Source organism: Pongo pygmaeus, chromosome 4, assembly GCF_028885625.2.
Source record: "Pongo pygmaeus isolate AG05252 chromosome 4, NHGRI_mPonPyg2-v2.0_pri, whole genome shotgun sequence".
Classification (NCBI taxonomy): domain Eukaryota; kingdom Metazoa; phylum Chordata; class Mammalia; order Primates; family Hominidae; genus Pongo; species Pongo pygmaeus.
The window spans coordinates 153,088,423-153,232,601 of record NC_072377.2 but is presented as its reverse complement, the minus strand read 5'-3'; the positions used below and the strand labels follow the sequence as shown (position 1 = coordinate 153,232,601).

The 144,179-nt window shown below is 37.4% G+C and overlaps 2 protein-coding genes across 9 annotated transcripts; both read right to left on the bottom strand.

Moving 5' to 3' along the window:
• Positions 1-26,844: 26,844 nt before the first annotated feature.
• Positions 26,845-85,995, bottom strand: FBXO38 (F-box protein 38). 8 transcript variants are annotated; one of them, XM_054487921.2, is made up of 23 exons: positions 85,762-85,970; positions 80,843-80,914; positions 74,894-75,084; positions 70,305-70,438; positions 67,292-67,455; positions 66,919-67,084; positions 64,614-64,751; positions 63,055-63,192; positions 60,236-60,329; positions 58,713-58,843; positions 55,179-55,349; positions 53,412-53,554; positions 52,278-52,488; positions 45,291-45,410; positions 43,709-43,888; positions 41,462-42,196; positions 35,877-35,977; positions 35,664-35,766; positions 30,894-31,060; positions 29,613-29,758; positions 28,876-28,979; positions 28,164-28,277; positions 26,845-27,427 (listed from the first exon to the last, which is right to left on the bottom strand). In XM_054487921.2, exons 3-23 carry the CDS (start codon positions 75,019-75,021, stop codon positions 27,249-27,251), a joined length of 3,567 nt encoding a protein of 1,188 aa, XP_054343896.1. In that variant the 5' UTR covers positions 75,022-75,084; positions 80,843-80,914; positions 85,762-85,970; the 3' UTR covers positions 26,845-27,248. The 8 variants fall into 8 exon arrangements, with proteins under 8 accessions (XP_054343896.1, XP_063521324.1, XP_054343898.1 ...); XM_063665254.1 differs by having other exon boundaries at positions 41,588-42,196; positions 85,762-85,847; XM_054487923.2 differs by having other exon boundaries at positions 41,687-42,196; positions 85,762-85,847.
• A 48,846-nt stretch (positions 85,996-134,841) lies between these two features.
• SPINK9 (serine peptidase inhibitor Kazal type 9) lies at positions 134,842-139,102 on the bottom strand. The gene is made up of 4 exons (XM_054487926.1): positions 138,994-139,102; positions 138,216-138,247; positions 136,075-136,202; positions 134,842-135,027 (listed from the first exon to the last, which is right to left on the bottom strand). The coding sequence occupies exons 1-4, from the start codon at positions 139,046-139,048 to the stop codon at positions 134,982-134,984; spliced, it is 261 nt and encodes an 86-aa protein (XP_054343901.1). The 5' UTR covers positions 139,049-139,102; the 3' UTR covers positions 134,842-134,981.
• Between the last annotated feature and the right edge of the window lie 5,077 nt (positions 139,103-144,179).

Sequence of the window (144,179 nt, the reverse complement as noted above, 5' to 3'; positions counted from 1 at the left end):
CACACCATACTGCCTCTCCATCAAAATATCTGAGGATCTGTTGTTTGTTAGTTTTCTCCAAATGATATACTTTGCATCCTAGGAGCCTGACAAGGCAGGCAAACATGACTATGTTCCTCCCTGGCATGGTTATGTAGACAGGAAGCTGGGATAATTGGATTCCAGCCATTTGGTCTCAGGACTGCATTTGTAACCAGCCAACTGCTGATGACCAAGCCTAATGGATAAAGCCCTGACCAAACAAACACAACCCCCGTGTAGGAACTTATTGTTTATGCTGCAGAGCTGGCTTCAGAATGTGCCAGGACTCAGACTGCCACTACGACAAGCAGAGCTTTTGGACTGGGGAAATGTTCAGGTGAGGAGGAAAGACATTTTTGACAGCAGATCTTGTGTAGTCAGATCAGAACCGTTTTATTATTTGGTGTAGGCCAAAGGCTATGGCAAGACTCATTTAAGCAAAGTGTGCGCAAGGATTGATGTTTAAACAAAGTTAAGATCACAGTGGTACAGCATTAGAGTGAGTTGATGACTATAAAAAAAGCTAACATTTTGAAGTTAGTTTATAAAAGGAGTCATCATATCTTCATATCACCCCGTTGTTTCTATAGTATTTAAACCAGCTTTAGCTCGGATTTTTTTTTAAGTCAGGAGATTCAAATAGACTTTACTGTGGAGCAGTATGTAAATTTGTGTTTCCTGGTATTGTTGCTGCAAAAATAATAAAAATTATGTTTAAGAAGTGTATTCATCCATTTCACACTGCTAATAAAGATATACCCAGGACTGGGTAATTTATAAAGGAAACAGGTTTAATTGACTCACAGTTCCGCAGGGCTGGGGAGGCCTCAGAAAACTTACAATCATGGAGGAACGGGAAGTAAATACATGCTTTTTCACTTGGCAGCAGCAAGCAGAAGTCCCTAGCAAAAGGGGAAAAAGTGTCTTATAAAACTATCAGATCTCATGAGGACTCACACATTATCATGAGAAAAGCAGCATGGGGGTAACTGCCCTTATGATTCAATTACCTTCCACTGGCTCCCTTCCACGACACATGGGGATTATGGGAACTGCAATTCAAGATGAGATTTGGGAAGGGACACAGCCAAGAGATATCAAGACTCTTCAGCATTGTCCTCGATGTATAGGGCAGAATAAATAAAATACACTTTGTAGACAGGGTTTTGCCATGCTAGGATAAGCAAATGGCATCTGCTTCCAACGATGGAAGTAAGCTGTGCTTAGAAGCAGTTCTGAGACTTGTTCCCCAACTGTTGTGACACAGAGCTCTCAGTCTGAGGAAGGGGACCAGAAGACCTCCCTTCCTAGAAAGACACCCCTATGGATCCCTATGGTGGGATAGATTTAGCTCTTCCTTCTAAGGCAAAGGCAAACAAGTGTAAGGTCTTATAACTCAATATTTGTAGATAAGACCATTTTAAGTAGCCAAGAGTTCCTGCCAGAGTAAAGGAGATAGAAGTAATAAGGAAAGCTGGGGTTCTTAGAAACTCAAAGCAGGTCTGGGAGCTATCCAGGTGTTTGAAGCACTCTGAGCCAATGTTCTGGGATCCCATGTCTCTACTGACCTCTTCTCTTTGTTGGCTACATAAGCCCTGTCTTCTTGGTTTTGAGTTTTCCTAACACCTGCTGCCAGGCAGTTGGCTAACCACCAACCAATCCCTGGCCTGTCACATCACCATTCACACAACAGCTAACACAACAGCCACCTGCGCTGCTTCCTAGGCCTGCAACCTACCTCAGCTCTATCCCAGACTGACAGGCCCTACCTGTACCAAACATATCCAAACTTAAGAATGGAAAGATTGACCTTCTAGAATAGGCTGTGCCATGGTCATTTAAAGTTTTCTACATTGTCTGGGAAGTGGGGTTTGGGGGAAATGTGTAACACTCCTTTTCGCCATACCAACCTCAAGGGTTTGTGGTGAGTAGAAAACAAAATAATGGATGTCCAAGGGCTTTGTACAATTATGGTTTGCAATACAAATGTAAGTGACAATCTCTGTATGTAAAAACATATGTTCAAGTTGGTGTGGTTTTACATGGTCATTCGAGCCAGTGAAAAATGCAAACAGCCAGAGGTCTCAGGAAAACTATACTGTTAATTCAGCAAGGTTGACATGAATAGGAGACTGTGGATAAGGCATGTTATACAAATTATACAGTTTCTGAAAATCTAAAGTTTTATTTTATAGTAATACCTTAGATTTCGTCTTAACATTATTGTGTGACATTAATCACATTTATCATTTTTAAGCATGTTGTGGTGGAAACAAGTGTTTATAAGCATTATATCCTCTTCTGAAATTTTCACAAGGAAAGGGCTGTGGTGTTTTTTTTTTTTTTTTTGCCAGAATTTGCTCAGTAATTTCAGACATGTCTATATTATCTACATGGTGCACACCCAAAAGTTCAGTCATTTAACTCCTTAAGGGTTGCATCCAAAAAAATCCACCATTGTTACCTGAATTTAGGAAGAAATATTAAATAGGCATGTAAAAGTTGTTAGGATCATAATTAAGTAATTATTAAGGTCTAATAAAACAACATATATATACCATATATTGGTGATTTGTAACAATTTATAATATTATCTCATGTGTAATTCTAGCTCCACGCAGGAACATTTAACACCACTTAATTGTGGGAGATCAAGAGTGAAGGCATGGTTTTGGCTACCCTTTGTGCACTAAAATTCAACAATCCTGCAGCTATTTGAGTGAATGGATCCTTATTGCCTTGAAGTTTAATTTTCAGAGAAGCATGACATGCAGATACCCAGATATTTAAATTTTCAAATGATTATTTAGAGCCCATTGAAAATTTTTGAGTTTCTTTCTTAAATTTTCACACTGGCATATGAGTTATGAAATTGGAAATTTTCATAAAATAGGCATAGTTTCAGATGGTAACACTAAGAGAGCTTTGTTAGTTCAGGATACCAAGGCATATCATCAGGCTAATGAAATACAAGACAAATCAAGTTGAAGGAAGAAAAAATTGGAGGTCTAAATGACCACTTAATCATGTATTTAACTTAAAGTTGCATTAAAATGATGCTAGCTGATATTTATAAATGTTATGCCAGGAATTATTTATATATGATGAACATCACTTACTTCATTTGCTATTCACCATAACTCTCTGACAGAGGGTACTGGTGTTGTCTCTATGTGTAGACGTGGAAACTGAACCGTAGGGAGGTCTGAGGTTGCAAGGCTACTTAGTAACGGAATTGGGATTAGAATTCTGGACATTTAACTCTCAGCCACCATTTCTCAGTTAATGATCAGTGAAATACCTAACTGTGCTGAATGAGTACGTCATGGCTTCTTTTCCCCAAAGGTCTGTAATTTATCTGAAAACGTGCTATTTCAATTCACGTGCAGTTGCATTTAACAAGCCACAGCGGCTTATACTTTTAAATGAATTGCAGAAGCAGAAAGTGCTGTTTGTTTAAAAGAAGGAGAGGGAGTATCACATTGAGATGGTCAGAGATGACTATACGGAGGAAGTGGCCATATATATTCAACTATATTTTCAAAGATCCTTCAACTAGACGTATCATGGAGATTAGCTACAGGAGGGAAGAGGAGGCTGAGTTTCCTTACTTGGTAAATTAAGGTAGTAATGTGTCCTGTGAACATCCCAAGTTGTTGCAAGACTCAAATGAAACACTAACTTAAGTGTGCTTTTTAGACGTACACTGTGGCATAACCATGTTGTGCAATAATTATGCTCCCCTCCTTATCCTCCTCTAAAAGCACTTTAAGAATATTGGCAAGCTCATTTAGGTTGAGATCATGTGTCTACTAATCTCTATGTTTTTTTTTTCTTTTTTCTTTCCCAAATTCTGCTTGGCTCTCCCTCATCTGTGGCTGTTTTCTGTTTCAACTAAAAGTGGCTGTTCCCCTGTCTCCAGCTTCCTCCTGCTCTTCTGCAATAGACCAGTTCCTGTCTAACTCTGAAAGTGCTCTGTAAGTCTGTCACTGTCTGTTGTGAGTCTGTCTGTGTCTGCCTATTTATTTATTTATACAAAATATCCTTAAGTGTCTGTTTATACTTCTGTCCTCACAGGACAAAGTTAAGGGTGCACAATTGTTGGCACAGACCTGCCAAGCCCGTATTCATATTGTTTCAGTGGTTTATTTAATTTTCTATTTTTAAATGTTTTAATGATGGGTTTGGCTTCTTCCCTGTTCTGGGAGCACAGCCTTCACAAGCCCTATGGGAGATGAGCACTGCGATGGAGCTGAAATCACCCAGTATAACTGTGATTCTTAGCAGTCCTCTCATCTGGATTATCCCCAGTGCTCCAATTCATTTCTTTACCTCCTTGGCTGTAAGTGGTGGACTCCTTCATACTTCTTAAACAATTGATCATGACTAAATAAGGTACTTTTTAAAAAAGTTTTCTAAAGAGATTACTTTTTAGAGCAGTTTTAGGTTCACAGCATAATTGAGGGAAAGGTACAGAGATTTCCTATATGCCTCCTTACCCCAGGCACAGCCTCCCCCATTGTCAATATCCTCTTTCAGAGTGGTAAATTAGTTACAACTGATGAACCTATATTGACACATCATTATCACTCTGAGTCCATAGTTTACATTAGAGTTCATTCTTAGTACTGTACATTCTGTGGGCTTGGACAAACACATAATGACATGTATCTACCATTGTGGTATTTTACAGAATAATTTCATTGCCCTCAAAATCCTCTGTGCTCTGCCTGTTTATCTCTTCCTCCTCCTCCCCCACCCCAACCTCTGGCAACAATTGATCTTTTTATTTTCTCCATAGTTTTACCTTTTCCAGAATGTCATATTATTGAAATAATACGGTGCATAAACTTTTCAGATTGGCTTCTTTCACTTAGTATATGCATTTAAGATTCCTCCATGTCTGTTCATGGTTTGATAGCTCATTTCAATTTGGCACGGTATAATATTCCGTTGTCAGAAGCACTACAATTTATCCATTCACCTACTAAAAATTTCTTGGTTGCTTTCCAGTTTTAGCAATTACAAATAAAGCTCCTGTATACATGTGTGCAGGTTTTTGCATCAACATTTTCAACTCCTTGGTGTAAATACCAAGAAGCTCAATTGCTGGATTGTATGATAACAGTATGTTTAGTTTTGTAAAAAAAACAGACAAACTGTGTTGCAAAGTGGCTAAACCATTTTGCATTCCAACCAATTTTGTGTGAATTACTGTTGCTCCTCATTCTTGCTAGCATTTGATGCTATCAGTATGATGAATTTTGATTATTTTTATAGGTGTGTAGTGGTGTCTCATCTCCATCTGCAATTCCCTGATGATATATGTACAGCATCTTTTCATTTGCTTATTTGCCATCTAAATATCTTCTTTGATGAGGTGTCTGTTAAGGTCTTTGGCCCATTTTTAAAATTAGGTTGTTCATTTTGTCATTATTGAAATTTAAGAGTTCTTTGTATATTTTGGATAATAGTATGCCTTTGGTATCAGGTATGTCTTTTGCAAATATTTTCTCCCAGTCTATGTCTTGCTTTATCATTCTCTTAACCTCAAAGAGCAAAATTTTTAATTTTAATAAAGTCCACCTCATCAATTATTTCTTTCATGAATTGTACATTTGGTGTTATATCTAAAAAGTTGTCACCAAACCAACAGTCATCTAGATTTTTTCCTAAGCTATCTTCTAGAATTGTCACGGTTTTTATTTTATATTTAGGTCTATGATGCATTTTGAGTTAATTTTTCTGCAAGATAAAAGGTCTGTGTCTAGATTCTTTTCTTTTTTTTTGCATGTCAATGTCCAGTTGTTCTACCACCATGTGTCGACAAGACTATCTTTTCTCCTTTGTATTGTCTGTGCTTCTTTGTCAAAGATAAGTTGACTATATCTACCTTGGTCTACTTCTGGGCTCTCTATACTGTTTCATTGATCTCTTTGTCTATTCTTTGGCAAAACTATACTGCTTCATTTACTGTAGTTTTATATTAAGTCTTGAAGTTGTATAGTATCAGTCCTCTGACTTTATTCTCCTCCTTCAATATTGTGTTGGCTGTTCTGGGTCTTTGTCTCTTCATATAAACTTTAGAATCAGTTATTGTTTGTCAAAAAACAAACAAACAAACAAAAAAAAACCTCACTGAGATTTTGATTGGAAATGCATTAGATCTATAAATCAATTATAAGCCTTGACATCTTGACAATATTCAGTCTTTCTATCCATGAGCATGGAATATATCTCCATTTATGTTCATATTTGATATTTTTCATCAGAGTTTTGTACTTTTCTTCATATAAATCTTGTACATATTTTACAATTTTACAACATTCCAGTACAAACTTGAAAAGCAGGCCAGGTGTGGTGGCTCATGCCTGTAATCCCATCACTTTGGGAGGTCGAGCTGGGTGGATCACGAGGTCAGGAGATGGAGACCATCCTGGCCAACGTGGTGAAACCTCATCTCCACCAAAAATACAAAAAAAAAAAAAAATAGCTGGGCATGGTGGTGCATGCCTGTACTCCCATCCACTTGGGAGGCTGAGGCAAGAGAATTGCTTGAACCCGGGAGATGGAAGTTGCAGTGAGCCAAGATTGTACCACTGCACTCCAACCTGGACAACAGAGTGAGACTCCGTCTCACAAAAAAAAAAAAAAAAAAAAAAAAAAAAAAAAAAAAAGAAAAGAAAGAAAGGAAAAGCAAAGCAAAGCAAAGCAAAGCAGTGGTGACAGCAGACATCCTTGACTTATTCCTGATCTTAGGGGAAATATTTGAGTTTCTCACCATTAAGCCTGGTTTTAGCTGTGGGTTTTGTGTAGATTTTCGATATCAAATTAATAAAGTTCTCCTCTAGTCTTAGTTTACTGAGAGCTTTTTAAATCATGAATTGAGGTTACACTTTGTCAAATGTTTTTTATGCATTTATTAATATAATCATGTGATTTTTCTTTTTTAGCCTATTGATATGATGGATTACATTAATTGATTTTCAAAAGTTGTATTTGCCCTACATACCTGAGATAAATCCCACTTAGTTGGGTGGGAAATTCTGTGTATACATTGTTAGACTTGATTTGCTAATATCTTGTTGATGATTTTTGCATCTATGTTCACAGGAGGTATTGATTTACAGGGTTTTTTGTTTTTTTGTAATGTCTTTGGTTTTGGTACAGGATAATGCTCATAGAATGAGTCAGAAAGTATTCTCTCTGCTTGTATCTTTTAAAACAGATTGTAGAGAATTGGTATAATTTCTTCCTTCTATGTTTGTCAGAATTCACCAGTGAATCCATCTCAACCTGGTACTTTCTGTTTTGAAAGGTTATTAATTTTTATTCAATTTCTTTAATATATATATAAGCTTATTCATATTGTCTATTTCTTCTTGTGTGAGTATTGGCAGAATGTGTCTTTCAAGGAATTGGTCAATTTCATCAAGGTTATCAAATTTGTGGGCATAGAGTATTTTGTAGTACTTGATTATTCTTGAAGATCCCTTTAATGCCCATGGTGTCTATAGTGATGTTGCTTCCTTCATTTCTTATATTAATAATTTTTGTTCTTTCTCTCTCTCTTCATTTTTGTTTAGACTGGCTAGAGATGTGTCAATTTTATTGTTATTTTCAAAGAACTAGCTTTTTGTTTTATTGATTTTCTCTATGAATTTCTTATTTTCAATTTCACTGAATTCTCCCTTAATTTTTATTATTTCATTCTACTTACTTTGAATTTAGTTTCCTCTTCTTTTTCTAACTTCCTAAAGTAGAAACTTAAATCACTGATTTTAGATCTTTCTTCATTTAGTCCAAAATATTTTATAACTTATTCTGAGATTTCTTTTTTGATCCATATGTTATTCAGAAGTGTGTTGCTGAATCTCCAAGTATTTCAGAATTTTCCACCTATCTTTCTGTTATAGATTTCTACTTTAATTCCACTGTGGCCTGAGAGCAGACATTGTGTAATTTCTATTTTTTACATTTGTTAAGGTAAGTTTTATGTAGAATGTGGAATATATTGATAAATGTTCCATATGAACTTAAGAAGAATGTCTATCCTGGCATTGTTGGGTAAAGCAGTCTATTGATACAAATTTTATTGATTCATAGTACTGTTGAGTTCAATTATGCCCTTAACTAATTTTCTGCCTTCTGGATCTGTTCATTTATGATAGAGAAGTGTTGAAGTCTTCAGCTGTAATCGTAAATTTATCTATTTCTCCTTGTACTTCTTAGTTTTTGCCTCCTGTATTTTAGTGTTCTGTTCTTATGTGTATACAGTGTTAAGGATTATTATGTCTTCTTGGAGAACTGACCCCTTTATTATTACGTAGTGCACCTCTTTATCTCTGATAACTTTTCTTGCTCTGAAGTGTGTTCTGTTTAAAATTAATATAACTGCTCTCATTTTCTTTTGATTAATATTACCTTGGTATATATTTCTCCATCCATTTACTCTTAATCTATATGTCTTTATATTTAAAGTGGGTTTCTTGTAAACAACATATAGTTTGGTCTTACTTCTGATCGATTTTGACAATCTCTGTCCTTTAATTGGTGTATTTAGGCCATTATCATTCAAAGTGATTCTTAATACAGCTAAATTAATTTTTTGTCTTCTATTTGTTGCCCTCGTTCTTTGTTCTTATTATTGCCTTCTACCCTTTTTCTACCTTTTGTGGTTTTAAATAAGCATATATTATTCCATTTTCTATCTTTTCTATCATATCAATTTAACTTCTATTTTTACTTTTTTTAGTGGTTGCCCTAGAGTTGGGAAAACATATTTAATAACTAATCCAAGTCCACTTTCAAATTACACTATACAACATTTTGGTAATACAAATACCTTATAATGACAAAATAATCATAATTCCTCTTCTCATCCCTTATTTCATTGCTGTCATTCATTTCATTTACACATAAACATATGTACAGATAGTCACCAACTTATGATGGTCCAACTTAACAATTTTTCAACTTTATGATGGGTTTATCAGGATATAACTCCATTGAGGAGCATAAAAGCATGCATAGTTAGTTAATACATTATTGCTATGATTATTTTGAACAATCTGTTATCTACCTGAGCAATTAAGAATTAGAAAAATAAAAGCTATTATTTTACTTCACTTATTACTTCTCTGATGCTCTTCCTTTTTCTATGTAAAACTGAGAATCTGGCCTATTTATTTTCCTTCCATCTAAATAATGTCTGTGAAAATTTTTTTCTTTTGCAAAGCAGGTATACTGGCAACAAATTCCCTCAATTTCTATTTGTCCCACAAAGTTCTTATTTCTCCTTTACTTTTGAAGGATAATTTCACAGGGTTGGAATTCCAGGTTGCCATTTTTTTTTCTCTCAACACTTTAAACATTTCACTCTTTTCTTTCTTGCACGGTTTCTGAGAAGTTGGATGTAATTTTTATCTTTGCTCCTCTATAAGTATTTTTCCACTCTGGCTTTTTGTCAGAATTTTTTATCTTTGATTTTCTTTAGTTGGAATATGAAATGCCTGGTTGTAATTTTGCTGGCATTTATCCTGCTTGGTATTCTCTGAGCTTCCTGGATCTATAGTTTGGCATCTGACATTCATTTGCGGGAAAATTCTCCATGATTATTTATTCTCCATGAAATGTTTCTTCTGTTTCTTTCTCTCTGTTTTCTTTTTCTTGTATACTTGTGGTGCACTTTTTTTTAGTTGTCCCATAGTTTTTGGATACTGTGTTCTGTATTTTTTTTCTGTCTTTTTTTTCAATTTTGGAGGTTTCTATTGAGATATCCTAAAGCTCAGAGATTCTTTTCTCAACCATGTCTAGTCTACTAATAAGTCCATCAAAGGCAGTCTTCATTTTTGCAGCAGTGTTTTTGACCTTTAGCATTTCTACTTGGTTCTTTCTCAGAATTTCCATCTCATTGCTTACGTTACTCATCTGTTCTTGCATGTCATCTACTTTTTCCATTAGACCCTTAGCATATTAATCACAGTTGTTTTAAGTTCCCAGTCTGATAATTCCAATGTCCCTTCCATATCTGATTCTGGTTCTGATGCTTAAGCTGGCCTCTCCAACTGTGTGGTTTTTGTTTTGTTTTGTTTTGTTTTGTTTTGTTCTGCCATTTACTATGCCTTGTAATTTTTTCTTGATAGCTACACATGATGTCTTTGGTAAAGGCACTTTAGTAAACAGGCACACTATTTACCAATATGGTGTTAAGGTATGGGGGGAGGGGAATGGTTTGTAGTCCTGTGATTAGTTCTCTGTCTTCTAGAGAGCCTGTGCTTCTGGGCTGTGAACTTCACACGTGCTTCTTAGTTTGTCACCCTCTTTGGTTCTTGGGTGGCTTAAGGGGGCTGGAGTTGGATATTTCCCTTCCCCCAAGGTCAGCTGGGCTAGATAAAATTCTAATAGGTTAGGCTTGCTACATATTTCTCCTGAAGGCAGACCTCATTAAGAACAGAATGCTCTGGAATATTTCAAAATAATTACTTCCCTCCTCCCTGTCAGAAGCATGAGGGGATTCTTCTCAGATATTTACAGTGAAATCTGATTGAGTTCCTGAAGGTGAAACTCACAAAAGTGAGAGGTCCCCTATTACTGGCACCCCCCCCCCCCTCGAGTTTTTATCTCTCATATACTTGTCCACTCAGAGGCTCTAACAGTCTATCAATTACAGTCATGCCAACTCCATGCCCATGCCTGGAATGTCTTCACTGCCCCTACAGTCAATGCATCAGCAGATCCTGTCAGCTCTACCTTGAAGCTATATCCTGAATCCAACTACATCTCAATACCTCCACTGCTACCAACATACAGGACTTCTAAGCTTCAGAAATGCGAGATAATAAGTTTGTGTTACCTGAAGCCACTAAGTTTGTGGTAATTTGTTGCAGCAGCAACAGGAAGCTAATACACCTCCTAATTTACCCCTGGGTTTTAACTCCAACCTCACTCTAGTCCATTCAACACACCACAGCCAGAATGTTCCTTAAAAACATAAAGTCTTCAGGAACCTCCTCTGCTCGTGACTTTGGCTGCCATCCTATTGCTTTTAGGACGAGGACAACAGTCCTTAGTGTGGTGGGTCCTTGCTGACTTTGTGCCCTCATCTTAGGCTGATGCCTACTTTGTTCCCCTCTCAACACATGGGCCTGCCCCCAGGACTGTGGGCCTTTGCTCTTGCTGATCCTTTTGCCTGCATCCTCCCCATCCTGGCTTGGTGAGCCCCTACTCAATTTTCAGTTCTCATCTCCTGTTGCTTCCTCAGTGACAGAACCCTGACACACTAACCAAGATCTCATCCCCCTCTGACATGCTCTCATAGCATCACCAAATACCTCTCACTCCTGACACTACTTGTAGCTGTAATGTTATAGCTGGCTGTGGTCTCTCACACTACACTGCTAGCTCCATGAGTACAGGGACTGTGTCTCCACTCTGATATCTCCAAGGCATGGCACTGTGCCTGGACTGTTGTAAGCAATCAAAAAAAATATTTTAGTAAATAAGTGGCTGAATGAATAAATGTCTAGGATTTGTGTTCATGGAAAAAATACCAACTGTAAAATCTTTGTTTCCAGCTAACAGAACTCTGGCTTTTGTGAAACTGCCTTAGTGTTGAATCTCTTTAAACCAAGGCACTTTATATTTTAATAGATTTTAATGATATATTTAATATATCTTAAAATATAAAATATTTTATATAATATATCTTAAAATTAAAATATAAAATATTTTAATGATCTATTAAATATATATTAATATATAATATATTTTAATGATTAAAACATCTTGCAAACCTCCCTCCGCACCCAGTCTTTGTGAACACTGACTTGCAGGAGAAGGCTGGGGTGATGTATAATAAAGTCTAATCATTTCCTGATAATACCAGGCTGGGCAGGCAGAGGGGGCTATTATTACACTACTAATTACCACACCCAGGCTGCTCTAAGTGCGATGCTAATTGCTCAGTGAATGAATTGTAGACTCAGGTAATTACCAAATCTAATGTGGCTCCCGTCATGTTTGAGTAAATTAATGCAAATGGGGGAAGCAACCCAGCTTGAAGGGAGTTGCCGCTTGCATTGCTGTTTCTTGGGAAACAGCAGTGTTTTTTTATTAGATGTGAAACTGCCCAGGTATACCCAGTCATCTAGAGTTGTCTTTCCACCAAAGCAGCTGTGAGAAAGCAAGTAAGATCTTGCACCAAATGAAACAGGGAGACTTTTGTCACTCTGACAGATGATTGTCTCTTTCTGGAGCTGTTTATCTGTAAAGCCATTTACAGATAATGCCAGGCTAGGCAGGCAGAGAGGGGCTATTATTATACTACTAGTTCCCAAATCCAGGCTGCTCTAAGTGACCTTAATTGATCACAGGGTTGAGGTTTCCTTAGCTCTGTGATCAATTAACAAGTGAATAAACGTTTGTTCAGTTACTAAGGAAAGGGTTTCTGCACTGAATTGGGAATTTTGTACTGAGTTCAAGTTCTACCTCAATCATCAGATAAGAGCAATACTTTTTGGCTGGCACTATTCCAATAAACATTATATGTGCATTATCTCATTTAATGTCTACAACAAGCCACAACATTCGTGATAATTCACAGAATTAGTAAACGGCAGAGCCAGGATTTGAACCAAGGCATTCTGCCTCCAGAACCTGTATTCTTAACTATTCCGCATTTATTTATTTCTTTGACCCTAGGAAACTCACATTTTCTGAATATTGTTTTACTTACCAGTGAAGATTCCTGCCATCCATTGTGTGTCCAGCCCTTCTGTTAAGGCATTTGCAGATGTTCACTTTCACAACAAAGGTGTCAAGGAGGTAGGAGTAACTTATCTGACCATGCCTCATAACTAGTAGATGGTAATTTGGGATTTGAACGCTATTCGGTTTGCCTGCAGTACCCTGTGCTTTCTTTTCTCTCAATATTTCCCAAATTGAGGATGTTTAGATCCCCATGAATGGACCTACAGACTGCTGGAGGTTTGCACACTCCAGTTAGAGACAGTGCATGAAGTTAGCCAGCAACAGTGGAGTGGACATGAACGCAACACTGAGCTCTGAATTCACAAGGCAATGTAAGTTTATAAGGTGGCCAACCAGGTGATCCCAGATCTGCTCCTATTATTTATTTATTACCAAAGTGAAAATACCAACTTAAAATATATATGCTTGAATCATGGAGACTTGGGAATACTCAAACCCAGGGTATGTCTTTATGAGCCAGACTCCAGTTGGGATGTACTATCCTCTGCTAGACTCCTGCCAAGAAAAGCTTGGACTAGTTCCTCCTTCCTGTGTCTATCAGCCACCGTACCATGGTGAGAGGAACCACTCAAATGTTGTACAGTTGAGCCTTGAACAACGTGGGTTTGAACCGTGTGGGTCCACTTACGCATGGATTTTCTTCTGCCTCTGCCACCCCTGAGACAGGAAGACCAACCCCCCTCTTCATCCTCCTCCTCCTCAGCCTCCTCAATGTGAAGAGGCTGAGGAAGAGGACTTTTAAGATGGTCCACTTCCACATAACAAATAGTAAATATATGCTCTCTTCTTTAAGATTTTCTTAATAACATTTTCTGTAGCTTACTTTATTATAAGTACAAAATATGCATTAACTGACTATGTTATCAGTAAGGCTTTCAGTCAACAGTAAACTACCAGTATTTAAGTTTTGGGGGAGTCAAAACTTATATGCAGATTTTTCAACTGCACAGGGCATCAGCAGCCCTAACTCCTACATTGTTCAACGATCAACTGTAACTGGAAAATGTGCCCATCTGCTTACTCTCATATCCACAGACAGCTGTTGCCTTTCAACTGCCCTCTGGATAAAGGGAACCTCCATTTGGAATATCCACTCCATTCCCACACTTCTTTTCTAGTTATTCCTGACAAGTGACTCATTAGCACATGAGAAACAGATGCTTATGAGGAGAGACGTGTGAAAAGCAGGCTGCTGTAGAGGTTGCCTGCATTCCACAGCAGTACATCTTTTTATGTGGTCACAGATGTCTGGTTGCCTTCTCAACTAGGATACCTTTTTCATGCGAACTCGGTGTAGGAGAAGGTGACATTGCTTGCCAGTGAAAGTGATCTATTAGCCATAGAACAGGGCAAAGGTTCAGGAGTGTGTTCTGAGGTTAAGGGCACGGGCACCATGCACATTGTAACCTTAGATAAACTGCGTAACTGCTCCGAGCCTCAGTTTTCTAATCTGTAAGAACAGTCTAAGTAGAGTACCTGCCACTTAGTGAGTGTAAAAAGTAAATTGTATACATGAAATAAGGTATGTAACTTCCAAAAATGGTACCTGGCACACATCCTAATGTCTTAATAAATTGAGCTGTGTATGATTTCTTAGTATTGTCATCCAGGTTTCTCCTGCACAAACATCCACTTCAGGGATATCCCTGCACCTCAGATACTAAAGCGCAGCCCCATTTCCTAGGGCTGTTTGGTCCTGAGCCCTTGTTTGAAGACTCATACATAAGTCACTAAGCAATGCTGCTCAGGGGCAAGAGCAATGGGGAAGGGGTTCCTTGCCCTGGTCCTGGCCCAGGCCTGTGCTCACCCATCATGACACTCAGGAGACTCACTCAGCTGCTATGAGCTTCACTTCTCTCCTCTGTATAATACCAGTCTTATCACCTGCCTTGCCTGGCCTGCAGAATAACTGTGATTATAAAAGGAGTCCGTGGATAGGGAAATCGATTGGTGTTGCTTTAGTACGCATATTTGCCAAAAGAGGGCTTTGTGATTCTGATAAGGGAGAAGAGAAAGGCAAAGTCAGGGAGGCTTCTATATCTTGAGGCCAGTTAAGTTTCATCCATAAAGGAAATAAAAGAGAAAAATATTTCTAAGCCATTAAGTCCATATGTACATCATCATCATCATTATCATCATCATCATCATCATTACATACTCTTAATTCAATGCAGAGGAGCAAAATGAGGCATAGAGAGATTAAATAACTGCCAAATGTCACAGAGTTGGTAAGTGGTACTTTTTAATCTCAATAAAATAGTAAAATTAAGATTAAAAAGTAAAAAAAAATAATTTTAGCTTCAACATATTGAGCTTCTACTATGTGGCAGACTCTGTGTTAATGTTTTTCTTACATTATGTTATTTAATCCACAGAGCAAAGCTATGTGGTAGGTATCATTACCCTCAGTTACAGAGGTATAGAATGTGATGCATAGAGAGATTAAATAAGTTGTCAAATGTCACAAAGCTGGCAAGTGGCAGAGCCTGAATGGGAACTAGGTTTGCTTGACTCAAGTGAGGGTCATGGTTACTATTCTGCATAACGCAGCCCTCTAGCTGATGAGACAAGGCAAAGGGAAATAACCACACATGACAGGGCCTGAGAAAAGTTGTGAAGGCTAAACCTTTTGCACAATTAAGTACATCAGAAAATGGCTGCTGGGAGTTATATTTCTATATCCAGAATCTGACCATTCCTCACCACCTTTACAGCTACTTCCTGGACCAAGTCCAGCTTTACAGCTACTTCCTGGACCAAGTCACTGTCTTCTCTCACCTGGATTATTGCTGTAAACTCCTAATTGGTGTCACTGTCCACACCCTACCTCCATCCCATATACTCGAAATAGAGCATCCAGAGGGATTCTGCTGAGAGGCCATTCAGACCATGTCGGTGCTCTGCTCAGACCCCTCACATGTAGTAAAAGCCAGAGCCTTATAGGGATTTTCAAGCCCATCCCCGCCCACTTGGCCCTGGCTGCCTTGTTGACGTCAACTCCTTTCATTCCTCCCCTTACTCTTTCTGCCTCAACCGGCTGCATCCTTGAGGTTCTTCAGATATGCCAGGCAGGATTGAACCTCAGGACCTTTGCATCTGCTGTTCCCTCTACCTAGAATGTTATTTTCCTGGATAGGCACATGCCTCAGTTTCTCACTATATTTCACAGGGCTCAGTCAGGAGACAGAAATGGCCTGGGTATTTAAAACCATTTTAACATAAAATGTTGCTAACTAGGCATATAGTCATTAACTACTGAAAGAATGCTCTGAAGTATTATGGAGTTAGCAACTGCAGGGAGCAACTACTAGCTCTAGGGCTGAGAAAATAGATAAAATAATCACAAAAACTTAGACACTTAGAATAGGGACCCTACTGAGCAGAAATTTAGACCTTTGAGAAACAGGGACTGTCCAGATGAACCTGATGTTTCTGAGGGGCTGCTGTAAGGCTGGTTCTGCAAGAGTTAGAAAGACTAACCTGGACTCAGCTGCTGCTCCAGGAAAGCACTGCCTCTGCTGGGGTAAACAAGCATTCCAGGAATGACGTGTATAGGAACCACAGCAGACAGAAAGCTCACAGGAGCGAGCCCCTTTCCTTCCTCCAGCTTCCACTCCCCTGTGACACCCTGTGTTCATGGAACTGGACAAGAAGCCAGCCAACAAAGCAGACATTTGGTTTGCAGAATGGCAAAGCCAAGTATGCAAGGCGTGGTTTGGAGGCTGAGCATCTACGACTCACTAGCTGGGATTCTAGCTTCCCTAAGGTCTTGCATATCTCACTGGGACCTTTCCTGGTCACCCTAGTTAATAGTGGCTGATCTGGCCCTTTCTATCTCTTTTCCCATTTTATTCTTCTTAACACTGACCTATCTGGCAAGTAGTAGCAGATGCTTTGTATGTTCTGTATGTCACATCCCCTTGGCTCAGCTGTCTCTCAACAACAGCTGTGGTGGACGGTTCTGTGAGAGCTCGGACTCATGCCCTTTACTGAGGCCCTGTTCTTCAATTAACACCTGCTTCTAGCCAGCTGAAGGGACTAGTTATTCTAGATTAGGGTTTCTCAATCCTGGCACTGTTGACATTTTGGGCCAGATAATTCTTTGTTATGGGAGGCTGTGCTATGTATCGTACAATATTGATCAGCATCCCCGGTCCCTACCTGCTAGGTGCCGGTAGCACTACCTCTTCAGTGACAACCAAAAATGCTTCCAAAATGGCCCCTGGGGGATAAAATGCTCTCTGCTGAGAATCACATTTCTAGACTTATACCTAGTCCATGGGCTATGTGAGAACCAGTTAAGCACATGGGTATTTGCATGAGCTAGAGTGGGTTTGATTGGATGGGTCTTTATGTATGACCTATATTCCCGTGGGCATCACTAAACTTGACTATGCGTTATTTTGCTCACATGTAAAATGAAAATGGTACTATCTCATAGGGCAATTATGGGGATTAAATAAAGTAATTTATGGAGAGGGCTTAGTACAAACCAATTTGTCAATACAAATCAACAATAAACTATTGTAATTCAAAGCAAAGCATCAATGTAAGTCATGAGAAACTACCACCAAGTTGTTTTGTCAACATATGATGCCAAATAGCTGACTGGTATTTGTTTGTTTGTCTCACTGAAAGTGCTTGACACCGGTCTCAGAGAAATGAGTGGTGAACATGCTTCTAAAATCTGTAGAAATTTCATAGGAATGGCTGCCAGATGCTGGAATCTGGGTAACTGATGATGAGACTCGCCTGCAATTGAGATGCATTTAAAGGCAATTAAGATATTGAGTGCAATTGTATGACACTGCAGAAAAATAATAAACACTTGTCAAGTAGTAAATTTCACTGTAATGCTTAGAGTCAACTTGCTGTTTGATTCATCTAACTGATTTACTGTTCCAAATGGCACCAAAAGGAATGAAAGTAACAAATACAGTTACATTGTATTTCAGGCTCTGAGTGGTTTATTCATCTCAATCAGCAGTCAGAACCCAAAATTATCCCTGGTAGATAGGATGTAGCATATTCAGGTACAGCTTGAGGTGGTACATAGGGTTCATTCTGATGAGTGACACAAGAACCCCAGGCTTTGTTGGCAGTAAGAAATCTGGGTTCTTGTCCCAGCTCTGCCACTTACCCCCTGTGCACTCCTAGGCCTGTTGTTTCCTCCAGGACTGTTTCTCCACATTTAATATGAGTAATCTGGGTGCAGTTCATTTGGTTTTCTATCTCTATGAAGTATCACCCCACCCCTACTCCCACTTCACCATACCCTCAAAAGTATGCAAAGAAAGGAAGTCAAGAGTAGAAGGAGTGCTCTTGACTTTGGTGCAGTTGAAGCATGCCTGTTGAATTCTCATGCCTTCTTTCCTTCCTTTCTAGGTACACCGTTCTGCACAGAGGACATCATCAGGAACTCGAGAAACTGCCCATACACAATGACCCAGAATCCCTGGAATCATGCTTCTGATTGAGGACATAGCTCACAATTTAGCCATTCATTCGCATTCATGTTTGCATGAACAGGTCACCCTGGCATCACTCCTGATCCTCATCACCACCAGTGAGGCACGAGGCAGTAGGGGCTGAGAGCCCAGAGGAGGTACATGGAGGACAGTGTTGGGGAGTAGCTGAGGCCAGAGCCTCGAGGGTCTCAGAGTTGTGAAGAAGCTTCAGGCATCGTCAGATTCAGCCTCCCATGCAAAGCAGGAGTAGCATCTTCTATTGCATCCCTGAAAGTTGTTCAATCTCTGCTTATACACCTCCAGGGACAGGAGCTCTCTACCTCCTAATTCAGGCCCTTTTATTTTGGAGAAGCTCTCATTATAAGGAATTTCATTCCTTTCTTGGAACACAAACCTGTTGCTGCTCCAACTTCCATGCAGTTAGCCTCCACTTTCCCGTGAGAGCTCTTAAATACTGGAAGAGAGTAATCTGTCACCATGCCTTTCAGTTTTTTTATAAACTGATCATCTCCAGTTTCCTCTCAATTATGGCCATCTTCTTCTGGACATGCTTTGGTGGGTGAATTAATCATGGTTCTTCTAATAAAGTTAGGTTGATATCAATGCCAATATGTCTATCTAGAAGCATTGACATAGTGACAAGTGAAGTGTCAAGATTTTTGGCTTATAGCCATGAATATTTTCCTTCTTTTCCTCCTTGGGAATAGGTTTTGGAGATTCCACTTCGGTTTTGGCTTCAGAGCCGTTACTAAAAGGCATCTTTGCAGCTTGTCTGATGTGTGTGCGTGCATGTACACATGTGTGTTTAAAGTTGACATTTTCTTATTGGCATATTGATGTTGAGGTCATTAGGAATTCATTTCATTTCTATGGCAATGGGAAGAGGATCTTACTTCTTTCCTGAGAATGTTGATTGAGAATGACCTTATAACCCAGAGTCTGGGAGAGAAACTGACTTTTCTTCACCTTTATCAGCATCTTATCCTCTCGAAATACCTATGGAGATGCTTCTCTTTCTCAGTCAAAGCAATCACCATCTTCCTTCATCTTGGGGTAAATTATATACTCAGCTTGAGGGTCTGAGGGCAAAATTTTAAAGCTGCCTTTCTTTTGGCTGCTGAGCTGATTTTTTAAAACCCTATTGAAAGGATTTATTACTGGTCCTCCCTTAGTGAGACAAAGGGAACAGGGCATGTGGGCGAAGTTGAGGTTCATATGTAACACGCTTCTGATTGAGGACGTGCCAGGAGTTTAACAGCAAGATAAAGATGTGCCAGGAGTTTAAACCTCACAAGTTCTCTTTGCCCTTCTACTTGGTCTATTGATCCTTCTTCTTCCTAACTGATATCAGATGCCACAATTGCCTCCTTAACCCTTATTTCTTCCATGAAGGTAGAACCCATTAGCCAGCCCTCTCTCTTCTTTCTGTGCCGAGGTATGGTGAGAAGGGATAGTCAGACACCACAGAGGAGACTAGGCTGATCACCCTTCTGGTTTTAACATTAAAGTCCCTTATCCCAGGAAACTCCATGGTCCCAGGCAAACTAAGGAATGTTGGTCACCACACTGATGGGACCTCCCTGTGTTGAGGATTAATACCCATCCCTCCTCAGAGTGGATTCTCTTTCTTCTCTTTTTCATGGAAAAAGCAAAGATTAGTGAATTTGGAAGTCCACAGTTCTTTCTGAAAATGGCTCTCTTCCCCTCCAACAACAAAGCATTTCTTAGGGAAGGACTAAAACAGGTATAATAAGAACAAGATAATAGTGCTTTGAGGTAGCTGGTAAACTTTCGTTTAATGCCACCATTGTTGACAGGATCTACTACTTAATACATACATGCATACACATATACATAACTACAGTAGGATTTCTCCCTTATGAAATACTTCTTTCTCAGGAGCTTAGTAAGCATATCTGCTTATGTAAAATGTTATTTCTCAGTGGCAGGTCTTCCATATTAAATGGGAACTTGGATTCAATAGAGACACAAAGATTACAACATAGGGAAGAAAATGAGATCTCACTATATCACAGGACTCTTCTTAACTCTCTAGATGTGCTTGTGAGCCAGCCCATGATTGGTGTCTGTAGAGGTCACAGGCACCCTGGACCAGGGAAAAGACAGCAATTGCAAGAATAGTACTCCTTGTCATTGTCAAGAAACTGGTCTCCTTTGCAGAGGAGAGCCTCACAAGCTTGCTTTGTTACCACTTTGGACTAGAGCTGGGATGCTGTGAGTGATTCATCAAATGCCAACATTGGTGATTTACTGGACAGGGCCAGACTTGTTCTGTGTGAGCAGCTGCTAGCCTTGCCTAGGAATCCAGGTAATTTAGCATGTGTATGAAAGACTCAGAAGGAGAAGACTTATAGCTTGTCCGAGGAAGGCGGAGACGTATACTTGCCCTCTTCTCTAAGAAGGCCACCCTCTTCCAGGAAGCCTGCCGTGTCAAGAAGAGAAGCATCTGAGGAAGAGGATGATGTGCTGCAGACATGTCTGCCAGATTGGCCTTGACAATCACTGGGGTTGATAAATGCTACAATCAGACTATCCCCATGTCTGGGAGAAAGGAATTTCACTGTGCCTCCTCTCCACTGGACTCTCCAGGCTGCAAGACTCTTCAGCTCTGAAACTAGAGAGGAATGCACCATTCTAGCCTTCACCATTAACAGCTGGAAAGCAAAAGAAATAAAACCCAGCTTCTTCAACTGATACCCAAGTATGTGCTTGTAAAAAAACCTTTTCCTTCTGAGACCCCACCTTCTTGTCTTGCCAACATTTCCACTTCATGCTGCTAACTTGCTCTGTCCTGATGCAAATTGCCCTCTAGCTGGAGAGTGGGGGATGCACATGGGGTGGATGAGGGAGGGGACCTAGGGAGGGGCTGGGGAGTGGATATAACTACATTGCCTTTAATATTGTCTTCAAGCAAGAACAAAAATAATGTCTTCTTGGTGCTGTGCTGTCTACCCACTTATCTCTTTGGTATTGGATCTCTCTTTGATGAGAAAACATTGTCACTCCTCTCTTTTTGTCTCTTCACTTTGCTGTGGTCAAAATCTTGTAACACCTAGTCTAGGAAGGAAAAAAAGACTAATGCATTTACCTCTTCTGGCCAAAATTTGTAATCTCTTTTTCATCTAATTTAGAAAACTGAGGCTGAATATTTGGTTTGAATTCAAACAATTCAGGAATGGATTTGAAGTCCTAAGTATGAACAACGTGTTGCTTTGGGCCTTACCTGACACTTAACTTCACCTGTCTCATCTACAAAATAGAGATAATTTCTGAGTTTGTAAGATTGTTGTGAGTGCTCCAACATGGGTCATCTGGGGGCCACTGTTAGGATTGTTACCAAATGTGTTCTGCCTGTTCTGTTACTTACTTAATATCTTTATTTAAGTCCATTCAAGTTTTCACTTACCTAAATTTATTTTTGAAGGGAACATTATATCAGTACTCAAAATAGAAAAAAAGGCTATTGAGTTTTAACTAGATACCAGTGATCAAAGTGCAACCTCTGTTTCTGTGTTTAAAAGGGAGACAAGTGAATGTTGGAGAGTTGTTAGAAATGCCCTACCTCTTGTGTGGGGCTCTTTCAGTTAATTAGGAGGGTCAAAAGAGAATTTACAAAAGAGGAGTTTCCAAGCTTTAGGAGTTATTGTGATTTAGCTACAAGCTGCATTCTACACTTTCGGAAACATGGAGAGAAGGGATAAGAAACTGCATATATTTTTAACTACTGTTACAGTGGATTCAGATTACGTTTCTCCTTCTTTACTTTTTCTTTCAGCTTGCCCCCAGATCTATATCTTTGTTAATAAAAATAATAATAAAATAGCAATAAGAGAAACTGACATTTAATGAGCTTTTTTTCTGCTAGGCATTGTGGTCAGTGCTTTATATGGATTATTTCATTTAATCCTTATGAAATCCTTACAAGATTAGTATGAAAATTACCCCCACTTTACAGCTGAGCAAACCTCAGCTGAGACATCTGGTGACTAGCTCAAGGTAGCAGACTTGGGAAGTGTGGATTTGAAATGCAAACCCAGGCAGTCTTATTCTAAATGAGGCCCACAGTCCTAAGCATGTGCAACTGTGTTCATTATGGGGATGTGTGTATTCCACCTTCACCTGTTAGACACTGCTAGGAGAGAGCAATGAACAATGTTGCTTAAGAATTTTCCTTTCCACATCAGCCTGGGACCCAAAAAGGAACTCTGGACATGCCTATTCCAGTTTGAACTCTGCCACTTACTTGCTTTCTTGTTTTCCTTTGCTCTTGCTTCCTCTCCCTGAGCCTCAACTTCCATCTTTAAACCATGGAAGACTCTGGTAAATTATTGATCAGCAGGAAAGGCCCTTCTGCACTGATCTTTTATAGTCTGTCTAGTATTCAGCAACCTGGGATTACTGAATAACCAGCAACAGACTGTGAGAACAAGATGTGAGTCAAAGAAAGCATTGGTCCTTTATATTCCAGGCCATCAGGGAGGCTGCTCATAGTAGGAGTGGCCCCTGAAAAAGGCAGTTTGCTTTCCCCATGTTTCTTGGTCGGAACCTGGAACACTATTTGGATATACTCCCATTGGTCTCAGTAAGCATCAGCCTACCATTGCAAGCTTTGTGCAGTTTCTCTGCACTTTTATAAGATCTCTAAGTCTCTCATAACAGCATATAAAGAGGGATTGCTGACTTCATTTTATAGAAGAGGAAAGACTTTGTCAGGGAAAGTGATTTGTCCAAGAACAAGAGCTGATATGAGGCAGAAGTCAGGACTGAAAACATTCAGATTTCTCAATTCTAACAAAGTGCTTCCTTCTTCTTTAAGTTTATTTCTAAATATATAAATTATACATTTTTAGACTATATAAATTATAGGTTACACAAATGATGTATTCATGCAATACATTTCCACTGTAAAAATTTCTTGTTATATATATTAATACATACAACAAAATACCCCTTGACTCCAACTCAATGCTACCCCCCTCCCCAGAAGTAAATGCTCTTTTCACTTGGCTTATGTAATTCAAGAACATTTTCTATGCATTTACATATGTATAAATGTACATGTATAACATATGGCTTTGTTTTTTTCTTATATGTAAATAAAATGATGTTGGTATATAATAATCTGTTACTTGCCTTTTCAACAGTGTACTCTAAACATAATTTCACATTAACACATACAATTTTTTTAGCTGCTGCGTATCCATTTCATGCTATAGACATTGTATGGATTGCAGTGTTCTTTTACATTTTACCTGCCTCCCATGTGTAAATGGGACATCTCCCGCATCAGAAAATCAGCCTCTGTTTTTCTGGGACTGTGCTAAACATAGCTGGAGTCATTTCAATTTAAGTGGCAGCAGTAAGTTGACTTGGCAGTTTCCCTATTAGGGCAGGCCCACCCTTATATGGGCCTCCTCTCACTATGAAGGACCAAGAAACTGCCCAAGTTGCACAGGCTTTGTTTGGACTCATCCTGCAGGACGTCATCCTTTGACGGCATCCTGCTCCCATCAATTCCTAGATGTGTGCTTTTGAGCAAGTTATGTAACCTCCTAAAACCTAGTTTTCTCACCAGTAAAGTAGGAACATATTGATCATACATTTAAAGTGTTATTGCGGGAGGTATGGAAAGCACTTAGTAATAATCACTTTTTAAAATGCTAGCTTTCATACTGTCGTGATTTCCTCTTTCTCAACAGCCTCACCAGTTCTGTTTCCTACTATCCTGGAATATGGTATGAGGAACAGGTTATGGAAAGATAAGTCCAAAAAAACCCCACACAGCACCCGCCCCCCAGCCCCCAAAAAACAAACAAAACCAAACTTGGCTGGGAGCAGTGGCTCACGCCTGTAATCCCATCACCTTGGGAGGCCGAGCGGGTGGATCACCCGAGGTCAGGAGTTTGAGACCAGCCTGGCCAACATGGCAAAACCTCGTCTCTACTAAAAATACAAAAATTAGCCTGGCATGGTGGCGGGTGCCTATAATCCCAGCTACTTGAGAGGCTGAGGCAGGAGAATCGCTTGAACCAGGAGGCAGAGGTTGCAGTGAGCTGAGATGGTGCCACTGCACTCCAGTCTGGGCGACACCCAAACTTCTTTTCATAATAAATTATATTGGAAGCAATGCTACCTCCACTGGCATCACACTGTCCAGTTTACTGGCGGCTCCTATTGGAAACTAATCACTGCCCTATGGGGTGGGTGGTTATATTATTAGTTGTTACCATTTGACAGAAGAGAAAACTGAGGCTGAAGGGTAGGGGTTCCAACCATCTCCAGCTCTCCCATCAGTTGTTTGAGGAAGTCAAAAACTGAACTCAGGTCTTCAGATTCTACATATGAAGTCCCTGTAAGAATTGTGGTACTAGCTATTATTTAGGGAGACTGTTAGACCTACACACCTGCCAATGAGACACAATTCTCTCACTGATATTAAGTCATATATCATCCATACAGTATTTTTAAAGCCTTTAAAAAATGTGCCAGGCACTGCACTGCACCAACAGCTGGTGATATAATTAAATGAATGAATAGGATATCTCAGTTCTCCATGGCAGGTGTGGCCAAACCGTGGCCTGGTGAGCCTTCAGGATGGTGTTTTACTTTAGTAAATGGCTGGGGGAAAAGTTTTATTTCGTGACATGTGAAAATTACGTGAAATTGAAATTTGTGTCCATAAAGTTTTATTGTAATGCAGCCATGCCCATTCATTTATACCATCTACGACTTTCACAATAGTTGTGCAGTTGCCACAGAGAATGTGGCCCATCGAGCCTAAAATATTTACTATTTGGACCTATATAGAGTTTGCTGACCCTTGCTGTAGAGCACTCTCCAGCCCTTCATATTATATATATATTCACTGAGTGACTATCGTAGTTGGCGTCTTCCAGATTTTTTTCAGCTGTTCCAGTCTTAGCATCTTTTGAATGATTTTAGAGCTGCCAGCTGTACTTCCACTGATCTAACAGTTTAGGTTAGGTTAGACAAAGACATGACTAAGCCAAAAATTACAAAGCAGCGGCCTCTTGTGGCTAATGTAAGCATTATTTAGATAATTTGGTTAACAGGTTACAGTGAAAACCTAGAGTTAGATTGTCTTCGCTCAGGGTTGGGAATCCCAGATTATTTTGAAATATCTAGGATATTCTGCATTTCCTGCCTCTTACCACACTTGTAACCTGTATAGTGAAACACACTTGTCTAATTATAAGTTAGCTGAGTTAAAAATAATGTAATAAGGAGACAATAGAATGAAGTACCCAACTGAATCACTCTTCCTAATGTAATGAGAATTTTTAGAGCCTGGGAAAAAAGAGAACGTTAAGGAAAGACACTGATTAACGTGGAATATTTTGTGTTAGAAAAACTTGCTGGCATCCTTGTATTTGTCACGAAAAACAGAGGCAGCCTAGTGGGAATCAGAAATTGGGATTATTGTCCTACCTAGCCTAAAAACAGGTCCTAATCATGGGTGAGCAATTTTTCCCCTTGGGCTTCAATTAAGCCCTTGTAAATGAAGGGGCTGAACAAATCTCAAAGAAACTTTACACCTTTGACCATAATTTCATGTCTAGAGAAAATTTATAAAAATTTTCCACAGGCCTTCAGTTTAAGTAATTTGCTGAGGTCACTTGGCTGGCAAGTGACAAAGCCATGACTCAAATGCAGGTGTTAAAGCTTTTGCTGACGACCCTTGACGCTGTAATACTATGTATATCACTGCTTTATCAGGGCAATTAATTCTTCACCTTGAAAGGGGAGAAAGGCCATCTCCTGATGATAAGTTTGGAAAATTCTGCTGTTCCCAGTATTGCCTTAAAGAGCTCTGCCTGTAATCCTATTACTTTGGGAGGCCGAGGCAGGCAGATCACCTGAGATCAGGAGTTCCAGACCAGCCTGGCCAACACGATGAAACCCTGCCTTTACCAAAAAATACCAAAAATTAGCTAGGCATAGTGGCGGGTGCCTATAATCCCAGCTACTCAGGAGGCTGAGACAGGAGCATCACTCGAACCCGGGAGGCAGAGGTTGCAGTGAGCCGAGATCATGCCATTGCACTCCAGCCTGGGCAACAAGAGTGAAACTCCGTCTCAAAAAAAACCAAACCAAAACAAACAAAAAAAGTTCTGTGAGTTGAACATCTTGTAGCTAAAAACTTTCAGAGATCAGAAATTGGATTACACTGGAATCTTACTTAGATACAACTCTATATATACACTGCTTTTCTGTGCAGTATTTGCTACTCTTCTTTAAAAAGAGGGATTCAGGTCCAAGGCAAGAGAAAAGTTTTTAATAAATTTTTATTTTATATTCAAGATAAAGCATATACACAATTCAATGTGGAAATAAATTACTAGAAATACTTTGGAAATTTTTCCATTTCCCTCTCAAACTCACTTTTTTTTAAGCTCATAAGTCTTTTTACTTGATTTTAAGAAACATGGCAACTATAATACTAAGAAAGAACTACAGCTTTGTACAGAAACATAGAGCCTTGTCTTGACTGTAAGGTTTAGTTGGTGTTTTAATGACAACAAAAAAGCACACAAGACACGAACACTCTTCAACAGGTTTACTCAAACAGCTTCGCTCAAGAAGAAAAAGGCACAGATTTAAAGGGATGACAATAATCATTAAGAATGAAGTAAATGGAGACTCAGTCAAAAAATGATACTTTATGAATTAAGTCAAGAAAAACAAGTCTTTCAAATTATGTCTTCATTAAAATGAATTTTTAAATTAAATTGTATAAACATATGATATAAAGTTGGTACTTTAGGAAGCGTCTTTGTATATTTTTTATGTACAAATCTTTGTATACAATTTCGATGTTCCTTATATATTCTAGCAAACTGAGCCAGGACCTCCCAACTGCATGCCTCAAGTCCCTGTGGAGCACTCTGGCAGCTGGATGGCCCTACTTGCTTTCTGACAAAATAGCTGGAAAGGAGGAGGGACCAATTAAATGTAGTCATCTTCAACTGGCTCTCCATTGACATCACAATAGTGGATAAAAATTGCCACTACTCGCTGAAATACACCCTTCTTCATCTGACGCATCTCTGAAATTTCCTCTCCTATTGTTTCCATACAGATGTCTGCAGACAGCTGTCCTTTCCTTCTAGGAGCATAGATAGTGCCTTTGAAATTAGAAATAAAAGGAGAGATACACATGATAATCAGAATCATTTGGAAAATCACTGATAAGCTGGTCCATAGGATATTCCCATATACTGCACTATAATGTAACTGATGCATGAATAGCTCAAGGAATGGGTCACCACCAGTTTGTTCTTATGTTTGATGCCTAAGGCAGCATACATGCTTAAAGTCTCAAGGTAAAAATACTGCACCAAAGGCAAGTCAGACACATGCACATGTAGTTCATAAAATCCATTTCCTTATAAAGTATTTTTTAAAAAACTTTGGTTAACAATAAATATTCAAGTATGCTACCACTTAGAGAAACTACATTCAAAAATTTCTCCCCAAATTTCTACACCTAAATTATAAGTTTCTACACAATAAGCAGCTCATAACTAGCAAGAGAATAATACAATTGGAACAATTTTGAAACAATATAGTTGAACAGTTATTTAATAAATAATAAGATTATAAATATTTAGGTAATACAAAAGTCTTGTAGGAAAATCTGTCTAAAGGAATCCTTTCTACCAGCCTTTATATATCCCTAGTAAGTCCACTGAACATCTATTGTACAAATAAAGAACTGTTTTGAAGTGAGGAAATGAAAATTATTTCTATGGGAAACGATTTAACACTGCACTGCTCCTAACTCACAAAAAGATATTAAGTATGTAACACAGTAGGCTATACTTAAACTAGAGAATAGATGTCAAGTCAGGTCATAATTACTTTCTTCATCGTCTTCGAAGTCGTATCGAGCGAAGCTGTTGGGCTCTGCAGCTCGTAATGACCTCAGCCAAGGGAAGTCAGAAATCATGGAATATGGAGCTCCATCCACAACACCTAAAAGACAAATGTAACATTGCTAACTGGTGTGGAAGTGCTGACAGAGCCAAATTCTGCAGTATTTTGTAAGCAGAATGTAAAATATAAAATAAAGAGAGTGAGTCAGATGTCCTCAAATCATTTCCAGCTATCAAACTACAGTAATTTGTAATTTTTGTTTACATTTTATGTTTCACCACTGGTTCTGATTGTCCTAGAAATAGTAAAGACTCATACAGGCAAAGCAATATTCATCTGGCTCCCACTACTTGCAGGTATTGAAATCATCCATATTTTGAAGAACTGTAAGACCCCCATTCATATCTTCCCTAAGGCATGTCCAGTCATCTAGTTAATAGCTATTTAACTTTCTTTTTTTAAAAAGTGTAATTCTCTACATTTGGGTTACCGCTTGCTGTAAGCCCAAACCAGTTTGACTGATTGATGGATCATTCATTCGTTCGTGAATGAGAAAGGGCCAGGTTTTGTTTCCCAGGCTGGTCTTGAACTCTTGGGCTCAAGTGATCCTCCCACCTCAGCCTCCTGAGTCGCTGGGATTACAGAGGTAAGCTACTGCACAGGCTATTTAACTTTCTAAACATTTGTAAATACTCACCTTCTAAAGTATAGATTTCTCTCCCCCAGGGGTACTTGGGGTATTTCTTTAAGTCTTCTTCACTTCGAGTGGCTTCAGGGAAGAATTCATATTTAATGAGCTCTCTGGAAGCAACAGGAAAAATTAAGTAAAAATTACAAAACTGGAAATTATTAGAGTGTCAGGTAGGAAGGAACCATCAAAACTGTTTCGGACACAGATTCTACTGAACATCTCAAACAAAACATTAAATACCTAACAGAAGTAGGATACACTCAAACTACAGAATCCAAGTGTAGTCAGGTCAAAACTACTTTCTTCACTATCTTCAAAATCATACCAGGGAAAGAAAGTCACTTTGTAAGCATATGTCTTCTACACAAAAGGTGCTTAATGCAACATTTATATAACAAATATATAAAAGTCAAATTTTCTGATGATATAAAATATCATAGTCTTAAGATCTTCTTCAAGTTGATCTCTTTTTCATGCCCCAAGGCTAAATAATGTTACAAGTACATGTGCAATCTGTTCTTGTAATTTTTATCTGGGTTTTAAAGATCACAAATATATACATATGCTTTTTAGTTTTAAGTCCTCATTTCCCTCAGTTTCTCACTTATGTTAACTTCAGGATAAGCCTGTTTGAAAAGCTTAGATGGAATCATTTAAAATAAAGAAAAATTGGGATTTGCTTCTGGGAGTCCCTGCTATGAGAAATGACTCAAAAGGCCTTTAAGGGCCACAGAGTTACTTACTGATTGATGTTTGCTATAGTGTCCATCCAGCTGCGAATGCGCACCTTATTCCGGACATTGGGAGGGTTACTGAATTCATGGATAATACAGATGTGATAGGGGTAGGGACCACTAAATAGCTTCTGCTCCAAAGTTAGAGTGTCCACCTGTGGAAGACATCATAAAGAGATGTCTTCAACAAAGAGAACGCCTTAGAAATCTCTCTCCTAGAGCTTAAACAGTCTTTCCATGGACCTTCAGTTTTGAAATCTCTGGCTGATTTGAAAATCAAATAGTCACATTCAGACCTGAAAACAGTTTGTCATGCTGGGAATAATTTTGCAAACTCTTCTGTCTAGGGAACTTGGCAATTTATATCTCACTGTTATATTTAAATGCCTACTAAACCAGAGAATCCTGATTGAGATAAATTATGTCAGTCAACTCAGAATCCACTTCTGGGTATGTCCTTTATTAAGTATTGACTGCATTACAGAACTGTGAATGTGTAGTAACATATACCCTATTCAAATGAGACTGCTGCCCAGTCTTTAAGAGAGAATGCATTTTCTTGTCTTCTAGGAGCCTTTGATAACATTGCTCTTTTCTCATGGCATGCCCTCCCCCATCTCTAGTTATGAAATCTCACTCGGCCATCTGAGTGGCATACGTGTTTGTCTCCTTTTTGGGAAGGCAAACTCCTTGGGGGAAGGATCATGTGTTGTATATTTTTTTGCACCCAGCATATTGTAAGTTTTGAGACACTTGACAATATGATGAACTGACTCTTTTGAGGCCAGGCTTACACACTGATTACAAAGAGGCATTTAAAATTTCCTTTAAACCCTCTTTTGGCATTAAGCACAGAACCTTAATACAATATTCTCTTAATAATGATAATGACACTAATAGTAGTCATATGATGGCTTACTATATACTAGCACCTGTTTTAGAGTTTCACATATATTAAATATCACAATAATCCTGGGTATATCATTATTATTCTAATTTTACAGATGAAGAAACTAAGACATAGAAGTCAAATAATCTGCTACAGGTCGGACAGCCAGAAATTTAATCAGGCAGTCTGAACCAGAGACTGTGCTCTTAAACCACAGGTAACTTTTAATAAGTATAAAAACCTGTTGAGTAACAATTCCCTGTATCATACATAACCTGTAAAAACTATGTAGGTTGGGCAAGTGAATGAATGCCAAATCCAAAAGGCTAAAGACTAAAAAGAAAAAGAAAAAGAAAAACACCACAATATGTGTATCATCGAAAAGGAGCAAAGCTCGTTACCTGCTGCATTGGGCGTAGGTATATGATGCGGTTTCTCTCGGGTGGCATTCTTAGTATCTGGTCTAGTACCTGATCCATGTTCAGTTTCTTGCACTGTGCATAGTCAAATCGGTTTACAATTGGTGCATTTTCTACTTTTAAATGTTTTAGTACCCTGCACCTGGTAGCTACAAAATGAAAACAATGGTAAGGTCTATACATATCATCTTTGGAGAGATGGCCTAATTTTTGTTAGCACAAAATACTGCAGTAACAAACATCTTTAACAGAGGTCAAATAATATCATAGAGTACAAATGGCAGTTAACAAAAAAATTTGAAAATGTGGTTCTGTTCAATTCAAAAGAAGGTAGAAGGGGCATTAAAGTGCCTTTTTCTAAGATTTTACTGTTAAGAAAACCAAGTCTCAGAAAATGACTTGCCCAGACAGAAACTGTTTAGGAAATATTTATTTAAAAAATGAATAACTATTATACATTTTTATGGTCAATAGTCAGACCTGAAATAATTCACCTATGTTACCTTACATTCACTCTCAGGAATGAGCAGAGTTGGATTTTAATTCCTGTCACAAATGTAAAAGCAGAACCTTGAAAAAAAAGACCCAGAAACACATTTGGATACTTCGGTCTAAAGCTATTCAGTCCAATCTAGTAGCCATGTGGTTAGTGGTTACCATAATACTGAACAGTGTAGACACAGAACATTAAAGTTCTATTGAAATGCTCGTCTAAAACATTAGTTTTTCTGTTTGACATATAAAACATGAAGTCAGAAAAAAGTAATTTTGAAATAAACACATTTAACTGAACTAGTATATCAACTTCAGAAAAATATTTCCTTCTCTTTTTTTAATCTCAAATTTCAACCTGGTCCAATAATTTTCACTGCAGATTTCAACCAGATCCAACTTGAGAGAGATCAAATGGAAAAGATTATAAAACCACAGGCTCATTTGTCTGATCTTTTTAACATTTCACAGACATCTTCTGTAACATCCTTGTCCCAAATGTCATCATCGTCTTGTGCAATCTAATGTAACTAACTTGACATTTAAACACTGAGAGAGACTCCCGCTTCTCACGTTCATTTTCTCCTTTTGTGACTTGGTGGAAAGAAGGGGAACTGGTGTTGAGGACAGCAACAGAGGAAAGGAGAGCGCTAGATGACAGTAAGGATCCAGTGGTTCTTAGCTATAAAATCAGACACGGCTAAGGTCAGTTCTAATCTCATTTAATCATCTCCTCTGTCATTAACTTAGCCACTACCTACAGACTAAGCTAAGATCCTCTCACCACAATAAGCTGAGCCAAACAATTTGGTTTAAAGGGGAGAAGGTTGGGCCTGAGGCCGTGTGATCCATCATTAGGTTAGAGAAGGTACAGGAGGAATCATCAAAATAAAAAGAAGAAAACTAGTCAGATTCTCGGAGAGCTCAGAGTAGAGAAAGGAATGGAATGAGATGCCAACGGGCAGAGTCTGAATATTGAGTTTTACATTCTCAGAGCTCAAAGGGTGTAGGTACTGAGAAAATGAAAGTTCTTCCAGTGCTACTGTAAGGCTAGGGAGAGTACCCCTACTGTTACAATCTCTGAGCTTTTGAAGAGCCTCTGTTCTCTATTGTAGAAGGAAACTCCAATAGGAGATAGTAATTTAAGATGTTTTAGGACCAAAGACCACATTGGCTGGGATAGAGAAAAGTACTACTTCTTCAGAGTAAACGATAGAGTCTGGGGTCCCCAAGGTCTGAACTTTTGTAGAATTCAGAGGAGAAGTAGTGCTTGAATCTCAGTTTCATCTCTCCTTTCTTGGGTTCTCCTCAGTTTATGACAATATGTTTGGTAAATACCTTTTAACGGGATTTCTTTGTTTACTACTAATATGGTAGGAGATATAAAACAAAATAGACCTCTTAATATTTTTTGGCAATACAGGTTGACTAACCTTTATCTGAAATGCTTGGGACCAGAAGTGTTTTAGATTTCAGATTTTTCTTCAAATTTTGGAGTGTTTGCATTATATACTTACCCTAATCAAAAAAATCTGAAATCTGAAATGCTGCTCCAGTGAACATTTCCTTCGAGCATCATGTTAGTGCTCAAAAAGTTTTGAATTTTTAAGCACTTGGGCTTTCTGATTTTTAGATTAGAGATGCTCAATGTGTACTAACATAATACAAATTAACATCACTAGGCATTACTAGAGGTCAGACCCTGTACTGTGTGTGTGGGTGTGTGCATATGTCATGTATATATATACATATACAGGCATTTCTCATTTTACTGCACTTTATTGTGCTTCGCAGACATTGCACTGTTTACACAAGGTCTGTGGCAACCATGAATTGAGCGTCTACTGGTGCCACTTTTTTAGTAAGCATGTGCTCCCTTTGAGTCTTTGTGTTACATTTTAATAATTCTTGCAGTATTTCAAACTTTTTCATTATTATTTTATCCATTATGGTGGTCTGTGATCAATGATCTCTGATGTTACTATTTTAATTGTGGGGTGCCACAAACTGCACCAATATAAGTGAACTTAATAAATGTTGTGTGTGTCCTGACTGCTCTCCCAACAGGCTGTTCCCCTGTCTCTCTCCCTTTCCTCAGGTCTCCCTACTCCCTGAGATATAATGATGTTGAAATTAGGCCAATTAATAACTCTACAATGGCCTCTAAGTGTTCAAGTAAAAGGAAGAGTCACAAATCTCACTTTATTTACTTATTTATTTATTTTTTTGAGACGGAGTCTTGCTCTGTCGCCCAGGTTGGAGTGCAGCTGTGCAGTCTCAGCTCACTGCAAGCCCCGCCTACCAGGTTCATGCCATTCTCCTGCCTCAGCCTCCTGAGTAGCTGGGACTACAGGCACCCACCACCATGCTCGGCTAATTTTTTGTATTTTTAGTGAGACGGGGTTTCACCGTGTTAGCCAGGATGGTCTCGATCTCCTGACCTCGTGATCTGCCCGCCTCGGCCTCCCAAAGTGCTGGGATTACAGGGGTGAAGCACTGCACCCGGCCACAAATCTCACTTTAAATAAAAATATAGCAATGATTAAGCTTGGTGAGGAAGTCACGTTGAAAGCTGAGATAGGTCAAAAGCCAGGTCTCTTGCGCGAGTTAGCCAAGTTATGAACACCAAGGAAGAGTTCTCAAAAGAAATTGAAAGTGCTATTCCAGTGAACTCACAAATGATAAGAAAGCAAAACAGCCTTATTGCTGATATGGAGAAAGTTTGAGTGGTCTAGACAAATCAAACCAGCCACAACATTCCCTAAGCCAAAGCCTAACCCAGGGTAAGGCCCTCAACATTCAGGAAAGACTCTCCACCAGCAAAAAGATTATGACTCGCTAAAGGTTCAGGTGATTGTTAGCATCTATCTTTGAATAATAAAATGTTTTTATTTTATTTTTTTTTTTTTGAGATAGACTCTTGCTTTGTTGCCCAGGCTGGAGTGCAGTGGCGCGATCTTGGCTCACTGCAACCTCCGCCTCCTGTGTTCAAGTGATTCTCCTGCCTCAGCCTCCCAAGTAGCTGGGATTACAGGCATGAGCCACCACGCCTGGCTAATTTTTGTATTTTTAGTAGAGACGGAGTTTCGCCATGTTGGCCAGGCTGGTCTCGAACTCCTGGTCTCAGGTGATCCGCCTGCCACAGCCTCCCAAAGTGCTGGGATTACAGGCGTGAGCCACCGCGCCTGGCCAATGAAGTGTTTTTAAATTAAGGCACGTAAATTTAAAAAAAAAAATACAATGCTACTTCACATATAATAGACTATAGTATAAACGTAACTTTTATATGCGCTGGAAAATAAAAAAATTCTTATGATTCGCTTTGTGATATTCCTTTTATTATGGTGGTCTAGAACCAAACCTGCAGTGTCTCTGAAGTGTGCCTGTATACATACACATACACAAACATTTAACATTTAAATCCATCACTGCATTTAACTTTCACAAATGCTTTATGAGTTAAGCATAATTATGCACAGCTTACAGATTGAAAAAAATGAAGACAGAAAATTATATAACTTGCCCAAGGCAAGTAAATAAGTCAGATCTTCATAATTTTACATGGATGGATATCTAAAATATAATTTTGAATAAAAAAGGTAAAATTAATAGATCAATTATAGGATACATTACGTAACTAAAATTTTAAGAAAGCACAAAAACTAATGCCCTATGTTTGAGACAGACACATATATAAAGACATAAAAGGTGCACTGGAAAGATATATATTTAATATATTTAATATACGAGTGTAGATGGTGGGAGCAGATGAGACTAACAATGAGGGACATGTGACTAAAAAGAAAAACGGGCTTGGATTAATGATAATGTGCCATGAAGTAAAGATATAATTAATCATCTCAATCAAATACAGAGCAGTTATACACTTGAGGCCCAATTGGTGCTTCCCTCAAAAACCATGCCCAAGTCACACAGCTAGAAAATGACTAAGCCAGCAATCAAGCTGAGGTCTATCTGACTCCAAAGCCTATGCAGGCTGTTATTTACTCTGCCAGATCAGGCAGTAATTATCTTTTGGAGACAGGCTATTTTAAAAGATGAACCAAGTTTCTATATATGATGCTCAGAAATACTATGGAGTAATAATTTGACAAGTAGAACAAAGGCAGAACTAAAGATAACCCAACACAATATTTCCTTTAAGAAAATAAGACAGTAATGCTATTACAGTATTTATGAGTTCCTAATTCTTTTAACTCATTCATGATACTCCTGTATAATATGGGCCCAAATACGTACCATGGATGAACATCATCTTCGGACAGTCTTTTAGCACTAGATCTGTGATTCCACAATTGGTCATAGTGACTCCAACAAGATTCTTGGATTTTAATACAAGAACCTACAAGGAGAAAAATTAGAAACTATATAAAGATACAAACTTTCGTTTGTGTGCATTATTTAGGAACTGGGCTAGACTGTGATAAAGGTAAGTGAGGGTTTTTTCTCTACCTGCACATGGTCATCCTCGATCACAGGATCACTTGTACTGGTGGATTTATCCGCTGTCCGCTTCCGTTTCATGGCGTGACGTGGCTTTGTTTTGGCTACTTCTAAAAAAGGCAAAAAAAAAAAAAAGAAAATCCAAATTTTAGCCTTGCTTTCTTTCCTTCAAGCACATTCAATCACATACGTATGAACACCATCAAGGCAACTCCCAAATCTACAATTTGGTTCCCAATGGAATACAGTTACATTGGTATTTCCAACGGATTGTTTCAAAACAGGATCACCCTCCAATACTTCAAACATATCTACATCAAACATAACAACCCTTCTCATGCCTAGGTCATCCTAATAATCTAATAAACATTCCTACTTCTAGGCTCTCTGACTCATCCCATCTTAAATACTATTGGTGAATTGAACTCCTATCTTTCCTACTAAAAAACTTTTAAATTATTGACTGCAGCTTAGTGAATGTTTCAATGCTTGACATTTGGAGCTATGCTTCAGCTCTGTCCATTCTCCATACCATACTCTAGTCATCTCCCACTGCCAATGTCTCTGAAGTCATCAATTGCTCCAGCTGCTTCTGCCCAGAACACCTTTTCTGACCTTACTTTTTGAAATACGACCCATCTATGAAAGGTCCAACTCAAGCACTTAGTTTTAACAAAGCACCCTGGATCCCCAAACATTACATACTGTCCTATAGTTCCTTTTATACTTGTTTTGTTGGTCCATTTACATAAAAGCTTGTTAAAGGCAACAACACTCTCTTAATTCATCTTTGTTTCAATGTCAGTCACTAGCAAAGGGATAAAATGAACGTTTATTGAATGAACTGGCACTCAACACTTACAGAATGAATGAATGAATCACAGGTAAAACAGAATAACAAATATTTACGGAGCGCTTACTGTGTGTCAGGCACTGTTCTAAGGGTTTTACTCGTATTAACTCATTTAATCCTTATAATAGCTCTGAGATGGATTTATTGTTCTCCCTGTTTTACATATTAGGAAACTGAAGCATGGGATGGTACAAGAACTTGCCACAGTGTTAAATGGGAACCAGGAGTCAAACCCAGGAAATCTAGCACCAGTCACTAAGCTAGAAAACCTGCAATCTTTCATCTGTCAAACCCTGGTTAATAATGCCCTAACTTATTTACTAGTATTGTTCTGAAGCAATACACTTCGAAATAAGCAAATATTGTCCTTATTTAATTTAAAAACAAGTGCTAATAGCTAAAACTTAAGCACATATATATTCTAAGAAAATACATTAGTCATTGTCCTTGTTTTTGATACTTAATCATACTGTAGCAGAGCATATATTGAATACAACTGACTTTCATGAATTAAATCACCACCATACTGCTTTTTTAGATAGTACTGCTAGTTATAAACATTCTACTTGGTAATTCTGTACTATCAGTAATTCTATAATCTCAAACATGAAAGCTCACAATAAAAGACAAGGAAATTGAACAAATACTGCAAATTCCTAAAGGCTTGGGCTTAGATGGGAACTTCAGAGATTTAGTCTAAGTGATTTTTTTACACACCAAATCCTTTCTCCACCATTTGAGGTCTTTGTGAAGTTCTACCCTGTAAAACAATTCAAAGCAGCTGCTTTGGTTGAAGGCAGAAAAGGAGCCCAAGAGCTCTACCCATCAAACTTCCTCCAAGGACCTTGAAACTAAGCAAAATTCTGGAGTTCCAACAAAACATGAAGACTATTGACCACACAACACAACGTAGGCCTTCTCCCACAGTATCCTGAAGGAACTTCATCCAAAATCAAATAATCTTCATTGACATGAAAACTTCTAAAGGCAGCACATTTCACCTGATAGCCAAAATTCACAATCCTTTTAAAACCTCATTAATAAGTCCTGGTTCCCTCTCCCAGTACCACAAAAATGAAAATGAACAAACAAAAAGCAAGCCTGTTTCCACTACTACATGACAGTGTTCTAATAAAGATCTTCTCTCAGTAAACTGCTTTTATGATCTGATTTTCAAGTACACCTTCCTGGATTGCTCTCTCCCTTCCCCTTTAATTTATCAGAGCATGGGGTTCCAAATTAGGTAAAGTTTCCTGCTCTCCAGGGTACCCAAACTGGTAGTTTACATTTTCTATGAAAAGTTATAAAATGAAGTCACACTTTATACATATATGAGCTTGAAAAACAAACATTTCTGATGCATGAGGAAAAAAGTTTGTGTGTTTGTTCTTATTCTCTTATGCCTCCCTCCCTGTTTAGAGACAATTAATTTTGTTTAGGAACATCTTTTATAATTCAAAACATCCACTAGTATCAACAATACCTCATATGATGGTTTCTATACTTATTATGTTCATAGTTATTATCTAAGCCCCATTCCACATGTAAGACATGGTGCTAAAGGATAGAAATATACTGGTGAAAAAGTAGAGACTGTCCTTGTCCTCATGGAGCTCATAGTCTACTGGAAAGGAAGACAGTAAAACAAGAAATTACAACAGAGTGTGGTTCACATTAATGTTGAAGATGTTACAGAAACAGAGAAAGGCAGATCAATCCAGTCTTGGGGTGTCAGGGAAAGTGTTTAATATTTATAGCAACTAATCTTAAATGTTATTCTTTGACAATCCAATTATTTATTTCTCTAATATTTATAAATTGTTATACAGTGAGGATTAAAAGCAACTTACAGGTATTTATTCCCAAAATATAAATTCACAAAACAATTATATTAGCTTCTAAAATGGCTTTAACACTCCACAGTGCCATAAATTAAAAACCAAAGAACTCAAATGTTACGTTTTTTGAACTGATTTTTAAAAATCTTTAACAGTTAAGTTTCTTCCTTTATTAGTTTGGATTTTTCTCTTTAAAAAACACGCTGCATTAAAAATAATTTGGGCCGGACGCGGAGGCTCATGCCTGTAACGCCAGCACTTTGGGAGGCCAAGGCGGGTGGATCACCTGAGGTCAGGAGTTTGAGACCAGCCTGACCAACATGGCGAAACCCTGTCTCTACTAAAAATACAAAAATTAGCCAGGCATGATGATAGGCGCCTGTAGTCCCAGCTACTCGGGAGGCTAAGGCAGGAGAATGGCGTCAACCCGGGAGGTGGAGCTTGCAGTGAGCCGAGATCGCGCCACTGCACTCCAGACTGGGTAACAAAGCAGACTCCGTCTCAAAAAAAAAAAAAAAAAAATTAGCTAGGCATGGTGGTAGGCGCTTGTAATCCCAGCTACTGGGGAGGCTGAGGCAGGAGAATCACTTGAACTCGGGAGGCGGAGGCTGCAGTGAGCCGAGATGGCGCCACTGCACTCCAGCCTGGCTGACACAGCGAGACTTCGTCTCAAAAAAAAATAATAATAATAAAATAATAATAATAATAATAATTTGTAAGCTACCCAAATAACTTCTTGTTTTTTCCAAAAGGGACTTTAATAATATTAAAATCAGTACTTTGATATCTCCCCCCAAAAAATACTATTGAAAGTAAACAGACATTTTTATAAATCTAAAATACATTAGCAAATAATTTACCTACTATGACCATGTTACAGACATTAGAAGTCTTCTCAAATTGAAAAAAATCACATAATAAATGCAATAAAAAGCACTACATAAATGATATTTTCTTTATTTTAAATCCAGAGAATGATTTAACTTAAGAAAAAGTTCTAGACATGAAAAAAGTCAGAATAAAATAGTTAAGGGATAAGCAGAACACAAGGCAAAAAATAACATCAAAACTTCAATGGCTAATGTGAAGGCTCTGTATTAAAAACAAAACAACAAAAAACGGTAAAATTTTATCAAGAGACATAAGTAAAACGACAAACATAATAGTCCCTAAACAGGAAGACACAGTGCTGTTAAAATGACAATTGTGTTTCAGTTATCAATTGAATGCAATTTCAAACAAAAACCAAGCTTAGTTTTTGGAACTTGATAAAAATATTACAAAGCACTTCTATAAAAATAAATGGCAAATGCACGGCTAGTCAAGGAAATTTTGAAAAAGAATAATGAAAGAAGACAGAACACTAGAACAGAATAGAATGACCAGAGATCAACCTAAGTATGTCAAAGAATTTAGGAGATGATAAAAGAGCATTTCAAAATAATAGCACGAGAATGGACATCCATAACCAATATTGAAACAACCTGGTGATAGTTTGGAATAAAAAAAAAAAATTAGTTCCCACATATTGAAATAAAATTCCAACTGAACTAAGGAACTAAACTGAAATCAATGAATAAAGGAATAAGAAGATGGGCACATTTATCTGAACCAAGTGTAGGAAAGGCCTTTCGCAGCATAAAAATGAACTCATAAAGGAAAACATGCATACCTGACTTTGCAAATACAAAAAACCACACAACAAAAGGTGTCACAGGAGGCAGATACTGTTTAATGGGCACAGAGTTTCAGTTTAGGATGATGAAAAAGTTCAGATGGTTGGTGGTGACAGCTGCCTAACAAGATGAATGTATTTAGTGCCACTGAATTATACACCGTACACTGAATGGTAAAGTTATATTTTACCACCAATTAAAAAAAGATATTATCAAACATTTACAATTTAAGCTGGGAAAAGTATTTTCACCATATGGCAGAACCACTGTTTGCAAAGCATAAAAAAGTCTTCAAATAAAACTCATATATTTCAATGAGTTTATGCAACTATGGTAACTAGCACATAACTAATTAAGGTCTCAAATGTATCTCATGAAAGCTTACTTTTGTTCTGTTTAGCTCTGTATGAATCCATTAGTTCTATTTTGAATATACTAAAAGCACTGACTGCCCATGTTCTGGGACTGATTTTAAGATTTTAAAATTGAGGGCTACTTGAAGAAAATTAAAATACATTATTATTCACTGTCAGGTAGTAATGATATAATAAAGGCAGGAAAGAACACTTAAAAATAAGGTCAGAAACAGTAACAGACTTATGATTAATAAATGTGCTTACACCCAATCCAGGACTACACATTATAAACATTAATGAAATTAAATACACATATATGTTTAGAGTATTTTCACCAAAATAATTCTCAGCCAAACCATTTACTTACCTGCTTATCTCCTGGCAAACCTTACTTGAAGCAAAACTAGATTTCTGAAAAAATTACTAAGTACTACAGAGACAGAGAGAGGGGTATACCCAGGAAGCTGCACTGAGATGTGTTCCCCCAGCCCCAGCAACGTCAAGTCCTTGCCTTTTGGCTAAGGTTTAAAACTTTTCTAAGTTAAGACCTCTCTAAGTGTGTGATGGTAGCAGAGTTCATCTACTGGGGCTTAGGTGTCAGTCAGTGTTATATTTAGGGTAAATATACACAGTGACATTTTCCTTAAAAGCTGAACTATTTGAGTTTTCCAGGTTGGACATTTTATAAACTGTTTTACACCCCCACCCACCAAACCATTGCTGAAATTAGTTCAAAATTTGCATGACCCACAAAACCCCAAAATAGAATTTAATTTGCCAAACTGGCTTTTTGTAAGAAAACTCATAAAACAAGTTCATGCCTTTCTGCAGCCCTATCCTGCAGTTGCTAATCCTAGGAGCATTGTCATACCTGACTCAGATACCAGCAGTACATGGGACAGTCTGCTCCTGGCCCTGGTTAGGGGCCTCCGAGGGTAGTCTTCATTAGACTGCACGTCACAACTCTCAGGCTGGGAGCTCCCCCTCCTGTCCTCACCTGTAGCCCCAGAGCCACTCCCATTAGTCCTCTCATCATGTGCTGGGCCTGAAGACCCCCCTTGTGGCAGAGTCCTAAAGGAAAAGGCGGATCTCGTACCATCCGGGCCATTCACAACACAGGCTCGGCTGGTTGAAGGACGTTCCTCATCAGAACACCTGCTAGTTCTCCTTTGGGATTCCTGAGGCCTGTGACAGCAGCATCTGGGGCAGACAGAACTCTCTGCATCTCCCTCCTCCATGGCCTCAGAGTCCTCTGACCCACCGGGGGAGCAGGCACACTGCCTGGACACATCCACTTCTGTAGGGCTAGGCTCGGAAGAGCCGCCGCTGTTCACCGTCCTTACAAAGTCGGGGCTTTGAGAAGCAGTGCTGTGTGAGCTGGAGTTTCCCACTGTGCTGGCGGTGGTGCTGCTGCAGCTGGGATAAACATCCTTGTTTTTTTTCTTTTCAGGAATATCCCTAGCTGCTTTCATATCGGCTTTGATCTGCTCACTGGTGACCTGACAGCCTTTCTCACAGCTGCTTTCCTCGAGGGGAAACTGCTTCGACTGGCCCATCTGATGGGAGTTGTACCTCTTTCGAAGTGGAGTCTTGCCTTTTCCACTTACTGCTTATAGAAAAAGAAGAACGGCCCGAGGAAAAGAAAAGATTTCAGTATAAATTCTGGACAAAACGCAAGAGTAAATTTGGAACAGGAAATAATGTATACTAAACACTAATTTTCCTAAAGTATAACTGTGATCACATCACTGAGCTGCTATAAAATTCTCTATGGCTCCCTAGTGTCTACCTGGTTTATACTCCTCAGCTATGCCTTCCAACCTCACTATGATCTGATTCCAAACCATCTTTCCATGTTGTACCCTCCATATACATTCTACATTCCAGCTCCAGCTTTTCTCTCAAAATACCCCTGCTTTAACTACCTCAGGGCCTTTGTTCTCACCAATTTGTCAGCCCTGGTCCTCCCTGGTCCTCTACTCCATCTCTTCTGCACCCCCACCCCAAAGCAACTGTAGCTGTAGTATGTGCCCTGTAATATTACTACCTATTGTTTTTGACATGACTCTTCAACTAGACTAGAACTTCTGTAAAGACAGACCATGACTTACTCATCTCTGCATCCCTCACAGTGCCTAACACAGTACCTGGGGCACAGTAAGGCTCAATGAGTATATAAAGGAATAAATAGGCTTTGTCTGGCCAACAGAGGATTTGGTTGCTAAATTTAGAAACTGCACTGTCTGGGAAGGTAGGTTAGTCAGCTGGTCATACTACTTTTCCTAAATTTCAGTTTCCATAAAACCTTCTTTCAATCACATTATAAAGTTATCTGAATTTCTTAAAAGAAATAAAAATTGAATAATGAGTCAATGATTAGCAAATTATTTCAAGTCCAAAGAACTAAACTTTCCAGATAATAGTACTACACAAATGTTTCAGGGTCAGTGTTAAATGTGTTTTGAACATTCAAAAATATTAAGGAGTAAGGGTACCCAAGGAAAAATGACTGGACAATTTGCAAAAAATCCATCTTTTGCTAAAAGTGGTAAGCACATGGTTCTGAGAAACCAAAGGGAAGGAAAGACAAGGAAGAAGTATGAACTTCAAAGTTAAGAGAGAAGTACAGTTTCTTGGTGAGGCACTGCAGAGGGTTGTTGCCTAGATTTAAAGGGATGTGAGGGATTATAAAAATATACTTTAGGACTCCTTCTAGCACCAAACTAGCCACCAATATTCATTAAGCACAACTGGACAGATTATCAACTGGGGAACGGTTGCTTTTCATTGCTCTGGATGACTCAGTAGTCATCCCTTACATGAGGCACAGGCTTTTCGCTCACTAATCTCTGACACCCTGATGCCACAACTGAAGTCTCCACTGTAGACTTATAATCCTTACTTCTCTTCTTCCCTGAGCTCTCATTCCACAACACTGTTGTGTTGTATTGCCTACAAGAGCACCACCCAGATTTCCCTTACTTGGGCAAGTGCATTTCTTGCTTCCTGTCACATTCCGTAATATATGTTAACTGCACCCAAGTTGTCATATTAAGGCCAAGTGTGTCAGTTCTGATAGTGACTCTCATTAACAGTTCAGAGAAAGACAATTTCTCACCTGACAATTCTCTGGACTGCACTGACTCTCCAGTTTTTTCTTCACGTTCAGAGTAACGCCGAGTACCATTCTTAGGAATCCAGACTTCTTGGAGTTCTAGACTATCTTCTTCATCATCACTCTCTGAATCATGAACAGTAATTGGGGTTGGTTTTACTACACGCTGAAGACCACTGGGTCCTTAAAAAAAAAGCACAGGCCTAACAGTTACTTTTTGCGCAAGAAAGGATCTAATGCAAAGTACTGTTTCCAGGGATCTGGAATCAACAGAGATGCTTTGTGGCTCTATACAGCCTCCCCTGGCACACATTTTAACTGATAATGCACTTGGATAAGATACTGTGAAAGCAACTTAACTCTAAACCATTATGTCAACATTAGGTATGATTAATATGCCAACCAACTTGATGCATTTCTAAAGGCAAATTAAAATAGAAAATGATACAGCATCCCCTTGCAGGACCTTCACTATTTCAAAGAGTAGCATAAAATCATCCTAAAAATAATCTAAATAACAGTGATAATAATTTTAAAACTAAGCTATATATTTTCTCAATTTTTCAAACATATGAGCCAAGGCTAAGTAAATGAAGATGAAATCAGAAACATATCGGACTGGTAAATAAGACTCCATATTCTTTGAGTATAGATCTATCTCATTAGATGTAGCAGATACATTTTTGAAGGCTAGATGCATGTTACATTTTGGTTGAATATGTGTATGTAAAAAATGTTTTATCTGCTTGGCAGTATAGCTTTTAAACCTAGTTCTTATAACCTAATTCTCTCTGACAAGTGACTAATATTAGCTCCATCAATAAATGTATGCTCCAAGGAACCCAGCTTTTTTCCTGTCACATTGTACAACGCCTGACACAGAGTAGGCACTCAGTAAATATTTGTTGAATGAGTGACTGCATCTGTAACACACTTAAAACAGGGTAGCATATTTTCGATTCAAAGACAAGGTAGCATTCTAACAGGCAGGGAATGAGAAAACTTCAGTTTTCTCAATTTCAATTCTGTCCCTTGATTATTGGCTGAGTGGTGTTGAGCACATCATTTAAACTTTTGAAAGAAAATTAATTTGCCCATCTATAAAATGAAAGGCTATGCGAGTTAATCTTTAAGGGCCTAAGACTCTATATCCTGTCTTAAGTCAGCCAATGGCAAACAGAGGCTAGGTTTTGGTCTGTTTACTAAACCAGGTCAACTTCTCAACTGCTCCTCCTCTCTAACTGAATTGAGGGGAGGGCAATAGCAGAATATTTAATCAGGTCATTTATTTTCCCGTCAACATTTTGAGTGCTTTCTTTTTCTACACACACATGGACAAACACATGCACACATGGCTATAAAGAAAAAGCAGTTGTTGCTGCAATCACAAATAATAAAAGACAAACTTTAGTAAGATACATGCAACAAGAATACCAGCAATGTATTACAGTTCTCAGCAATCAATAGCATAAAACATATCATTAGCTGAACGGTCAGAAAACAATCATTCTCGCTGTCTCATGTACTTCATTACAGTTAGGCCGTAGTTTCATAATGATGAATGTGGGATGGATCACATGATTACCTGCTTGTTCCTCATCAACATCCACAGGAATAATTGCCTGGCTGTGAGCTGGAGTATTATTTCCACTCTCGGCCACCACCTCTCCATCTTCTTGGACGATGTCTTCCATCTCATTTAACGCTTAAACGAAAATATACACAAAGTAAAAACCAAGAGAAGTATAAAGAACTACAATGGCAGGCAAAACTGTGGCCGCCCTAAGAACTGAACAGTCCCGCTGATTACTAGGCCTGCCCTGAAAGAATAGCATATACTGCATACACTGTGCTTGTTACTGCAGATATTAAGAAGTATTTAATCAGTCTACAGGAGAGAAAATCACAGATGGGAAAGGATCATTTGGTGGAGAAAGCCCATCAAACTCATACAAACTCAAACAGTTAACAAAGAAACACGGCAAAATATGATTAAGCCAAAAAGATGCCATTCAGATTAATGTCACTGAATTATATGGGAGAGGTTTGAAATTTCATGGGGACAGTGGGAATTGCTTTGGTTTTAAACAAGCACAATAGCACACCTCCCCCTGAATAATTGCCCTGTTCTAGCCTGCAATATCTATATTTCAGTTATTGCCAAAATGAGAAATGACCTTGCCTAGAAACCTTTCATGATAAAAGCCAATCAATTTTCTTCTTTCATTCAATTGACTAACAATTATGAGTAGCAGCAATTAATGTGTACATACTCTATGGCAGGCTCTATGCTAAATGTTTATAGAAACATTTTCTTATTTATTTCTCGTAGCAATCTTGTGTGAAGACATTATTACTAGCCTGATTTTTGCAGTTGAGGAAATGGAGGCCTAGAGGCTTTAACAGTTTGCTAGGATTTAAACTGAGGAGTTTCTAGAACCTACTACACTATAGGAACTATGAGCAAGTGGGAAATTTATACTCCTTGCTCTTAAAGAGGATGCACACATTCTGGCAAAGATGTTAGACACATAGAGTAAGGACAGAATATACTTACTAAGAGCTATAACAGTTCAAAAGTGCAAAGGGAACATAGACAAGGAGCAACTAATTCTCTCATTGGGTCAAGGAAGGGTTCACTGAAATAAGGTGACATTTCATATACCACCATACCAGGAAGAATAGCAGTCCAGTGGTCAAACAAACAAACAAAAAAAACAGTTATCTGTTTTGTGATAGAGATGCGAAAGAAAAAACAAGGCTGAAAAGGTAGCCTGGGCCCCAGATTGTTAAAAGCTTGGAAAGCTTGCTAAAAAGCTTAGAATTGTTTGCAGTAGGCAGAGGGAAACCACTAGGTTTTTATGCAGGGAATGGCATGAAAAGAAGTACATTCAAACAACAATGTGATAAGGTTTTCCAATGTTGCTGAGCAACTGCTTTTAGGTTGCTAGAATAGCTTGTGCAAACATTTAATATGATACCCAAAAGTTGTTTAAACAATTTCTTTCATTGCATTCATTTGAATACTTAGAGCATCTTACTACAATTTGTTAGTAATCCTTGGAGCTGAGAAACAGTGGTGAAATTCTCATGGCTTACTCTAGTTGGGGGAGAAAAAATTTTAAAAATAAAAATAAAAATAAAAACATCAGATAATAATGCCTTATGTAACAAAAAGTGTGATGTGACAGAGAATAAACTGGTGGCTGCTTAAGATCAGATGGCAAGGAGAGACATCTCTGAGATTAACATTTCAGCTAAGAACTAAAAGTCAAGAAGGAGCCAGCCATGAAAACATGGAGGGAGGGAATTCTAGGAGGCAGTAGTTAGTGCAATGGTAGGCACCAGCTATCATGTTCAAGAAAGATATAGTGGTGGAAGTAGTACAAGATGAGGGCAGGCCAGATCGTACAGCATTTGGTGGCCCAATTTAAAACCTGGATCTTATTCTAAGGCAATGGGAAGCTATTAAAAAGTTTTGAGTAAAGGTATCAATGTTGTTTGGTTTGTTGTTAAAAGACTGCCCTGGTTGCTATAAGAACTAATTTTAGCTGGGCAAGAAAATAGGCCAGTTTGAAAGCTATTAAAACATTTAGGTAAAAGAAAAAGAGAAAGGTCTGATGTAGTGGTAGTACAATGGGAAGGAGAGATGTAGGCATACTGGAGAGATGTTTCAGAGACATTCAACAAGATTTGGTAAATGACTCAATGTCTTGGAGAGCAGGTAGGAAGTAAAGAAAAAAAGCATAATGTCTTGATTTTAGTCTCTGGTAATTAAATCGGATGATGGTGCCTTTGGGCTAGTGAAGATACAAATGATTCTTGGTTTTGACAAAAAGCATGTCTTGATTTTAGTCTCTGGTAATTAAATTGGATGGTGGTGCCCCTGGGCTAATGAAGATACAAATGATTCATGGTTTTGACTTTTTTCCTTTGTTGGAAAATATTTTATCATTAAGGTAGTACATCTTTTTCAGAACAGTTTTAACTTACAGAAAGTTATATATATGTGTATGTATACATATATATGTATGCTAACTTACAATCAAATATCAATATTCACCAAATGTTTTGTTTAGCTGAAATGTTATTTCAGCTGTAAAAAAGTGTTATAAAGAATTCATTGCCTCTTAACAAAATAATTTTTATGCAACGAAATTGTTGCATAAATTAATAGAAATTTATTATCAGATATAATATTTAGTGGTTGACAACTACCTGCCCCAAAGTGTAAAACAAAATACATTTACTGGGATTTTTTTTCAGACTGTAGTTTGCCCTTAGGCTTCAAAAATAAAAATTTTACAAAATCAGTGGTTTTCAAAGTATAGTCCCAGACCAGCAGCATCAGCACCGCCTGGGTACTTGTAGAAAATTCAAATTCTTGGCTGGGCGTAGTGGCTCATGCCTATAATCCCAGTACTTTGGGAGGCCAGGGTGGGCGGATCGTGAGGTCGAGATGGAGACCGTCCTGGCTAACACGGTGAAACCCCATCTCTACTAAAAATACAAAATATTAGCTGGGTGTGATGGCATGCGCCTACAGTCCCAGCTACTCGGGAGGCTGAGGCAGGAGAATCGCTTGAACCCAGGAGGCGGAGGTTGTAGTCAGCCAAGATCATGCCACTGCACTCCAGTCTGGGTGACAGAGTGAGACTCTGTCTCAAGAAAAAAAAAAAAAAAATTAAAATTCTTGGCTTGGTGCAGTGGCTCACACCTGTAATCCCAGCATTTTGGGAGGCTGAGTTGGTTGGATTGCTTGAGCCCAGGAGTTGAGACCACCTGGGCAACATATGAGATCCCATCTCTATTTAAAAAAACAAAAAAAAGCAAATTATCTGGCCTCACACAGCCAAATAACTGGAACTCTGAGGGCAAAAATCAGCAATGTGGTTAACAAGTCCTCCAGATGATTCTGATGCACACTCAAGTTTGAAAACCACTGCCATAAATAAAGCTGCAGAGCAATTTCACTTGGCAGTTAATTCAGGCTAATGGGGTGGAGGGATGAGGGAATGACACTATATTTAAAAGCATTAAGTACCTGGAATGTATGTTTTAAATCTAAATAGAAAATTAGTTAAATGATGGATAGGTAAAACTATGCTTTAAAGTTGTAATTCCTTAGAAAGTAGTTACATAAAAATAGACACTATGCTTTAGCAATTACAGAAGCATAATTTTGACACTTATAGGCAAATGTAAATTGTTAAAAAAACATGAACATTGTGGGGCACAGTGACTGACTCATGCCTGTAATCACAGCATTTTGGGAGGCTGAGGCATGAGGATCACTTAAGGCCAAGAGTTTGAGACCAGACTGGGCAACACAGTAAGACCCCATCTCTACACAAAATTTTTTGAAAAATCAGCTGAGTGTGGTGTCATGAGTTTGTAGTCCCAGCTACTCGGGAGGCTGAGGTGGAAGGATCACTTGAACCCAGCAGTTTGAGGCTACAGTGAGCTATGATCATGCCACCACCCTCCAGCCTGAGTGACAGTGAGACTCTGTCTCAAAAAAAAAAAAAAAAACAAAAAAAAAAAAACAAAAAAACTCCGCAGAAAACTGTAATCATTTATTCTTATTTTAGAATGTTGCAAAATTCAGGTAATCAAGTTATATTTTCAGCTAACTAGCTCACAATTAAGTACTCTAAGTTCTAAGACTTCTCAAAGTACAAATTTAAGATAATATCCTGCCAAATTATAAAATTTTGATAAATATAGTAACTGTGAAACAATAAATCATAGTTTTGTTGGAGTTAATTTATACAAATTAAATAGCTTTTAAAATTATACAATGCCCCTCTTTCACAGTAAATTACCTCATACAAGCTGAAGAAGTTAAATACAATAGAGCAATAAAGACTGGTGCTGCTTCATTCTGGGGCTGGTCCAAAACCAAGTAAAGGCCCATGCATGTAAAGATTTGTTTTTAAGACTCCGGGTCTCCCTCTGTCACCCAGGCTGTAGTGTAGTGGTGTGATCATAGCTCACTACATCCTTGAAAACTCCCCACTCAAGCCATCCTCCCCTCTCAACCTCTTGAGCTTACAGGCATGTGCACTGCACCTGGCCCAGACGTGAAAAGTTTTCAAATTGTACATCAAGGAGAGTCAACATGTTAATACCAGTTTCAAAGAAATTTTAAAATTATTATTTTCACTTGAAGATTTGAACCATCAATATTAGTCAACTGTTTAACATAATTCCCCATTACCCCTTTTATTATGAAGCCCTGTATTTCTTTGTTTCAACCAAAAATCAGTCTTTTTCTAGTTCCTTAGTTTGTGGGGAAAAAAAAAAAATCTAACTTATGTGTGTGTGTGTTGTGTGTGTGTGTATACACGTTTAATAACAAATACAACTAAACATACTACCATGTGGGAGTGACCTGTGGAATCTAATGTTTTCTACCATCTTCATTTCTCTACAAATGCTGCCATTGCCTCTGGTTTTCTTATGCTTTCTCTTGTTGAAGCTGTTTAATCCTTCAATTCTGGCATTTATGTATTGCTTTATACAACTATGCTTTATACATTATGTATTTATTCTTTGCTTCTCAGCATTTAACAGTATTTGAAGATACTATACTTGACAACAGTCCTAGGTAACTCCTGAAGCTGAATCCTTCCATAGTAATTACGGCTTCTTAAATCAAAATAGCTTATCCTATGTCTTGTGTATTTGGTTTTTATGCCAAATCTCTCATCTTCTGAAACCGTATTTATAAATCAAATTAAGATGTAAGTTCCATTTTCCTCCTTAAATCAAATACAGATACAAATTAAATCAAACATGTTCTTGAATATCTTTTTGGTCCTTGTTGCAACAATATATGATTTCACAATGGCAGGCATTCTCCACTGTACTGAGAAGTCCATGGCAAAGTAATCTTCCAGTGAAGTCTATAATCTGTGTGTCAACTCAAACCACAAATGAGTTCACAGGATTTGGGTAGTTCTGAATGGCAGCTGCTGTAAGTTTCCCACGTAGAGTCCATGTCCTCTGAAGCGCAGATCTTTATAGTGGTAGTAACCTGTACTATGTACCATAGCACTCAGGACAACAAAGCAAAGGGACAATACGTGACTGTCTCGCCCTCTCTTTCCCTTAACACCTGTTGGCTCTGCACTTTCATTTTTGTATTTTTAAGGGAGATTGGTTGGGGAAAGATTTTACCTACGTTTGAAATGCTTAAGAGTATACCATGGACTTAGAGTATAGAGCTAGATATAGCTGCATTTACTTCAGAAAAGTATAAAATTTAAGGCTGGAAATAAAGATTTGGATTTAATACCATATAGTTGGTACTAAAACCTTGAGCTTGAGTGAAAATGTATAGAGAAAGATATCATGGACAAAAGTGGAATACAGGAGGTGCTACAAGCAAAGGAAAATGAGGTAGGAGAAAAACCAGCAAAATCATTTCAGAGATGCCAAGAGAATAAAGTGTCTCAGGAGTGTACAAGTCTAGGCAACAATGTCTAATGCTGCTGAGATGTCAAATTAGATGAAAGTGGCGAAATGACCTCCAGATTCAGTAAGACAATCACTAGTGACTTTGCCAAGAGCCAAAGTGGAGAGTTCTATAGGGACCAAGTGAGATGAGTAAGTGAAGACATTGCCTACAGATGACTCTTTTGTCAGGAACTGTGTACTCAGAGTGCCCCTAAAGGAAATCACAGGGACCAAGTGAGATGAGAAAGTGAAGACATTGCCTACAGATGATTCTTTTGTCAGGAACTGTATACTCAGAGTGCCCCTAAAGGAAATCATGCCCTGCACACAGTACGTCTCATTGTAAAAGCAAGTACATAATATCAGGGCACCCTATTTCTCATTAATTACTGTGTGCAAGAGTAGGCAAATGGGGAACAACAAAAGGATGGCTAGAAGAGATTCCTTTTCCAGTTCCTAAGCGTCAACTGGGAAACTGCAAAATTTGGTAACAAAACAATCTCACATCACTTCACTCATCAACAGAGGGATGGATGGAGCACCTTTGCACATGGGTTGGCACACCGCAAGTATTCAATATATATTAACGAACTGGACAGATAATTACATAAATGAAATAGAATAGGTCCTTCTTAGCTAATGTACTTAATCTGCTGGGTGGAAGTGAAGACCTAATGATTAAAGGTACATGAAAGGTGCCAATGTCAAGCCCATGGTTGGTATTAATCTTTCAGTTCTTCAAATATCCAGAAATGGTTTTAATGTTCATGCTATCCATTGGTCTGGGAGACAATAAAAGATACTCCTTTGTCTAAATCCTGAAACTTAAGTCTCAGACCTCAAGAGTTAACACTCTACCCTAATTTCCCTGGCATCTGTAATCCTTCCCATTCTGTAGGTATTCTTATGGAGTCTGTGGACAAAAACAGTTTTGAAACAAGCAAGAAAAGAGAAAAATTTCACCTACTCCCTCATGTTCCTTATCAACTAGCTTTCCTCAATGTGGAAAGTGACAAGTTGAAACAGGGGAAAAAGGGAACAGGATAAAGCCAGAAATATAATACAAAGTAAAAATCATTTCTATCTGGAGCTCATAAAAGATCTGGGTTACCGTCAGCTGCAAACTGCTGCTCTCCTGGCTGTAGATCTTGCCGAAAGTCATTCTCCTCGTCTGAGTCATCTGGGTGATGGTGATTGTTGTCGTGGATGTTGGCATTGTTATTCTGGGCATTATTATCATCATTGTTGGAGTTCTGGTTGCTAACAAGAGCTGATGAAACACCAATTCCTGTGCCTGCACTCAGACCAACTCGAGCACAACCCTAAAGCAAAACCAAAACACATACGTTTATTAATTTACGTTAGTATATATCCCTTCATTTTTAATATCCCTTCATTTCACTTTTACATTAGAACTAATATTTATATAGTACTTATTTATGAAATGCTTTCACATACACACAGAAAATCTTATTTAAGGCCTGCAACACTTCAAGACAGATAAAGGGTTACTGGCTTGATTTACAGACGAGGAGTCACGCAAGGAGAAGAGATCTGCCCAACAGCACATGGCCAGTTAAGTGGTAGAGCCGCAATTTGAAACCAGGATTCTGACCTTAAATCCTGAGCTTTCCCCATTATATTGTACTGCTTCAACAGTGGGAATGTAACCATTAATAACTGACAAGAGAGAACATAAATGGTTGAAGGATTAAGTTTTTAATTACCTTAAGAGTACAAAGTTCTATATGTTAAGCAGTTTTAAAATAACATTTTGTACAACTGGGCTACCTCAGATTTCCCAGGCTATACAACTTAACAGAAAGACAGCAGCAAAGTAAAACATTCCCCAAATAAATTCTTAATTCTTATTTATACTTTGGGTTCCTAACTAGACTTAATCTACCAACCTAATTATATTTAATCCACCAATGAATTATCCCACGTAATAATTTCTGTCTTAAATTTCTAGCCTCACCCTTACCTTACCTTTTGTTTATATACTAATAGACAGCTTCCACTTATTTTTTCCTTACCCTTCCCCAGAGAACCCTTAATTCTCATTTAGAAGAATGAGAGGCCATGCATTATTACAACCTTTATGCCTTCACCGAGGCTGGCAGTAAGAAGTCCGACTATAACACTGTAAAGGCGTATTATTAAAAAGAAAAAAAAAATCACAGGCTGTTTTTATTTTCTTTCCTGAGTATCAAAATAAACAAAAACTCCCTCAAATGTATCTTACCTTGGGTGGTTCACGAAACATCTGATCCAGTGAAATAAACTCTAGGCTGGGTAATAATTCAATAAACTGGCCAAAAGAGTCCAGCTTCAAAGCATGGCACCGTACTAGGTTGATATCAACCAATCGAGTCCATCTTGAGTGGTCTGTTAAAGAAATGACATGACCAGAGAAAATCTAAGTAACATTTTCCCCATTACTGATGAATTTTGATATAGGTCACAAAGACTTTCAAATCCTTTTTTTTTAAATAACTTTTCCTTTTTTTCATGACTTCTAAAACCCGATGATTCTAAATTATGATGTTTACATACCTAATTCCATTGTGAGAACTAAATGGCCTGGGGAACATTAATTTGAATCCAGTCAGCCCTGATTTAAATGTGATCCACTCAACAACCTACATGGCTTTTCAACAATAGGACACTGAATTAAAAAATTATGGCATATCTATTTAATAGAACATTATGTAGCTATTTCAAAGGAATGAAGGAGAGCTTAATATGCTTGTTGACATGGAAAACTCTCCAAATTATACTTAGTACAAAAAACAAGCTACAGGACAGTGTATACACAGTAAGATCCTTTGGTATAATATAAATCATTTTTAAATGCTACACATATATATGCTGCAATATGCATAATTTGTCCAGAAAAATATACAAAAAACTGTTGATGATGGTTACCTTTGAGAAGAGGAGAGTTTTCATTTTGTACCTTTCTGTACTGTTTGAAATTTACCAAGTGCATGTATTACTTTTATTTTTTTTAAGTGTTAACAGGAATTCTGAGTGATGGGATTATAGGCCATTTTTTGTTTTCTTCTTTATACTCTTCTGTATTTAAGAAAACAAACAAACCAAAAACCCAATAAATGTTATTTTTTTAAAGTCATCTACGCCTGCTACATCCTAAAGTTCATATTTCCCAATAACTTCTTGGTTCAGCAGGGCCAGGGATAGAATTTAACTGCTGCTGGCACATGAGACATGACTATATTAACGAGTGATCTCAGCAGAGGTCCCAGAGCCCTAAAATAAGCCTGGATAGTAGCTTTGTGAGGAGATACAGATCCCGGTCAAGTGACTCAACAGCAGAGGAGGCTGTTCTGTAGGTGTCAGTGAGAGGCTTTGTCACAAGTACAACTTTTTCAGGCTCTCAATTTATTTAATGGTTTGTAAATTTCGGTATCTAAGAAGGGCCTTTAAGAAAACAGATGACATTACTCTGAGAGGAAAATGAACTCCCACCATAAGGGAAAAATATCAAGTGCAAAAGTCACACTTCTACATATAGGAGATTGGAGTGGGAGGTCTGAAATAGACTGGGATTTCTAGTCAATAGAAATTTTTATCTCAGGTTAATGTCACTTAATTAAAGTTCAACATACATACCTACTTTGTCCTTTCAGATGATGTGCCATTGTGAAGATAATTCTGAGAAAATAACTACAATATCCTAAGTCCTAGGTAACAATGAACTAACCTTAATTTTATGTTCCTAGCCCAAAGAAGCACATATAAAAATCAGGGCACTTGAATTCACAACCTGGAGAGTATAAACTTCTAGGCAGAGAACGTCAGAAGTTTAAAGAGGCATTGAATATACTTCCAACTTGGTTATCAAAGGTTACCAGAACTTGTATGAATAATCCAAATGAAATACCTATATTTTACATTAGGAATGCAATCATATCACACATAGAAAACAAGGAAAGTTGTATTATTTCAGTATTAATAAAACATAGCTGTATTTTTAAGTCTGTAATACCTGAGATCCAATTGTATGGGTTGTGTAGATGAGGGCAATTGTAAATTGCCAGATATTTGATACAGGAAAAAACTTCATTGACTGCTTTCATCCCTATATCAGTGATGATACCAGGATTTTCTACCACATCAGCCAAACCATACTTCACCAGATCCGCATTAGCCATTCTGCCTAAAAAGAGCAATCAATTAAAAAAAAAAAAAGTCAAATTCTTAAGTGTTAGGGAGTGTTACCAATTTTGTATCTTACCAGTCAGTATAAAAAGTCTCTACCATCATTCTGTATCATCTGCTTATCATCGGGTTCAGGTATAATTTTAGGTTAGGTATTCCATACATATAGTAGCACTTCTTGTACAAAATAATAAATTATATTAAAAGTCAAGGGACAGCTAGTAGGAAAAATTATTTCCAATTGTTTAGAGAAGAAAAAAGGCAAAAATTCTTAAAGTATAAGTGAAGGACCTATCATACTGGTTCATACAATGGTAAAGTTTTAGCTTTATCATTTAAAAGGAAAACAAAATCTTAAAAACTCAACTCCCTCACAGTAAAATGATGTTCTTGGAGCCCAGTGTGGACATCTGTAGAGAAGGGTAAACTCTGAGAATTTAAGATTCATTGTTAGAACCCACTGCACTGGTTAGTAACATCTATCTATACCCTAAAAGTGCACATCTAACTCAAACACATGCCACTGGGCTTTAGTGCCTACTCTCTGGTCACAAACTAGGGGTTTGGGAATAAGTAAAGGAGGATCCTTTATTCTAGATCATGTCACTGAGAATCACACCTCATCCCTTGCCTCTTATCATTTCTCCCATCTGCCTGCCCCCTCACGCTCCAAGATTCTGTTAGTTCATAGTTACATCTTTAGTGTCTAGCATAGTGCTGGGGATACAAGAGCTCATGGGAATACATGTCTCTCACAGTCTGCAATCAACCAATACGCAGGACCAAAAAAACACTGCCGCTCTGGTGAAGCTGCCCTGAATATCACAGGGATTTACAACTTTAGCTACAACATGTTAAAAACAATCCATCTTCTCCAAACTTCCAATTTTACTTTCCATATAGTTTACAGTCTTTCTCCTATAGTTTCTATATTTGGTATCTCCTGGTACATCTTACAAATTTCACCTTAATCCATCCTTTACAATTTAGCTGAGCTATTTTCTTTAGCTCCTGGTAAGGACCTTTTCCCTGCTCTTTGGACTTGAGATGAAACTTGCCATTTTCCTTAAGATAGGGTAAACCTTGAACTGACCCTGTTTGCTGAATAAATGCTATAACCTAACATGACAAATCGATGTCTTGCATTTAGTTTTTTGAGATGAACACCATGTTTCTACTCTTGGGGCTTCCTGCTTGCCACACTCCTTCAAAATCCTGATGATATTACTTGAGATTCATTTTTGTTTTTCTTTTCAGCCCACAGGTCAGCTAAAGGTAAAAGTTATCATTTATTGAATACTTCCTAAGTGTCAGAGATTACCGTAAATGTATACATCACTTTTCCCTTGGTTCCTCAGAGCTACCCAAGAGAAAAGCACAATATCACCTTATCTTCATTTAAAAAATGAGAAGAATTAACTTGCTTAGGTCTCATGATTAGTAGCAGACAGGCCTCAATTCTCTCTCTCCCTCAAGCTCTAGGACTAAATTGCTAGGACTCTAGGGCTAGGACTATATTGTTTCTGAAATTTTCACTGAGTTATACATCTCTATCAGTATTACATAAAGCTTACAGATCATAAATCCACATGAACAAAGAACTCTCTAAAGATTCATCTTTGGGTCATTGTTAGAAGACACAGGTGATGTTTCTATTTATTTATTCTGCCAGACCTTTTATAACAAGAAAGTGACTCAAGTTTTACCAGAGGCCAGCCATCACTTCTTGGAGAGATGCTTCAAATCTAAATTACTGAGAAGAGAGAAACTAAGTGAGAGAGTGTGAGTGAGCAGTGACCTCATGACATCGTCCATAAGAAGTACCAGGCATCTATTCCGAAACAGAGAATCCTAGGTCATCTTTGGAGGGACAGAAGATAGTATGCACATGGAAGAAATGGTTAAACTGTGGCAAATAAGAAGAGAATGAATGTACAAAGTTCAACGTAACAGACTATTGAGTATGAAACAGAACATGAAACAAGTTGTGTTGAAAACTATGAGATAATGGTAGTCAAGAAGGTATTTTTATGCTATTGAAAACATTGTTGAAGAGAAAGAAACATTACAGGAAAATAATTGGTTATAAAGGTAACACTTGAAGACAATTCTTCAGTAGACCTAAATTTGGCCATCCTGAAGGTACACAATTTGTCAAGTTCTGAGCTTTTGGGAAAAATAGAAAACAAAATTATAGAAAGAATATCAATTTCAAAGCTAATAATTTTGTTACTATACAGACACTGCAGAAACATAGGGAATGTTAGATACTTCATTCAAAACCAGAAAAGCTTGATATCAAATGTATTAGTTTTATATAAAATCATTGTACTCATTAGCATTTTAAAGCTATTTTGGAGAAAAGCTGATCTTTTTCAATGCTATACAGATTTAATATGATTCTAATAGTAAACTGTCTAGAAAAGGATGGCTTGACTTTTTAAAGTAATCACCTATATTAATGAGTACTGTGAACAACAAAAAAGTAAATAAACAAAAAACCCACAACTATTATTGTAATATATATTAGAAATGAAAAACAGTCATGTTTTTTAAGCTGGATTGTCCTGAATGGAAGAATTAAGGCTTCTTATGTTCTTCTACAATACAAACTAGATCCAAAGAAAAAATGTTATCTGCTATGATGATGAGAGTTCAAGAAAGATTTGTTGCAAATCAGGTGGGAAGAAAATGAATTCTTGAATAAATAAAAACATGTTGGTGATGAAAATTTTCTTTCATATCTTATTGATGCCATATGGAAAAATAGTTTGAATAATGAATTGACATGCATTCAAACCCAAAGAAATGAGTTCTCAATTGTAAATGCGTAAGAAAATGCTGTGAACAAGCTTTCCAACAGCAATCATCATTAAATGAATACTGACCATTATGTGCTCACACTATCTGGAAAATCCAGAACCCCCAGCGGGCTTATTATGGAAATGAAGAGCATGGGCAGGGAATGGGACCTCATCTGAGAGGACCATCAAAAGCTTCAAGAAGTGTGGCAGATCAAATTCAACAATGGAACCAAGGATGACATTCTGTGAAAAAAATGAAGCAGAATGGGAAAGAAACTTGGGCAGTAAAGTGGAGACAATATCAAATGTAGATAAGGTTCTTTTTCTGGTGTATTGTTAGTAACTATATTTTCTATAATATGCTAAAATCAGAGGCAATATGGAAAAAAAAATCACTGACATTTCTAATTTAAAAGTTTATTTTTCAAGACGTGAGAGCACCTAAGATTTTAATTTGTCTTAATGTTCAAAAAGACATGGCACAACCCAATTCAGATTTCAGTTTGTCAAGTAAATTTCTTACAGTCATTCTAGGAATTAAAATGGGATAATCTTACTCTGTAGCAAAAACTCATCTACATATCCTAGATGAAGGGTTTCAAACTGGGGGAACTCCAACTCTGCCATCTTTAGGGCAGAAAAGACACCATCTTTGGTTAGGGAAGGCTGGATCCGAACTTCATGTAACCTGTGAATAAAGAGAAAGAACATATCAGAGTAAAACAAAAACCATCAGAATCAAAGATTCCTCCTAATATAAGTGTATTAGTCCGTTTCTACGCTGCTGACAAAGACATACCTGAGACTGGGAAGAAAAAGAGGTTTTAATGGACTTACAGTTCCACATGGCTGGGGAGGCCTCACAAACATGGCTGAAGGCAAAAAGGAGCAAGTCACATCTTACATGGATAGCAGCAGGCAAAAAAAGAGAGGCTGTGCAGGGACACTCCCATTTTTAAAACCATCGGATCTAGTGAGACTTATTCACTATCATGAGGACAGCATGGGAAAGACCACCCCCATGATTCAGTCATCTCCCACTGGGTCCCTCCCACAACACATGGGAATTATGGGAGCTGCAAGATGAGATCTGAGGAGAAACAGAGCCAAACCATATCAGTAAGACTCTGAAAGAAGTTTATGACTTTAGTGAAGTGTCACAGATGTCAACAACTTCCCTCCCACTTCCTCCACTGAAAAAAAAAATATTTTCTTCAAAGGAGTACCTGCAAAGTGTAAGGAAATCTTAGGCAGTACACTGAAGCTATACATTAAATAACACTTAATTACAGTTAAGAATCTTATATCCTTTCAAGTGCTTTACTAAACCTGAAGAGTCAATGTGAGAATCTGCATCTGGTGCTGGTATTTGACATTTTGCTTAGGCTAGCTATTAATGTTGCATTTTAACAAAGAGTATAGTTCTGTAGTAGGTAACAATACCTACCTAAACTTACAAACACTTTTATTTTATTTATAATCCTAATCAAGTCTCTTGATGGAAAAAGCTTTGTTTTTGAATACATTTTGAAAATGCTTAAAGAAAATATTATAAAAGTGGAGGCAGACCATTGATATGTAAGAAATAGTAAATGTTGCATAAAGTGATATAACCACTTGGTTAAAAAATATAGAGGTGTTACAAGGTCAGACTTTGGAAAAGCTGATTTAAAACACCAATTTCTGAATAGCAAATATTACCACCAAGTAACTAGTACAATTCAGAAAATCATCCAGAGATTGAGACAATGGTCCTGAGAGGGCTACAGACACCAGAGCTTCAATGCTAACTTCTATTGGACTCTCAGCCGTTTCCAGAAATTCCACTGCTTTTCTCTGATATGAGACCATTCCACTCTGGAGCTCGCTAGTATGCAGCTCAACTGGTTACCAGTTATAACATTAAGACTACCATGATGTTATACTTATCTGTTATTTAGACATCTTTGTATTTTAAATTTGAACAAGGCTTGATCAAATGTATACACATATATACACACACATTCCACAGTTTTTTGTAAAACAGGGAAAAACATAATTACTTCTAAAGTGAGAGACACAATACAAAGAGGAAACATACCTACGGGCAGCAGTAATGATGAGGTAACCAAGATCTACTTCAAGAGCATTTTTGCAAGCTCCCAGAACAATAGTGTGCAAATTTCTAAAACCACCTAAAGACGAGGAACAAAAACAAGTATTTCTTTTGACCATAGCATTTTTAGTGAAGTATTTGTATACTATACACTATAAAGTATTATCTTAGATGATAATTACTGGTTTAAAAGTAAATCTAAGCTTTGTTTTTGCATTGAAATTAATATCTTAAGATGAATTATAACTACTAGTCACCTAAAAGGAGATGAAAGCAGACCCTCATTTTGAAAAGACACTCTGATGGCATCTGAAAACTACTCTAAAAGATTTAGACTGTTAAGTAAGGATTTTTAGAAAGTCAGAAGCTGATGACAGAATTGTAAAAAAAGAAACCCTGCCATTTCTGGTCAAATTTTGAACCTCCAAATATCATATGGAACAAGACCAGAACCACTTTAACTGATTTTTTTTAATGTTTCTGAAACTTGTATTTACCTACAAAAAAGAAAATAAATTACTAATGTATAGCTTAAAGAAATTACTGATTTATCTGTTTTAAATTTGTATAAACAAAATCACAAAGTTTGTATACTTTTGTGTCTGTCTTCTTTTACTAAACACTCTGTTTATGAGATTCATCCATATCGCTGTGTAGCTGTAGTCTGTTCATTCTTATTACTGTACAGTATTTTGCTATATGAATATGCCACAATTTAATTATCCATTCTATTGCCGATAGGCATCTTTCCATTTTGGGATGATTAGAAACAGTGCTTCTATGAACAATCTTAAAAATGTCTTTTGGTGAACATATGTAAACATTTCTGTTGGGTTTAAAGCCAGGAATGCAACTGTTGCTATGTGTATAACCAACTTTAGTAGATACTACCAAACAGTATTTCAAAGTGGTTGTATGAATTTATATTCTGACCATCAGTGTATGAAAGGTCCTGTTGCTTCACATCCTAGCCAACATTACTGTTTTTATCTTTTTCATATTAGTCACGAGTAGGCATAGTCATTTTAGTGCTTGAATATCACACTGTAGTTTCAATGTGCATTTCCCTAATGATTAGTAAACTTTATCGTTTTTTCATGTTTATTGGCTTCTTGTGTGCAAACTTTTCTATTCAAGTCTTTTCCCATTTTTTCTATTGAGTTGCCTGCCTTTTTCTTATTCATTCCAGGAGTCCTTTATATCTTCCCAATACCCAGTATCTGTATTACAAACAGTTTCTCCCATTCTGTAGCTTGGTTTTTCACTCTTCTCTTTTTTTTTTTGAGACGGAGTCTCACTCTCTCACCCAGGCTGGACTGCAGTCGACCTAGGCTCACTGCATGCTCTGCCTCCCAGGTTCACGCCATTCTCCTGCCTCAGCCTCCCGAGTAGCTGGGACTACAGGTGCCCGCCACCACGACGGGCTAATTTTTTGTATTTTTAAGTAGAGACGGGGTTTCACCATGTTAGCCAGGATGGTCTCGATCTGCTGACCTCATGATCCGCCCGCCTCGGCCTCCCAAAGTGCTGGGATTACAGGCGTGGGCCACTGCGCCCGGCCGGTTTTTCACTCTCTCAATCATGCCTTTTGATGGACAAAAAAAAAAAATCTTAATTTTAATTTGGTACAACTTATCAATATTTTCTTTATGGTAAATGCTTTTTGGTGTCCTGTTTAAGATGTCTTTGTGTACTCAAGGTCAACAAGACATTCTTCTAAGTTATTTTTTTAAATTTCATTTCAAAATTGTTCTTATCTGAATCTATGACCCATCTAGAATTAATTTTTGTGTGAGGTATGCTGACTTCTTGAGTAAAATACAAGGCAGGGTCACCCTTAAAAACCGATTAGAGAAGAAAAATCTCTGTTTTTCTTTTAGGACCTTTACACAAACTCAGCTTTTAGCACCTCTCTACAGGTCTTCTCTCTAGTGAATGCATCAGTAGCCTTCTTTTCGTTTTTGACTTTTATCTTGTTAACTATGGCCATCAACCAAAATACTGTTGGTTTTAAGGGGTTGTTTCATCCCACTGGCTAAATGTAATAAAGTACACTTATACCACACTTGACTGACAAAATGTCTAGAAATGTAGTGTTTACTCTTCATTATATTTCAACAGTATTAACTATAATGTCTGTTTGTTAACAATGGTACTTCATGACTTTCCATTTTATTTTAGAGAGCCAAAGTTAAATTTTTGGTTTCCACCCATTAATCATCCATTTTGCTAAACCACTATTTTTTTCTGCAATGAGATGTTTAACACAGAGCACATTCTGTTATGTATTATTTATCTATAGTTAAGTATACACAGAACAACTTTTTTCTTTTAAATATCATCTGATGGGTAAATCAATATCCAAGTGATATGTATAAAAGTATTTTTTATATTATAAAGTATTACGTGATAGATATTAACATTATTAATGCCTAAATTTTTTTTGGAAGCCTCGGCTGTACAAGTTGTAAAACATCACCAAAGAACGCTAGAAATCCCTGTTAACATTTCTAAGAAAGATTCCATATATAAGAGGAGGTATTATTAGCTATGTAAAAGTCAAAACAAGCTAGAAAACATGTCTTATCACTCTACTGTCTATTTTAAGAAAGTTTAATGTGTACCAAAAGAAAATGAATACTAGCTATGCTCATGGTTACTTACTGTCCATCAAATACAACAGAGAAAGCAGTTACTCATGAGCATTTTCTTTTTAAAGACTTGCCAGGGAAGTTAAATAAAAGCTTAATGATTTTTTTAAGCTGATTTTCAAAAAATATTTAGTAACTAAAGAAAATGAATACCTGATCTCCAACTGTCTTCAACAACATGTTGGATAAGACCTCCAAGGAAAGGAACTCGAACCATTTCTAAGTGTTCCAAGTTTCGGGCAGAGGCTAAGCCTGTTACTAAAGGGACATATTTCAAGGAATTTGTGGGTCCTGGAAAAAAAAAAATCTTTGATAGAACAATGTAAAGTGTCTTAAAATGAATTTCAAATCAGTGAAAGACATGTATAACTTATAAACTCTAAGTCTTAAAATGACAGCCAAATTGGCTCTCTGCAATCAGGTTCTTGTTATAAATGAAAGTGTTAGCCTATTAACCATACACTTACTCAGCATAAAGGTTTTTCAGTAACACTGTAGAGATATGTAGTATTCTGTACATTCTCTAAAGGCTCAATAGTTTTGAACTCAAACTAACTAATGGGAAAAAGTCAAAATAAAAAATTTGATCCTTCACTCGAGTAAACAGCTCAATCATTTAATCATCTCTATGACCAGTGTTGCATTAGCTACTACAGAAGATCACAAAAGATATGGTCCTGTCCATCAAAAAACCTGCAGTTGACATGGAGCTAGAACTAACATAAATAATTATAGAAGGGTAAGAAGGTAGACTGCATCAAGTATAAAAATAAGATCTGCCATACTCCATGAAAAAGAAAAAGAAAGACGAGAAAAGTAAGTTGGAAAAGGCAGAATCTGAAGAATGCATACAAAAAAAGAAGAAGAAAGTGCACATCTCAGGATAACAAAACAATAATACAGCATAAGAGAAGACACTGAGGTGGAAAGCTGTATGGCTGACCAGGGAACAATGAATAGTCAAATGTGATGATAAAAGAAGATGTATCTTGGAAAGGCGTCAGAATAAGGTTATCAAGTGGGGTCCTGGTTATCATGACCTTAAGCAGAGTAGTTCCCACTTAATGCTCTAGTGCAGGGGTGTCCAATATTTTGACTTCGCTGGGCCACACTGGAAGAGGAAAAATTGTCTTGATATTAAAGATAGCTGATGAGCTGGAAAGAAAAAGAAGAAGAAGAAGAAGAAGAAGAAAAAGCCCATGCATAAATCTCATAATGTTTTAGGAAAGTTTAAGAAATTGTATTGGGCATCATGTGGGCTGTGGCCAGTGGACCGTGGGCTGAACAAGCTTGCTCTAGGGCAACAGGGACACTAAAGATTTCTGTTTAGAAGGATAATACCATAAAAGCTATGTTTAAGGTAGATTAAGGAAGCCAACTATTTACATGCAGAATGATTCGGAGACCAGAAACAAAGAAAGAAGACTGAAATTTAATAAAACAATCCTATGAAAAGTAAAAAGTACCTGTAAAAAACAGAGATATTCTGTTTTTTTTTTTTTTTTTTTTTTGCTGAGGTCAAAGGTCAAACACAAATCATCTTTCTAATGTCTTTAAAACAAAAAGTACATTTATCTTCACAAGATGAATACGTTGTAAGACATAAATAGTAATAGCATAATATAATTGTATTTACAAATGTAGCTAGAGTTTGCTTCAGGATATTTTTAGAATAACTTATGTTTAATTCCACCATAATCGTGTACCATTACCTGCACAGTTCCTCATGACGAAAGTTCTTAAGCTGATACAAAGGAAGTCTTTAAATGGCTGTGGTTTAGTGAGTCTTACCCACTTCATATAAAGGTGCCTTAGCATTGGGATACAAGGAATTTCAGGAACATTCACCCCTAAAACACAAATATAAAAAAGAACAAACAAGAAAAAAAATCACAAAAATATACTATATTTTGCTTATAAGTTCAAGAGTCTATTTTTCATATTAACAGTTTAACCTTCAAGGATTTTTATCAGAACAAATTACACAAAATCTATCAAGTTTGCCTTATTTAAAACAGGCTTACAAAGAACAGTTTATGTAAACCATAAACTGACTTAACTTTTTTAGAGAAGGCCAATGGGAAGATAGAGTTTAAAAAGTATTTCTGTGTCTTAGACATGTAAGTCTTTCTTATAATCTTACAACTCTTCTAGGATACATTTTCCCAGAAGAGGTGAAGTGAAAATGGATTACTGAAAGCAAAACTATAACGATGGAGATGGAACACACAAATTTACTATTTGACTACCAACGTCCACTGCCCCCCAGCAGGAGAACTATATTTCTCAGAGCAAAGTCAGCTAGGTGGGTTTAAATATGCAAATAGATATCTGGAAGATAGCTAAACACAGAACTTTAAAAGCTGTTTTCTATAAATATATGAATCTTAAGAATTTGTAAATGTGTAGGAGAAGCCAGCCAGCATGGCTCTGAGAAAAGCAGAAACCTGCCAGTCATTTATTTTAGAATTTCAAATTGGTAAAGGTAATTTGATGCATGGGATCCATGAGTGGCTTAATACTAGGAATCATACCCACAGAGGACCATGACCAGAAGAAGGGAGGTGTAGCGTGAGGTGAAAAAATACAGGAAATACGGACGAAAGAAGATAAAAGCCAAGGAAGGGACACAAATTTATTAAAGAAATCCAAGGATCCAGGATGATGGCATTTAACAAACAGTAGTTGGCAAAACTGTTTAATGCAATTTTTAAATTTGAGACAATAGAAGCTCTGCTAGCAAGAATAACTAGAGAATGTAAAATTGCAGTACTTGAATGGTCAGTTCTTTAAAGGCTAAATTCTGCCAAATGTTCTTATTGTAACCTACAAGGATTACCCCTTAACTTGTTCCTCTCAAAATAGCAGAGTTAAATTTAGTTTGAACTATGCACACACATTGTATAGCAACAAATGGGAAGTAAAATTAAGGATGAAACAAAAGGACAAAAAGCAGAAGTGAGGTACAGATTGAGATGTAAGATGCAGAAGTCACAAAGGTTAAATTTAGCAACTATTTTAATACTATGAAGATGGTAGTACTGATTGTACTGATTAGGAAACCCAAGGAAGCAAGGGTGAGACAGACGCAGAGAAGACAGTATACCCTAGGCCCAATCCACTTTCTGTCTCAAACAAACTCTATAAACAAAGTTCATACCTGCCCATTCTCCTGGTAATTTTCATTTTTATTAATTTACCACACCTCTGCATCACCATAATACAGTGTTAAACTGTTAAATGATTCCCATAAATCAGCGCATTTTAATAAAACTTACCCTGTACTTATATTTGCAATGAACTGTGACAGGCATTGTAGAAAATATAAAGATATGGAAATAAGTCTTTGACCTTACGGAGCTTATACTATAAATTCCAGATATTACAGAATCCTTTTATATCTAAAAATCCAATTTCAAACTAGATATCACTCCCTGATCTTATAAATGAAGGGTTGCTAGAAATCTTTACTCTTCTCCCATAATTGTGTATCTAAGTCTTATTTAAGACCTACTCCTTATCATTCCTGATGCTCTCCCTGTACCACCTGAGTTTCAGAAATTTCCAGTTCTTTGGACCATCCCCAATACCTAGAATAATGCTTAAAACACATATACTCTCTCTCTCTCTATGTGTGTGTACATATACAGAATAAAGTAGTAAACAAATATTAAAGGCCAGCTATATTAACAGGGACCCCCGAATTCCTTTCAGTGGCCTAAACCAAAGGTGACAAATTTGAGAAAATATTTACACTTTTTGCTTAAGTTGAAGTTATTGGTATATAATTTCAAAGAATATTCAGATGGAGAATGTACACTTGTGAAGCAGTATTTCCCGCACACCAGTGGATCTTTAATGGGAAATTGGAAATTTTATACAGATCTTGCAAACATTTATTTTGCAGTCATCAATCAACAAAGCCATCTCTAAAATTCTCATTATTCTTTTTCAGTGAATATTCACATTTTATGGCATTTCAAGGAGTTACAAGTGACCCAAGAAACATGTACTCACCAACTAAATGTAAAGTTTGGATTTTGGCTCCTACAGGAATTTTCAGTTTATTTTCAGGAGGAATTGGAAAAGCTCCATTACGATTACGAAATTTCCCCAAAATATGAACATGGGGCATATATGTCCAAATGGATTCTACCAACTCCAAATGAGAAGTTTCCACACCCTAGAAAATAATGCCAAAGCAAGCATAAGAAAGAATTTTAGTTTAGCATCCAAAGCTTTTATTTACGTACCACAAGATGCTAAGTACACAATGGAACTTAAAAGTTTGTGACAGATGAGATTTGCATGTGAGTGAACACGTCTATCATTCTTTGGTCTATTATTTCATAAACAGTTGATGCCAAAATGTCCAACCAGGTGCACTCACCACTAAGTTTGGGCATGCCTGCAAAGCTTCTAGGACTCCTGGAATGCTAAAAGCCTCATGGCCCCTTACTCTTCGCCTCTCAAGGTATCGAGGGTGAAGGCCATATAGCTGTTCAACATCTGGCATCTTCTTTAATAGTGTTAGAAAACTGGAATCTGTAAAGCCTGAGAAGTTCAGAAGTATTTAGAGCCAGGTTCATCTTTCTGTTCATTAACATTTACTAGGCACTCATGATTTTTACCAAAAGTTAAAAAAGACTTCCTCTTCAAATTTCCGTAAAGCTAACACTAAAGCTGAATAAACGTAACAGAAAATATACTCCTTTAGTAACAGAGGAAATGAGTCAGAAACTCCACTTAATCTGAGTTAATACTTTATGGAGGAGGCTTTTATTATTGACTTTTTGGTTTTGTTGCTTTTAAGGCATAGAAATCTTCAACAAAGAACGCAATTTTAACCCAGATAACTAGGACCTATTTGGTGGATGGAGTGGGACCACCCACCTGATCATCACCACCCTCCTCCTCCCCCATGGGTACTCTCTTGTCTGTGAAACCTTCAGGGCTCTGTGCACATAACTAAAAATATAAATAAGATATGATCCTCATTGTTAGGAAGCTCATAGTTCTGACCTAATTCCTATCTCAAATTATTCTATCCATTTTCTAATAATTACTCTGATACTCTGTCATATGTTTAACTATTACTCCCCTGCCATTTTAGACAATTAATTCTTTTGAAAAAGACAGATGCAAGTTAGCTAAGAGAACCAGAGTGATCCAATCTCAGGGGATGCTGTTGATAGGAAGCTATCTATCCAGGAGACCATAGTAGGAATCAACAAGATGGGAACAGAGAGAGGCAGGTTACTTCCACAGCAGGAGCTGTTGGTTAAGTAAGTGGGGAGACAAGTCTTATATAGATGCTATTTTAATCTGTTACAAGGGCTTTTTTATTTTTAATGAAAGTGGTCAGAAAGCCAACTGTCTGCTTATTATGACAAAGAAAAATATTAACTGCCAAGAATAAAAAGTAGGCCCCAAATATTTAAGTCTTACATACTTTTTTGAAAGTTGTTTTATTTTTAAGTTATCTCATTTAACATGTAAAGTCCAGACATGTTAACTTTAGTACCACAAAAGTGAAGAGTAAGGAGAGACCAGAGATTACTTGGTCTCTAATTATAGTAACAGTTCTTATTACTTTCTTGTATAGTAACTTTTAATGACTGAACGATTCAATGTGTTAATCTTTTTTTTTTTTTCATTTATTCTCACAACCAAACCAGAAAGGTTATCACCCCATCTACAAGCATAAAAAATGAAGTTGAGAGAGTTTAAGAGCTTCCAAATGGCAGCGCTGGAATCTAAAACCAAGTGTAACCTCTGCAATGTTTATCCTCTTTTGTCATATGTTGCCTCCCACGAGAGAAATGGGGAAAGTTCTACCTTCTTTACAGAGATGGAGTGAGAATCCAAATAGATCATATATGTAAACCATAAAGTACTATTATATAAAGAATCTGGGTTAAATGCCAGATAATAGGCCAAGGTGGCATTAGTGAGCAAGGTTAGTGTGAACTTAGGCTAGAGACTGTTTGCTTCAACTCTCTTTTACATTCATTGCAAAGATGGGAAGCCTTGGGCTCACAGGTTATTTACCATAGCCTAAAAGTCAGCAACATGCAGTCAAATTCTTCTCTAATTGGTAAGTGGTAGTGATGTTAATGCTAAGACTGTATCACATGGGAGTTCTGCCATCCTGTCTTTATATACTGTATTAATCCCGTCTTCAGAATTCCGGCTGGCCTAACCTTTGCAAAAGCAAATCTAATATAAGGAATAAGACAATCATTTTCACACTGCCCTAATTTTTTTTCTTTCCTGACATAAAGGATCATTCTGAAACAAGATGAGGTGAGTCCTTTGCCCTTAGAATGGCTTTCATTAAATATCTGAAAGCAACCGTGGTTTGCCTCCCACAAACCTAGTAATAAGTTCCAGCCTCAGGTGTTTGCAATGTTCTTTATAAGAAAGTATATATTGATAACTACTATGGCCAACTGATAAGAGTTACCAACTGATTTGATGACTCTCTTGAAAGGATGCAGCACCCACCTGCACAATTCCAGTATTCCAGAGCTAATCTGTTCTGTTCTATAGAATAGAACAAGACAATTATCTCCTCCAGCCCTTCACTTCTATTAAGGCTTTTTATTTTTATTTTTATTTTTTGGTCCCCTCTCAGCCTTATCCCATTTTCAAAGTCTCATAATCTGGACATCATAGAAAAAGGATGACTTTAAAAGACAGATTCATAATTGCAAAACAATAGTAACTAAATTTTACCAATTAATGGATTGGCGTTAACTGAAAAGAAGCCTTAAGTGCCTTTTAACTCTTTCAAGTATGCTTTGCTTAGCTAAAGCCATTAACTTTCTTTTCAGGTGGTCTCTTCAACTGGGAACAATTTGCTGTGGTTAGGAAGCTAACTCTGAGTTCTTCACCTGTAAGGTCAGTCAGTGCCTTATTCGAGAATCTCCAAGACCTACTATAGGCCTTCTAAAGAAATTGGAGTTCTGTGGCCTATTTTACAAAAATGGCAAGTATTTATTTAACTAAAGGGTGCAGTTTAGTTGCAGAGGAAATCTATGATGAAAACTGTTACCATTCACCGGAAAACATGCATCAGAGAGTAAAGGACACGCACTGTCTAATGTGATACACATATACTCAATTAACCAAAGGCTCATGTTCTCCAATCACAGATGTGTGGAACAGGCTGATATAGTTACTTAAGGACAGGAAATGAAAAGAGCAGACTATTAAAACAATAAAGCCTCAGGTAAAACGCATTTTACAACCTAAAACCCAACATAAATAATTTAGACAAAATCTTGCCAGCCTACAAGGTGACTTAGATTGCCTTTCTCAAGACAAGTAACTTTTTATGAAACCATTGTTACTACTTTCCAGTAGGAAACTACCGTACTTCACAGACTAAATCCACTTACCACTTGGCATGTATTCCCACCACCGCCCTGCACAGAGATCTACAACTCTCACAACTCGCAGATATAGGGTCACTGCTTCCTTTAGTTTCCGGGAAAGACATTCCATACACATGATATCCTGCAGAGGCAGGTACCTTTGTGAGAGAAAGAAACTGGTATTTATCAAGTGGGTAAGTATTACTTCTCACCAATAAGTTATTTTTTTTTCCTTCTTCCAATCTCCTACCACTCAAATGAAATAAGATCTTAAGACAGAGATTTAAAGCTACCACATATATGGTCATATAGCTTTTTACTACAAAGGTAAGTCAGCAAATACTTGAGTATCCAAATAAGGTATTGAGCTCCCTCCACAGGTCATTTGATAAAACCTGCCTTTCTTCTTTTGAGTTTTCATGGACAAAGAAAATCTAAAAACAAACCAGAAAAACAAAGAAAAGAAGAAAAAAAAAACCAGTGCTTTTCAAGATGTGATGAGAAACGAACCTGAGAAAGATCAGACAGAATTACTCAATTTGAACATGCGCAATATTATTTCGTATCTTTTACAGAATCTACTCCTGTAGGGACATTCTGCTCCCTCTCAACTCCACCATCCTGCTCCTGCAAACTCTACTATCTTCTCCATCAACAAATATGTATACTAGTCATATAGTATACGATTTCTTTTCCCACTTTTTTTTTTTTTTACCTTTAAGGTCACATACACTGATAAAAGTATTGCATAAGTATTAAGACACCTCATGTGAACTACAACTTCCTCTTTTCGATTCTTCTTTATTATCTTTTTCTGAAACTTTCAACTAATCCTGACTTTTGTTCTGTTATATATTCTGAAAGGTCTATTTTTCTCTTAAGACCCCTCCACACACGCCTAGATTAATTAAATTTTTTGAAAAGTTAAAGCTACCTTTACCTACTGAACCTGTATTGTGTCACACTCTACTCATTGTTTCACAACAACCTTAAGAGGTAACTAGCTGGTTCCTGTTTGCCATACAACTCTCTCCCAGTCCTTTATCTCCCCCTCTCTGACCTGCTGTGTTCCCTACCCCTCTCTGGCTAACTGTTAATTTTAGCCAATGAGAGGCACCAGCTGGAGGGCTCCAGGTGGCAATGCTGCCTTTCTACTGCTGCTAATCCCCTAGACGAATTCTTCATCATCCCTTACTTGTTTCCTAAACTCCATCTACACCTCTGTAAATAGTCCCTTCATTAAATTATCTTCAAATTCCAGGTAAGTGTATTTTCTGTTATCTGCTGGCACTTCACTGACATAGTATACACTATTATTACTCCATTTTATAAGTGCTGAAATTAGCTCAGAAGAATTAAACCTGCAAAATGTCCCATGGCTAGGTAAGAGGGAGAAAGGGTCAGGAATGGCAAACACAGTTTTGTCTGACACTAACTCTTAACAACACTGCTAATTCTAAAAGAAAAGCCCACATATACCTGTTGAATATTTAGCTGATCCATTTTTTTTCTACTTCTCGTCCTTCTTCTTACCCCTTTAAAATGATTTAAATCAAATTTTATACAAAATAAATCATCACTGCTAGCTATAACTTAATTTAGTCTCTATAACTTAGATTATAAGCAGAATTTTTCAGAAACATGACAACACATTTTATAAACAATGAAAAACATTAAATTTGCTTTCCAAATATATTTTGCCACTGTAATATTTTTCTCCTAAATATTGTTATCCAACGTATTTGCCTAGGTTAAAATTCTACTCCCTTTAAATACAAACAGACCAATAATCACAAAATCAAGATTATTTTACATATTTTCCCTAAGAAGTAGCATATTTTTTCTTCATAGTTATATAGTCGAAGGACTAGAGTTCAGAAGACAGATCAAATATAACACTTTAGAAAAGAGAGTATAGCAGGGACAGCAAAGATTAGGTTTCTTTTAAGGAAGGCCATAGTTTTTCTTGTTTTATGAAGACATGCTAAGTAGTTACTACACTACCACAATGAATCCTCAAATCAAAATTTTAGAAGACTAAAAAATGAAACAAAATTTAGTTTGTTTTTAGAATAAACACATTAAGTTCAAGAACTAAGTTCATGGTTCTTTCTACATGCTGTCAAATGCTGTTTTCTCCACTGTAACTACCATTATATATTGACTTGATTCTACCCCTTCCATTTGAATATTCTGTTTGAACTGCACAATGTTATCTGATCTATTTTCAATTTAGATTATGGTCCAATGGCCAGGTGTGGTGGTGTATGCATGCAATTCCAGCACTTTGGGAGGCCAAAATGGGAGGATTGCTTGAGACCAGAAGTTAAGACCAAGCTAGCCAACAAATCAAGATCCTGCCTCTACCAAAAAATAAAAAAATTAGCCAAGCGCAGTGGTGTGCGCCCCTAAGGCAAAAGGATTGCTTAAGCCCAGGAGTTCAAGGTTGCAGTGAGCCATGATCATACCCTGCACTCCAGCCAGAGTGAGACTCTGTCTCAAAAATATATACATATTATATATGGTCCAATTTTTTCACAGTATATCCTAGCATTATCCAACTTTATCCCTAGATGCAATTTTACCTATGCTTTCTTCTTTTTTTTTTTTTTTTTGGCGGGGGGTATTTTAGATGTTTCTTTATTTCAGTTATGGGCCTGGCCCTTACCTCAAGCTGATTTTTATTATTATTATTATTATTATTATTATACTTTAAGTTTTAGGGTACATGTGCACAATGTGCAGGTTAGTTACATATGTATACATGTGCCATGCTGGTGTGCTGCATCCATTATCTCGTCATTTAGCATTAGGTATATCTCCTAAAGCTATCCCTCCCCCCTCCCCCAACCCCACAACAGTCCCCAGAGTGTGATGTTCCCCTTCCTGTGTCCATGTGTTCTCAATGATCAATTCCCATCTATGAGTGAGAATATGCAGTGTTCGGTTTTTTGTTCTTGCGATAGTTTACTGAATTTTGAAGGATTTGTTTAATTCACTGATCCATTTTGAATTTAGCTGTAAGACATGAGATAAAAATGTGCTTTTATTTTTTTCTCCAAATGGTTTGTAGGTTGAGACATCATTGCTGAATAGTCCACCCAGCTTTTCCTCACTGATGTGAATACAACCTTGTCAGAAACTAGATCTCCACATGTATTTGAATGGAGCCTATGTTTGTCTCCTTTACCCAACTGTCCAGCTTTCTTTTCCAAAACATTTTAGAATGTAATTGAACATCTGGTAGTTGCAAGACTCTTTTTCTGAAAATTTTTGGCTATTCTGACAGATTTTTTTCCTGCCAGATGAACATTAATGTCATTTTGTTCTGTAAAAAAAGATCTATCATTTTAATTTGGTCTTCTAATCCCAGACAGAACTCAACTAGCAAAAACTACAATGTGTCACAGAATAACAAACTGCAGGAAATAATGACATACACATTTATATTAGAAAAAAAATACAGTGCCTAGGATCTCCTAAAATAACTGTTATTGCTATTTTAAAACTTCATAATCTGCAAATATTCATTTGTAGAAATTCAAAACATTCCTAAGAACTTTATATATGGAAATTTCTCATAGGTAAACAACCTAAAATAATGGAAAATCCATATGCTTAGAGAAGTTAATTGCAACCATAATTGCAGAAAACAGAAAAACTGAAAACCATCTAGATGTCAGACAAGGGAAATGATAAGTACCATGTTATTTATACATTCCATAGAATAGTAAGCAGTAAAAAAAATAATTATGAAGACCATGTAGCAATATGAAAAAAAGCAGAATAACCATTAACATTTACCAAGCATTTATGCTTTCAGTTTGCTAAGTGTTTCATGCATTATCTCACTGAATCCTAATAATATTACCATTATGTCTATCATTAGTCTAGAGCTAGCAAATAATGGACCCAGGATTCAAACTCAGGTCTCTAATTTCAGAGACAAAGTATGTTAGAATTTGCTTATTTGAATTATATAAATAAGGACAATAATTGAAAGAAGACAGCAGTGGAAACTAGAATGACAGTTTTCCTTTTATAAAAAAACAGTTGTTACAATGAAGTTTGGGTAAAAATATACTTTTTTTAGAAGTCTTTTTGTGTTGTGTTCATAAAACAACTTTAATGTATGCACTGCATTTAGTTATGATGGGTATTATTTCAGAAAACTTTGTTACAATCACTTACATGTATGTTTCTCACTGTGGGTTGTAGTCAGAAAAAGTCAGAAACACTGCCTTATATTGTGCAGTGTAAACACATAGTACTGTTATAATGCAGTAACAAAAGTCAACAAATCTATTAGCCAATAAAAATCCCAAGAAGCCTAGAAATGTTAACAGTCTAGAGAAAGGCTGTCCAACAGAACTATCTGTGACAAAAGAAATATTTTCTGTCTATACTCTGTTGTCCTATACACTGTGTCCACTAGCCACATATGGCTACTAGGCACTTGAAATGTAGCCAGTGCAACTGACGAACTAAATTTTACATTTTTACTTAATTGAAATGTAAATGCTGCATGTAGCTGGTAGCTACATTAGACAGCACTGCCTCAGGGTTTGCTCTTATCCATTCCAGGTAGGTAAGCCAACCAAACACAATCTTACCTAAAAATATGGCAAAGTACTTCATGTGAAAGTTGATTCATATAGTCCTTTGTTTCATCTGCTGTCATTTCTTCTGGAATTTCATTATTCATGATACATGTTTTCACACTTTTTTTTCGTGGCCCCATTGTTGTGCAGTCTCCAGTATCAACGAGAAAATATTCCCTTTTGTTTACTTGAGTTCAAAGTACCTGAAAAGCAAACAGAGAATGAAGTAGACTAAAAAAACACACCCCCTACTAAAACCCAGGTTAAACAATGTTTATTTTCAAACACACACAGGCAGAGGTATCATAATGGTACACATTACATTCAAATTAATAAAAATATTTTCTGAAGATGAGTGGAGAATCAACTTCTGAAGATAATATAAATATGCATTATTTAGAAAGAGCAAAAATCCAGGAATCATGAGTATTGTGCTTTAATTTGTACTGTTGCTTCTTAGCTTATTCACTCAATTTCTCCAAGTATCAATTTCTTCATAGGTAACATGTGATCATTAAATGAGGAATCAAAACCTCTTCCAGCTCCAGGAGTTTGTGGTTCTTTCTAGGACTGCCCCTAACATAGTAGAAAGGAGAAGAGATTCTTGGGTTCTAATCTTGATTCTGCCCCCAAATTACTTCTATAAACTTGCATCAATCTTTAAAATTCTTCATTCTCTCACCTATGAAGTCAGAGATTAGATTAGTCATGGACCCCTTTGTGAATCTGATAAAAACTAGAGAACTCCTAAAAAATAAACACAAGCTTATATACAATTTCAGAGAAAGAATGAAACATCCCTTCTCCCTCTCTTGTGAATATTGAGATGGTATTTCACTTTTGCATCACATGCACATTTTGTTTTTAAAATAAGCTTTAGAGAAGGATGAAAAGAGAAAGAGAGAAAAGAGGGGAGAGAGGAGGAATGGAGAGGGAAAGCAGGGAGAAAATGGGTTGCATGAGCATCCAGATGATTTTCTGTTCTATTGATCGGCATGTGGAGTTAACACCTTGATTGTCAAATTGTTTAGGAATATTTTAATAATGTTGGTCCAGATATAGGGAAGTTTATAGGAAATATTGGTCTCTTCTATATTAATGGCTTTGTAGATGGAGAAGGCACGGGATGACAGCTGAAAAGAGGTGCATTCACATTCATTTAAATATGCCTTGGCACATTTATTTTGAATACCACTTGGGTACTCTGGGCCCATTGTAAACAAATGGCCCCGAGTTAAGTGGAGATACACAATTAAATAACCACGCAAATGAGCTCAGAATTACACACGGAGATAACTGCTACAAAGTCAGTAAACACAGTTCTGAAGCCTCATATAACAAAGGGGCCTGAGTCAGTAATGGTTCTCCTAACAGAAAGACAATTGAGCCCATAACTGAAGGGAGAGCAGGAATTAACACTGCAAAAAGTAGGAAAGAACTCAGTAGGAGAAAGGCACCTGGTGGGCAGAGGGTACTTTAAGTATATGCAGTTCCTGAGGGTTTTTTTTGCCTCAGCAGTAAATGGACACACTACTAGGCTAAGTAAATCTTCATCATTTCTTGTGCCTGTGTGTGTGTGTTCTGGTCTCTTCTTCCCTCACTAAAAGGTTATGTGCTATTTACTTCTTGAGGCTGTCAGCATGCTTGTCTCTCATACCCCAAACACACACAAACACACACACACACACACACACACACACACACACACACACCCTCTTCTGTTGTTTCTAACCAGTACGGCCTGAGAAACCAGAGAAATCAATGTGTGTGGACTGGTATATGGGCCACGCTACCCTGAATTTGTGACATGTGTCTTAACTTCTCAGAAGCTTACTCCTATGTTGTCCACCACATTTTGGCTAACAAGCCTCCGTAAAAATAAAGTTCATACTCAGAACTGCCCAAGCTAAAAGAAAAGCTATAAATAAACTCACCTGCTTCTGATTAATCACTGCCCACCTTTTCTTGTTTACTGCCCTGCCTCCTCCAAATGAATCTTTCCATCTTATGATAGCTCCTGAAACCTCTAAGGTTACATTGAACATGTAGTCAACAAATCCAATAGCCTCTTTCCAGTGCTTCCCCATCTGACCCATTTGTATTATGGGACACTGCTGACCACTCCTTTGAAACCCTCTCATCCTTTGGCTCCGAAAGTGATATTCGATTCTTGTCGTTCCTCTATGACCAATGCTCAGTCTCCTTTGCTAATTCATCCTTGAGCCCTCTTCTCCCTGGGCAATTGTACTCATTCCCAAGGATTTAGTTATTACAAATATACACACACACACACACACACACACACACACAGAAAAGCAAAAAAAGAAAAAAATTTCCAACTCTACTTCTTACTTCTCCTGAGCTCTGAACTTTATTTCCTCTGCCTATCAGAAATTTTCACCTCAATAACTTGAACATCCTTCAAAAACACTATGTCCAAAATGAACTCCTTCGTATCACGAACCCTCCCCCTCCCTAAAACAAAGATACACAGATATATACAAATAAAGGCACCTATTTCCCTAATGTGTTTTACTAAATTCCTGAATTGTAAACCTTGAAATCATCCTAAATATATTCTGATTTCTCGTTTCCCACAGACATTTGATGGGCTATTTTTACCAATTTTATCTCATACAGTTCTTACATCCATTCCCATTACCTTTTGGGACTCCATTAACATTCACGTGCACTACTGAAATGGCTTCCTAAATGATACCCATCACTGTATCCTCAGGGTCGAGGAAAAGCTTAGCAGACACTATGCCTGCTGTAAGTAATTTATTGAATAAATGCTTACCATGCTATACTCTACACTGAAGCCAGTTATCTTTTTAAAACAGTCCCCTGATTTATAGTGTTAAGTGAAAAAAGCAAAACATAGACTACATCTAAAGTATGATTCTAACAACAACATAATTTTAAAAATTAAAAAGATTACCCCCTAAAACTTTTTTTAAAAAGTATGATAAAAAAGACAAATATACTGTGTTTGCATACAACATTTTATGAAAGATGACAACAAAATATTAACTGGTAACCTTTGAGGAGTGATAACAGGTTTAGGAAAGCAGAAAAAAACTTTTACTTTTCACTTCATATTATTCTCCATCATTTGAAAATTTCAGATTGTTTTTAAGAAGTACAATATACATGGCCAAGCAAAACAAAACAATCGGCCTACAAGGAATCCTGGTTCAGAGGATAAAATATTTCCAATCTAATCTCAAAACACCAGATGTTCCAATCTTATCTTCTTCCAATCCTTACCACTTGCTCTCAGTATACTCATTCTAGCAGACCAGTATCTTCTTAGTTCCCCCAAATAACCATTGGTGTTTCATTCCTAATATGCTTTTAACTCTGACTGGAAATGTCCTTCTTTTCCCTACTTTGCCTAGAAAACTGCCTGTAAAAATCTAGCTTAAATGTAAGTCCTCTGTAAAAGCTTCCCCTACTGACTCCTTCATTTGAGCTCCCTGCGGGACTTAACATATGCTTCCACAGCAGTTTGTGTAGTGATTTATTCGTCATGTTTCTGCTAAAAAATCTTGCCTCTAGGTGATAACAAGTCCTTGCTCACAATATATCCTCAAATACCTAATGTATGAATATCCACCAGTCTTTCCATTATTCTATATACATCCAGTAGCTTCAAGGCTGCTGCTAAAAACCATTTCATGCTCTTATGAGACGTTTGCTACCACAGCATTCAATGATCTCAGCAACAAACTTATAGCCCAGACAATAATGCAATCAGATTTTACTGCAGTGACACACCTAACAGCTACTCTGTAGAATGTAGAATCCTCAACAGGACGATTAACCAGCAAAGACTAATCCACCCACAAATTACCTAGATGCTCAGACCAATCCACCAGTTGTTATATTTTAGCACATGTTCAGCTTTAAGAAGCTTGACAATCCTTCATGGAGATGATGCTCTTGATTCTTTATTCCTTTAATAAAAAGCTTTTTTTAATCCCTTCTTCCTCCTTTTTCTTCCTCAAATTCACACCACCTAATAACATCTTCCTCTACTGATTCCACCTTTGATTGTTCCTTAGGATTTTGCAATGTAGTACTTTTGTGTGAATTAGATTGTTGCCCTAGTGCACAAACTATACGTAAATTTTTAGACTAAATACCCTGCACCTTAAATATCATTGAGTTTATAAAACTCCACTTATTGAGAGTTAACAAATATTTACCCACAGAAATGATGTTATACAATATTATACTGAGGTTAGATCTCCAGGAAGCTGACAAAAACCTTCTTAACCTACAATATCCTTTAACACTAACTAGCAAAAAGCCTAAATTTTAAATTGGCAGGACTGACAAAACTTTAGGTAAAACTATTCCTATTTCTTACATCATGGCTAGAATTGAAGACTTGGGTCTTTTAGTTCTTACTTGGCAGGTGGAATAGTGAGGACCCTGCCCTAAGCCTATCGTGCGGAAGGAACTTGTGGAGATGAACACTAGGGTAAAAGAAAAGATCTCTACCTTATATATAGGAGGTTGACAGGACTTATAGCCCGGAGAAATCTACCAGCCTTCTCAAGTCCAAGTAGATGTCTCTGAAAATGTTCAGGAGATAAAAAGCTTCCTCAGTCAAAAAATATTTTATTTTCCCCCACCCTTACTCAGTCTTGATAAAGGACAACAAAGTTGCTTCAGCTAAAGTTGGCTTCATCTTCATTTAAGTGAAATACCCAGCTGGGCTATGCTGAGTATTTCATCTCAGGTACTGATGAATAGGGACCTGGTTTCCCTATATGAGAAAGAAAACTTGAAATTCACACACCACAAGTCCCAAGTAAGTGGTGACGGTATCTTTTTTTTTTTTTTTTTTTTTTTTTTAAGACAGAGTCTCACTGTGTTGCCCAGGCTGGAGTGCAATGGCGCGATCTTGGCTCACTGCAACTTCTGCCTCCTGGGTTGAATAAATTCTCCCATCTCAGCCTCCCTAGTAACTGAGACTACAGGCGTATGCCACCACCCCCAGCTAATTTTCGTATTTTTAGTAGAGATGGCGTTTCACCATGTTGGCCAGACTGCTATCAAACTCCTGACCTCAAGTGACCCACCTGTCTCAGCCTCCCAAAGTGCTGGGATTACAGGCGTGAGCCACCACGCCCGGCCGGTATCCCTTTTTAATGTGCACCCTTTCTCTTATTTGCTTTTCTTTTTAGTTGGAAGAAGAACCAAAGCAAGTGAGGAGAAAATTGCCATCACTAGCCTTGTGTTTTTTTCTCACTCCTACCTCCAAAATACCACTTGCCACTAAATACCCTGCCTTCAATTCACTTGAGAAACTCAATAATGCAGAGAAGGTACAAAGCAGTAGCAGGTTAAAAAAGAAAGAGTAAAGGAGGGGAAAGTTCAGTTATTGGCATTAGAGAAAGATGAGTTGGAGGAAGTCTTGCCGAGAAGTCATGGAGCATGAGGGACAGGTGAATACAGGTATACCTTAATTGTGATTCACTTTACTGTGCTTCAAAGATAATGTGTCTTTCACAAATTGAAGGTTTGTGGCAACACTGCGTCAAGCAAGTTTATTGGTGCCCTTTTTCCAGCAGCACGTGCTCACTTCATGTCTGTGTGTCACATTTTGGTAATTCTCACGATATTTCATATCCTTTCATTATTATTATATGTGTTACGGTGATCTATGATCAGTGATTTTTGATGTTACTAATTTAATTGTTTTGGAGGTACCACAAACCATGCTATATAAGACGGCAAATTTGATTGATAAATATGGTGTCGTTCTAACTGCTCCACTGGCTAGCTGTTCTTCCTATCTCTGTCCCTCTCCTTAGGCCTCCCTATTTCCTGAGACACAACGATATTTAAATTAGACCAATTAAGAACTCTACAATGGCCTCTAAGTGTTCAAGTGAAAGGAAGAGTTGAGCATCTCTCACTTTAAATCAAAACCAAGAAATGACTAACCTTAGTAAGGAAGTCATGTCGAAAGCCAAGACAGACCAAAAGCTAGGCTTCTTGTGCCAAACATCAGCTAAGCTGTGAACACAAAGAAAAAGTTCTTGAGAAAATTGTTACTCCAGTGAATAAACAAATGATAAGAAAGCAAGACAGCCTATTGCTGATATACACAAAGTTTGAGTTTTATGGACAGAAGTTCAAACCAGCCACATTCCCTAAGCCAAAGCCTAATCCAGAGCAAGGCCCTAAGTCTCTGCAATTCTATGAAGGCCGAGAGAGGTGAGGAAGTTTTAGAAGAAAAGTTGAAAGCTAGCAGAGGGTGGTTCATGAGTTTATGGAAAGACGTTGCCTTCATAGCGGAAAAGCACAAGGTGAAGCAGCAAATGTTGATGGAGAAGCTGCAAAAAGTTATCCAAAAGATCTAACTTAGATAACGGCTGAAAGTAGCTACACTACACAACAGATTTTCAGTATGTACAGCCTTCCATTGGAATAATATTCCATATCAGATTTTCACTGCTAGGGAGAAGTAAATGCCTAGCTTCAAAGGGCAGGCTGATTATCTTGTTAGAGAATGCAGCTGGTGACATGAAGTTGAAGCCAATGCTCACTAACCATTCTGAAAATCCTAGAGCCCTTCAGAATGATGCTAAATCTACTCTGCCTGTGCTCGATAAAAGGAACAACATAGCCTGAATGACAGCACATCTGTTTACAGCATAGTATACTAAATACTTTAAGACTTCTACTAAGATCTACTGCTCAGAAAAGTATCCTTTCAAAATATTACTGTTCATTGGCAATGGACCTAGTCATTCAAGAGGTCCATTAGATATACAAGGAGATTAATATTGTTTCCATGCCTGCTAACACAATATCCATTCTGCAGCTAATAGATCAAGTAGATCAAGAACTTTCAACTTTCAAATCATATTATTTAAGAAACAAATTTCCTGGCTGGAGGCGGTGGCTCACACCTGTAATCCCAGCACTTTGGGAGGCAGAGGCAGGTGGATCACAAGGTCAGGAGCTCGAGACCAGTCTGGCCAACATAGTGAAACCCCATCTCTACTGAAAATACAAAAATTAGCTGAGTGTGGTGGCATGTGCCTGTAATCCCAGCCACCTGGGAGGCTGAGGCAGGAGAATTGCTTGAACCAGGGTGTCAGAGGTTGCAGTGAGCCAAGATCGTACCACTGCACTTGCACTTGAGCCTGGTAACAGAGCTAGACTCCGTCTCAAAAAAAAAAAAAAAAAAAAAGAAAGAAATTTCCTAAGGCTATAGCTGCCATAGACTGTGATTCCTCTGATGGATATGGGCAAACTAAATTCAAAACCTTCTGGAAGTGATACACATTCTAGAAGCTGTTAAGAACGTCTGTGATTCATGGGAGGAGGTCAAAATATCAACATTAACAAGAGTTTGGAATCCAGTCCTCATGGATGACTGAGGGATTCAAGACTTCTGTGGTTATAGGAGGAGCAGGATTGAAATAATAAACAACAAAAGACTTCAGCGGAGGAAGTCGCTGCAGATGTGGAGGAAATAGCAAGAGAACTACAATCGGATGTAGAGCCTGAAGATGTGACTGAATTGCTGCAATCTCATGATAAAACTTGAACAGATGAGAAGTTGCTTCTTATAGATGAACAAAGAAAGTGGTTTGTTGAGATGAAATCTACTTCTGGTGAAGATGCTGTGAACATTATTGAAATGACAACAAAGGATTTAGAATACTACATAAACTCAGTTGATACAGCAGCACCAGGGTTTGAGAGAACTGAATCTAATTTTGAAAGTTCTACTGTGAGTAAAATGCTATCATACATCGCATGTTACAACAAAATATTTCCTAAAAGGAAGAGCCAATCAATGAGGCAAACTTCACTGTTGTCCTAAGAAACTGCCAAGCCACCCCAATGTTCAGCAACCACCACCCTGATCAGTCAGCAGCCATCAAGACAGAGACAAGATCTTCCATTAACAAAAATATTATGACTCACTGAAGGCTCAGATTAATTGTTAGCATTTTTTTTAAATTAAGTACTTTAAAATTATGGCATATACATTATTTTAGATATAATGCTGTTGCACATTTAACAGATTATACTACATTGTAAAATATAACTTCTATATACACAGGGAAACCAAAAACTTTGTGACTTGCTTTATTGCAGTAGTCTGGAACCAAACCTACAGTATCTCTGAGCTATGCCTGAATAAATAAGGAGGAGAGTGTTATATATAAAGACTATACTTTGCGGTACCAGGTGTTACCTACAGGCTTAGCAACTTCTAGATCCTCAGACTCTGAACCTTAAGGAAATGTCAGAAATGACAGAATCCCAGAATCCCAGAATGTTACAAGTTGAAGAGGACCTGAGAGACTACCTAATCACACAGTTCTCAATTTTTTGTGGGTCACAAACCCATCTGAGAATACGATGAAAATGGCACATCCGTTTTCCAGACTCATGCAAGCAGAAATACATACAACACGATTTCAGGGGGTTCATATTCACAGACATCGAAGCTCATCTAGTGATCCCGAATTTTTAAGATGAACAAACAGAACCAGAGAGGACAAGGTGACAAGTCATTTGCCCAAGATTAAATAGTGTCAAGGTTCAGGCTGGGATACATACTTCCCAGGTTACAGTAAACATTCTATCATCAAGTCAGTCCTCTGCCACCGTGGCTGTCTTCCTGCATTCCAGAGCAATGCCCTAGTGCTTGGAGAAAGGCTTCTAGATGCTCTGATAGAACTGCATCTGACCACACCCTACCTTCACCAATTAGGGTTTATGGTCCATTTAATTTAGGCTCCCACGCAGTGGTCTATGGCCACCTTAGGTATATTACAGTCACTCTGTGGCTGCCTGCTTAGCTGACCTTTGCCACAGGAAGCATTACTTTTGTCTTGGTGTTGCAAGCACATTCTTAAACCAGAGTTGTTTCCAAAAAGTGTTCTCCTCCTATCTTGTCAATTCAAATCTCCTTCCCATCCCAAACTCAAATTACTTTTCTTTACCCTCATGAAAAATACCCCCTCTCACTTAAACTTCCCTATATTCTCAATGATCCTATCGGGTCAAGGGCTTCCCTGCCCTTCAAGTTTCTCATGCCTTTCTTTAGTTTCTATTGGTTTCAGCTTGCTCATATCAAAGTAATCTTGCATATCACTTAATTTGACCTCACAGACCTTAATTGACATCATAGACTATCTTGTGTATCTACTGACCAGGACAGCCTCTCTTGTCTAAAGAAATACCACACCACATAAACCAAACTGCTCAGATAAAAACCACACACAAGCAAAACAAAACAAAACAACCCCCCCACCGCCCCCCAACAGGATTATGGTGCTGAAAAAGGCCTAGGAATCATCCAGCTCAATCCTTCGTTTTACAGATAAGGAAAGTGAGGCCTGGAGATGTTAGATGGCTTGTCCAAAGTCACAGAGGCAGGATGTACCAGTGTGAAGCAGGGATCCAGGTCTTCAACTCCTTTTTAATTTTATTTCACTATACCACCTTATTTCATTTTAGTATACCATCAATTTTACTTCACTATATCACCCTATCTTACTGGAATCTAATTGTCCCTTTTTCTCCTCTGCTATGCATTAGTATCTGTTTGACTAAATATAAAGTGTGTACCTCTGGGCACACAGCCATTTAAACAAAGAGGCACACAAAACTCTACATTCTTTACCCAAGGAGGACATCAGAATTACAGCATCACACATTTTAAAGAGGGGAAAGAAGGCTTACAGATAATCTAAAATGTTAATTCTCAGAATGAAAGTTAAAAATTACAAGCGGATTTTTTCCAGTCTATGCCTATGTAATACATACCCTCCAGACTGGACCTCCTCCCTCCCTGAGAAAATCATGGCTTTATAGAACTATTATTTTATCCTTCACTTGTGCTGGGGGAATGGGAAAGGGGATTAAAAACCAGTGACCTAATCCAACGTCTTACTTCGGCTGATAAAAAAATCTCAAGTTCAGAGAGACGAAGGGATTTGGCCAAAGTAAACCATCAAGTTAACAGCAACTTTGGAACAAAAGTCAGGGTCTCCTGTTTTTCACTTTGTAGTGATTTATACTGCTGGTTTAGGTGTATAAAACAAAGTTTTCTGGACAGAGCTTCTCATTGCACAGGAACCTTCCTAAGTGCCCAGTTGCCCTTGGCCAGCTTGGTGTCTGCAAAGAAACACGGTAGACATCTCTTAGTCAAATTCTGGGTGTGCAGAGTGCAGGGAGAACATGTTTTTCAGTTCTGTAAAGGCTCCATGAAAAGGGAGTTAAGAATCTGATTTCCACAGCTAGGGCACGGACATCAAAGGCATCCAACACAGATAAGCAAACTGCAGCACAGAAAGGCTAATGGACCTAGACAAGGTCACACAGTGTGTAGGTGGAAGGGGTAAAACTAGAATTCAGGGCTCCTGATACTCAGGCGTGGCAGCCAAACATGTGTGCACTGCTTCCTGCTCAGGGACATCCCCTCAGTACGCTGAACACAGACCTCCTTCATTTTACTGGCCGAAAGACAGACTTAACATTAAAATCATGAAATTCGTGACGCCCCGGGTGGGAGAAAGTCACAGAAGCTGTCCAGTCCAACACCCTCACCCATTTCATTCAGGAAACTGGGGCCCAGAGAGGGTTCTTTATGCTGGATTTTGGGGCCAGGTTCAGACAAGCAGGCAAACCCCGCAAGCATGGCCTAGAAGGCCAGGAACTACAAATTCAGCCCCTGATCTCTCAGGGAGCTCTAGGCCCGAAGGGGGCCAGAGGCCGAGCTTAAGCGGTCGGAAGTTCCAGAACCCCCATCCAGCTACCTCAGCCCTGCCGCACGCACTCCGGGCTTTGCCACCCCGCTCCCAGTCCCCAGGCCCACTCAGCCGCCGCCTCACCTACGCCGACCCTCCGCCTGTTATTGTGGTTGAGAGGGAGGGACGCTACAGACACTTCCCCGGCCCCCACCGCTGAAGCACTTCCGCTTCCGCCGCCGCTCGCATATTTCCGGAGTGTCGTCATCCGGGGCCGGAGCCTCAAACCCGTGTCCATATTGTGTGTGTGAAGAAGCATCGAAGCGCGGCAGCCATGTTCAGCGTGGCATTTCGGAAGGCTTGTCGGGGGTGGAGAGCGGGGGCGGGTTGCTGGTCTTTCACGTGACACTAAAGCGCCATGCCGGAAGTACTGAGTCTGATGCGCCGGAACCAGTCTCCGACGTGTGGTTTGGTCTTGATTTCCAGTGGTACCCTGGGGTCTTGGATAAGCCTCTGGACCTCGCCTTTGTCATTTGCGAAGTGGATAGGTTCCAATAGAGATTTTCCCAGAATCATTCAACTAAAAATAGAGAACTTTTTTTTTTGAGAGGAAGGACGGGGGCGCAGTTAAAGATGTTAATGTTAAGTCATCCCTTCTGTGATTTCGGGACATTGTCTTTGCACGTAAGTAATAGTATTTTACAGTCCAAAGGAATTTCACATGAGTGTCATTAAAAACTCTACACGACTCTGACATGTAGGCAAGGATCAACTTAATCACCTTTTCTGTTGTTTGATGGATAAGGAATTGTCTTCAGAGAGTGTAATTGACTTGCACAATGTCGCACAGATGGACTGAAATTCAGATTTTTACCTTTTACATCCTGTGTTCTTGCCCTGATATACATGTAATTAATATGGGCTAAAATCCCTAGATTTAAATAGATACAAATACTTCTTAGGAAAGTTAGTGTGCATTAAAGCCATGTAAGACACGATTTGACAAGATGTAGCATTGACTAGGCTATTCTGCTGGAGAAGAAAAAGCTGAAGAAGGCTTGGGAATCCCATTTCTTCTTATTCTTTTCTTGATTGGTAGCAGACCTACTGGTTTTTCCCCTCTTTCCCCAATATGGTTCGGCACCTTAGGTTTCAGCTTGTCTTAGGCAGTCACAGTTTTAGCTATCCCATTCCATATGTCAAACCATATATCTGTGTTTTTATTTGGAGCTCTGGTAGGACAAACAAAACAAAACCTCATCATATTCATGTACTATACATTGTAATCTCAGCTTTCATGTTACATTCTTCCTGTAATTGAAGACAAAAATTTTTATGCTATTTGCTTCTGTCGGTTTCTTCATATTCAGACTTTAATAAAGGAAACAGACTTTGGCTTTTTCTGTTTCCTAGATTATTCTGAAGAATAAATAGGAATTACGAAAGTTTCTAGTGCAGTGCATGGCATATTCAGAAGGCATTCAGTAAGATTTATTTAAGCACAATTGGCCTGAATTTTTAATTCAATGGAATATGTTTTTCATTTTATTAGCATTCCTCCTTTTGTAAAAAGCACTGTAGTGGGACCTGAAATGAATACTCATGAGTAAGAAAGGTTTCCTACCTCAAGTTTAGAAACGACCTACCACAAATCATTGTAATAAATGTTAAAGATATTTTCTCACTGCTATGAGTGTTATATATAATAAGATATCAAAACTAGTTTTAACATTTTCAGGTAGAGCATGTTATATGTATCCCTTCATCTCTAGGATTTATTTGTACTTTGATGTTACAGGTTTTCATTAAAAAGGTCCTGAGTTAGTGTTTCTCCTATACAGTGGCATCATCATGGGGTCCCTGAGCGCTGCAGGAAAGTTTGCCCTACAGTAAATGACCTTAAACTGCTGTGTTGTTTTAATTTTCAATCCCCACTTTTTAATTAAATTCTAAAATATCTCTTTTCATTCTTCCATGAGTTCTAGTATCAGCCCGTGTTCTTCCTTGAAATTCCTTAGGTACCTAAACAACAGATAATCCCTTTGTTAAAATGATGACTAATACCCAAGAGAAGTTTTGGTCAGGGATAGTGGTTGGAGTTTGCTCAGGACCGGTTCATATGGCTATGGAGCTTGTTCAGTGCACAACTGCAGAAGGTGCTATGCATATCAAGGCTATTCTTACTACACTTAGACTTGGGGTATATGGCAGAACTCCACTATGAATTCAAATAGAGGATTTTTTTTGAAGGTAAAAAGGAAAAAAAAAACTGTTGTAGCTGTTTTGACTGAGAAGTTGTGTATTTAGTAGTCAGCAATGCAGGCTTTAGAACTAGAAAGACTTGGTTAACTGTGAGTTCCTCTGCTTACTGGCAGAGAGACAATGGGCAATCACTTCAGCTCTAAGGTTCAGGTTTCTTTAAAATAGACATTATGGTACCTACGTTAACAAGTCACTCCAGAATTTAGTGGCTAAAAATTTTATCTGCCCTGATTCTGTAGGGTAACTGGGTTAGGCTGGGCTGTCCTAGCTTGCAGTCTCTGGCATTTACAGTCAGATGTCAAAGTGGGGCTGTAGTTAATGTCAGCCTCTAATAGATGTTATATTGATGACAGTTGAGGCTGGCCGATCTCTAGATGCTCAGTTGGAGCTATTTATCAGAGTGCCTACACTTGGGCTTTCCCTCTGATTTGGGTTTCTTATACCGTGGTGTTTGGGTTTTCACAGGGAGCACTTGGAGGTAGAATGGGAAAAAAGGGAGCTGTTCCAAGCAAAACAGAAGGAAGCTACAAAACTTCATATAATCTAGCCTCTGCATCCCAGGAGTGACTTCCATCACATCATGTTGGGTCAAAAAAGCCACTAAGCCAGCCCAGATTCAAGAGAAGAATAAGAGTCCACCTCTTAATTGAAGATGTGGTGAAGACTTTGTGGCCATCTGTAATTTACCACACTACCTCATTGTTTTTAATTTTTAGATTTCTGGATGTATGTATATTAGCACAAGGCATCAAAAAGTAAGGCTTGTAGTCCCACCAGCCCAGTCTTGCATTTGTGCATGAATAATCTCATACATTATTTTTTAAGAAAAATTGTGGTAAAATATATATATTTGTCATTTTAACCACTTTAAGTATGCAGTTCAGTGGAATTATGCACATTCACATTATTGTGCAAAGACCACCACCGCCCATCATCATAACTTTTCTATCTTCCCAAACTGAAACTCTTTAAACAACAGTTCCCTATGCTCTCCTCCCCCCAGTCCCTGGCAACCACCGTTCTACTTTTTGACTCTATGATTTTGACCACTCTAGGTACTCATATAAGTGGAATCATAACAATATCTGTCATTTTATGTCTGAATTTTTTCACTTAGCATAATATCTTCAAGGTTCATCCATGTTGTAGCATGTATTTAGAATTTAATTCCTTTTTAAGTCTGAATAATATTCCACTGCATATATATTTCACATTTTATCAATTCATTCTTTATGTTATTTATTTGTTGTTTATTTTTCATTGTGATTAAAAACGCGTAACATAAAATTTACCATTTTAATTATGTATTTCCATCATTTTTAGTTTTTAGTTAATGCATAATAATTGTACATATTCATGGGATACAGAGTGATATTTCAATACATGTATACAATCTATAATGATCAAAGCAGGCTGATTAGCATATCCATTCACCGCAAACATTTATCATTTCTTTGTGTTGCAAACCTTCAAAATCCTCTCTTTTAGCTTCTTGAAAATATACAATAAACTATCGTTAACTATATTCACCCTACCATTAACAGATGAATGAATAAAGAAAATGTGGAACATATACACAAAATATGTATACAAAAGGATGAAATCCTGTCATTGGAGGCAATATGGATGAACCTGGAAGACATTATGTTAAGTGAAATAACTCAGGCACAGAAAGATAAACACTGTATGTTTTCACTCATATGTGGGAGCTAAAAAAATTTTTGAGCCCGTTTTTAAGTGTACAGTTCAGTAGTATCAACCATATTCACGTTGTTCAGCAGATCTCTAGAACTTTTTCATTGCGAAACTGATACTCTATATCCATTGAACAAGAGCTCTCCATTTTCTCCTACCCTAGCTCTGGAAACCACAGTTTTACATCCTGTTTCTGAGTTTGACTACATTAAATACCTCATAGAAGTAGCTTCATACACTTTATCTTTTTGTGACTGACGTGTTTCACTTAGTATGAAGTCCTCAAGGTTTTAAGGCTGAATAATATTCCATTGCCTGTATATATCACATTATCTATTCATCCATCAATGGGCATTTGGGTTGCTTCCACATTTTGGTTATTATGAATAATGCTGGAATAAACATGAGAGTGAAAATATCTTATTGAGATCTTGTTTTCATCTTTTGGCATATATATGCAGAAGTGGGATTGTTGAATCATAGGATAATTCTATTTTTAATTTTTTGAGGAGCCACCATACTCTTCCATAGCAGTTACACTGTTTTACATTCTCACCAACAGTGTACAAAGGTTCCAACTTCTCCACATCCTCACCCTCATTTGTTTCTTGTGAGGTAATGTTTGTAATCCAGATAGAACAGTGCTTGGCAGGCAGCAAACACTCTATAAATGTTAGCTGTTATTATTTGATTGTTCAGAGACCTCTTTTCCTTCCTGCTTCTCAGCTATTTCTAGATAGTTGAAGTTATAAGGGCTGAATTCTTAGCATATGATATTTCTGAAGTTTACTTTCAAAGTGCCCTAATTTTTCCCAAGTTACATAAGAAAATTCTGTGAAAGGATGTTGTATGTAGGTGTATACATAGAGAATTGCAATTTCAAAACCAACACATGGTAGATTAAGAAAAAACAAAAACAAAAGCCTGCATTGAAGACTTACACTTTCATAAGCGTGAACTCTGAGTGACCATTAAGCAATATTAAATATTAAGGACACTGCAGTTCATTTTTAATTTGTACTATACTGCACAAGATCATGTTTATGTGACAAGGAAGTGAAAAGGTTAAGAGTGAAACAGGAAATTCAACAAGCTTATTTTTAAAAAATTACCCTTCAGTGTTATGGTTTGAATGTGTTCCCCAAAGTTCATGTGTTGTAAACTCATATGGTTGGGGTCTGTGTCCCCACCAAAATCTCATGTCGAATTGTAATTCTCAGTGTTGGAGGAGGGGCATGGTGGGAGGTGATTGGATCATGGGGGCAGACTTCCCGCTTTCTGTTCTTATGAAAGTGAGTGAGTTCTTATGCGATTTGGTTGTTTGAAAGCATGTATCACTTCCTCCTTCGCTTGCTGTCTCCTGCAGGCCATGTGAAGATGTGCTTGCTTCCCTGTCACCTTCCACCATGATTGTAAGTTTCCTGAGGCCTCCCAGGAAGCAGAAGCCTGTACAGCCCACAGAACCATGACCTGATGAAATCTCTTTTCTTTATAAATTACCCAGTCTCAGGTATGTCTTTATGGCAGTGTGAGAATGAACTAATACGGAAACTTAATGTCTAATGCAATCGTGTTGAGAGGTGGAACTTTTAAAAGATGATTAGGTCATGAGAGCCCTCCCTCATGTATAGATCAATGCTGTTACCAGAGGAGTAGGTTCCTGATAAAAGAAGGAGTTTGCAGTTTGGCCCTTTCTCTCTCACTTGCTCTCGTTCTCACGCTCTCTCTCACGTGCACACTCTCTCTCTCTTTCTCGCTGTCTTGCCCATCTACCTTCTGCTGTGGGATGACACAACAAGAAGGCAGTCTCTAGATGCAGGTCCCTTGACCTTGGACTTCCCGGACTCAAGAACTATAAGAAATAAATCTCTGTTCTTTATAAATTACCCAGTCTCAGGTATTCTGTTATAGCAGCAGAAAACAGACTAAGACTAATCTAATCATATTTTCTCCATCACTACTTCTAGTTCAGATGTTTTAGTTTGATTACCAGAGGAATGACAGCAAAGATGTTAGGAAAGAAAGTACACTGAAATGCCAAAAATTCTAAATTCCATCATTTCTTCAGGCAGCCAACATTTATTAAACGTCTGTTTGAGACCTGGGAATATGTTAGGCACCAGGGCTGCAGAGATGACTAGGAAACAGTCTCTACTCTCAAGTTAGTGGGGAGACACGATCTGTAAAGAACACTTTAGCAAAATTTAGGAAATTCTGTCACAGTGGAATACCAGGATGCCGAAGTAGCACAGAGGAGAGGCATAATATAATGAAATTTGTAGAGTAAGGTAGTGCAATGGTGTTTGCCAGAGACTGGAGGGAAGGGGAAATGGGGAGGTATTAGTCACAAGGTACAAACTTGGTTATACAAGATTAGAGATCTAACAACACTGTAGAGTTGCTTCCCCTCATATACCTGATGACTCTCCAGCCCTAGGCGAGTGAACAGTGTGCTCCCCTGTAGGCAGAAGATGGATCAACCTTATTCAGCTCTTGCAAGGAAAGAAAAGGAAGATGCTGGTGAGCTGGGCCCATCTAGGTGAGTATAATACTGGGACAGAAACTGATGGTCCTTGTGTTCCACAAGTAACTGGGAGAAAACAGTTGTGCTTCTTATGTAAGTTGGTTATATTTTGAGCCTCACATGGTTCATTCATTCATTCAGCAAGTATTTTCTGAGTGCTTGCTCTAGGGCCAGACACTGTTAGGTACAATAAAACAATTGTGATGAGAAGTAGATATGTTTCTACCTGCAGTTCAGTTTGGTTGAGGAGTTTGGGGACAGAAATCAAATAACCATACTGATAGACCAATTTTTCAAAAATAAACAGATGGGGATAGATACATAGTTAAGTTGTGTCCAGTAAAGGAATTAATGAATAAATGGATAAATATAATACACTCAATTTTTCCTATTAAGCATTTCAGTGGTTTAATAAACCAAACCTTCCTAAATATTTAAATAAAACTCATAACTCTATTAAACATACACATATGGCAAATGACGACTTCTCAAACAGCCAATAATCTTTAGTCTTAATAAAATTCTCATCTCTTCAACTTAATATTCTAAGTTTAAGCCAATACTTGATTAAAAGTTTAAAATTTCAATCATAAGACTCATCTATCTAATTCCTTAACACGCTGCAGTTTTTGAAGATAGGATATTTTACATATTAATTATTCATTTACTGTTTCTTAGTGCCAGATAATAATAATAGATATGATTTAATCCTCATTTCTTTGCTTAAATTTGACCTTTTGGCATAGACATTGTAAGAAAACCTTCTATTTCCCTTATCTGGGGACCGCAGTTGCATACTGATTGCGGGCAATGTTTGGGTGTGCTCCAGGATTCTCTTCTTCCCATTCCCAACCCCACCCCACCCCCTTTTTTTTCTAATCATGAGCTGTAAGGACATGAGCCTGGAGTGGCTGCAGCCATTTTTCTTATCTGATAGGTAGAGTTTGTATGGGAGATGATGAAACCAGCATTTAATAAAATCCAGAGACAAGCAGAGGGCAGAGATGGAGACTGAGACTTCTGACAATACCTGAGTCCATGGATAAAGCTGTGCCTGAATTACGACCCACCCTGAATCCTCCTAATTGCATGAGCCTACACGTTTCTTGCTTGACCTAAGCTGTTTCATTTAGATTTTCATCGCTCTTAACTGAAAGTATCCTGACATATTTCATAGGCCGTGTTAGCCATTGTCCTCCTCCAGTACTCCAAACCTTCAGGAAACATTTGTTACCCTAAATAGCCTTTAAAGCGCTTGAGGAATGAAGGAAGATAGCGGGTGTGCAGTGGCTGTGGAGTCATGTGCACCAAAGTGGTGGGGAGTGAGGCAGCAGCATCCAAAGATGAAATGAGGTGCCCATGGAGAACTTTGCAAAATTAGAGATACAGAGTAAGTAGTTACCATAAGGACATAGAGGTCCTGGGATCCTCTGCAATCAGGAGGACACCAGACTTCCTATGATTTGTGGAATGGAAGGTCAAGTCATGTCGTTTGGATATGAAAGTGTGGGCACCAGAGGTCTAAGATCTCTAGGTGACATTTTCATGCTTTCTACCAAGATAAAAAGTTTCTGATCCTGGCAGTATCAAAACTTATTATAGCAAAAACAGGCAAAACAGTTTACTGCAATAAGGACAGCAATATAGCAAGGGATTGAGATTGGGCCAGGCCTGAGAACAATCTTAGACTCAAAGATAGCATATAGAAAGTATAGTGTTGAAGCATCTGTTGTTTGCTTGACCTGCATTTATTTCTCCTTTGGCAATAGTTCTTCAATATTCCTTTGGGGAACAATTCTTTATCATCTTCTAGTTCATACAGTAAGGCCAACTTACTTCTGGCTCCTGTAGGACCTTGTAATTTGGTCCATTTCAATGAGAATTAAGCATGCTTGTAGCTATGACTGGTTCAGGAATAAGCCTTTTATTCCAACTAGTGTAATAAGACTCAAACCTTTTGTTAGAAGACTTCTTGGAAAAGGAAAGCTCTCTTCCACTGACGACATTGTAACTCTAAGTTGCCAGGGTCTACCACTGCGGATAGAGGTGGTGTGGGGTGGGGAAAGCCTGCCTATGAGTAAAAACCACACTGGAGAAAGTATGGATGGATCTAAGAGCTGGAGAAAGAAATTTCCAGCAGAAGTTTTGGAGACCCTGAATCCAGCTGTTACTAAATTCAGATTCACCTGAAGTTGTCAGGCAGAAGAGCCATAAAATCTCCTGTTCCCCTCTTACCCCATTCCCTGCTTTTTTTTTTTTTTTTCTTGTGAAATCTGGGGAGCCTGATCATTACTGGAGGTGGTTGATAGTAGGCAGAGGATGTTACTCTTCTAAAGTTCAATGTACTGCATGTGGTTTGCCCACTAGAGGGTGCAGCTCACTTTGCATTAGGAGCAAGGAATGTTCAGAGAGGTAATGCTGGGAGGCATTTACTGTCAGAGATCTGTTGAAATGTTGCAAGGTCTCAGCCACAGGGCTCACATTCCTGAAAGGGGCCCTGTCTCAGAAGGACTTGGAGAGTGGTCAGATGACCAAGGCCTGACTACAGGCATAGCAAATAGAGCAGGATGAAGGACTTCATCTTAACCATGAAGCTATTTTTGTCTTAAAAAGAAAAAGCCATAAGAAAGAATGAGATCTTGACATTTGTAACAACATGGATGGAACTCAAGGTCATTATGTTAGGTGGAATCCACCAGGCACAGAAAGACAAATTATGCACATTCTCACTCATTTGTGGTAGCTAACAATTAAAACAATTGAACTCATGGAGATAGAGAGTAGAATAATGTTTACCAGAGGTTGGGAAGAGTAGTTGGGGCAGGGAAGGGGGGATGGTTAATGGGTACAAAAATATAATTAGATAGCGTGAGTAAGCTCTAGTATTGATAGCACAGCAGAGTGACTACAGTCAACAATAATTTATTGTACATCTAAAAATAACCACATAATTGGGTTGTTTGTAACACAAAGAAAGGATAAATGCTTGAGGTGATGGATATCCCATTTACCCCGATGTTATTATTATGCATTGTATGCCTGTATCAAAATGTCTAATGTACCTCATAAATATATATACTCACTCACTATGTACCCACAAAAAAATAGGACATTTTTTAAAAGGTTATGTGCAGGAATAGCAAATAAGTTTTATATTCCATATCAAATCTGATGACAAGGCATGCCTGGATTACTATGTTGATAAACATTTTGAGGCCACATACAGCTCAGTGGCATGTACTGTTTGATTACTGATATCTAATGTGGGCGTGGGGAGAAGCAGGATGGTTGGATGTGATAGACATGTGACATCTATGGTGAGATGTTTCTCAATAGGAGCACTATCAGGATCCTGGATGGGTTAATTTTTCCCTATGCAGGACAGTCATTGTGACAAGTAAAAATTAAGTCCCCACATACTTTAAATACCCTTTATGGGAATAGTACTGCTCTATCAGAAAATTATTAGGTTAAGCCAAGAGTGACTTGATTGATTTAGATTTGCCTGAGGATTGAACTAGAGCTTCTTAAATGCTTCAAGACTAAAAAATGAGGATTTTTTTTTTTTTTTCTAGCTCCTGAGACCAGACTGAGCTTGCTATCTGTAGGGAATAGGGACTGAGAATGGGGAGGGGAATGAAGAATTTCTGTTGAAGGGGAGAAGATACTTATGGTGACAGGAGCAAAGTAGAACCTGACAGTAGGTGATTAATATATCATCCCTGGTTAAGAAAAGCATAGGAGGAACCTCAGCTGTGGGAAAAAGGGGTATCCTGTTAAACATCAGAGTCAGTTGGAGTGCCCTTATCCTACCATTTTCATTATTGTTGGGTGTTTCTTTTGCCAGGATGTTGTCTTTATATAACATTTCTCAGGGAGCTGCCCTCTACTCTGTACCTTTGAATCCACTGAATAAGATCAGCCACTGTAAGTTATTTTTGGAAGAAGATAACATATGACTCAATGAATAAATACATACATGTATAAAATATTTCCTACCCCTTAATTTAAGAGTTCATGACCATCTATTTTCATTTTCCTCATGCCCCTGTGAATTCCTGTGGAGAAGGGAGGAAAGGAGCAACAAGAATGGTATTATTGCTGCCTTCAAGTTTTGCTTTTGTCATACTCTTCCAGCCAGAGACCACCAGGAACACACCTATAGTTGAACAAACAGGGCTTATGATTAACTGCAGGCTGTGAGAACACACACCCCTGGGAGCCATAAGGCGTGTCAATAGGAGGGTATTAGAAAGGTCTTATTGTAGGATTTGAGATTGTTAGGTTAATTTGGTGGAAGGCTTAAGGAAAAGAGGCTTTGCTTTGGTTTGAATGCCCTCAGAAAGTGGGAGGAATTATTTAGGAGGAGGGAAGAGTAGCTTAAGGCTAAAGTTGTAATTGGTGAATAAGCAGCAGTCACATTAGTCTAGATAAGTCGATATTTGGTATTTTGTGACTTTGATAATGTTCATGTTTTGCCTGTGTTTAGACTAAGATAATACTAAGTGGTATTATCTTAGTCTTGATTTCTCATAGTCACAGAGTAGCTTTGTCAGATGTAAACATTCTATGAAATTGTTTATCTCAAATGGAGAACATGAAGGCCCAGATGTAAGTAGGAGGCCAACGTGTTAACAATGCTAAGGCAAGCTTCTGCATGCCATGGGTTGTTTTACTTCTTCTCACATTTTATCATGTTGTTTAATAATCTTTTGTTTTATTGCTCCCTCACTGGACTGTAAAGTGCATGAGTGCACAAACCTGTTTTGATGACCACTGAAGACTGAGTCTAGACAAGTCTCCCAATCTCATAAGTACTTAAAGAGTATTTAGTGAGTGACTGAATTGTCCGGTTAGCTGATTAGACTGTGAATTGCCCAATGTCAGGGGTTACTTCCTATTCAGCTCTGTATTTCTAGAACCAAACGGTTCTGATGTATGTAATTAAATATATCTCGAGTCAAAGAGGAACTCTCCATAAGATTTATTGCTTTTCTTTAAAAAATAAGGTAATATAATGAATTCTACTTTATGAATGAGAGATGATGCTTATTTCAAATGGTTTCATTCATGAAAAACAAAAATCACTTCATATTCAAGATGCAGGGGACTTTCTGCATTTTCCATGGTATTGAATGTTGAGAGTGAGATTCAGAGCTCTAAGATAAATTGATATAAATATTTACAAACCATTAAAATGAAATATAATCTTTCTTGCCCAGCCTAGTTGCATATTATAATCTCTATATTATATAATAATTTTTTGAAAGGAGACAGAATGAGCCCAAGAGGTTGAGGTTGCAGTGAGCCAAGATCATGCCACTGAACTCCAGCCTGGGTTAACAGAGTGAGACCCGATAGATAGATAGATAGATAGATAGATAGATAGATAGATAGGTGATAGATAGATAGATAGATAGATAAATAGATAGATAGATTAGATAGATAGATAGATAGATAGATAGATAGATAGATAGATAGATTAGATAGATAAATGGAGAGAGAACTTGATTTGTAAACTCCTGGCTTATAAATAGCCCATAGCTACAAAGATTTTCCTCTCCCCTCATTATGCACTTTCACCCTGGAGATGCTTCTGATTTGTAATCATGGCAAAACATTATTAGAGCTCTTAACAAATGTGTAAACCTGTATGTTAAAAAGTAGAGCGTGAGGAAATCAATAAATTGATAAGATACCTTGGGAAAGTCTTTTCACTTCTCTGAATCAGAATTACCTTGTTGATAAAATGACCATAATGATGGATACCTACTGAGATGGGCTCTTTTGAGGATCACTTTGGATATACTCTGTGAACTTCAAGAATACTTATTATTGAGACAAAGACCATAATACAGGAAGCATACTCATTATTGGGGCAAAGACCATAATGATTAAGAACAGGATAAACTCAGGAGTGTGGAAAACATAAATGAAAAATATCTGTCTTCTTCAGCAGAAATGTAATAACAATACCAAGCAAAATACTAAATTTTATACTAAGTTAGAGTCAATGAAATTTTGTGTGCATGTTTCATGCAAAAGTGGCCTAGTTTTTTTTTTTTTTAAACAAGGTCTCACTCTGTCACCCAGGCTGGAGTGCAATGGCGCAATCTCAGCCCACTGCAACCTCCACCTCCCAGGTTCAAGCAATTCTCCTGCCTCAGCCTCCTGAGCAGCTGGGATTACAGGCACCTGCCACCATGCCTGGCTATTTTTTTTTTTTAATATATTTTTAGTAGAGACGGGGTTCCACCATGTTGACCAGGCTGGTCTCAAACCCCTGGCCTCAAGTGATCCTCTCAAAAAGTGGCCCATTTTTAAAAAATTTAACAATAGCCACATAGGAGCTACTGTGAAGTGATAAGGAATATTATTCATCTTCCATAAATACTTCCTATTTGACATTGGGCAAGGCAATCAACTTTGGAGTACTGCATTTTTATATGTAAAAGGAAATATCTCTCCCCTGCCTTCCATGTACTATTGGTATAGGTCTTATAGGGGTCCTGTTTGGGACAGTACTTTCTAACTGCAGCAAGCTTATAACCATATATATATATATTTTTTTAAATTTATTATTATTATACTTTAGGTTTTAGGGTACATGTGCGCAATGTGCAGGTTAGTTACATATGTATACATTTGCCATGCTGGTGCACTGCACCCACTAACTTCTCATCTAGCATTAGGTATATCTCCCAATGCCATCCCTCCCCCCTCCCCCAACCCCACAATAGTCCCCAGAGTGTGATGATCCCCTTCCTGTGTCCATGTGTTCTCATTGTTCAATTCCCACCTATGAGTGAGAATATGCGGTGTTTGGTTTTTTGTTCTTGCGATAGTTTACTGAGAATGATGATTTCCAATTTCATCCATGTCCCTACAAAGGACATGAACTCATCATTTTTTATGGCTGCATAGTATTCCATGGTGTATATGTGCCACATTTTCTTAATCCAGTCTATCATTGTTGGACATTTGGGTTGGTTCCAAGTCTTTCCTATTGTGAATAATGCCGCAATAAACATACATGTGCATGTGTCTTTATAGCAGCATGATTTATAGTCCTTTGGGTATATACCCAGTAATGGGATGGCTGGGTCAAATGGTATTTCTAGTTCTAGATCCCTGAGGAATCACCACACTGACTTCCACAATGGTTGAACTAGTTTACAGTCCCACCAACAGTGTAAAAGTGTTCCTATTTCTCCACAAGATACAAATCAATGTACAAAAACCACAAGCATTCTTATACACCAAAAACAGACAAACAGAGAGCCAAATCATGAGTGAACTCCCATTCACAATTGCTTCAAAGAGAATGAAATACCTGGGAATCCAACTTACAAGGGACGTGAAGGACCTCTTCAAGGAGAACTACAAACCACTGCTCAAGGAAATAAAAGAGGATACAAACAAATGGAAGAACATTCCATGCTCATGGGTAGGAAGAATCAATATTGTGAAAATGGCCATACTGCCCAAGGTAATTTACAGATTCAATGCCATCCCCATCAAGCTACCAATGACTTTCTTCACAGAATTGGAAAAAACTACTTCAAAGTTCATATGGAACCAAAAAAGAGCTCGCATCACCAAGTCAATCCTAAGCCAAAAGAACAAAGCTGGAGGCATCACACTACCTGACTTCAAACTATACTACAAGGCTACAGTAAGCAAAACAGCATGGTACTGGTACCAAAACAGAGATATAGATCAATGGAACAGAACAGAGCCCTCAGAAATAATGCCGCATATCTACAACTATCTGATCTTTGACAAACCTGAGAAAAACAAGCAATGGGGAAAGGATTCCCTATTTAATAAATGGTTTTGGGAAAACTGGCTAGCCATATGTAGAAAGCTGAAACTGGATCCCTTCCTTACACCTTATACAAAAATCAATTCAAGATGGATTAAAGACTTAAACGTTAGACCTAAAACCATAAAAACCCTAGAAGAAAACCTAGGCATTACCATTCAGGACATAGGCATGGGCAAGGACTTCATGTCTAAAACACCAAAAGCAATGGCAACAAAAGCCAAAATTGACAAATGGGATCTAATTCAACTAAAGAGCTTCTGCACAGCAAAAGAAATTACCATATATTATTTGTAGTAGTAGCTTGAGAATAATAGTATCTTATTTTTTATTTTGTTTTCTCAGCACCTAGCACAGTTCTGGAACTTTCTAGGTGTTTATTAAACATTCTTGGGATAAATATAAGAACCTGTTTTGAAAAATCCTAAAATTCTGTCCAAATAAAAGATTCTAAGATAATGGGAATTTAAACTTGTAGGCTCTGGGAGTCAAATTCCTAGATTTGTTTCTTGGTTTTTCTCCCTATAAGCAATTATATCTTGGGTCCCTAAATCTCTCTAAGTGTCAGTTTCATCATCTATAAAATGAAAAGTAATGCCAATTTCAGCTTTGTAGGATTGTTTTGAATACTGAATGAGATAATTTCTATGTGGTACCAAGGACAGTGCTTGGTATGTAATAAGCACTAAATTGAAATCAAGCCTATTTGTAGGTTTTCAAAAGTTTCCTCATTATTTATTCTCTTAAATATTTTATGTTTCTGAGTATATACAATAAATACATTTTTTAAAGTTTGATCATAGTATATGCATCATTCGATATATTTTGTAAACTTAATGTTAGGTCATGATTATTTTTTGAAAAGTTAATAGGTGATGTCTAGTGAGGTTTTTTTTTTTTTTTTTTTTTTAAATCATATAGCGCTAAAAAAGGATGAGCCTATAAGCAAAAAGCCGGAGAGATTTGGTGCACTGAAATGGATCAACCTTTGACTTCCCCAAGATGCAAAAACACAGTACCAGGTAGAACCCGAGCTGGGGTTTGAAGGATGGAGGGAGGCACATGTACAGTTAGTGTAAAGATATGCTTGTCCCCCTCACTTTATTATGAACATGACCTGGCCACACATTTGGAATGCCTTGATAATCTTAGAAGAAAGCAACTTCAGGCTAACAGAGATAAGTAGAAAAGTTGAGGAACCAGATCATTCTTATGCATAAACTCCCTCTGAAATAGTGGGCATGGGAAGCAAAATGGATTTCACAACTGACCTGGAATAAGAAGAAGCTGAGCAGTACGGTGGAGGTGTAGTAAACATCAGAGAATCATGGACAAGGATATTTAAGTGGCAGCACAACAATGGGAAAGGAAGATCTTATGTAAGAAAACTGTACTTCCTCGAGTTCCACTATTGTGTCTGGAGATGCTAAGAACTATTTGGAAAATGGAAACTTTGGAAAATATTGGCTTTCATGCAGATAAAGTTAGTGGGCATTAGAGCACTGATATTTGTAGCCTTACCATAGACAGTGACACAATTCCATTTACTAACTCTTTTCCAGAAAGTATTAATTATAGATGTGCTATAATTATGTATTATATTATTAGAAACTAATTATATGTTATTAGATCTTTTTTTGTATTTTACCTTTAGAACTACTGTGCAGAACATATCTATGCATTATTCTTTGACAATACCTTTAATACTTCCTGAGGATAGTACCCAGAATAGCCAAACAGTCTGAAAATGAGCAAAGTTGAAGAACCCATACTTCCTGACTTCAAAGCTTACTATGAAAATCTACAATAATCAAGAGAGTGTGGTATTGGCACAAAGATAGACATATAGACCAATAGAATAAAATTGAAAGTTCAGAAATAAATCCTTATATTTATGGTCAATTGATTTTCAATGAAGGTTATAAAACAGTTAAATGAGGAAAGATAAGTATTTTCAACAAACAGTGCTGGGATAACTGTGTATTTACATACAAAACAATACAGTTGAATTCCTTGCCTCACACCATATACAAATCTAACTCAATATGAGTCAAAGACCTGAATGTAACGGTTAAAACTTAAAACATCTGGAAGAAAACAGAGGAGATCTTTGTGACCTTGGATTAAGCAATGTTTTCTTAGATATGATGCCAAAAACACAAGCAGCAATAGATAAATTGTACTTTATAAAATTAAAATCTCCTGCACTTCAAAGGACACTATTAATAAAGTGAAAAGAAAACCCACATAATGACAGAAAATATCTGTAAATCAACATCCATTAAGGAACTAGTATCCAGAATATATAAAAAACTCTTACAACTTAACAATAAAAAGGTAAATAATCTGAGTAAAAAGTGAGCAAAGGATTTGAATAGACATTTCTTCAATGAAGATATACAAATGGCTAATAAGCCTATGAAAAGATATATAACATCATTAAATCTTTTGGGAAATGAAAATCATAACCATGGTTTTCATGATTATGATACCACTTCACACCTATTAGGATGGTTATCATTAAAAAGATGAGCAATAACAAGCATTGGTAAAGATGTGGAGAAATTAGAACTCTCATATACTTTTACTGGGATTGTAAAATGCTGCAGCTGATTTGAAAAACAGTTTGGTAGTTCCTCAGTTAAAGTTATCATATACGCCAGCAATTTAACTCATAGGTTTATACCCAAGATAAATTAAAAAAAAAAAAGGTTTTGTTTACACAAAACCTTGTAAATGAATGTTCATAGCAACATTATTCATGCTAGCCAAAAGTGGAAACAACCCAATGTCCATTAATGGATGAATGGATAAATGAAAAGTGATATATCTAAACAGTGAAATATTATTCAGCCATAAAAAGGCACAAATAACTGATGCATCCTACAACATGGATGAATTTTGAAAATCTATACCAAGTGAAAGAAGACAAAAAAGGCCACATGTTATATGATTCCATTTATATGAATTGTCCATAATAGTCAAATCTATAAAGACAAAAAGTAGACTAGTGGTTTCCAGGTACTGGGGTGGGGGAGATGAGAGAGGGGTAGAGGTTTCTTTTTAATGAAAATTTTTCTGAAATTAAACAGCAGTGATGGTTGTACAACTCTCTGTATATATTAAGGACCACTGAATTGTATAGTTTAAGAGAGTACATTTATTATTTATCCTATTAAAATTTAAATCCTAAGAATACATTTTTAGCACTGAGAGTTATTTTTTATTTCCCTGAATCCTTGGGATTGCAGAGAAGGGTAAGATAGTAGATTTGGAGAAAGGATGAAATGTGGTTAGCTAATAAAACATTTGGGAGAAGAAGTAGCAATCATCCATGCAGTTTCTCTCCCCTCTATGGAATCCCTTTGTATGCCGTAGAATTATGACCACAACATGAAGGCCTATCAGATGAGGTTTTGAGATCATTTGGAAGATACTGCTCTACTGGCTAAGGCTGACTATGGTATAGGTTATCTGGTCTGAGTGAGTTGGGAAATGTGGAAGGAGCACTAGGGGCTGAGTACAAAGGCGTGTTTATGATAGAGTGGCCAACCATTCTGGTTTGTCTGTGACTTTCTTATTTTAATATGCAAAGTCTCATGTCTAGGAAAACCCTTAGTCCATGGCAAACTGAAATGGTTGGTCCCCTAGTTAGTAGCAACAAAGGTCATTCCTCTGTTATTTACTAAGGGCTTGCTATGTGACAGGGATTATGCTAAGCCCTCTTGATCCATTATCTTTTTCAGTCCTCATAGCCAACCTCTAAGGTAATGACTGAGATTGTGTTTTCTGCCCTAAGTCACATAAGTTTAAGCAGAAGAGCTGAGGTCCCAATCTAGTTCTATAGGATCAGAGTCTTCATTCTTAAACACACATTCCATTCAGAGAGTTTGAGCCAAAATAAGTAGTGAATTAAAAAAAAAATTACCTATAAAGGGTGATTTAGGTTTACAAATGTGTTTTATATCCACTATCACATTCATTCTGCCCAAGAACCCTTTGAATTGTTCATTCATTCAAAATGTACTTGTTGAGGTCTTACTTGGTGCAGATACTGTGTTAAGTGCTAGGAATTAAACAGAAACCTGCCTTCTGACTTCACGGAGCTTACATTGGGTGATAGACCAAAAATAAACAGAAAATTAAAATGTATGGGCATTATGACAAGTATTACAAAGGAAATAGAAATACATTAACATAAAAAATATCAGAAGTGAATATATTTTAGATAGAATGGTCAGGGAATCCATCCGTGGGAAGATATATTTAGACTGAAACCCAAATGATGAAGAAGAATTAGCCCTGTGAAGTGGATGGGAAAACATTCTTGTAGGAGAAGACAGATTGCCCAAAGTTTCTGAAGCAGGAAAGAGCTTTGCAGGTTTGAAAATATCGGAAAAGAAGAGTCAATGTGGATGGAGCGTATGTAGCAAGTGAAGCAGTAAATATCATTCCAGATATTCCAGATTTATAGATGACAACTTGAGGTTTGGAAGCATTATGAGACTTCCCAATATCACTCAAACACAGGAGCAGGATTCAGCCCAAGGGCTTTTGACCTCAAGTGCTGAAACCTATTATTTTAGTCTTATCTTGAAAAAAGTAATGTTTCCTACAGCTGTGATTTACATTTTAGGAAAAGAACCTTTTTTTTTTTTCATGGAATCCCATATTGAAATTAATGTTTAAAACACATAAAGGGAGGCTTCTCTTCTAAAGTTGGAGATGGAATTCGAAGTCCCATTTATTTACTCCCTGTCCCCCTATTCCCTCAGGTTCAGCGAGTGGAACTGAGATTTCAGTGACATTTTTTTTCTTTTTAGTTTACAGAATCACATTTTGAGGAATTCACAAACATTTTCCAAAACAGTAAATAGTTGATTGCAGTCAGTTACATGTTAAATTCTCAAAAGAGGGTTCTATTTTTGGTTTCATGTTTTCATTTACATATTAGCGAAGCAGTACACTCAGGAATTAGGATAAATAATGTTACTAGAAGCACATAATAGGCTGACTCTTTTGGAGCATATGTGTTTCTGTTGTGTAAACTTCTTTTGATAATGACTGCACTGAAGGACCTAAAACAAAACTCACAGGTCAAACTTTGTATCCTGCAATGATCTGTTAATGGCTTCTAATATAAGTGTTCTGGTGTTTTGCTTTATGTAGAGAGGAGATAATGATAAAATATCTTTTAAACCTCAAGCATCAAAACTATATTATCTGAAATTCAGCAACCGGAGCCTTTGGGGTTGCTGGGGTTTCTATATTGTGGGGTAACTGAGGCTGTACAGCCCAGATCCTTTGGTTGTGTAATGCATATCTGCAATTGGTTAGGAAAAAAAGAAACCATTCTGAGAAATGAGAAAAATGACTATAACTACTGTCTGGGAATTACTATAAACACTGTCCAGGTTCCTCTGGAATCATTTTGGTTCATCAAATTCCCCCTTTTAACTGTGGTGCCTGGAAAAGGATGTGTTTTGTGGTCCCACTCTAGCTTTGAGTGTACTTTAGTCCTCTGGGGATTAGGATTCTGGAATAATAAGCTACCAGGTTTATGTTTTCCTAAATCTTCCCATTTTATTTTGCTTTTCTCAGTATCACCAGAGTTAGAGGACCTTGAATATTAGAATTATTTTTCTATGGATGGGAGGAGGCTTGGAAAGTTTGTAATTATTACATAACGAGATTAGGAATGAGCTGCCACAGTATCCTACTCTAGTGGTTCAGATTACAGTGTGTCCATTTATCCAGTATATCGGGCTATAAGACTTCACTGCCTCTCATCACAGCAGTGTTTCCCAAACTTCAGTAACTTGGTTTATGATTCCTTCCAAATTCATGTGTCATTTTTCTTTACAAATATTTTGCTTTAAATTGGCTCACTTTTTAAATTTGCCTACCAATCTTAGATTTGTCCTAAATGTGAATGTCCATGATATCTTGGGTTTGAAGTTTTAAATATATTTTTTCTGACACATGAAAGAACAGCTGCAATTATTGAAATGAAAGAGATTCATTGGCCTATTAACTAAAATTATTATTAATACTATCAGAAGGTACTCAAATCATTCTTTGGAGAAACAATGTATGTCTCTTATCTCCTGTTTTAGTGATTTAGCCTGCATGATATAGACTTGGAAAGACTTTACCAAACACTAGATGCTTTACTGGGCTTTTAAGAGATGCAAATGACTTTGAAAATTGAATATGTATATGGAAAGAAGGATATTTAATTAGAGGGAATTATTTGCACCAAGACACAAAACTGGAATAGCATGAACTCCAAAATAGTTTAACTATTAAGGAAGTTATCCTTTTTGGTAGAAAGATGCTGGGTTAAGTTCGGGGGTATTGTAAAACATGCAAAAAATGTATCCTGAGAATACCGAGAGTCATTGTTTTAAATAAGGAGAAATCTCAATCAGATTTGCATCTTAGAAAGTCCATTCTCAAGGTTATAGAGATTAGAGCAGGAGTTAGCAACTTTTCCGGTTAAGAGCCAGGTAGTAAATGTTTTATAATTTTTAGGTCATTTGGCCTCTGTTGCAACAACCCAACTCTGCACCAGCTTGAAAATGGCCATAGATAACATATAAACAAAGTGTGCCTGTGTTCCAAGAAAAGTCTATTTTCAAAAACAGGTGGCAATAGTTTGCCAACTCCCGAATCAGACTAAATGCAAGGAAACCACTAGATGGTATCTAGATGCACTAGATGCATATCAGAACACTATGGGCAAGTAACAAGGAGGATTTAACCTAGGCAAAAGTATTGAAGTTAGAAAGAGGAAAGAAAATACATTAAAAAACAAAAATTAGGAGCTTGAATTGCCAGTGGTATCTAAGGGAATGCAGGAGCAGTAAGAGTCAGAGATGTGTCCTGATTTTCTCAGGAGCTATTTTGACAGAGGTATTTAAATTGGACCGTATGAAATTGCCATTATGTAGACTGAAAACGGTCAGATATTCGCAGTTTTGTATGTTCAACCTAATAGAAATTCTGTAAGGTTAAGATTAAAAAAATTGTTCTTAGGCAGAAAGTGGAAAACTTATCTTAAAAGGACTGTTACCAAAAATATCTGGAATAAAATATTAAATAAAACAATGCAGTGTTGAAATGTGTATAGCTAACTAGCCCCATTAAGTAATCACAGATAAATTAATAACCATGAAAGTCATGAAAAAATAAGTGGCTTCTTCACATAAAAAAATATCTGGCCATGTCCTCTGTTTCCCAAACACTGTTTCCTTCTTCTTCTTAATGTCCTACTGGGACATCTAATGTCTTACCTGGGAATTCAACCTTGTCCTGTTCCTAGGTTTAATGTTGACCTTAGGCAGGGGGTATTTAAACTCAAGCATTATCCTCTGGGGCTCAGCAGTATCATCCATTGCTGAGCTGTTCAAACATCATGTAGTCTCATTTTAGAGAAAGGTTTCATTCTTCATAGTCATCTTGGTTATTTACTGACAGAAATCTTAGATACCTGCTTTCGTTTTCAGATTATTGCATCTCGAATTTACCCCTTCTCTAAATTCAACTGGCATACAAGGAAGCCTCTTTTGCTGGGGACCTCTGTGTCAAAATACGTTTACCCGAACCATTAACACTGTATTTAACCTTCGTATTTTATGTTTTACTTGAGAGCCCTGACTTCTTTCAGCTACTGCAGATGCGCTTTCTCCTTGCCTTCTCATTCCACCTGCACCATTCAGCTAGCAGATTGAGTCTTACATGGGCTTACCTTATTGGTGCCATTTTGTTGGAGTTAATTAGAAAAAGTCGAGTGCTATCTTGGAATTTGATAACATCTGGTGGTGTCCTAATAGTAAGCCATGTAAAAAACTGACACTGCTTTGCATAGAATGCATTTCTGTGTACAGGCTAACATAACAAAATACCAGTGTGTGTGAGAGTATGATGGGAAATAATTAGGAAAAAGAGGGAGCAGAACCAAAATTGATTATGAATTTAGAAGGCCAAATTATTAGTCAGATATTGAGTACAACTTTCATAGATCATTCCTTAACATATCTTAATTCTGAAGCTATCTTTGGCAGAATTCTTGGAATATTAAAAAATGGATTAAACCACTGATAGTTACTCTATTTAAGATAATTTTTCATCTCTGAGAAATGTCTCAAAGTTTCAAAACTTAGAACATCTAGAAAGCAGTTACTGTTAGCTTGTTACTTCCCCTGGACTATCAAATGTTTATTCTTTCCCCAAGTTTCTTTAACAAATCCTTACATGAAAAATAGCCAGTAGCCAAGATAACCACGAAGAATGTTTCCATCTTTTCCATAAGGAACAAAGTGATTCATCCACCTGAGTTTTTTCAGTCCAGAGTTTTCTAGCAAATTCCTAAAGGCTGAGTTCTCTTGCCGAATCTAAGACTATGGTTCTATTGTGAGAACCTCAGACCCCATTATGAAGTCACTTGGCAAATGATCTATTTACATGTGGCACTTAGGACAAAGTCACCAGTTGTCTTAGTCTGCTCTGTGTTGCTATAACTGAATACCTGAGGTAGGGTTTATAAATTTATAAAGAAAGAGGTTTATTTAGCTGACAGTTCTACAGGTTGGCAAGTTCAAGAGGCATGTGCTGGCATCTACTTGACTTCTGGTGAGAGCCTCAGTCTGTGTTCTCTCATGGTGGAAAATGGAAGGAGAGTGAACTTGTGAAAAGAGATTACATGTTGAGGGAGAGAGCAAGTGAGAGAAGTTGCGGAAGTCAGACTTTTTAATAACTAGCTTGAGGGAACTAATCCATTCCCAGGAGATCTAGAATTCATCCGTTCCTGAGAGAGGGCATTCATCTATTAATAAGGTATCCACTCTAATGACCCAAACATCTCCCATTAGGCCATACCTCCCAATACCACCACAAAGGGGTTCAAATTTGAATGTGAATTTTGATGGGGACAAGTCACATCAATACCATAGCATCAGGCCAATCAAAGACCAAGAAGGCTTCTTCCTTTACAGAGGAAAATATTTCATCTGTAACAGGCTGTAGCGCTGTGGTATGACAGCATGATTCAACATTGTTTTGTTTGATGGTTTGATTATTATTCAGTTCTATGGAAGTACATTCTGCTTTTTCTTGCAAGAAACAAATGTGAAAAAGATTAACTTAGTATGAGTAATTCTGGGGAAGGTTTTCAAAATTTACATGTTTGCCTTCTAATTCTGCTCCAGCAATCTCAAGGTTCTTATTTGGTAGATTCAGAGTATGACTCAGACTGCATATATATATATATATATAGTCCTCCCTCAGTAGCTGTAGGGAATTGGTTCTAGTACCCTGTAAATAACCAAAATCTGTGAATGCTCAAGTCCTTTATATAAAGTGGCATAGTATTTGCATATAACCTTCACATATCCTCCTGTATATTTTAAATCATCTCTACAAGGTAGGTTTGAACTTCATGGGTCCACTTATATGCAGGGTTTTTTTTCCCAACAAATACAGTCAGCTCTCCATTTCTACAGATTCCACATCTGCATTCAAACTTTCAACTGAAAGTAGAGTATACAAGTACTACTTGATATATGCAGGTTCCACAGGACCGACTGCAAAACTTGAATTTGAGTGGATTTTGGTATATACAGGGGTCCTTGAATCCCAAAGAGTAATGAGGGATGACTGTACTTATACATAATACAATGTAAATGCTGTGTAAATATTTGTCATGTTGTATTTTTTATTTGTACTATTTTTTATTGTTGTATTGTTTTTATGGTCTTTTAAAAGAATATTTGATGTACGGTTAGTTGAACCCTGGGATCTGGAGGGCTGCTTGTGAGTGTGTGTGTGTGTACATATACATATATATTTGAATTGAGTAAGGAGATTCTGATTCACCTCTAATAAAGGAATGATAGATTAGGGGACCACAATTTTACACTAAAGGACTAATTTTCTAGATCTTTTTCTCCCGTATTCCCTAAAGGCATTTGTTCTGTCAGAGCAAACTCTTTTTCCCTTATTATCGTACTGATTCCTACCTCCCTAGATGTAGCACCTACTATCTTATATTTAACATAAAACATATTAAATAAATAAAAAGAGTATCCATGGAAACTCAAGGCCATTATGTATGATTTTTGGTATAATACCTGGCCTAACAAGGAAAGGACCTGGAGATCTTGTAAAATCAGTGATTCTATACTGAAGATTGTGTTGTGATCAGATGCAGTGGGGCTTAGTTCATATTGTTACCAAATCAAAGACATGAGAAAATGTAGTCTAACTCTTAAGGAAGTAAGTCTTAAAAAAATGAATGGTTTTCAGATTTCCTAGGGATACCAGGTTCCTCTCAGTGCTGGTGTAACTGCACCAGACCAATTTGGCGCAACTTATATGTAACAAAGTTATAAGCTGTTTTTCAGTTGCTATGAATCCCTGGGTTGAAGTGAGCATGCCCATATGAACCAAGGTTGCAACCACAAGCAGAACCTAAGTGCTTGGATTGAGGAGTGGGAATTGAATTAAAAAGTGAACACTGCATGGTGGGATCGAGGACCCATCAGATCATTGCCTACTGGCATCACCTCATTGCAAGACATAATCAGATCACACCTCATTACCCTATGCTTATAAAACTTAACCCAGCCCTCAGCTTGGTGAGACAGAGTTGATCATTTTCCTCCTGTCCTCTTGCCAGTCAAGTCGCAATAAACCTTTCTTGCTGCAAAATCCTGGCACTTTAGTATTTGGCTTTCTGTTGCACATGGGCAAACAGACCCAATTTGGTTCATTAATAGGAGAGTTTGATAACAAAAATGGAATATCTTAGAACCGAAAATTCCTCTATAGAGCAATGGAGTAGAAAGAAAGATTGAACCAAAAGGCCTGGGCTCTCATTCTGTGTCTGTCAGTACTTGATAGGATGTTAAATTCTGCCTCATTTCAGGGCATGTTTTCTTACCTGTGAAATAAATAGCTATCCCAAAGGATCCTAAGGGTTTTCTGAATGCCATAAAGATACTCCTTGAGAAGAGCAACTCCAAGACACATAATTGTCACATTCACCAAAGTTGAAATAAAGGAAAAAGTGTTAAGGGCAGCCAGAGAGAAAGGTTGGGTTACCCACAAAGGGAAGCCCATCATACTAGCAGCGGATCTCTCAGCAGAAACTCTACAAGCCAGAAGAGAGTGGGGGCCAATATTCAACATTCTTCAAGAAAAGAATTTTCAACCCAGAATTTCATATCCAGCCAAACTAAGCTTCATAAGTGAAGGAGAAATAAAATCCTTTACAGACAAGCAAATGCTGAGAGATTTTGTCACCACCAGGCCTGCCCTAAAAGAGCTCCTGAAGGAAGCACTAAATGTGGAAAGGAACAACCAGTACAGCCACTGCAAAAACATGCCAAAATGTAAAGACCATCAAGGCTAGGAAGAAAACTGCATCAACTAACGAGCAAAATAATCAGCAAACATCATAATGACAGGATCAAATTCACACATAACAATATTAACTTTAAATGTAAATGGGCTAAATGCTCCAATTAAAAGACACAGACTGGCAAATTGGATAAAGAGTCAAGACCCATCGGTGTGCTGTATTCAGGAAACCCATCTCACGTGCAGAGACAGACATAGGCTCAAAATAAAGGGATGGAGGAAGATCTACCAAGCAAATGGAAAACAAAAAAAGGCAGGGGTTGCAATCCTAGTCTTGGATAAAACAGACTTTAAAACAACAAAGATCAAAAGAGACAAGGCCATTACATGATGGTAAAGGGATCAATTCAACAAGAAGAGCTAACTATCCTAAATATATATGCACCCAATACAGGAGCACCCAGATTCATAAAGCAAGTCCTTAGTGAACTACAAAGAGACTTAGACCCCCACACAATAATAATGGGAGACTTTAACACCCCACTGTCAACATTAGACAGATCAATGAGTCAGAAAGTTAACAAGGATACCCAGGAATTAAACTCAGCTCTGCAGCAAGCAGACCTAATAGACGTCTACAGAACTCTCCACCCCAAATCAACAGAATATACATTTTTTTCAACACCACACCACACCTATCCGAAAATTGACCACATAGTTGGAAGTAAAGCACTCCTCAGCAAATGTAAAAGAACAGAAATTATAACAAACTGTCTCTCAGACCACAGTGCAATCAAACTAGAACTGAGGATTAAGAAACTCACTCAAAACTGCTCAACTACATGGAAACTGAACAACCTGCTCCTGAATGACTACTGGATACATAACGAAATGAAGGCAGAAATAAAGATGTTCTTTGAAACCAACGAGAACAAAGACACAACATACCAGAATTTCTAGGACACATTCAAAGCAGTGTGTAGAGGGAAATTTATAGCACTAAATGCCCATAAGAGAAAGCAGGAAAGATCCAAAACTGACACCCTAGTATCACAATTAAAAGAACTAGAAAAGCAACAGCAAACACATTCAAAAGCTAGCAGAAGGCAAGAAATAACTAAAATCAGAGCAGAACTGAAGGAAATAGAGACACAAAAAACCCTTCAAGAAATGAATGAATACAGGAGCTGGTTTTATGAAAAGATCCACAAAATCGATGGACTGCTAGCAAGACTAATAAAGAAGAAAAGAGAGAAGAATCAAATAGACGCAATAAAAAATGATAAAGGGGATAGCACCACCAATCCCACAGAAATACAAACTACCGTCAGAGAATACTACAAACACCTCTATGCAAATAAACTAGAAAATCTAGAAGAAATGGATAAATTCCTCGACACATACACTTTCCCAAGACTAACCCAGGAAGAAGTTGAATCTCTGAATAGACCAATAACAGGAGCTGAAATTGTGGCAATAATCAATAGCTTACCAACCAAAAAGAGTCCAGGACCAGATGGATTCACAGCCGAATTCTACCAGAGGTACAAGGAGGAACTGGTACCATTCCTTCTGAAACTATTCCAATCAATAGAAAAAGAGGGAATCCTCCCTAACTCATTTTATGAGGCCAATATCATCCTGATACCAAAGCTGGGCAGAGACACAACCAAAAAAGAGAATTTTAGACCAATATCCTTGATGAACATTGATGCAAAAATCCTCAATAAAATACTGGCAAACCGAATCCAGCAGCACATCAAAAAGCTTATCCACCATGAGCAAGTGGGCTTCATCCCTGGGATGCAAGGCTGGTTCAACATACGAAAATCAATAAATGTGATCCAGCATATAAACAGAACCAAAGACAAAAACCACATGATTATCTCAATAGATGCAGAAAAGGCCTTTGACAAAATTCAACAACCCTTCTTGCTAAAAACTCTCAGTAAATTAGGTATTGATGGGATGTATCTCAAAATAATAAGAGCTATCTATGACAAACCCATAGCCAATATCATACGGAATGGGCAAAAACTGGAAGCATTCCCTTTGAAAACTGGCACAAGACAGGGATGCCCTCTCTCACCACTCCTATTCAACATAGTATTGGAAGTTCTGGCCAGGGCAATCAGGCAGGAGAAGGAAATAAAGGGTATTCAATTAGGAAAAGAGGAAGTGAAATTGTCCCTGTTTGCAGATGACATGATTGTATATCTGGAAAACCCCATCGTCTCAGCCCAAAATCTCCTTAAGCTGATAAGCAACTTCAGCAAACTCTCAGGGTACAAAATCAATGTGCAAAAATCACAAGCATTCTTATACACCAATAACAGACAAACAGAGAGCCAAATCATGAGTGAACTCCCATTCACAATTGCTTCAAAGAGAATAAAATACCTAGGAATCCAACTTACAAGGGATGTGAAGGACCTCTTCAAGGAGAACTACAAACCACTGCTCAATGAAATAAAAGAGGATACAAACAAATGGAAGAACATTCCATGCTCATGGGTAGGAATAATCAATATCATGAAAATGGCCATACTGCCCAAGGTAATGTATAGATTCAATGCCATCCCCATCAAGCTACCAATGACTTTCTTCACAGAACTGGAAAAAACTACTTTAAAGTTCATATGGAACCAAAAAAGAGCCGCATCACCAAGTCAATCGTAAGCCAAAAGAGCAAAGCTGGAGGCATCACACTACCTGACTTCAAACTATACTACAAGGCTACAGTAAGCAAAACAGCATGGTACTGGTACCAAAACAGAGATATAGATCAATGGAACAGAACAGAGCCCTCAGAAATAATGCCACATATCTACAACTATCTGATCTTTGACCAACCTGACAAAAACAAGCAATGGGGAAAGGATTCCCTATTTAATAAATGGTGCTGGGAAAACTGGCTGGCCATATGTAGAAAGCTGAATCTGGATCCCTTCCTTCCACCTTATACAAAAGTTAATTCAAGATGGATTAAAGACTTACATGTTGGACCTAAAACCATAAAAACCCTAGAAGAAAACCTAGGCAATACCATTCAGGACATAGGCATGGGCAAGGACTTCATGTCTGAAACACCAAAAGCAATGGCAACAAAAGCCAAAATTGACAAATGGGATCTAATTAAAGAGCTTCTGCACAGCAAAAGAAACTACCATCAGAGTGAACAGGCAACCTACAAAATAGGAGAAAATTTTTGCAACCTACTTATCTGAGAAAGGGCTAATATCCAGAATCTACAATGAACTCAAACAAATTTACAAGAAAAAAACAAACAACCCCATGAAAAAGTGGGCAAAGGATATGAACAGACACTTCTTAAAAGAGGACATTTATGCAGCCAAAAAACACATGAAAAAATGCTCATCATCACTGGCCATCAGCGAAATGCAAATCAAAACCACAATGAGATACCATCTCACACCAGTTAGAATGGCGATCATTAAAAAGTCAGGAAACAATAGGTGCTGGAGAGGATGTGGAGAAATAGGAACACATTTACACTGTTGGTGGGACTGTAAACTAGTTCAACCATTGTGGAAGTCAGTGTGGCGATTCCTCAGGGATCTAGAACTAGAAATACCATTTGACCCAGCCATCCCATTACTGGGTATATACCCAAAGGATTATAAATCATGCTGCTATAAAGACACATGCACACGTATGTTTATTGCGGCACTATTTACAATGGCAAAGACTTGGAACCAACCCAAATGTCCAACAATGATAGACTGGATTAAGAAAATGTGGCACATATACACCATAGAATACTACACAGCCATAAAAATGAAGAGTTCATGTCCTTTGTAGGGACATGGATGAAACTGGAAACCATAATTCTCAGCAAACTATCCCAAGAACAAAAAACCGAACACCGCATGTTCTCACTCATAGGTGGGAACTGAACAATGAGGCCACATGGACACAGGAAGGGGAACATCACACACCGGGGACTGTTGTGGGGTGTGGGGAGGGGGGAGGGATAGCATTAGGAGATATACCTAATGCTAAATGACGAGTTAATGGGTGCAGCACACCAACATGGCACATGTATACATATGTAACAAACCTGCACATTGTGCACTTGTACCCTAAAACTTAAAGTATAATAATAATAAAAAAAGAACAACTACTAAACCAAAAACAAAAAAAAAATTCTAAGGCATAATGTCTAGACCAGTTAGGAAAATACTCTCCAGTCAGACCAAATTTGAGGTAGTTCTGAATGCTATACCTGGAGTGAAGCTCTAGGGAGATCAAGATGTTGATGGATCTGGATACTAAGTCTCATGAATAGATAAAAGAACTGGGATAATTTACTATGGAGAGGAAAATATTTAGGAAGACATGAGGTGTCTTTCAGCTCCTTAGGGCCTTCAAGTAGAATAAAAAGCTCATTTTTGGTCTCCAGACACAGATTAGGACAAATAGCTAACATTTACATTATTTCTCATAAAAACTCTGTTAGTAGTTAATATTAATATAAGTATCTTCAATACACAGATGAGAAGATTGAGGCAAAAATGGTTAAATTGTTCTCTGAAGGCCACAGTGATAACAAGTGTTATTGGTGGAATTCAAACCTAGGAAAACTGACTCCAGAGCTTGCCAACTTTACTATATTATTTAGCATTTTGGTTCAACAAACAGAGTTCATTGAAGATGCGGACTATTCTATTTATCATTGCATCTTGGGCTCTTAGCCCAATGCCTGAGACATTATATGGGTTAAAAGATTAAGTGAATAAGCAATTTTCTCAAACTCCTGGACTCAAGCAGTCCTCCCACCTACCCTTTCAAGTAGCTGAGATTATAGGCGCAACCCACGGTGTCTTGAAGGAATGATTTTCTGAACACTCAAGATGCCTAACAATTAAAACAATCTGCCTTATGGAGGCCTTAATACCTTGTCTTCAGGGCTATTGAGACAGAAGCAAAAGGTGAATGATGATCTCTCAAAGATGTGGAATAAGATTTCTTTATGAGTGAAAAGTTGAAGGAGAAGTTCTTTACATAGTCTTTTTTCAGACGCTGTGATTCTATGATTCAGTGATTTCTCAATAGCCATAGAAATGAATTTCCAAAATTCCCTCTAGCTGGAAAGTATACTCACCCATCTGTGAGATGACAGTATCTCTAAACTCTGTGGACAGAAGGTATTCAAGGGACTGCTGTTGCCTTGGGAAGGGTAATGACAATGGTGGAAGGGAGATATACACTGAAGACAGAGGCAGAGGCAAAGGCAAAGACAAAGGGACAGGAGGCAAGTGCCACTCTCTTGCGTTGAGGTGACCAAGGTGGTAAGGTGGATTCAAAAGGGGTGACCTGGTAATGTCAGCCAAATCCCCATACTCCCATTATATTCAAGCAAGAGATTCCATGTCAGTTATTAAATTACCTTTTGGTAATTCAAGGTGGTAAAACACACGCTACAAATACTGTTGTCTCTCAGTATCCATGGGGAATTGGTTCCAGGATTCCCTGCAGATACCCAAATCACAGATGCCCAAGTCCCTTCTATAAAATGGTATAATATTTGCATATAATCTACACACATCTTCCCATATACTTTAAAACATCTCTAGATTACTTATAATACCTAATATATTGTAAATGCAATGTAAATATTATACTATATTGTTTAAGGAATAAAAACAAAATAATCTATACATGTTTAGTACAGATATGATCATCTTTTATTTTTCCAAATATTTTTGATATGCAATTGGTTGAGTCCATGGATGTGGAACCCATGGATATAAAGGGCCAACTATATTTGCGGACCTATGAGAAGGCTTCATTTAGAAAAAGAATGCTTAGAATCAGAAAACAGATATGGGGATACATGACCTCAAATCCCTCAGGAATACCCCCTATGCTGCTGATCTGGAGAGCTTCTTCAAATCAACAGCCATCACAAATGTAGATTCACCTTCATATAATTACTAATGAAAGTGTCTTTCAATGTGTTATAGGGTCCATAGTAATTAGTTTTATTGAAATACTACCTGTGTTCCTGTATCACCTAATGGTTTTACAAGCATATTCTAATAACAATGCCAACAATAACAACAACATAAACAACATCATTTACATAATTTGAAATTGTTATATTTTCTAGGTACTTTCCTTCCATATCTGTTAATCTTCATAATAGTTTTGAAAAGTAGGTATCACTAATACCACTTTTACATCTATGCAAGAGGGTCTCCTTTGCCCGAGAGCCCTGTTTTAAAGAGCCTCCCTCCAGGCCTTCTCCATCCATGCCTCTCTCCAAAGGGCTTGGAGCTTGTAGGTCAAGGACATCTGCCCAGCACAAAACTGTAATCCCCTTCTTGTTTATAATTTGGAATCCTAAACTTCTGAATTCGCTTCGTAAGCAAACGTTAACCTGCTTACAGGGCCTATGTAAACTTCTTCTTCAGGTCATCTCCCTCAAGGCAGACTATGTTTCTGATATGCACCTTCTTTACTCCAAAGTATGACCTAAGGGCGAATATTTGCAGTAGTTTGGATGAAGATTGGACATGCAGGCTTTGGTATGCAGGCCCATGTTCACACTGCTCTTATGAGGTATAACAGAACTGAGTTGGATAGAGACTAGTGGCAGATCAGGAGAGAGACTGATGCTCTGTGGCTAACTTCTCTCATGCTGCTAGATTCCCACAAGAAACACTTAAGGAGTTTGAGAATCTTAAATTTGAGTCTGAGCTTTCATGTTGGAATGAAGATATATTTGCCAAGATATAAGAATAGAATTGTATTTAAACATGTGTTAGCTATAAATTTTAAATAGTTTCTAAATACATTGTAGATATAGAATGCAAGAGCTTCCATTTTAATTCTTGCCTGGAGCCCAGCACATGTTAGGAATGGGCCTGGGTATTACTCTAACTCTAAAAGTGTGTTAAAAATTCTGAGATAGATACCAAGTAACTTTGTTATGATCATAAAGTGAGACTAAAATTTTTAAAACTGCTTTATTGAAATATGATTGACATAAATATCTGTATATATTTAAAATATAGAACTTAGTGTATTTGAAGATAAGTATATACTTCTGAAACCATCATAATAATTAATGCAATAAATTTATCCGGTATCTCCAAAAGTTTCCTTCTGCCTCCTTTTACTGTGTGCTTTGTTTTCTTTTGTTTTTCCTTTTCTGGTAAAAGCACTTAAAATAAAAATCTATCTTCTTAGCAAAATTTTAAATATAAAATACAGTATTGTTAACCACAGGCCCTATGTTGTAGGGTAGATCTTTAAAACTTACTTATTTTGCATAACTGAAACTTTGTACCGTTTGATCAACATCTCCTCATTTCCTTCTCCTTCCATTCCCTGACAACAACCATTATACTCTCTGCTTCTATGAGTTTGACTATTTTAGTTTATACATATAAGTGAGATCATGTGATATTTTGTCTTTCTGTGTCTGGCTTATTTTAATTAGCATAATGTCTGCCAGGTCATCCATGTTATTGCAAATGGCAGCATTTCCTTCTTTTTTAAAAGGCTGAATGATATTTCATTATATATGTGCTATATAGCACATTTTAAAAATTCATTCATTTATTGATGTCTGATAGAACAGAGTAGAGAGCCTAGAAATAAACCCACACATATATAGTCAATTGATCTTTGACAAGGATGACAAGGATACACAATGGGGAAAAGATAATTCCCTTAATAAATGATGTAAGGAAAATTAGATATCAACTTGCAAAGAATAAAATTGGACCCTTATCTCACACCATGTACACAAGTCAACTTGAAATACATTAATAAGTTAAATGTTAGACAAAACAATAAAACTCTTAGAAGAAAACATAGGGAAATAGCTTATAGCCATTGGACTAGGCAATGATTGATTGGAAATGGTACTAAAAGCACAGATAACAAAAAGGAAAATAGACAAGTAGAATTAAATAAAATTAAATGGCTGCTACATGGCAAAGGAAACAACAAATTTAAAGGTGACCTACACGATAAGAAAAAATATTTGCATACCATATATTTAATAAGGAATAAATTCCGAAATACTTAAGAAACTCCTATAACTCAATAGCAAAAAACCTAATAACCTGTTTAAAGATGGGAAAAATAACCTGAATAGGCATTTTTTTCCAAAGAGGAACATCTGGCCCACAGGTACGTGAAAAGGTACTCAACATAACTAATTATCAGAGAAATGCAAATCAAAACCACAATGAGATATCATCTCACACCTGTTAGAATGGCGATTATCAGTGAAAAAACAGAAAGAAAAGAGAAGTGTTAGAAAAGATGTGGAAAAGTTGGAACCTTTGTATATTGACAGTGGGAATGGAAATTGGTGCATCTGCTGTAGGAAAGTTCTCAAAAAATTAAAAATAGGACTATTTGATCTAGCTATCCCACTTCTGGATATGTATCTAAAGAAACTGAAATCTGGATCTCAGAGGTATATCTACACTCCCATGTTTGTTACAGTATTATTTGCAATAGCCAAGATATGAGAACTACCTAGCTTTTATTTTTTATTAGTCCTACCTTACTTCTGGAGACCTCATCTTATTAAGGACCCTAATATTTTTTTTGCCTCTGGAGAAATCAAGTAACAGTTATACTCTCTGTTTTTTTTTTTTTTTTTTTTTTTTTGGCAACTCACTAACATTTATTTCTTTAACCCCATCATCAAGTGTTTAGGAACCCATTATGGAAGGAGGATGAACTATTTTATCAGGCTACTGAATACATGGCTGGGTCCAGCGATATCCTGTGGTGATTTCAGAGTGTGTCTTCTAGAATAATCTTTAACATTTGTTCAACACGTGTTTATTAAATGTGACCTCTAAGTTTGTTTACATTCTATGTTAGGCCACGGGAGCGGGAGATGATTTAGATGCAATTCCACTTTTCAAGAGGTCCATACTCCAGTAGTGGAGTTTTGCTTATCAGCAGACAATTACATTTCAATGTGGCAAATAACAGAAAAATATATAACATTTAGTATAGTAGTGGTATCAAAAATTGAGACAGCAAATATTGTTGGAGGAGAGTGAGCGAATAAGTCATCAAAGAAGAGGTTCTAGCTGAAGGATGGGGAAGCAGTCTTTAGTCACATTTACAGGGTAAGGCCTATGTCTTCCAAAAGCGTTCTCCCAGTGTCTCTGGCTAGTGATTGTTTCATCCTCTGATCGCCTGTAATATGTAGAATCTGTTATTTTGTATTTATCCTCTGGATTTTGGTATTATTTATTTGTTTTTGCAAATGACCTGTCTCCCAAATGCAAGTTCCATAAAGTCAGGAACACTTTATGTTTCTTTGAATTCCTAAAGAGTAGCCATTGGAAATTTTCAAGTAAGAAATAACACAATGAAAATGCTGCTCAAACTCAGTTATTGTTCATTCAAAAGTATTTATTGATTGGCAATTAAATGTAAGGAATTGTATTTAGGTTATATCTTCCAAGTACATCGTATCTTCGCAACTACAAAGAAAACTCAGTAAGGGCAGAAATAATGTCGATACTGTTCATTGTTTTATCCCCAGATGTCAGCACAATACCATGTATTTAGGAATTGAGTGATTTTTGTTTGATGACTAATATGTGAAAGAGTTTTAAGGATGATCAAGGCACCTTCCTTGATCTGCAAAAATTACGTATCCAACTAGGGGTGTAAGACAAATTTCAGACCTGGTCTTAGGGATGAAAAATTTTAAAAAGTAGTGGAAAGATAAAAAAAAAAAAAAGACCCAATGGAACACGCATGACTTTATGTTGATTCTCTTTCTCTACACTTCAGACCAATCCACTTGGGAGGATAGGAAGGGTCAGAATCCTAATCTAGGGCAGTTCTCTATGCCATACTTCAGGGGATGTCAGCTGCTGCTGGTAAAAGTACATTTTCTGGTTATCAGAAGTTGAGGCTGCAATCTTCTTATTTATGAAACATTTTCCTTTATTTTTTTCAGGTTTCAGTAAAGAATCTACACAAAGCAAGCAAACCATAGGGTTTATTTCCCTGGTCTGGGTTAGAAAAAAGCATGTTTTGGACTCTTGAGCTACTGATTCCCATGATTTGCCAAGCGGGAAATTTCTGGCAGAAAGAGGCTATTAGCCATTATTTATGACTAAAGTAAATCCAAAAGATATAACTGCATACCAAAATTTTTAGAAAGAATTTCCTTAAGTTCCATTTTATTTAAAAATCAAATTAAGCAGTGCTTAAAATTAAGCACTTCACTTCAAAAGAATTTCCTTTAGGTGCAATTACTTAAAAAGCATCTTACTTAAAAAATAATTTTTAAGCCTTTTACTTAAAAAAGCATCCTTTTCCTGAAAAATAATTGTCTCTTGTGCTCAGAATGCACTATAAGACATTTTAGAACCTCTTTACCTTCCCATTTGTAAACACTTAAATGTGTTAATACTTGCTTCATGAAAAGAAAGACAAATGCTAAATACTAAGCCTGTAAGCATTTTCTTAGCATTACACTTCACCATTATGACTCAGAAAACTCCTTGCAACTTGTCAATTTTAATGGAAAGGACTGCAGCCCAGTAATATCTTAGTGACTGATGTAATGTATTAAATAGAAATATCTTTTAATTAATAACTTTTGTCATTATTTTTATTAATTTTTATTTTCAAGGTGATCAAAATAGCTTAGAAGCTTCCTTTTATTCTAGATTATTAGCGTTTTCTCAGGGGGTAGGTAGAGGGTGAGAGGATCTGAATAAACTGCCAGATATATTTTATGCTTGTTTTTCTTCACAAATATTATGTCTTGCAAATAATTAAAATGAAGGATATGTACTTCTTCAGATTTGACTGTAATTTTATTAATTTTTTGATATAGTACTAATGTGTCTTTTGAGATGATCACTTCGAAACTATTAGACAATTTCAGTCTATATCATAAATCCTTCATATCCACCTTTGAGGCTGCTAGCACAACAAAAGTGTCTTAGGTTTAGCAAAACATTTAAGCCATTTGCTAATTTTTAACGTATAAGAACAAAAAATCTGAGCTCTTTCTAGCTGTCAGAGCTGTTCAGGAATGTGTTGTGCAAATAGAGAAAGTGAGTTTCCTGTCACTAGAAGTATTTAATGTGGCCTGGTAGGCAACTTGGTGGGCTTCCTGGGGAAAGAATTGAAGCAGTAGATTTGATGAGAGGATATTTTATGATCATCTGGTTCATCTTAGTAACCAGCTTGTGCTATGGGAAAAGCAACATAATTTTTCTAAACCTGCTGTACATCACCAGAATACTATTCGTTAGAGGGACTATATGACACATTAAATTCTAAAAGAAATCTCTGAAATGAAGTTTACTTTAAAACTTAAGTATAGGAAATAAGCCCTTTATATATTTAACTTTGGAGCAAAAATGTTAATTTTTGGAATAGATTTTGCCTATAGGTTTGTCATCTTTTGTAAATTACCGCTGTTAGTGACAGCTTCTTCTAAGAAAATATTTTTATATTTTTAAATGATGGATATTAACTGTTCTGAGCTGTTATTAATTTCAGGGATTTGGATTTTTCAATTAAATCTGTCAGACTGTAAGTACAAAAAAATCCTGTCTTATCTACCTCCTATGAGATAAATGAAAGAGGCAAATCTCTGTGAATTGCTAACCTTCTCAAAGCTCTTGTTCTTTATAAAATGTGGATCTAATCACATCTATCTCATGTATTTGTAGTGAGGAATAATAAAAGAAATCAAACATGTTTAGGATTGGTATAGTGTGTTACAAATAGTAAGGACTAAATTTTAGTCATTATATTTAGTTTTGTCTTAAGTTATCCACCCAGATGATTACAAAATTTGCATCAGTATTTTTTACTATTCCAGAGTACCTACTCTGAATTTCTAATCAATTGCAGAACATCTCTACTTGAGTATCTTGCAGTATTTGCAGACTTAAGGTGTCCAAAATTTAACTCATCTTCCTCCTCTCAACCTGCTCCTACCACTTACTTATTCTTCTACATGTTGTGACCTTATTGTTTTTAGGGCACTGGGAAGGGTTCTGAGATTATATAAGACTCAGTGCTGGCCAAATACCACCACAGACTCTAGTGGAGACAAGAATGACAAAATCTCTTGCAAAATGTAAGGCAGCATTGCACATTAAGTAGGAAGGACTGGAACACATTAAGGACAACAAATTCTGTACCTAGTTTTATAGAAAACTGACTGAGAAGTAATAACATCACCGTGTAAACAGTGGTCCAAACCAAAAACATCAACACCAACCTAAATATTTAAGTTCTCCTAATCATGCATATAAATGGTTTGCCAACTCTTTTTAAGTTCTGTTTCTGAAATTTATCTCCAATCTTCCATGCCCTGCTTTTTTCTCCTGTTGACTAATTTTATTTAGATCCACATTATAATTTCCAAATGTCTTCTAACTTTTCTCCTTTGCTGTCTCTCCTCATTCTACCCATCCTCCATCCTCCATAACTCAGCAGAGAGCTGCCCTCTCCTCTCCTTTCTTTTTTTATTTCTCAGCATCTCTTCACCTCACTACTATGCAGAGGCAGTATGGTGTAGTGTTTAAAAGTAGAGACTGTGCTGCTAAATGTTTGGTTTCAAATCTCACCTAAACTTGGGCAAATTGCTTAACTTTTATGTGACCTTTTCCATAGGTAAAATGGGGGAATAGTACCTACCTCATATAGTTGTTTTGAACATTAAATGCATTTATATGAATTAAGCACTTAGAATAGTAGTTGTCATGTAAAAAAGAACTATATGTATTTTCTATCATTATTTTTACTACTTCTGTCTGAAGAGAAATTTTTCTCAAGCACAGGCTTGCTAGAAACTCCCTATTAATACTATATACGGTGCTGTGGCTGCAAGATGGAGGCTGACTTTCTCAACACTGTGGAGTGGTCTTCACTACCCCAAGTTACCTCAGGGCTCTTCTAGCCCTAGGAGAGCTCTTGAGTCCCACTACCAAACCTGTACCCACAGCCCTCAGACAAATACTTCATTGTAGTTCCAGTCAAATTCTCACTGCTCCCAAATCAAGGTAAACTACTTTAATCCCTACGATTTGCAGCCTCTCATTGCTTGCTTAGAAAAAAACTCCTACTTATTGTTCAAAACCAACTTACTCATCATTTCACAAACATTCCTCTGCCACTTCTTTTACAGAATGCATGCATCTTGGGTAAACAAAATGGCAATAGCTGACATTTATCCAACACTGGCTAGCTACCAGGAGCCCTCTGAAAACCCTACATGTGGTTACTGCTTAACTCTTGCAATCCTTTGAGGTAAATACTATAAATTTTCCTAAAGAAAAGGAAACCAAAACAGAAAAGTTAAGTAAAATTTTCAGGATCATATAGCTGTTAATTGATGAACCTATTACTTGAGCCCAACCCTATGACTTTAAAGTCAATAATCTTGATTTGTATGCTTATTTTATACTGTTTTACTTACAAGTCTCAGCCTCAAAGACAACTAAGTGTGATGCTTAGATTTCTTGCCCACTAATTGAAAGTTTTTATTGCCTTATATGAGAATTGTCTAAAATGTATTAACAGTTTTCACAATGAATCAAAATAGAAAGGCTAAATCATGTTCTTCATCCCTTGTTGGGTAAGTAAAGACATATATGACCATTTTGTAATAATACGAGGTAGTTGCTATAATTTGGGTATTTGTCCCCACCCAAATCTCATGTTGAAATGTAATCCCCAGTCTTGGAGGTGAAGCCTGCTGGGATTTGTTTGCATCATGGGGGCAGATCTCCCATGAATGGTTTGGGCCATCTTAGTGATAAGTGAGCTCTTAGTGATAAGTGAGCTCTTGCTCTGAGTTAACACAAGTTCTGGTCCTTTAAAAGTGTGTGGCACCACCAGTCCTTTACTTCTACTTTCACCATGTGATGTTTCTGCTCCCGCTTTGCCTTCCACCGTGACTGAAATCTCCCTGAGGCTTCACCAGAAGCCAGGTAGATGCCAGCACTATGCTTCCTGTATAGGCTGTAGAATCATGAGCCAATTAAACTTCTTTTGTTTATAAATTACCCAGTCTCAAGTATTTCTTTATAGCAATGCAAGAATGGCCTAACATGGGAGCCCTCCTAGAATTTTTACAATGTGCAAAGGGCTATGTTGAGGTCTTTGTAAGACTTATGGCATTTAAGCTCCTAGCAATCCAATGAGGCAGGTATTATAATTATTTTCATTTTGTAAATGAGGAGACTGAAGTCCAGAAAAAGTCATTTATTCTAGCCACATAGTGACAAAGCTGGGAATCAACAGAATTTTGCCTGACTCTAAAGCCAGTACCTGTATGGCTACTATGTTCTATTAACTTCATTTAATAATGATTTGAATCTAAAATACTTTCAGTGAAACCAACGTTGATATTCAAATGGGTAAATATTAGCTACATAACAAAATTATATGGCATATCAAATATATTTCTTATAGGTGACTCTAAATCATGTATTTTACATGTTGAAAAATATATGAAAGGGCTTTTGATTTTTGAGATGGAAAAATTTATCCCAACTTTTAGATTACATAAAAATAATAATTATATACTACATGTTGTGGAATGACCATTTTCTCTGTGACACACGTTTTCCATCTAGAATAAAATAAAAACCATTTTTTGAAAAAAAATATGGTTATTTGCTTCAGTTATTAGTCTGTGCCACTGAAATAGGGTTCTCTTGAAGGCTTTGAATTAAAATAATTATCAGGGTTGATTTACTCAGCAAGTGTGGGAATGCTATGGTTGCTCTTTGAGAGAGGTTGAGGGGAGAATAGAATACAGGAAAAAGGGCCTTGGCCTGGGAAAGTGACCATCATCATCATGAGAGATGAGTTTAGTAAATAATGCCAGACCATATTTAGTACTCAATAAATATGGAATGGATAAAAGCATGATATATTTTTAAACCTTTAAAATCTTGTGTCAGTCATAGATGATGAGTTGAATCAACATTGATTTCTACTCAATAAAGTAAGAATATTCTATAAACAAACGGGTCAATAATGGGCTGGGTTTTTTTTTTTTTTTTTTTTGACAAGAGAGTTGTTGCATCAAAGCAGAGATTGGATTGTGATCACCTTCAGGGATCCCACAGGAAACTTTCTTATACAGTAAGAAGTTGGGTTAGATGAGCTTTATGCTCCACTCCACTCCTGAGACAATGTGATTCAGTGATTTCTTGGAGAGAGAAAAATGCATAACAAAAACAAAAACAAAATAGACTTGCTCGTTTTTGAGATGAAAGAATCTTAGAATTTCTTGGACTCAGGTTCTCAGTTCAGAAGATAAATCAAAGTGGTAGGATCAAGAGAGGTTATTGCTTCCATGATGCTGAAAGTGGCTAAAGGTGGAGGCAAAAGAATTAACCTGCTGTTATTAACCTAGCCCATTAAAGGCTTGAATTATGTCCTAGTTAGATGTGTCATCTCTATTAAGAAATGACTGTTTCCCAGATCATGGCACTAGAACAGGTTTAAAATAATGAATCATTGGAAATAATTCCTGTGGAATATTATTACATAATATGACCCAAATTAATGGTATGTTACATTTGAATGGTACATGAATAATTCTTACTGTGTTCACATATATTATGTTATGTTATTAGACTCACATATAAGTCTGGGGTGGATATTACCATCATCTCCATTTTATAGAGGAGGAAACTGGCCCTTAGAGAAGCTAAATAACTTGCTCAAAATCTCATAACTAGTGAATTTCTAAAATAAGTCTTAAAAATAGATTCTTGGGTTCAGAACTCATTTTCTACAATGGCACCATTTTCATGTGAGTCTGCTGCAATGATCAGTAAGGCTCTCATCACCAGCTGTCTTGGTTCTCCACCCAGATCCCTCTTCTGGAACCCTGTCAGGTCAAGTTCTACACTGGTCATAAAGCAGAGGAATCCATTCACTGATCTTTGTTGACAAGGCTCAACTAGTAACCCAGGTTCTTTAACAGAGAATGACTTTGCTAAGAGTGTAGAATTTGGTGGTGCAATGAATGGAGATAGGGAGAGAGCTAACGGAACAACTGCTATGAATCTACCTGTTCTCTGTTGGAAGTTGCTTATATAAGTTTCCTTAGAGGGAAGATCAGTAGCATTCTCAGGCACTAGAATAAGGATCTATGTGTATATCTTAAGAATCAGATGGTACAGAAGCTGGACTGTCCCTGAGGCTTTGACCATGATTGCCATATCTCCAAACATGGCTAAGTCTAAGAGGCCACATATATTTTGATGCATCAAAAACCAGAGACCTCCACTGTGTTCAGTCTCAAGGGGCATACTTAGCTAGTGATCATCAACTGCATTGCCATTTCTAAAGGAAGGGCAACATTTGCGCTTCTCACTATGCCAAACATTAGGAAATAACTTAGTTACCAGGAATGCAGATTTTACGAAAATATTCTTTATTTATGCCCTTTGGCTTTGACTATGCTAAATGGCATTTTCAAAGAGCCATTCTATGGCTTTGCAATAAGACCACTGGCAGTTCCTCTGGCCTTTTGCATTCATGGGCTGGAAGGCACTCTGTGACACTAATGAACGTAGCACCTACAGCCTGAAAAGGTTGGATTACAGAGAGCTTACTTACATTTATTTCCCTGTAAATCAATAAAACAGCCAGAATCTGTTCAGATGAGCTGCTGTGGGGATAGGAATTATGATGTTGCCTAGGGAACACAGTACAGCAGTGTTTAAAAGCTTGGGTTCTGGACCCAGTAAATGCCTTGCCAATCACAATTCCATCATTTCCTATTTGCGTTGAACAACATAGTCTGTCTTCACTGAACCTCATTTTTCACAAGTGAGAAAAAAGAGGACTCATTCATTAACTTACTACTTTTGGTGTTTGGTTTTTTGAACTCCTACTATGTTCATTACTATATTAGGTGTTAGGTATACCCTAGTAAACATTATAAACACTGTCTTCAAGGAAGTTTCCAAGCTGGTGACATTAAAAGGTCTGTATTCATAAGGTGGTTTTGGGATTTAAATAAGATTATGATGTAAAGCATTTAGTAAGAACCTGGTATCAGATATTCTTCTATGAATGTTAGTAAACTCAGGAGGCATGCAAGAACTATCTTAAAAATACCAAAAGTGTTCTCAACTAGACTTTTTCTCTGTGGCCCCAAGAGCTACATTTAGGACACATGAGGGGATAAATAATACATGGTCAATTTAACTTGATGACCTTTTGGTAGTAAAATTCCTCATTAATTACTGCCTCCAGAAATGATGAGCTCCTGCTCACTCCAGGGATCCATGAAGTTACATGAATATCTGTTAAGAATCCCATGGAGACAATTCCTGCATTGAGTGTGAGGATTGTAGCCATCAGTATTTTGTACTTTTTAACAGTAATACTAATACTTGTTGAATGCTAATTATGTACCATAAATATTCTAAGCACTTTCATTCATGAAGTTGTTTAATGCTTACACAAATTCTATGAAGCGGGCACAAACAGGATCCCTATGTAACTGAAGAGGAAACTGAATCCCGGAAATTAAACACTTGCCCAAGTTCATACAGCTAGCCAGTAGTGAAGCTGGGAATCTAACCATAACCAAGTATAAAAAATATATATAAAAGAGATGCATCTCTGAATTGAAGTTGGAGTAGAGAAGTCTAGTTTGTTGGTCCTGCTTTTTCTTTACTGAGCTGCTGCAGCATACTTGGGAATTCCTAAGTTTCCTTAGAATGCCATTTGAGGACCACTGGTCTTCCTCAGTGGTTGTTAAATGCCACTATTACTCTTCCAGTAGTTACTTTATATAAATATTATGTTTACTGCTTGTTTCAGTTATTTTAGGAGGTTATTGTTTGGGAGGAAAGAAAAACAGACCCGAAAATGCAAGTTAAATGTTAAAAGTATTCTTGCATTTTAACATTAAGCCAAAGGGAATACAACATTTTATTATATTATTGCCAATATGTGAATTTTGTGCCTTTATATAGATAAGGGCTAAAATGGTGACATAGTTTCCTAAAAATTGTGGGTGATTTTTGTCTTGCAACAAATAGAATTTCTACTTTGGTTTTTGCTTTATTTTACAATAAATAATTATAAAAAATATAATTGGTCTGTGATATCCAGAAATCTTTAGATTTCTGATCACTGGTTCAATATGTAAGATGTCTTCTTTGACCAAAAGTTTCTGTCAGAAAATGCTCTTGATGCTTTGCTTTGCTCTTCATGGAAGCTGTCACAGAGAAAGTGGAAATATTCACCACAGTTAAGCAACGTAATGCCCTACTCCAGTCTGCATTACATTCTCTGTAAAGTGGGCCCCTATGTGGATGGATTTCCTGGTCAACTTAATACTATTTTAGTAGAAAAGTAATTCCCTTGAGGGAAAAAAAGTCCTTGTGATCAAAGAGGCCTGAAGATATTAGAGAAAATGTCTTTAAGAAAATACCTTAAATGCAAATATATTGATGCTTTTCACAAAGCAAATGTTTTCAAATTCATGGCCAATTTATTCCTGAGAACACCTACTTATTTTTTCCTTGTCCTTCTAATCTTTTCTCTATTTCGTCGTATATTGTATATACACAATGTATATAATTATCATACAGTTTAAATAATGATAATGACAATACACATGCTCATACGTCTTATCACTCAGTTTACGAAATAGCACGCGCACTCTATCTTTTAAACTGTTTGTATGCCTCCCCTCCAGCTGCCATTCTTTACTGCTGCTCAGGCTACCAGCTCTCCTCTAATTCTATTTCCATCTTCCTCTCTTTTAGGAAGAACACTCATGCAACCACAGATTCTAGAAACATTTCTTCATCTGTGGAGGTATTCAGTTGGTTTTGTTCTCTGGCCTTGGCTAAATAATACTGGTCTCTTTTGTAATTTTCAGGCAATGTAGAATTCACTATGGGGCTCTTTGTGCCTTTAGGATATTACCTATGTGTTTTTAAATATATTTAATCCAAGAGTTGGTTTTGATATTGTTTTCCCTCACAGTAGAGTTTGTTTTGATGTCGTTTACCCTGACAGTTTAAAAATTACATATATATGTCAGGCGTTGCCTACGATGTGTCAGGCGTTGCCTACGATGCGTCAGGCAGAAGAGATGAATATTTATTTGAGACACAGGGATGAACAAGACCCAATTCCCTGCTCTTAAGGGGCTCGAAACCAGAAGATACATATATAATTTTATTTTATTTCTAAAAAACACTGAGGATAATTTTTTAAATGTCCTTCCAGAAACCCTAATGGAGGTTTGTGTCTTCATTTCATTGCAGTCAAGCCGCTCTGCTGACCTCTGTGGTTGTCCCTGTGATTATCTACTTTAACAGGAGGCTCTCAGTGCTGTATCTCAGGATAGGGTCAAGTGGGAGTGGTGGTTGCGATAGGGTGGGGTTGCAGAAAATACTAGGCAGTGCCAGAACCTAAATTAGAACCACCCATAGGCTTACGGGGCAAACTTATTACAACTACAGATTTTTATTATTATATTTTAAATCTATCATTTCTTGTTAGCTAATTACATGCCAGGCACAATATTATGTGCTGTATACATATTAGTTCACGCTAATCTGGAAGGAACTGTTATTGTCTCCATTCGAAATGCAGGAACCGAAACTCAGAGATTAAGCCACTAACTCAAGGCTACTTAGAAGTGGCAAACCTAAATTTGACCCCAGGGCTTTCTCTGCCCAAAGCCCCTTAGTTCTTAACCATTATATTCTACAGGCTTCACAAATAATTTTAGTTTGACAGTGAGGACAGGTTAATATCTAAAGGGTGTGGCAGCAAACAGATGGTAGTTCAAGCAATTGGTGGGCCTCAGAGATGTATGAGAAACAACTGGAGCCCAGACAGGCAGCCAAAACAGAAGTAGGGTGGCCAGTGTTTTAAGGATGTTCGCCACTGGGCTGCCATTCTAGAAGTAGTAAAGTGGAGAAGAGAGAAGCAAGGAGCACAACCTAGAGGTGCAAAGTACCAGAGGACTAGGCTTCTGGGCACATTACAGAGTCAGGGGCTCAGGCTGGGGATGCAGCAGTCACCAGGAGTTTCACGGGCAGGCAGAATAAGATTCAGAAACTGGGCACAAGGATAGAAAGAAACCCAAAGCCAGGCTTACTCTTTGATTAGTCATGCAGGGCTTGGCTGGGTGGGGCTTCAGTTGTTTTAACCTCCACACCTGTTTGTGAGCATGAAATGCCTCATGTCCTAGAAAGGAGCACTTCGAGTCTGGCAACTGGGAGTGATGCACCAGTTTCCTGAACTCTCTAGAAGCATCTCGCAGAACTCCAGTAGCCTTTTTCCTATTTTTAAGCAGGTGCTCTTAAAAAGCTTAATTTTATATTGACTGCTGTGTTTGGATTTAGAGTTCTTTTTAAAAGAAATTCTGAAATATTTTCAGAATGTGTCCATGTGGATGTGTTTTGTTAAGGAACGTATTTGTAACTCTGGATTCCATTTCCTTGATCTGCACCCTTATTGTTAATCAACATTCCAAAGTCAATACTTCAGCTTAAAATTGTTCTCTGACAGACATGAGTTACCTGTTTTACAAGGACTGGTTTATTGGATATAGTAATGCGTGCTTTGCTTAAATGTGAGGAAGAGCTAATTAAAAATGAAACAAAGTGAGATTTCTTAGAATTTGTGTAGGCTTCAGTTCTAGCAACAGGTTTTGGTAATTATTTAATTGTTTTCATCATATTTTATTTGTATATCTTTAAAATTTTATGGTAATTTTTTTCATGTTACAAATGACAAGGATTTTACAAGGTGGTTTTGCAAGAGATGAAAGGAATGTAATAAGGAATATTGGGCTGTGGGCTGTGCAAGGTAATGGCCATTTTGGTGACTCCTCCACAATCTCCAGAAAAGCATTTATTGCTCTCTATTGTTTGTATGTTTGTGGATTCTTTATAGGGAGCTTGAAGAAGCAGAGTTTGGGTTGATGCAGAGTGCAAATAGATATATATTCTAATGTTGGAGCTGGATCGGGAGTGAAGACACTTGACTTCAGAGTTATCTGGGAAAAGACATCATGGTTTCCTTGCTTACTTGTTGACAGAAGCCAAATTCAATTCATTTTAATTTAACTTAGTTAATTTATAAGGTATTAATTGAACACCTATGGCATGCCAACTGCAAGCCTGCAATATGCCAGTGGAAACAGATGGTTACAGAGCTAAAGTGAAAATAATATAAAGTATGCTAATTTAGGAGGACCAGATACATAGGAGATGCTTTTTAAAGATAATGACATTAAGGCTGAAAGATGATGTGGAAATTGGTAAGATGGAAAAGTGGGAAAGAGAAAATTGTAGAAAGAGGGATGAGCATGTGCAAAATTTCAGAGTGCATGGGAGGTTCTGAGAGTGGTGACCAGTCTGGGGCAAAGTGTGGAATGGAGAGAGATGAGTTTGGAGAGTGAGGTGGCCGATATTGATGGGGCTGTAAGCAGTGAGAATAACTGAAGCAGCCTTACCAGGGGAATGGATGATGAGGTCTGTGTTTAGAAATATCACTCTGAAGGCTGTTAGAAAATGGATTGTGGGAAGTGGGTGGTAGAGAGGATAACAAGGAAGAGTGGTTGGAAAACATGAATTGGCCAACAACTCTTTATGCTGGTTTTCTACATTGCAGTTTCATGTGTTCACTCTGCTTGGAATGATGCTTCTCTCTTTTTTTTCTTTTCTTTTTCCTTTTATTATTATTATTATTTTTGAGAGAGTCTCACTTCATCACCCAGACCAGAGTGCAGGGGTGCAATCTCAGCTCATTGCAGCCTTGATATCCAGCCTCAACCTCCCAGGCTCAAGTGGACTTCCCAGGCTCAATTGATTGTTCTGCCTCGGCCACCCAAGTAGCTGAAACTACAGACATATACTACCACACCAGCTAATTTTTTCTATTTTTTGTAAAGATGGCATTTCACCATGTTTCCCAGGCTGGTCTTTATCTTCTAGGCTCCAGCAATCCTCCTGCCTCGGCCTCCCAAAGTGCTGGGATTACAGGCGTGAGCCACTGTGCCTGGCTGCTTCTCATTTCTCAACCCCATGGCCAACCTCCCCCAACTCCAACTCACTGCTCTTGCCCACCATTTTCTTTTGCTGACTTCTATCCATCCTTCAGGTTTCTGCTTATAAGTTACCTTCTCAGGGAAGTCTTTCCTGATTACCCAGTCTAAGTCTAGTTTTTTCAAATATGTATATTTAAGATTGATGTATTGTTAACATAATTCTTCCCCTCTAGACTTAAAGCTCCATGAAGAAAAGACTAATGTTTATATTTGTTTGCTGATTCATTTCTAGCAGCATCTGGCAGAGTGAATATTTAATAAATATTTGGTGAAAAGATGGATGAATAAATTCTAGGTTAATATTTTTAATTCCTTTAAAGAGTTTCTTTGAAGAGCACTTTTTTTTCCCTCCCTAAATTCCAATCAACAAATTTAAAGAGAGTGTTTTTAAGTAATGTTAGTGATGATCTTGCATCATTCTGAAAGTTAAAAAAAAATGTAAAATAGAAAGAAAAGAAAATAAAAGAAACAACAAACACCATTGTACCTGAATTCTGTGGAGGTTAACATGGGTCATTCTGATAGACAGTCTTGTTCCCTAAATCTCTGATGAATTTGCAAGACCAGATCGTAGCTCAAAAAGGGCTTGACTACATTTTCTCTTTCTCCCTCTTTATACATAATATATAGGTAGGTTTTCATATGTTAAATTCATGGGTAACTCTGTTATAATCTAAGGAAAATGTTGCTTAACTTCAATTCAATTTATTAAGCATGTTTCTATATCAGTTTTATGCAAGATGCTGTACCAAGCATAGGGAATTCCTTCACAGAATATAAACTCCAAAGTGGCAAGACCATATCTACTCTGCTCAACATTGTATTCTCCAAGGCAGAACACTGACACTGACAAAGTAGGCCTTAATAGATATTTGTGATTGAATATATGCACAAATAGATTACAAAGATTTACGAGGCATATTCTCTGGTCTTCAAGAAACTTATGATATAATAGTAGGATAAGCTTAATTTCAGGTCTCAGACCTGAGATCAAACTTTCAAGAAAGAAAAATATCAGAGACGTCAACTAATGTGTGAGAAGTTGCACAACTTTACCAACCATTTTTTTTTTTACCAGCCACATTTTACAAACATATTCTCTGGTAGGAAACAGTTGGAGAGCAGTCCCAATCCAGAGCAATTCTCAGTGTCTTAAACCCAAGAGACATCTAGCAAAGCAGTGTTTTCTGATTCTTCTGCCTGAAGGGTCTCTCTTTATCTGTTCACATTTCAGGGATGTTCAATAACTGAGTGATGTACATGGAGTGTTTTCCTAGCCTGGGTAAAGAACAATGCATCAGCTTCAGGGCCTTTAATTTTCTAGTTCCTATTACTAGTCTTAATTGGCCCTTTTTTTCTCCCTAAAATTATCTCTTAGACAGCACCCAAAAGTAAAAAACAAATCTAGAAAATTCAACTCAGTTCCCCCCAAAAAAAGAGTCAGGTGCACATTTATTTCCCTTATATCTGCTTTATTCTGCAAAGAAATCTACATATGGTGATGAGTAGGCAATGTGGCATAGATAATATGGGAACAGAAATGTGTCTCTTGTGAATAGATGCATTAAAAGATATTTTGGACTCACAAGATAGATTTAACATTTTCCAAAATGTACAAATTTAAGTTTGCCGTCAGTTTTCCTGTGGAGAGAATATAGCAACAAATGAGAAATGCTAGCCCATAGGCATTTCATTAGCATCCAAACTTCACTAATGAATCCTAAAAATGTATTCAAGTTTCCCCGCTTATTGATGTTTTTAAAAGGAGTGACTGCAGTTTAGAAATATTTTTGAAACTGGTGCTGATTATATAAGGATGATGCTCAAATACATCACAATTTATATCCCTGAAAATGTTTTAATTTTTTTTTAATTTAAGGGAAACACATACTTAGAAGTCTCTTTTCATAAAAATTGTTATTTTTCTTTTATTAAAAAAAGAACCAGAACAATATGCCACATATGTTAGATGCTCGTTTGTATTTCATCTATATTTTTGAAAATATTTAAAATGACCCATATGTTTTTATACATTCCAGTATATCATTCATTATTTTATAATTTTTGAACTAATGTTAATATATCTTGGAGATGATTAGTTTATAATCTTTAAACTACTTTTGGCCACTTGATTTTTTTAAGTGTAATTTTTAGTATAGTACCAACATATATTCTGTTGAGATATAATACTCTGAAACAGAAGAAGTTATTCAGATTTTGCAGATATTATCCCCTGTTGTACCAGGCATTAGGGGGCTCTAACATATCCAAGCCTAGTTGCTAAAGCTGAACAAAAACATGGCTCATTCTACCAGATGTGGATGGGATGCTTAGGAGGGAGGATGTTCCTTGTCTCTGGAAATAATCCAGATGGACTGTGAGACTACTTGGTAACTTTTCTGTAGAGGAAGTTTAAGCAATAGATTATCAAGTGGAAGTTGAACTAGATGATCATATATTTCCTTTCAACTTGGAGATTTTAGGATTCTCTGATTCACTCTTACTTCCAGAATATGTGGGGATATTGTGATATCAGGGACTCCCAAATTCTACCAACTGGAAGGCTCTGTTTGTTAGAGACAATATGATATGATTCACATATTCCTTAGGCCCTACATCACACCTTCTAATTTGTCTTAATATATACTTTTACCTTAAATATGAAAAAGAAAACATTTTAATACTTACTTAACTTGAGAACAGAAGAAGCAATCATTTTTATAAGTTTTTCCATCAGATCCACAAATTGGATCATACATATGATGACAAAATCTCTGTTGTCCTGGTGGTAACTTTTTATAATGACTGCAGTCAACCTGAAAAAACATATTAAAAACCTTCAACTCTTTCAACCAAATCTTTATTATCAGGATTTAGGATTTTCCAAGCAAGCTTAGAGGGCTCTCAATGCATGTTTCTTATTACAATTGTTGGTTCTCATCTACCCCCTTCAAGACATTTCAAATGTAAAGATGTTTTATGTCAGATATAAAATCATGACTGATAAACATCTTTACCATAGTTGGTTCCCAAATCATAGCTTAATGTAAAAATAGATTTTTTTTCTCACTATACTGGTTGATGTATCAGTTCTTAAAATACATGGCATATTCTCAAATGCAACCATTCTCATGGGAGTACTCAGAAGTGTGATATATTTTCTGTAAGAATTATCCTACTATTTCTGTCTTTCACTGAAAAAGCTCAATATGAATGCAAGTGTGAAATATAGGGATAACTACTATCATTTTAATGACTAGTACATTATTGACAGATTTTTACTACTAATTATTGGTAACAATTTACTTGTTATATACTTCACCAGCACATAGATGAATGTATCTTAATATTGTAGTTGGGAACCAGTGTTCTAAATTCCTAGAGCAAAGCCTGTGGAAGTAGGTAGGCAATTCCCAAGAAAAGTTTTTCATATTTTTTTAAAAAATCTATGAGCATATAGAAGAGCATATAAAGTCAAACACATCTAAATGCAAATTCTATGTGACCCTGTAAAAATTATTTTACCTCTCTAAACTTTAGTTTCTTTACCTGTAAAATAAAGATAATAACCACATTGTAGGGTGGAAGTAAAAAATATGTAAATGAAAAGATATGTGTACAATGCTTAGCACTACATTGCATGGAAAATATTGAATGAATAATAGGCACAACTTTTTATCTTTTGATTTCTCTTTCAGGTCTACACAAACTCCAGCTGTATACAAAAGACTGCATCTCCAGCTTGTTTTGTCTGAGAGGTCTAGGCATGATATTTTATTAATTGTTGAATATCTCTACTCGAATAGCTTGGAATATACCCAAACTTAAAGTTGAATTCTTCTTTCCCTCCAGATATGCTTCATTCATTCATTCATTCATTCATCAGCTTCCATACACCTCCTGTTTTCGGGCTAAGGTTAGTGGAGCTGATGCAAAGATAGGTATGCATGGCATAATGGCAGGAGGACCTTAGAAGCTAGTGCAGCAGAATAGAAACAGCAGTGCCTGATGATAAGTATATGCCAGTGTGATTTCACTTCCTCTTCTTGCCTGCTCAAATCCCAAGGAGACAGAGTTTATGTGATACTCAACAATGTGATGGGAAACTACCAAGCTCGTAACTTTCAGTAATCCTTTACATCCTCTCACAGCTACTGAATCATGAAGGATGGCTTGAACTCAGGCCCATCTGACTCCAAAATTTATATCCTTAACCCTATTATTTTCCTTAATAGGTAAAACAAAAGCCTCAAAGACATAAAATAAATTTCCCAGGCCCCAGTGTCACACAGTTAATAAGCAACAGAGTTTAGAGTGAAACTCAAATTGAGTGCCAAATAAGATTTTTACTACCACACCTAGATGTTTTCAACAATACTCATTACTCTAACCTGAGTCATGAATGGAAGGCTAAATTAAAGTCCTTATTTTCTAAGAGAACAAAGATATTTGTGACCCATTTAAAAATTATAAGAATCATGACTTGCCCTTATTGAGTTTCACTATGTGCCAGGCACTGTGCTAAGCTCTTTTCAAATACTATGGCTTCAAGTCTTGGAATAATGTTATAAGTATGTTGCCCATGGCCACGTGATCAAAAAGGTGGAATTAAAGACCAGGCCTTTCTAACTTTGTTGCTAGTGTCTCACCACCTTGTTCTACTCTCTCCATTTTAGAAAGATCTGCCTACAATTTTTGAAATAAAACCAGTTTTGATACACATAAAGTAAATATTCAAACATATAGAAATTTAATTACTACGTAGTATCAAATATTTCCTTACTGATATTGACTTCAAAATTACATAAAAGTAGGATGGGTGTACTGACCATCTGTTTCGTCTGTTTGGCACATTCTATACCTGGAAGAAAAACAAAGACAAGACAATATTAAACTCTGGAAGAACCTAATGTTACTAGAAAAATAATCTTTGATTTATGCTTTAGCTTTCAGCCTGTCATAAAAATGTAAGTCTCTCTTCACAACTGTGTATCAGCATTGTATCAAAGGTTGAAGCTCTTCACACGTGTCTTTAATTTTTTTTCTTTTTTGGAGTGGGAGTAGAATCTAGTCAAAGAAATGGAAAAGATGCCACAATGAATGAGAAGTTTGTCTTAATCTTTTCTACTTCATAACCAGAGCTCAGTAGAGACAGAAGAAATAAGTGAGTTATATTTAGGGAGATCTGCTATTGTGGACAGGTGTAGATGACAGATGTTGGAACAGTGGTTGAAAATTCTAGGGAGGCCAATTTTAACTCAGAAGAATAGCCCATGGTGCCAAACAATTGATTGTAATGTTTTATGAATAAATGAATTCCCTGTAAATGGCGACATCAAGTCAAAGCAGAGTCTGGATGATCATCTCCCTAAAAAATTACACAAAGTATTCTCATGAATAAGCATTGGACTTTAACTGACTGTTAACATCCACTCTACCCCTGAGGTGATGTGATTTAGCGATTTGTTGGTTGAGGCAAAAGTTGCATTTTAAAAAGTTTCCCTTATTATTTGTGTGATGAATTACATATATCCCAGAATTACATAGGCAGAAGACTGCATGAGCTATTAGTACAAGGGCAGGGGCAGTATTATCAGAGATACTCACTGAACATGGTTGCAAGTGTCAGAGCCAAGAGTAGGACAATGGCTGTTGCTCTCATAGTACTGAAGCGGCCAAGGCAGTCAGATGTAGGGAAAAGAAGTGACCTGGTGTCTGTCCAGCTCACTTGGATCCTGCCTTATATATTTTCAATAATTCCTGCCTCAATTGTGAAATAGCAATTTCTAAGTAGTACAACTCCAGAAAGAGGTCAGAAATGTCTGCAAGCCATGGGGATTCTTTTCTTGTGAAAGACAGGTAATTGCACATGCCATTTTAATAGCTAGTCCCCAAACCCAGGCTGATAGATGAAGAATGGGATGGTAACTTTGCTTTGAACTACAATTACGTACATAATCAGTGGCGTTTTTCATTTCATACAATAACTTGCAATAGACAAGCCACCAATCTTTTGGCCATGGTTTAATAAGTTTTAATTGTTCCCTAATTAAACCATGAGTCATTTGAATTCTTTAATAAAGGCTACAAAAGTGCTGATTTTGGAATGTGCTAGTTTTCAGATAGAGTGACTCTATGAGAAAACTCTGGAAGAAGCTCTTGCAGGTTTTGTAGGTAGAATTGGAGGACACTTTATACTACTAATGGAAGTATTAGTATCTAAGGCTGAAATTCACATTTATTTCCCTTCTAAAGTAAAGAGATAGTTGGAACTTATTCTGGTATGATCTGGGGACAAGATTGTCATACTATCTCTGAGAGCTGAAACTTTGGGAATCTTGCACACCTGAACTAATTGCCAGCTACATCACTCTTTATGTGACCTTGTGCAAGCTATTTATCCGCAATAAGCCTTGGCTTTTTTTAATCTTCATTTGATCATCTCATAAATATTAATGAGCATTTACTCTGTCTTCGAGACTATTTTATCTTGAATATGCCACAGTCCATGAAAAACTGTGACTGCTCTCATGTAGTTTGAGAAAGACTGTCTTCTTTTTTTTTTGGAGACAGAGTCTTGCTTTATCACCTAGGCTGGATCTCAGCTCACTGCAACCTCTGCCTTCTGTGTTCAAGGGATTTTCCTGACTCAGCCTCCCAAGTAGCTGAGATTACAGGAGCATGCCACCACACCTGGCTAATTTAATTTTTGCATTTTTAGTAGAGGCCACATTTCACCACATTGGCTAAGCTGGTCTTGAACTCGTGACCTCAAGTGATCTGCCTGCCTTGGCCTCCCAAAGTGCTGCAATTACAGGCATGAGCCTCTGTGCCCAACCGAAAGACTCTTCTCTTCTTGATCAAACTTATTTAAGGTCCTCTGGACCCTTTTCTTGACTAGGCCTTGGCATTGGCCCTTATTTTGTCTTTGGCCTCCCCAGGTCCCAATTTAGTAAATAACTTACTAAATTTAGTTTTAGTAAAGAATCCTACTAAATCATAATCATCCCCCCCACTCTTGATATCTGATCACCCTTGATATCTGATGAAGTTCCTTATCCTCCACCTCTGACATGTAATTGCTTAGCCTGCCTTTAGCAAGAATCCTATTAGGTCCTTTTATCAAGAATCCTCCCCTACCCTTAATGTCTTCTATTAAGTAATTTTCTATCCACTGACCCCCGCATTCTTCTTCTTGGCTATAAATCCCCACTTGTCCCTGTTGTGTCCAGAGTTGAGCCCAATCTCTCTTTCCTATTATAATAATTCTATTATATTAGAATTAAAGGAATCACCCTGCAAAGGTGATGGTAATAGCAATAACGGTAAGCATACTTACTGAGCACATATTATGCCTCAGGTACTATTGTAACTGCTGTAAGTATACTAACTCATTTAAATTTCAAAACAAGTTAATGAGACAAGTATTATTACAATCAAGAATTTAAAAGTGAATGAAGTGAGTTACAGAGAAATAAGGTTTTCAAGGTCATAAGAGTAAGTAGTAATCAGGGAAGAGGTGGGACTAGACTCCTGAGGCAGAGCTTGGACACTGGAACAAATTGGGAACTAGCCAAAACAGGTCCGGAGCATAAGGACTTCTCCATAAGACATGCCTCACAGTATGCCATGTCAGTTTACCATTGCCGTGGCAACACCCAGCCATTACTGCCCCTTTCCATGGCAATGACATGACAACCCCGTAGTTACCACCTTCATCCTAGAAATTTCTGCATAAGCTGTCCCTGAATTTGCGTATAATTAAAAGTGGGTAAAATATGAGTGCGGAACTGCCTCTGAGCTGCTACTCTGGGCACACTGCCTATGGGCTAGCCCCGTTTAACTCAGCAAGGAGCAGTAATTGTGCTGCTGCTGTATACTGCCACTTCGGTAAAAGATGCGGTGTAACACCATCAGCTCGCCCTTGAATTCTTTCCTGCACGAAACCAAGAACCCTCCCTGGCTAAGCCACAATTTTGGTGCTTGCCTGTCCTGCATCAGTAGAGTTGGAAAATGCTATGTAAAAACATGACATATTAAACAGATAAAAGAAGTGTGCTGTTAGATGAAGTGGGAATGTGGGAATGTGGCAGCCTGGTTTCCTTGTACCCCTCTTTCCACAGTGACCCCTGGATCATGCTCATGGAGTCCTCTTGGCTACTTGGAGTAATGGGAAGATCACTAGTCCAGATGAGAAGTTCCCAAATTTCAGAATCCGGACTGTGATAAAGTTTTTGTTATTATGAGGCAAAATATGAAAAATTTTTAAATGCTACCAACTCATTATTTGGGAACCTTATTTAAGACTCATCATTAAATTTAAAAAAATATTACTGTATAAGTTTCCCAGGTGAGGTAAAGATGATCTCTAATGTCCCATTTCTGACTTGAAGTGGGTATAATTCCTTGACACTGAGAGAAGATGACCTTTACTCACTGACTTGTCAGGAAGCATCTCAGAGAGCAAGTAGAAAAATCCAAGTTAATGTGAGTTATTTAGCAGCCTCATTGTCAGTCCCACTTTTCCCTCTATGGTGAGTCCAGCTCTTCACTTTAGTGGAACTTTAGAATAGTCCATGGTATTTTCTGAGGAGAGTCCAGTAAAATTACAGATACTGAAAAATAGGGAGAAAGCCTATTTAACACTGATATTTTGTTCTTGAGAAATATTTCAAAAAGCCTGGTGAACTTGAGTTCCCATTATGTACTACTGCTTTTGCACCACTTTTCCAATTATAATCTTCCAAATGTCCCCCACTTTATCTGTCGTGAATGCTCATCTAGCACAGATCCTAGAAAAACCTATTGGTATCGCTATTTACTTCCATTTTACAGAAGGTAAATGAGTCTCAGGTTAAATCACATTTCCAAGGTTTCAGATTAAACAACTTAATTTGTAATAAGTGTGTGTTGGGAGTGGGGTAAGTGAGCACGGCCTCCTGGTTTACTTGAGAATTTACTGAACAACTCAGCCTGTGTGGCAAATCCCCTCAGATTCTCTTTGGCATTTAACATTCTGAAGTAACTGCTGTGCTTTGAGGTTGCTCTTTTGGAGGTTGACCTCCTTCATAGGAACAGATTTATCATGTTACTAGTACCCACTTTACACAACAGGCAGGAAGAACACATTTTTAAGTTTACAACTTTTTCTTTTGAATTTACCATTGCAAGAATAGACCAAAGAACTTCATATGTAGTCTTTGCCTTAAGGCCACATTCAAATTTTGCCATCTGTGCCATTTGCCATCAATGCCTTTATAGAAAACTGACCCCAAAGAGCAAGATGTACTATTGTTATAGTGGTCATATTCCTCAAATTGATCTACAGATTCAACATAATCCCTATCAAAATCTGATAAAGAAACTCACATTTTCCAATATTAAAATTTACTACAAAACTATAGTAATCAAAACAGTATAATAGAGACATAAGGATAGTCCAAAAATAAATTCTTTTATGGTGAATTGATTTTTTGAAATATAGTTTTATTTTAATTGACAAATAATAATTATATACATTTATGGAGTACAATGTGATGTTTTGATGGATGTATACATTGTGGAATGATCAAATCTGGTTAGCTAACATATCAGTCACTTCAAATACTCATCTTTTTTTGGAGAACATTTAAAATCCACTTTTTTAGCTATGTTGAAATATAGAATATGTTATTATTAACTGTACTCATTATGCTGTGCAATAGATCACCAAAACAGATTCCTCTTTTCTAATTGAAACTTTGCACCCTTTGGCCAGTGTCTTCCCTTTCCCTCTCCACTTCCTGACCCATAGCTTCTGGTAACCACCGTTCTACTCTCTCCTACTATGAGTTTGACTCTTAGATTCCACATATAAGTGAGATCACATAGTATTTATTTGTCTTTCTGTGCTTGGTTTATTGCACCTAGCATAATATCTTCTAGTTTCATCCATGTTGTCACAAATGACGGAATATCCTTCTTTTAAGGCTGAATAATATTCCATTGTGTATATCACATTTTAAAAATTCATTCCTCTAGAGAGGTGGAGCCAAGATGGCCAAATAGGAACAGCTCCAGTCTACAGCTCCCAGCATGAGTGACACAGAAGATGGGTGATTTCTGCATTTCCAACTGAGGCACCGGGTTCGTCTCACTGTGGAGTGCCAGACAGTGGGTGCAGGACAGTGGGTGCAGTGCACCGTGTGTGAGCGGAAGCAGGGCGAGGCATCGCCGCACCTGGGAAGTGCAAGGGGTCAGGGAATTCCCTTTCCTAGTCAAAGAAAGGGGTGACAGCACCTGGAAAATCAGGTCACTCCCACCCTAATACTGCGCTTTTCCAGCGGGCTTAACAAACAGCACACCAGGAGATTATATCCCCCACCTGGCTCAGAGGGTCCTACGCCCATGGAGAAACTCTATAAGCCAGAAGAGAGTGGGGGCCAATATTCAGCATTCTTAAAGAAAAGAATTTTCAACCGAGAATTTCATATGCAGTCAAACTAAGCTTCATAAGTGAAGGAGAAATAAAATACTTTATAAATTACTTTACAGACAAGCAAATGCTGAGAGAGTTTGTCACCACCAGGCCTGCCCTAAAAGAGCTCCAGAAGGAAGCACTAAACATGGAAAGGAACAACCGGTACCAACCACTGCAAAAACATGCCAAATTGTAAAGACCACCAAGGCTAGGAAGAAACTGCATCAACTAACAAGCAAAATAACCAGCTAACATCATAATGACAGGATCAAATTCACACTTAACAGTACTAACCCTAAATGTAAATGGGCTAAGTGCTCCAATTAAAAGGCAC

Bases quoted from the DNA above. Each gene is read 5' to 3' on its own strand.
- FBXO38 (XM_054487920.2), bottom strand. From the start codon at position 75,021: ATGGGGCCACGAAAAAAAAGTGTGAAAACATGTATCATGAATAATGAA. The intron at 63,193-64,613 runs GTAATGGTACAC...TTTTTTTTCCAG, and splicing joins CGTCATGAGGAACTGTGCAG to GACCCACAAATTCCTTGAAA. The intron at 35,978-41,461 runs GTATGACAATGC...TGCCTTTTTTAG, and splicing joins ACTGCTGGTATCTGAGTCAG to AAGTAGCCAAAACAAAGCCA.
- SPINK9 (XM_054487926.1), bottom strand. From the start codon at position 139,048: ATGAGAGCAACAGCCATTGTCCTACTCTTGGCTCTGACACTTGCAACC. The intron at 138,248-138,993 runs GTGAGTATCTCT...TTTTTCTTCCAG, and splicing joins GACACTTGCAACCATGTTCA to GTATAGAATGTGCCAAACAG. The intron at 136,203-138,215 runs GTCAGTACACCC...ATGTTTTTTCAG, and splicing joins CCAAACAGACGAAACAGATG to GTTGACTGCAGTCATTATAA.